Source organism: Molothrus ater, chromosome 10, assembly GCF_012460135.2.
Source record: "Molothrus ater isolate BHLD 08-10-18 breed brown headed cowbird chromosome 10, BPBGC_Mater_1.1, whole genome shotgun sequence".
NCBI lineage: Eukaryota > Metazoa > Chordata > Aves > Passeriformes > Icteridae > Molothrus > Molothrus ater.
Window position 1 is genome coordinate 2,351,245 of NC_050487.2, and position 142,740 is coordinate 2,493,984.

Consider the following 142,740-nt stretch of genomic DNA (forward strand, 5'->3'; position numbering starts at 1 on the left):
GTGTAATGTTAGTGCTTTTATGAAAAGATATTTTTTAAATGTTTGTTGTGAGATGTGATTAGAAGTAAAATAGGTTTTAGTTTAGAAATAAAGGAAAGAACTTTATTAACTTATAATATGAAAAAAGGAATATACACAACTTAAAATGAAATTTTAAAAATATTAAAAAAAAATTTTTACTATTACACAAAATAGAAGCATTCCTGGCTTTTCCAGTATTGGAAAAAAATACTGGAAAATTAATAACCAAAAATGTTATGGTTTGATGTTGGTGTAATATTAGTGTTTTTATGAAAAGATATTTTTTTAAATGTTTGTTATGAGATGTGATTAGAAATAGAGTAAAGTAGGTTTTAGTTTAGGAATAAAGGAAAGAATTTTATGAACTTATGATAGGAAAAAAGGAATATACAGAACTTAAAATGAAATTTTTTTTAAATTTTTTTTTAATTTCTACTATTACACAAAATAGAATTTTAGATTTTTAATTTAGTTATTACTTTTTAGATAATTGACTTTTAGTTTATTAAGAAGAGAGGAGGTTTTTTTTATTATAGGTTCTTTTTTATTATAGGTTCTAGGAAATACAATTGAAATTTTTTTGTGGTTTTATGTTATGTGGTACTGTTTGGAGAACATTTGTTATTGTGATTTTTTTTTTATGTCTAGTGTTTTTATTATTGTGCATGGATTAGAGTTGTTTTTAGGGTTTTTTTTAAGGATGTTTTGTTTAGTTTTAAAAAAGTAACAGTTTTTTATTTTCGGGACACTAGGTTTTTTTTAAATTTATTTTTTGGGGCTGAGGGGTTTTGAGAACAGAGATTTTTTTTTTACTGAAGACAGAGGATACTATTATTTTTAATTTGTTTTTGTTTATGCACTTTTTAGTATAACATTACTGTACTTTTTTAGTTTTAAGTTATTGGGTTTTTTTCAATGCAGTTTTTGTGTTACAGGAAAAACGATTTTGTTTATGATTGTATAAGAAAAGTTTAGCTAAAGGCTATTTTTTAAAATATTTTTAGGATTTTTTTTAACCCAACAGTTTTGAGGATGGGGCGCAGTTTGGAATTTGGGAAGTGGAGACATTTGCACGTGCTTCAAAATGCGAGCAGGTGTAACCAGCAGGGATCCTCACGCTTCAGCTGAAGGCTGTGTGTAAATAAAATCGAGTTTCATTCATTCAGCTGCTGTTTAATGAACTTTGCCTGCCTTAATTGAGTTCCCAGGGCCGGTGCTTCCAGTCCATGCAGGTTGTCATGGGTTGCTCAGTGCCTTCACTGCCGCTCTTTGCCTGTTTAGTTTTGTTGTATTTGAGGTTGTTAAAGCCACTCTAAGTGTAGTCTAAGCCCAGCTTTGTGATGTCTGCTGCCACAGCTATTCCTCAGTTTCTCTCTCAAGACTGGTAATCTGATTCTTTTAGATACCTGGCTGGAAGGAAAGAACTCAGGAAAAAAAAGGGCTTGAATATATCAAACAGGATAAAATCACAACCTCCTCCCTCCAGCTGCAGTAGATCCTTCCCACAGTAAAGTACACAAATTAAAACAGCCTTTGGTACAAGTTATAAAAACTTGCACAATTTCAACTGTCTCATGACAAAGCTAAGGAATTGAGTATTTAAAATTGAATTGTTTGAGGAAAAATACCGGGAGCCTTGTAGTTTTCTCATGTGAAACAATTTATTGTCACCTCAGAACAGCAGTTGTCCAAGTTTGGGGAGTTTCCTATGCCCAGTTCATTAGTTTATGTTCAATTTCTGAAGTGCTCCTGTCCCTGGATTCCTTGGGGTGAGTGAAGCCATCTCAGGGCTGCAGTGCTGGGTGAGCTGGACCGTGGATGGTGAGGAAAAGCCACAAGTGCTGGATTCTGCCATCTCCTGGGGACTTGCAGAGGAGAAGGGAGAGCAGGGGCTGCGCTGCCTCTGGGCAGGGAGCTGCTGGGGCAGCAGGGACGTGGCTCCAGCTGCCAGCAGGCTCTCAGGGCAGGAGAGCTCCCTCCTCCATGGGATTCTCTCTTGTACAGGGTCAGGACACTCGTGCCTCTGTTTTCAATAAATTGAGAAAAAACCTCTACCCTTCTATCTCAATCGTTTAAGTGTGTGCACGTGGCTTTTCCTCTCTTGTGGCTATAGGACAGGAAAGAACACAAGCACACACTGCTGTTCTCAAAGTGAGGGAAAAAAAAGTTTATTTTCTGACTCCAACATTTATAGTTTTCTAAGAGTGGCAGTAGATTGGAGGGTGACAGTGCTACCTCTCCAATGACACTAGGCAGACTAACAGTCTATCACCTTTCTCTTCTTCTATAAAAAAATGCAAAACAATGAGTTATTTACAAAAAGTGTGTGAAAAAGTTTGTTACAAGAATATCCACATCAGAAGGCTTAGAAAATATTAAAAAATCAAAGCGACACCCTCTTGCACCTTTTTTTTCTAATTATAATTTTCTGACATACTTCCTGGAAGGCAGAGTTATTAATATTTATCCTCCCAGGACTGAATGTCTCTGCTCAGCTCTGAGTCACCCTTCCAATTACAAATTAATTCATCCACCATTGCTCTTTGCTGGGAGGAGCAGCAATGAGCAGTGCAGACTGAAATTTGCTGAAGGGGAGCAGTGCCATGTCTGAGGTGTGCCTGGGGCTCAGCTTCCTGAGAGGAGCATGGAAACAGGCTGAATGCTTGGGATGGCAATAGGGCAGGGTGATGGCTGATTCACCCCAAGGAGTTTTACAGTGTGCAAGTGGGAACAGCTTCCCCCAGCACAGGGGAGCTGCCCAGGGCTTCTCCCCCTCACCTGCCCTGGTAAAATCTGGCTCTTGGGGCACCAGGTTTTAAATCAGCCTTGCCTTCTCCCTGCTGCACTGCTCAGGACAGGATGGGGATTGCTGAAGGCATCTCAGTGCTCCAATTTGCAGACCAACAGCAACTTGCAAAAGAAGGGTTTGTTGAGCTGGGTAGCTTAAGATCACTCTGCCCTGGTTTTGGAAAAAAAATGCAGATATTTGGCTGTTTGTCCTTCAAAATAGAAAAAGCTGTTTCAAGGATTCCTAAAACATATAGATGGTGCAAAGTGACTGAAAAGCTTTTAGCTGTTTCAAGCACAGTGAAATCATCAGTGGCTGTAGCCCAAACTTTGGACTGACAGGAGAGAATCCCTGTTGGAAAACAGGGGAGTCACAGCCAGTCATCCTGAGGAAACCTGCAGGGAAATTTCTGCCTGAAATGTGGGAAATGGCATTTGCTTTGGATATCTGCCAAGACAGAGAACTGTCCTGGTCAGTAAGTCGATATCTGGAGGGCATCAGCATGAGAACCTGCTGTGCACATACTTATCAGTGAAAAGGCAAAAGCTAAAATCCTTGGGGTCACCTGAACTACATAGAGGGCATCCCCTTGCATGAAGGCAGAGCCCACCCCTGCCCTTGTAGGGGGATACAGTATGAAGAGGGTATAGGATGCAATCTTAGCCCCTAATGAGTTGCAGCTGAACCAATTACTAAGGATTAGGAGCAGACCTGATGATAACAGGCAACACCTGTAGCAGATAAGAACAGTGGCATAAAAGAGTGGATTGGTGGGAACTGGAGTCAGTTGGTTACTGCAAGGACCAGGAACAGTCAGTGCTTAGAGGAGCTGCCTGTGAGAAACATGGAGGAGCTACGAAACTGGTGATGTGGAACCCTTGCACTATAATGATAATAGAACTCTTGATATATAGGACAACAGGACCTGGGGGGCTGCTCATTAAAAGCAGCTCTGTGGGAGGCTGCAGTGTCACCTGCCTGGGTCTGCCAGTGATTCTGTGAATAAACCTCTGCCCTGACAGATGGGGCAGGTCAGAGCCCTGAGCTGGGGGTTTTGGGTTCCTGCCTTGGGTTGCACCCACTCAGGAGCAGCAGAGCCTGGCCAAGCACATCCATTTCTGTAATCCCCTCACCTGCCTGCTCACTTCCAGCAGCTCTAGATGGATTTCCTCTGTCCCCCTTGTCTTCATTATTTTATTCTTATCTGAAAGCAAATTCAGGGAAGTGCACTAAAGCAAACATGCCCTCTCTTTTCTCAGAAACACAGAGATGTCTGACGTGTTTGTTACACATGCCTGTGACCTCCCAGGTTAACTGAGCAACTTCCCAGTGCAGCGTGGGGTGAACCTCTCCTCTGGTTTGGGGTCAGATGGAAAATTCAGGAGGGGGAGGCATTTCCTGCTGAGGGAGCTTGGAAATGTGCATGGGGCAGCTGTGTGAAACAAGGGCCCCTCTCCCTCCAGGAGCAGGGAATTGTTGATGTCACTGAGCTGGATCCTGACAGCTCAGATCAGACCAAATCAGGAGCCAGGGCTCCTGGTTCCATCAGCAGCTTCAGATTCAGCTGAAGATGTTTTAGCACTGGAAAGCTGGTCTGATTAATCTTATTCTCATTGATTTACCACTGTGTCATTGTCTGCTTTTTAATGCAAAGTGGTGGGGGTTTTTACACAAATTATATTAAAAACTTCAACATGTAGAATTAAGATTGAATGAAGCTCTTTCTGTTGCTAACCATTCTTCCTTTATGCTATGAATATATTTTTATCCAGTCACCATCATTTTGGATTGAAGGGAACATTTTTGTTATTTACTATATTTATATGTTGTTGAAACCCTGCTTGCTGAGAATTTCAGACTTTCTGTGCTGCCAGGCACTGACCCCCAGGAGAACACTGCATTTGACCTGAGGCCTTGGAGAAGGTTCCAAAATTGATTGATGGAACTGAGTTTGGGGGTGTGGAGTTTGAATAGGAGTGTGTGATATCATATGGTGGAAGAGTTAGAGTTTAAGGTGTAACAATATAGTAATATATATAAAGCAAGATGGAGGTTTTAGGGCAGAGGCTGGTTCTTCTTCTTGACTTGTGGAGTCATCTTGGTTTTTTTTTTTTTTAGTTTTGTTTTCCTCTCCCTTATTTGCATCTCAGTTGTAAGATCTGGTTTCATCTTTCAGGATGAAAACCACAACTGATGTTGGGGTTTAGAGGTGGAAAACCCTGCTGTGACTGGAGGGTGCCCACTGGATCCCAGGGGTCCCCTGCTCCTTGGCATGTCCTGTCCTCAGCTGAGCTGGGCAGGGGTGATGGTGATGGAGGTGCCCTGGCAGGGTCTGCTGGGGCAGAGCAGAGCTGAGCCCTGCTGGGGAAAGGGCTCTCTGTGGAGTACAGAGGTCACCCTTGGGCTCCCACACAAAGAGTTTTTGTTATTCTGCCGAGATACTTGAGATCTCAATGGTTTTCATGCTAATTTTAAACTTGGAAGATGTTTCTCATGGGCTGTTCATAGGCTGGTTGGCTCTTCAAAGGCCCAGAGGGACTTTTTCTGCACAGCAAGCCTGAGAACTTCACTCAGGGAGGCCAGCCAGGAAGCCAAGTCTTTCATTTATTATCCTCAGAGGCCCAGCTCACTGAAGAGGGTGAATCCTGCAGACTTAATGCAGCTTCTCAGCTTGGACCGACCTCGCTGATGCTGAGGGAACTGCTCAAAAGACCTCAAATAAAGGTTTGTATCTGTATGGAGGCGTGTGGGGCTGGGGTCAAAGAGACTCCAGAACCCCAAAATCTGCAGCTTTTGAAAACCAGGCTGCTGCAGACCTCCAGCTGCTGTGCTCCTAAAAAGATGGAGAAGAGCAAAGACATCTCAGCAAGGACAGCTTGTTTTGGAGAAGGCAGTTTCACAGCTGACTGACTCAGTGTGCAGTGGTTTCCTACCTGGTTTGTGCTGTGCTGAAAAACTTGCAGCCTGACTGGATTCATTGCTTTGGGTCTTAAAGGGAGAGTTAAATCCCTCTTCTGCTCAGTAGTGCACATGGAGAGGTTTCTTCCTGAAAACAAAACCCCTCTGCAGTCAGGATTAAGCATCCATGTGCAGGAATAAAGGCAAAGGAACAAAGAGTCCTCTCCGAGGTTGTTATAGAAGGCACTGTGCAATAATACCTCTAATTATTGTCTGTATTTGGGTTATGTAGATGGACAAGATAGGATCTTTTCCCTGTGTTTCCTCAAATTCCAATTTGATGGGAATGAATTGTTAAACTCAGGCAGTTCAACAAAGCAAAGGCAGGTAATTGGTCATCTAATGCTTGTATAAATATTTCCAGTTCTTGTGATGGAACGGGGTTGTGTGCACTTTGACTTTAATAAGCTTCTTTTCTTTTCCATCTTTCTTTAAATAGATGCTGAAATTCCTTCTCCATTGTTCCTCACTTTGGGCTGTGTAACTGTGTCAGCTGCTGATTGAGAGCTAGGGGAGCAGGAGCCTCTCTGTTCATTCCTCCCAGGTCTCCTTTCTAAGGTTGTTTTTGTTCTTGGATCACAGCAACTTCTGCTGAAGTATTTGTGGCTGGCACTTAGTGCATTTTTACTGCATTAGATCATAAGGGTGAGACTTGCATGAACCGTCATCACTGGAGTGTGACCGTGTTCCAGGGGTCTGAGGATGAGGGAAGGGATGAGGATCTGACTCCATGTTTCAGAAGCTGATTTATTATTTTATGATATATATTATATTAAAACTATACTAAGAGAATAGAAGAAAGGATTTCATCAGAAGGCTGACTAAGAATAGAAAAAGAAGGAATGATAACAAAGGCTTGTGTCTGGGACAGAGAGTCTGAGCCAGCTGGCTGTGATTGGCCATTAATTAGAAACAACCCCATGAGCCCAATCCCAGCTGCACCTGTTGCATTCCACAGCAGCAGATAACCATTGAGTACATTTTCTTCCTGAGGCCTCTCAGCTTCTCAGGAGGAAAAATCCTAAGGAAAGGATTTCTCATAAAACATGTCTGGGACACTGGAGCTTCTTCGAGCATCTTTGCCTTGAAAAATCACTCCAGGCTTTTAAGTCTCATCCATGGGAGGTTCTGTGCAAGGGTTCTTTAGGTGTGAGCAGCAGGCTTGGAGCTGTTGGATGAAAACATGTCTGTGGTGTGTGAGGCTGGCTGCTGTGGGACTGCAAGCCTGAGAATGTGTTCTGTTAGTAGCACCAAGTGTGGCATGGCCAATGTGCTGCCACTGGGGTGGAACAGGAGCCTCCTGTGAGCTTGTTAAGGTCTTTGGATTCCTTTTCATCTTTGATTTTAGCTGTGGCTCAGAGTGCTGCAGGCATGCAGCTGGATCACTCTGCCCTGTGGCCATCAGCAAATCAGGGGTGGTGCTGATGCCTGGGAGGGGCTGCCCAGAGCAGAGGCTGGACAAGATTCAGAGAATAAAGTGGGGATTTATTGGAGACCTTCAAGAGCCACACCTTGGGCAGCCACAGCCTCCCAGAGGCTACACCCAAGCTGGACAATGGGCACCAGTTTTTCAGACAATTATAAATTTGGTCCATTCACATATGAGGGGTTAATTCTCCAATTACAGCTTCAGCTAATGAAGCCATTGACCCCCAGTTTGCTCTCCCCATTCACTTTTGTTTGTACTTTTTGTTGCCTGAGGCTGTGGAGTGTCCATGGATCTCAGGCCCAGAGGGATTGTTTTGTGTGACCAAACTGTGAGGATAGGAACTCACACTCTGTGTGGAGTTTGGAGTGATGCACTGATGCACTACAGGATCTGAAAAACATGAAAGCTGAAATCCTGAGGCATCAGTGCCTCATAAAACCCCTTGTGGGCTGGGGCATGTGCAGGGTGCAGAGGCTGCTCCCCGCCCTGGGGTGCTGCAGGGGCTGTGCTGAGCCCAGGGCAGAGCTGTGGAAGGAGCTCTCTGCTCACAGCAATCCTGCCCCAGACTGCTGCTGCCCCTGCTGAGCGACCAAACCCCATCCCTGCAGGGCTGTTCACCTCGTGGGGAGCATGGAAAGGGATGGCAGGAGCTTTCTGTGCCTTTGGACAGCCTGTGGTGTACCCAGAGCTGAGGTGCATCTTGCAGATTAAAGAGTGCATGGCCAGGGCCAGCTGGTGGCATTAGCAGGGACTGACTCTGCTGACACCCCAGGGTTTGCCCTTTGGAGGACTTCTGGCTGTGTGAGGATGTGGAAAGTTGATCTGAATTAACATTTAAAATAACCAGACCGTTTAAATTGGTTAAACCCTCCTGTGGGCTTGGATTCTTTATACTTATATACTTAATACTGTATTGCTTTACTATCAGGTATTTCAGATTAATTATATCTGAGAGTAGAGTAAGGACCACTGACTCAGAATCAAAGCACCTTAATGCAGATCAACCAATGAACTCTAAATCCACACCCCTAAGTGAACTCCAGCTGATTTCCTGTGTCCCTGTGCAGGCAGGTCCAGGGCCCCAGTGCTCTCCAGAGTGGTTCTTCTCTCCCAAGCAGAAGCAGCTTTTAAGTAAAGGAATTTGATGGCCTAAAATTGCCTCACCCTTCCTTTTTCCCTCCTTGGAAACAGCCTCTCTGTCTGCTGAGGAGCAAACACTGTACCATTACAATTAATGCCACCTTTGTAATGAAGAACTGCCAGGAAGACACTCTCTGCTCACTTCTGACTGGGATATCTCGTGGAAGGACCTGGAAAAGCTCTCAGTCTCTGTTACTCACTGACAGATTTCCCTGTCAGTCCCAACACTGCTGCTAAAACAGTGTTTTTATCTTTAAATCACAACTGATAACTTACACTTCTAGCAAGAGAAGGAGTACACTCAGCTGAGTGTTCCCTTCCAGCCTTCTGGCAAAGTCAAACCAGGAACACATCCAAAAGTGAAACTACATGCCAGCACATGTATGATCATCTAGAGCTGGAGAATTGGATGCTGCCTCCTCTCTCCTGCTGAGCAAAGGTGCTCAAAGGCAAGAAAGCCTGTGGGGGAAATGAAAGGTGCTCTGCAAAAGCTGTTCACAGACTGGAAGTTCAACTGGCCCTACCAGCAGGACTTGCTGGTGCTCAGTGAAAACAAGAAAACCAAGGAATCAGGAAAAGGAAAGGGGCTGCCTGGTGTTCATCTCTACTTGGGTTGCCAAAACATCATGGAAGTGTTGCACAATCCTTTGTTATGGGCTGCTGAAAGCACTGGTGTCATTCTGGTGTAATTGGTTCATCTGTTACTGAACTTGCTCAGAGTTTGATGGGAAACCCAATAAACATAAAAGCACTTTCTGGGGGCTGGATGTTACTTCAGTTGTCAGCAGTGGGACTGGTGTTGCTCACTTTTTTGGGCAATATTCTCTAGGGCTTAGGGGAGAAAAAGCCATCTAGCCCATGTGAAGGCAAATAAAATCAGTCTCTATAGCAACTGCAGTCAGTGTTCATCACAGTAAGTTTAGTTCTCCTGTGCTCTGTAAAAATAACATGTGTGTCAGCTTCTACCTGGCTGAGGGCTGTCCTGGCCACAGAGCTGACAGAAACTCTGCAAGGGTAACTCCAGAATGAGTGCTGGCTGTCCCCACATGGCAGGAACCCCAAATTCCCTGGGATTTAGCTCCCTGCAGCTCCAGAGGGTGCTCCTCCTTCTCCTGCAGGACTTGGGCTTGTTCTGTTCTAATCTGGGGCCTTGGCCTTTTACAGCTGAGCTGGTGTTCCTGTTCAGTTCAAGGTGAGGCACAGGGGCACTGAGAAATGATTTGCTTTAAATGAAGTTTCAGACTGTGGGCCTGAAGCTCTCTTACAGGGATGAGAAAACTCCCATTGCCTGAAGGGACTTTTCCTCATTCCTTCTGGAACGGGGCCACCACAACCCAGACAGAAAAGGAAAGAGTGAAAGAGTCCTTGGAAGCTTTTCCTGTGATGGGTACGAGGGGGTCTGTGCCTCTGGGAGGTGACACCTGGTGCCATCTCACATCTGATGAGTCCCAAGGGATGTGCAAGGCTCCCTCCTCCCTGTGAGCGTGGTGCCTGTGCCCTCATCATCCTTTGTTCCTTTTGTGATGCTGAGGAGGGAGGGCTCTGAAGGACATGGGGCTGTTTGAACTGTTTAATGCTCATTTCCTTGTTGCTATCAGTTCTGCTTGACTCTAAACCCAGTCCTTGTGTTTGTATCTGAAAACTCAGCAATGATGTCTCTCTTGGGGTGTCCTCTGGGGATTTGGTCTGCGTGCAGTGAGATGATTCATTCAAAGCCAAATAGCTTTTCCTTATCCCAAAAAAAAAAAAAAAAAAAAAAAAGAGAGGATGCAAAGTAGTGCAAAGGGTGAATTTCAGTCATTTAGCTCATTTTTCATATATTGAAGGTGCTGAAAAACAGGTAGGGGAAGGTTTGACTGATTGCTGAACACCCTGTGATACTGCTGGTTACACAGCCACAGTGCTTTGTTTGAAAAAATCCAGATAAATGCTTATGAAATGATCATCTCTTTTAATGGCAGCAAACCTGTCTGCTGAAGTGAAATTACAGGCTGCTCATAAACCTCAGAAATTAGAGAGCTGAACACTCATTGAAAAAAATGGGAGCTGTACCTCCTTCTCAAGTAAAAGTGTAAATTGAAATCTGAGGATTTTGGTGTTGTTCTGCTTGTGCTGGTGTGTGTGTATGGCCTTTTCTGTGTGTTTTTCATAAAATTGGTGTCCCCTAGAGGGTATTATCCAGCAATTTGGCCAGAGGAGCTGCTGTGCCTGGTGCCAGATGTGGGAATGGTGTGAGGGCTGGGGTGGTGAGCTGATCAGGACAGGAGGCTGGGGAGCTACCACAGGAGAATATTTTTATTTCCAGCTACAACATCCTGCATGTTTCCAAGTTACACCTGCTCTCAGGTGGGGTTTGCAGCAGGTTACAGGGAATGGAACAGAAACCAACCATTTGTGTGGAAAACACACATTTTTATCACAAACCATGAATTATTTAAAGTGTCCAAAACACCTACCAACACCAGATTTGTATGCTCTAAGAACAAATCCTTACATGTACAAAACCCACCAGTCACAGAGCTGCAATACTGTTGTTAATGTAGAAATTCATACTGGAATTTAACAATCCACCTAGAGACAATATCAAGGGAAAAGATGAACTGAAGAATTCCTGGCATGCTTTCTAATCTGAAAATAACAAACTACTCTTTAAAAATATGTGCTTGGGAATAAATAATTGATTAGTATTGCTTAGCAGTAAGTGCATGTATTGCTTAGATTTCATCCACTAATATCACCTCAGTAAAAACCTCAATTCATGGCTTCTGCTTCTGTATTTTAAAACATTTGGTGTTATTTAGGTTATTAGAACAGTTGTGGTTTAGGGATAAAAAAAGAAATAGGTTGTGAAATAATGTTGTGACTACAAGGAAGCTTTTGTTAATATTGCAAAGAAAAAAACAAACCTACATCCCTGGAAGAAAAAGACAGCTTTGATCATCTGAAAAATCAAAAGTGTCCTTTTGGAACAGGTAGCCTGGTAATGATATACACAGTGTTCACTCCCCCAGACCCCTGTGCTGGCTAATTATGGTAATTACAGCACTGTGGTACAAGTTTTTGACAGCTGTGTTGGCAGGGCTGTGGATTTGCTTCTGTGTGAAACTCCTCTGAAAGAAGGCATTCCCATGTAGTTTGGGATTTGAAAAGTAATTTTCCACAGAATGGTGCCATTTCATGTTTTCCTTCCAATCTGGGATGAAAATATTGTCAAATATTTTCAAATATGTCAAAATATTGAGATTGTGCTCAGAGTTGATGAGGGAGAAGGTTGTTCCCCTTTGTTTGTTTATAATTTTTCCTCCAGCTGCCCTTCTGGGGCTTCCCAATGCTTTTCTGTTTGTAGGGGGCACCACTGTTCCTCCCTCCCCAGAGATGACCAGCAGGAGGATCCTGCAGAAGCTCCTCTGGGGGGTCACAGGGACAGTTCTGGGTGGAAGCAGAATGGTTTCAGCAGAATTGTTTCAGCAGAACTGTTTCAGCAGAATTGTTTCAGCAGAACTGTTTTGTCGGGATCTTTAGGTGGTCACAGTGACCCCAAGAAGAGTTCCAAAGTCCCTTTTCCCAGCCCAGTGCTTGAAGAGCAGTCAGGGCTCTTCATTTCTCAGTCTCAAGGTTGTTCATTGTTTCTTATCTATAAAATTCTTTCTCCTGCCCTGCCGAGGTCCATCCAGCAGGACAGTTCCAGGCACTCTGCCTGCCCTCGGGGTGGGGTTATGTCTTTATACTAAAAACTACAATGTGTACAATGTTTACAGTTACTTCCAATACCCATCACCTGTGTTAGACAGTGAGCTTCTACTCTAAACCAATCCCAAAGTGCCAACATCACAGCAGAAGATGGAGGCCAAGAAGAAGAAGAAGGAGAAAGGCTGGACACAGCCCAGTTCCCTCCCTCTTGCCTCCTGAACCCCCATTCAAAAACCCCAAAATCTACTTTTCCACCTTGTGATAAATTCACTATCATTCTACTTAATTTGTCATGGCTTGCAGATCTTTATCTAAGGTTGGTAATTTGCTCCAGGGGTCATAATCAAAGCCACAGGGGCATCTTGGGCTCTGTGCCAGGGTCTCTGAGCCCCCTGGCAGGGGTCTGGGCTGCTCAGGACAGCCAGAGGGGTGTCCTGGGTCCTGACGTTGTTTCAGCAGAATTGTTTCAGCAGAATTGTTTCAGCAGGATTGTTTCAGCAGAATTGTTTCAGCAGAATTGTTTCAGCAGAATTGTTTCAGCAGAATTGTTTCAGCAGGATTGTTTTGGCAGAATTGTTTCAGCAGAATTGTTTCCCAGCTCTGCTCCCACTGCTGCCCTGCACTCTCAGCCTCCCTGGCTGCCCTGGCCCTTGGCCCCACAGGTGTCCCCAGAGCCCCCCTGCCCAAAGGGCTGGGGTCACTCTGCTTTGCTCCTAATGCTCACCAAGAGGCATTTCCAGAGATTCCCAGAGACAGGGGCTTTGCCCAGCTGGGTGCTGTGCATTCAGAGCTGCTCCTTCACTGAGTCTTCACTGCACTAACTTTGTAAGCTGACAATTAAAAAGTCCCTAAAATACATATTTTCCTAAGCTTCAGCTGCAATTTCTAAAGTTTGAAACATAACCAATACATGCACTTTAAATTTTAGTAGAGCTTTACCCTGTAACTGCATAGTTCATCATGATCTGTTCTGTTTGTACTGAAAAGCAATGTGAGACTTTTTGGAGGAGATAATCCAAGCCAGGGAGAGAGGGACCATCTGCAGGCTGGCCATTCCCTCCTGGAGAGCCTTGTGCCCCCTCTCCTCACATGCAGCTTGTTTCTTGGAGCCCCCCTACAGCACCAAGCTCTGGATCTCTCTTTTGGGCTTGGCTGGGCTTTGGCAGAAGCTCTTCAGAACCTGGGGTTTGTTGCTGCTTTTTCAGCCTGGACAAGGAACTCTGGGGGTGTTTGTTGCACCTCAGGAGCTCCACAAAGCACCTGTAAAACTGACACACAAAGAGAACAGCAGGTCAGCAGGAGTTTCATTCAGCTCAGGTTTTATAAGCCAGGCTTTATCTCATGATTTGGTATTAATAAAGTTTCTGGGATAGCTCTGGAACAGCATGGGTGTGACAATATTTTGTATTGGAGGTTGAAATGTTTTGTCAAATTAAACATATTTACTGAATGCAGGGAGCCCCTGAGGCAGGGAATGATTGGCATCTGACTCCATGATTCAGAATGCTGAACAATTGCTTTATTAAGCTATACTACATTACATTAATGCTATGTTGTAACTATACTAAAGAGATGCTATACTATACAAAAGAGACTAAAGAAAAAACTGTGACTGAGACACCAGGACACAGCTTTGAGCCAACTGGCCAAGGAAACAAAACAATCCTCAGCAGAATCCAATTGACAAATCCCTTCAGGTAAACAACCTCCACAACACACTCCACATGTGCAAAAACAAAAGGAGCAGAGAATAGAGATAAGAATTGTTTTCTCTTCTTCTCTCTGTGCCTTTCCAGAAAAATCCTGGGAGAGAGAATTGTGTGTCTCTCTGTCCAGAGAATGTGAATGCCACACGTGTCCTTGTGCCAAGAGCCCTTGAGCTCAGCAGAGCAGCACAGAGGGGAGAGAGCCTTGAACAAAATTCTGGCACAGGTCCCAGGCCTCCAGCAGCTGTCCTGTGTTTTATTGGTCACAGATATCACTGACTTGGTGGCAATGCAGAGAACAGAAGGGACTAAAGCTTCCCCAGCCTGTGGGATCTGTGACCTGCTGCAAACCCTGCTGTGGCACAGGGATTTTGGGGAGCTGAGAGTCGCTCCTGCTGCCCTGCATCAGGGTGTGGATACATCCCCTTGCTCAGAGTGGGGAATGGATTGAATTAATTGAGTTACCAATGGAACTGATGCTGGCTGCTTTGATTTGGGTCTGACCAGGGAAAAGATGAGATGTTTAAGCTCTCAGGAGGGGTTGGTTCAATATCCATAACTGGAGGGATTTTTTCACTTGCACGGCAGAACATTCTGTGGATCTGAGGGCAGAGGGAATGTGCAAAGCATGAGGACAAGGAAAGTGCCTGTAGCTGAAAAAATAGGAATTTCAGGTGGTGTGGATTGTGTGCATGGCCTCCCTAAGGCTGCAGGGTCAAAGGCTGGTAACTGATCTCTACACTCCAGAGTCCAAAACAACATCACTGGTAATTCTTTGTACAACTGCTAGCAATGAGCTCTGACAACTCTTGTTATCAACAGCCAAGAGAAAAATCATGCTGGTTTTTCATCAGCAGCCTTGCTTGCTGGGGAAAGTGGCTTTTTTAAAGTGGCTTTTTTAAAGTTTTACACAATTTTTGTATCAGCTGAGGTTCCTTTTTTTTCAATGAGAAACTGCATTTTCTCAGGATTAAAAACTTACTTTGTAATAATCAGAATTTTTTCATCAGCCTCTTACCACAGCATTGAAATATTAAGCAGCTTCAAAACTCATGGGCAGTGCTGTCTATTTTCTAGTTTTCTCTTTGCCCCTTCCCCTCCTGGTCAAGCTCACATGGCTATTCCCAGGTACCTTTCTGCAGCCTTTCAGTCCCCAGTGAATTCCTGTTACACTGGAGAGTCTCCTCAATCTGCTTCACCTGGTCCTGGATGCATTTCCTGTGTGTGATGTTATTTTAGCTGGCCTGTTCTCAGATTTTATCCAGCCTCATTAGAGATTTCTGGGCACTGACCAGAGCAGGGGGGAGCCTGGACACAGAATTGGTTTAGGAATAGCCCAGAATTAGAGGGCAGTGTCAGCTGTGTGAGCTCTCAAGGCATCTCCTCCAGATTCCCACAGCCTCAGGAATGCTGTTGGTGTTGAATGTGGTTTTCTGGGTGGCCAACACCTCCTGCTTTCCCATGCCTGGCACCCCTGGGTGGCTGCAGCATCTCCTGGCCTGAGGTTCTCTCCTGAGTGCAGGGAAACCCAAACTATTGACTTCTCATTCTGCACTGAGTGGAACCCTGAGTACTGATTGCTGCTAAAATACCAACTGAGCCATGGAAACCAAGTGGAATTTAAGAAAAATTTAAAAATCCACCACAAACCCCCCTCCACAAAAAAATGAAGCATGTGTGGAGCACCTGGAGTAAAAGTTTATGGTGAACTTCAGGAGTCTGACATGGACAAACCCAGTTTAATTTGTGTCTAGCTGCTGTTTGTGTCAGCAAGCTATTTAGTAAAAAGATTAATTTAGAATTGTCTGTAGAAAACTCCTGAGCACAGTCTGTGTTGTTTTGGAGGGCTCTTTGCAGCCATGCACAGGTTCAGATCAGCCTGAGCTGCCTCTCTGGCTGTGACAGGGCTGGGTGTGTTGGCAGTGAGGCAGAGTTTCCCTTTGTGTGCTGGGCTTTCCTGGCAGGGGATGGCAACAGCTCCCAGCACTGCAGGGGTTTCATCAGAGAGTTTATTCAAAAGCTAAACAGGGAGGAGAAGGGAAAGAAGGGAAGGTGGCAGGGGGGGCTGCACCCCCTGGGCTGTTTGTTTGTGGCACTGAGTGGAGCTGGTGGATGCCGAGGAGATGATGGATGCTGAGGAGATGATGGATGCTGAGGAGATGATGGATTGTGTCATGGAAACTTTCACTCCCTGGCAATTTCTCGTGTCCCAGGAAAAACACCCACAGCTAATTCAAGCCAGACTTAAATCAATCTTTTACCATCATCATTTGTTTCCAAGAGAGAGTGAGCAATTTACTATCTGTGCTTCCTAACAGCTTCCAAAAACCATTCCAAGTGGACAATTTCCTGGACCCAGAGAAACAAATGCTCCACCTGCTGTAATCCCAGCAATGCAAAGATCAGTGCAATGGGCTGCTGGAGCTGGCTGAGGGATTGGAGGAGCTCTGATGCTCTCTGGTTTTCTCTGCAGATCTCTGCTCATCTTCACTTTTATTGTCAGCCTGCTGTGCCTGCTGCCTGCTGCAGCTCCTCTGGCACTGCCTTCGGGATCCTCACCAGCTCCTCAGAGGGGACAGCAGGACAAGGAGTGGCTGAAGGATTTTGGGGGGTTAAAAGAGTAAATCAGGGAGTAAATCAGAGAGCTGCTGTTGTGAGGAGGAGGAGGAGGAGTTGCTGTGGGCAGTGTGCTGGGCTGGGCTGGGTGTGGGGCAGCAAGGGCTCACATCCTCACAACACTTCAGTATCTGAGACACCTCAGACAATTTCTGGTGCTTCCACTCTTGCCAGAACATGGATTTCTTCTCTTTTTGCTGAATTGGGCAATTGAAAGGAAGGACCAAAAAATCATTTGATATTTGCACATGTGGGGAGCTGCTTGTCCAACTGCCAAAAATGCAGATTTGTTGAATAAATTTGCTCCTTGGAGCCCTTTTTCAGAGCTTCCCTCTCATGGGTCTGGGTGATGTCACTGATGCTCTCTTTCTCTCCTGTGGTAATTAATTATTGTGGTGTTATGGGTCCCAGGACATCTCATCTCTCTCACCTTGTCTCACCAGGACAAGGTGAGAGAGATGAGAATTGACTCCAAGTTCTCAGAAGGCTGATGTTATGTTTTATGTTATGTTATGCATGATATATTATATTATATTAATCATATCATATTATATCATATTATTGATATACTAAAACTATACTAAACAAAGAGAAAGGAGACATCAGAATGCCAGACAAGAATGAATAATAAAAACCCCTGACTGACCAGAGTCCTGACACAGCTGGACTGGGATTGGTCATTAATTAAAAACAATTCACATGGAACCAATCAAAGATGCACCTGTTGGTGAGCAACCTCCAGGCCACATTCCAAGCAATCAGATAATTATTGTTTACATTTCTTTTCTGAGGCTTCTCAGGAGAAAAATCCTGGTGAAGGGATTTTTCTGGAGAAAATATGGCAGTGCCAATCTCCCCTCGCTATTTTGTCCCTCCTTGCACAGATGGAATCCGGAGGGAGGGAGGAAGGGAGGAAGCATTTCACTGACCTGTTTGTTCAGAAACACGTAGATGATGGGGTTGTGGACAGTGCTGCCCTTGGCAAGGATGGCTGGGATGATGCTGGCTGCAGGGCTGATGAGGCCAGGCTGCCCAAAGGTGGCCAGCAGTGCCACAGCTGCATAGGGCAGCCAGCAGAGGAGGAAGCACAGCACCATCACCATCACCATCACCATCACCATGAGCAGGAGGCGCTGCTCCCGGCCCCCGGGGCGAGCTGCTCACCTGGGGACAGAGCACAGGGAGGGTCCTGCTGTGGTCACAGGTCACTCCACAAACAGGGCAGCACTGCTGGGGTACCTTCCTCGAGCTGTACTGCAGCATCAGCCTCGGGACATGGCTGAGACAGTGGCAGGATGGCAAAGCTCAGGTACAGCCAGCAGCAGCCAAAGGTGGCTTTGATACAGAGCATCTGAAAAGCTTTTTAGCCATTGCCAAAGCTTACAGACAGTGGTTCTAGGTCATTACTAAAAGCACACTCATACCTACTTCACACAATGTTTCCTTGTCTGCTTTCTATTAACAATATACAATACAACATTATTAAGTTTAAACCTTCTACCACATTTTCCTGCAGTCTTAAGGTCCATCTTAGCAAAGCTGAAGACTCAAGCTATTGTTTCATTCCTTGCTTGCTGTACCATTGTAACTTTTTTTACCTCCAGACTTTGCAGCTGATTCTAAGTTTCTCTGCTCTTTCTCTTTCCAAGGTGTGCTTTCCCAGCTTTCTGATAATCTTCTTACTTTTACTATTTCCCACACCTGGGAGCTCCTGGGGTGGCTGCACTAAGGGCAGGGCTGGGGTGGTGAGTGCTGAGTGTGTCCCTGACAGCTCCTGCATTGGTGCCTTTTTGAGCTACCTGAAAACAGAGGCCAGGCAGAATTAAGGCAATAAAAGCAGTTATATTTATTGAAGGGCATTCAGGGCAGGTGGAGCCCCCCAGGGCTACACCCAAAAATGGACCATGGGTCACAGGTTTGCACACTTTTATAAGTTTGGTCCATTTGCATATTGGGGGGCAATCTTCCAATTCCAGCTTCAGGTAATGAAGCCATGTACCCCAAGTTTGCTGCCCCCAACTCACTTTTGTTTCCATCTCTGGGGGCCTGAGGCAGTGAGGTGTCCTTGATTGCCAGGCCTGGAGAGGAATTGTTGTGTCTGCCCAAAATGGGAAAGCAGCAGCTCCCACTGTGTGTGGAGTTTAGAATCACAGAATCACAGAATAATGAGGCTGCAAGAGACCTCTGAGATCACCGAGTCCAACCTGTGCCCTAACACCTCACCCAGACTATAGCACCCAGTGCCATGCCCAGCCTTTTTGTAAACACATCCAGAGATGGTGATTCTACCCCCTCCCTGGGAAGAGCATAAAGAGTTATACACTAAAGAGCTGCAGGATTACAAATACATGAAAAATACACAAGCTGAAATCCCAAGGCATCAGCAGGACCAGCAAAAGTGCTCAGCACCTACAACAGCCTCCTCCAGCTCACTGCAAACCCCAGTTTGAACAGGAGTGCCCTGGGCAGGAGGCAAGGAGGGGAACGAGCCCTGGTGTGAGCAGCTCCCAGAGCCTCTGCCCAGTCCTGCAGGAGATCCCCAGGCAGGTTGGGAGGTGCCTGCACCCACAGCACTGGGGCTGAGGGAGCTCCCTTCCCTGGCCCCATGGCCAAAGGCAGCACTTGAATTCAAGTCATTCACAGCAGGCTCCTCCTCTGGGGCTCACACACAGCTGAGAGTAAATCCCACTGCTGGGCTGGGCCTCATCTGCTTTGCTGTTGTCTGTGTGGTTTGAAAACCAGACCTTTCAGTGGCTGCTGTGTCATGCCTGCACTCAGAAGTGCTGCAGCAAGCACAAGGAACTACAAGCAGTTTTATGGGGAATCCCTCAGGATGTATTTGAGTGTTGGAAGTCACCTTGAGACTAATTAAAAAACCTAACCAAAACTGTTCAAAAAATAGAACATATCTGTAATTGCCTGCTGAGGGAACTCAAATATCAAGTACTTTATAAATATCTTGTTAATGTGCAAATGAAATCTTTTATGACACTTGTCTGTGATTTAAAAGGAAAAAAAAGTGGCATTTGCTGCTAGGCAAAAAAAAGTTGTTAATCAAAATATTTCCATTAGCAAGAAGTGAATATTTCACTCAGAGCCACCCACAGGCATCAGTAGCTCAGATTTATTCACAGCCATCTCAGACAAAGCTCACATTTATCTTCTTCCATTGTATCTCATGGAGCTGATAAGAATTTTGTACTCCACATTCCCTGGGTGTGGATTTCTGGAGAGTCTGCCAGACCTTGGTATCAAACTTCACCCAGGCTGTGTGATGAAGTCCAGACAGCTGGACTGGGTGGAAACAAGGCTGGAGACCAGAGAGGGGCTGAATTTGCATCATGTGTGCTTGGTTTGGTTTGTGAGGCTCCTGAGGAGGGGCACTGCAAGGCATCAGCACCAGCTGCCAGGGCGCTGCATCCCCACAGAAATCCCAGCTCTCCATCCCCACAGAAATCCCAGCCCTGCATCCCCACACCAACCCCAGCCCTGCATCCCCACAGAAATCCCAGCCCTGCATCCCCACACCAACCCCAGCCCTGCGTCCCCACACAAACCCCAGCTCTGCATCCCCACACCAACCCCAGCTCTCCATCCCCACACCAACCCCAGCTCTGCATCCCCACAGAAATCCCAGCTCTGCATCCCATCCCCACACCAACCCCAGCTCTCCATCCCCACAGAAATCCCAGCCCTGCATCCCCACACCAACCCCAGCTCTGCATCCCCACAGAAATCCCAGCCCTGCATCCCCACACCAACCCCAGCTCTCCATCCCCACACCAACCCCAGCCCTGCATCCCCACACCAATCCCAGCTCTCCATCCCCACACCAACCCCAGCTCTCCATCCCCACACCAATCCCAGCTCTCCATCCCCACACCAACCCCAGCTCTCCATCCCCACACCAACCCCAGCTCTCCATCCCCACACCAATCCCAGCCCTGCATCCCCACACCAACCCCAGCTCTGCATCCCCACAGAAATCCCAGCTCTCCATCCCCACACCAATCCCAGCCCTGCATCCCCACACCAACCCCAGCCCTGCATCCCCACACCAATCCCAGCCCTGCATCCCCACACAAACCCCAGCCCTGCATCCCCACACCAATCCCAGCCCTGCATCCCCACACCAATCCCAGCTCTCCATCCCCACACCAACCCCAGCCCTGCATCCCCACACCAATCCCAGCTCCTCTGTGCCTTTCTGAGGCTCTCCTGTCCCCCCATGCCAGGATGCTCCTGGGGAGGTGGTGGGTGAGGGCTTGCCTGTGGAGCACCTCAAGGAAAACCAAAACTCCCTTTGGTTCTATTGATTTCCATCAATTCCAGAAAAGGAAACCCAACCACCTCTTCCTTCAGCTAAGGCCAGAGAGGACAATGTTTCACTGGTGTGTTCCAGCTGGAAGTCAGGCTGCTGTGAGCTGGGATGGCAGGAGGGCTCTGCAGGGAATTCCTTCATTATTCCTTTAATAACCCTGAGCAGGGCTGGGGTCCCAGGGGGCTGAGCAGTGCTCTGCACATCTGCAAACCCTGCTGCAGGGGAGGAACAGCTGCTTTGGGGCACTGCTCCAGCTCAGAGCCCATGGGGGACCTCTGCTGCTGCTGCTGCTGCTGCCTGTCCCAGCTGGGCAGTGCTCCCTGCTCAGCTCACTCACCAGCTGTCACCCTCTTGGCTTTTGAAGTGTTTTATCCTTTCCTAAATAAAAGAGAAAAGCTTGCAGGTTTCAGACTGCTGATGCCAGGGAATGGCTTCATGGGTAAGCAAGGAAAGGTTTCCATTTCCTGGCCAGCAGCAGGATTTTGTTATTTTCGTCCTATGAGGTCAGAAATTGAGGGGGTCCCAGTTGTGATGGTCCCAGCTGTGGGTTCCTCTGGGTCTGCACTGAAGGCACTCCAGACAGCAGTTTCATGTTGGGACTCAGGTGTTTATTATTCCTTATCAGTCAAACAGTCTCACTGCTCTGAGTTCAGCAGCTTTTCATTAGAAGGCACAAAATGGTCAACAGTCTCTTGGTACAAGGTCTCCTAAGACTAAACTGTCCAGTTAAGAACTGACACCTGGATTATTTTCCCTTTGAACCCAAGAACTGATCCCACAGAGCCCCCAGTGCAGACTTTTCTGCCCAATTCCAAAATGCCACCCAAACCCATGGAGAAGAAGGAAGAAGCAGCATGAAGAAGAAACCCAGGACAACACCCTGTGCCTCCATCTTGCTGCCATCCACAACACACTAAAAACCCCAAAACCTCAATTTCACACCCAGTGATGCACCTGCACTGCTCTCTATAATCTATTGCACACTTTTGTGGGTTCCAGTCTATCTTGAAGTCTGGGAAACTTTCTCCATGGATGAGGGTCAGAGTCAGTGCTGCCCTGGGGGTCAGGGCAGCCCAGAGCAGACACAGGAATGAATATTCCCTGTGCTGCCCTGGGGTTGCACAAGAAATTGTGAATATCCTCCCACTTCTGTAACTCTCCTTGAAGCATTTTTTGCTTTTGGCTACAAGGCTCCCCTGGTCAGTCAAGGAAACCTGAGATATTCATATTTGGCACACATGCAGAAAACTTCTGCAAAACTAAATCAAACCCATCAACCTTGAAGTGCTGCTGCACCCCATCAGCAGAGGGAGCCTTGGCTGTCCCCTGTAGCTGTGGGCTGTGCCTGGCACCAGATCACCCTCTGGAGGTGGGCAAAGCAAAGAGCTCTGCAAAAGTGATGCTGCTGAATGGAGCTGTGGGCTTTTAGTTTAATTTTGTCTTTTTTATTATTATCACTGCATTAATTAAAGGGGTGGGGCTATTTTGGGGCTATGATTTATTGCTCAGATAAACATCAGTCTCAGAGGCTGTGAGATTTTAGAGGAGCAAGCAGTCAGCCATAGCTCAAAGCAGTCACAAGTTCTTCATTGCAAGGCAATATAGAACCTTCTGATCCAATGGACAGTTGCCACTGGGTTTATTTTGCTTTTCTAACCTGCACTTCTACTGCACTGTGGATACTTTTACCCCATGGGGTCACATGCACACAAATGCTTCTATCATAACCTCCAAACTCTCAGCTTATTCCATACAACCCCACCCTTACATTATAAACCCTTCACATTTTATCAAACCAATTTTTTACTTACTTCAGGCATACTCTTACTTACAACTATAGAAACATAACTTTATGATTTTTCAGCTAAATGTCTGTGTATTGTATTTTTACATCAATCCAGCCTTCTCCCAAGGCTGCAGACCAAACCCTCCTGTGTCTGTGCAAGTTTCTGCCTTTCCATTTCCCACAGTGTCAGTAACTCCCAGGAGAGCCAAGAGCACAGGTCTGGCCTGTGCCTGCCCTTGGTTCTGGCCCATGGAGGGTGGGAATTCAGCCCAGGCTGCTCCTGGCTCAGGGTTAGCACAGGGGAGCCCTGGCTCTGCACTCTCCTCTGCTTCTGGCTTCGCCAAAAATCTCAACTTCAATCTGCTGTGCAAGAAATTTGTTTTTAAAATCTCACTGTTTCTGTAGCATTTGGTATAGAAAACAGCAGTGGAAAAAGTGCTTTTATAGCCCTTGTACTTTATTCACTGGAAATTGAGTCTCTGCTCCTTCTAAAATGATCTTTTCAGTTTCCTAAAATTCATTTTGCCTCTATATCAGAGCTTCAGTGTGGAATGTGTGTCCCAGTGTACTGAGTTAGCAGGACTGGGGAGCTGCAGGCCCTGGCCCCACCTTGCTCTTACAATGGATTTTTCCTCTTGCTTCCCATGGCTGCTGATTTTTTACTGGCTCAGTTTCTTTGTGTTTTCTCCTGCAGAGAAGCACCTCAAGGTGGTGATTCAGCCTGCAGAAGTGATTAATTTGCCTTTTTTTTTAAAATCCCACTGACCATAATTGGGACTGTACACAGCAGAAATGCTCCCCAGGGTGTTTGTGTGGGGTGGCACAGCCAGGAGCTGTGGGTGAGGGACTGATGCAGCAAACAATGGGGAAATGGGGACAGGTTTAACCAGAGGTCACTGTGGACACAGCACGTCCTGGCTGGTGCTGCTGACTGTGCACAGAGAGCAGAGGCAGCACTTCACCAGGAAAGCAAAATCCGTGCTCTCAGCACTGAGGATGGGAATTGCTCAGCCACATCCAGGCCTGGAGAGCACAGCTGAGCCACCTGGGGGGCTCAGCCATAAAATCCCCCCTGTGAGGAACTCCTGGATCCCCAGGGCTGTGTGAGAACCTCAGCTGAGGATGTGACTGTGCTCTCTGCCTTTCTGTGAAACCACCACACTCTTTAGAGCTTGGAGAATTGACAGCAACACTCATGGGACTGAGAGGATGAGAAATGTCAGAATAAGGGAGATAAAGGGGAAAAAAACCTCAACCAAAGTGTGCATGGGCTGGCCCAAAGGTGCCTGATATTTGGTCTCTTCAAGCCAGGTCTCATAAGTCCTTGGAGATCTGTAGCACACCTGAGGTAGCTCAGCCACCTCAGATGGCTTAAAATCAGCAGGGTGGCTTCTGTGGCAGTGTTGGAAACATGAAAGTTTTAATAAAAGGCAAAATAACAAAACTCTTTACAGAGAAAAACCAATCCAGGTGCAAGAGGTCCTCCTGCTCCTGGTAAAACACCTCACAAAGGTGATTATTTCCTTTTGTTCTCTTCTTTTTCTAGTGAATTGCTCAGGGGGAACTTTTTGGCTCCTGTCCAATTGGCTGTCCTTCAGTTTGAGGTGAAGTCCCCCGGGTCCTATGAGATGCCTTTTTACCCAACTGAGGAGAGAAACTTCTGGGCTTTTTTCCTTTTTAAGGAGACAAAGGATAACTTTGCCACTCTGTTCAAAGGAGGCACATTCCTACAGGTGCCAGCTGTGGGCAAAGCAGAGACAGAAGGGGCAGCACAGGCAGCCCTGGGCTGTGGCAGCAGCTGAGCAGCCTCAGGCACCACTGCCTGCTCAAAGGGAGCCCAAGGGCTCTGAAACCAGACACACCCAGCTCTGGAGAATCCATGGCTGGGGCTGTTGGAGCATGGACTGAGGAACCAGCTCAGTGGAGATGGGATTCATGCACAGCCTGGGTATTGAACTGCACAGCCTGGTTCCTTCTGAGGAGGATGTGAGAGCTCCTGGAGTCCCTGCCCATCAGCACATGCCCTGCTTCTAATAATTGATAAATGTAGCTGGCTAAATTGGATGCTTTAGGGGAAACCCTCAGCCCTTTGGGGCTGGGATTAGAGGATCCTTAAGGTCCCTTCAAACCCAACACAACCCATTCAATGATTACTGAGAATTTCCTTGAAGTTCTGAAGCAGTGGGCAGCCATTCAGTGCTGGTTGAACAATATTTCATGATCAGTCCCAATACTAATTAAAACAAGTTTTGCTTGGAGAAGAAATTAATGGCTGACACTCCCATGCAGAATTGTTGCAAGAACAAGTTAGATTTGATTTTTAAGGAAGTTTTTTTCTATCTCTGCTAACATTCAAACCTTTGAATTATATTAAAACCTCTAAGTACAGTGATAAAAGCTAGGAACTCCTTATCTGCACTGACAGTGAAGCACTGCCCTTCTCACAGCCCCATCACTCAGTGCCTTGCCATGGGGATGAGAGTGGGGAGAGCAAGTGCCAGCTCTGCTCCCTGTCTGTTTTAATGCTGTGTGTGAGAGGGGAGCTCTGCTCCTGACAGACCTGGGGCTTTACCCCAAACCAGAGATGGAACAGCCCTGAGCCAGCAGAGCAGCACAGATGGGGCACAGCAGAGCTGGGCACCCAAAGTGACACGAGGCAAAAAGCAGCTGCACTGCTGGTTTGTCACTGGGAGCTTCTGCTCCCAGATCCCCAGAGTGCTGATCACTGCACTGGGTCTGGTAAACTGCAATATCATCAGGCCAGGCTTCATCACTGATGGCAAAACCCACATTCCTTTGTCTGAGTGAAAGACAAACCTTTTGTGGTGCCCTTTGTGCAACGACAGCCAAGCCCTGTCCCTCCTGGCTGGGGCCCAGGCCTTTCCTGTATCAAAGAGCACAATTAGAAGCCCTTCTGATTTATTTATATATAAATATTTCTGCATGCTTTGGGGGAAATGGGGGAATGTGAGGTGAAAGATGTGGGATGGAAAGGGTTTCTCAGTCCTCTGAAAGTCCCAGAAGATGCAGCAGCTTTTCCTGCAGGGGCAGAGGAGCCTCCTGCCCTGCCCTGCCCTGCCCTGCCTGGGGCTGGGGGCTCTGCCAGCCCAGAGCTCACCCAGCAAAGCTGAGCTGGCAGGGACAGGGGAGATGGGAACTGATTGCAGCCAGGGGGTGCTGGTGTCAGGGCAACCCCCACAATTACTGTCAGGCCTGGGACTCCTTGCTCAGGAGAGAAGCAAGGCTGTCTGTGGGCTGTGCAGAGCCTTCCTTCCAACCACAACCACAGCATTCCTGACTCTTGGCTCCTTACCTGGCACTAAAGGTATTTTTATGGATAATGGAACACCTTATCCACAGGAAGGAATAAAACATCTGTAAGAAACTCCTTTTGCCTCCAGCTGCTGAATATTTTCAACCAGAATTCCATCCTTCTTTTGCAGAAGAGGTGTTGGGCTGGGGGAGCTGAGCCTGGAGTTTGGCTGCGCTCAGGAGGTGCCCTGCTCTTCCCTTCTGCTCTCCTTTCCCTTCTGCTCTCCCTCTTGCTCTCCTTTCCCTTCCTGCTCTCCTTCCCTTCTTGCTCTGCTCTCCCTGCTGGAGGTTTCTGGGCTGCCCTGCCCTGTGCCCAAGCAGAGATTGCAGCAGATGTCTGTGTGTTGGGAAGGATGAAAGTTTGCCAAGAAAGTCTCACAGATATGTGTGCTTAGCAGAAAGACTTTTAAATGTGGAGTCTGATGAAAGAATAGAGATGGAGGCAAGTTTTGATATAGAAGAAAAGAATTGCTGAGCCAGTCTTACTGGATAACTAAAGAGACAAAGGGTGTGTGAGTTAGAAGGGGTTTTTATGGCTTAGAGCAAAGGATAAACCCACTCCAAACAAGAAGATGTTTTGACTGAGAAAGAAGATAGAACAGGCAAACAAGGCAGCAAAGTTGCAAGTAGAAAAAAGGTCACAGAATTTTGCACTGCAAGAAAACTGAAAACCAACTTCTAGATTAAACTGTAATGTACTGACTGTTAGTGATTGGAGAACAGTAACAAGAATATGGTAATTACAGTAGTTATGATAGGCTATAGGTAATAGTTAAGGTATAGATTGGTTCTGCTGTGTTAAGATGCTCAGTAAAGAAAAGTATAGAATGCATTGTAACCAAAAGTGTATAATGCATTGTAACCAAAAGAAAAGTCTATAATGCATTGGAACCAAAACCAAAGGGTCTCCAGGCCTGCCTGCAGCTGGAGCTGACAGCTGTGGGCACAGCTCTGTCACCCACAGCCCTGCACTGCTGTAACTCTTGGATACAATAAACTGCATTTTGTATACAATAAACTGCACTTTGGAGAGCCCCTGGAGTCCCACATCCCTCATTTCAGCTCTTACATCTGTGACCTGCACATCTGAGAGGTGCCCCCCTCTCCTCTGAAGGCAGAGGAATCTTCAGCCACCTCAGGACATTTGTATCACTTGGCTTGACAAGCCCACATAAATTACTGACTTTTCTAGTCACACATTTCCTTTCCCCCTGCCTTTTTCCTGTGCTGTTTTACCTTTGACTCCACCTCACAGTTTGGGTTGCCCTGAGCATCTCCTTGCTTTTGGAAGGCTGTGGAGAGCTCTACCTCACTTGGCTGTGCTGTGAAAGGGAACCAGATGACAAATGTGACCATTCCTGGTGTACAAAATGTGCCCCAAATCCCACTAATGCTTCTGCTTCAGCTTCAAACCTAAATACAGGCTGTGTGCATGTGCCTTAATGCACCAGAACACCCCAAGTTTGCCTGCTCATACAAAGAGGGCACCCACCAGTCTGGTGGCTCCAAACAAAACCTCTGACCCTGGGCTGTGCTCCTGGTGCTGCCCAGCACCAAGAGCTGGGGGAAGATTTGCCCCTGAAAATCATCTTTTCTTTTCCTGTGAATGAAGGCTGTGGAAAATCTCCTGTAGTAAGTGAATTAACGAGATTGGTGCTGTGGAAATTCGGCCAAAAGCACTGAAAGGTGGCTCTAAGAGAGGCAGGTGGTCTCAGGCTGGTGGGGGATCACAGAGCCCATGCAGGGAGCAGCCACTCCTGGTGGCTCCCTGGCAGCTGCTGCTCCAGCATTAACACAGAGCTCTGCCAGAGCTGCTGGGGAGGTGAGGAGAGAGAGAAGAAATCCTTTTCCATCTGCTGGGCACATGCCTTTCACCTCTGCTGGGCACATGCCTTTCACCTCTGCTGGGCTGATGCCCTTCACCTCTGCAGCAGTAATTTTTCTCGTTTCTAAGAGGGCTTGGAAGGTGCTGGAGGAGTCAGTGAGGGCTGCAAGGCAGGAGCTCTCTGGGTCAGGTACCCTTTGAAGTGCTCACAGCATCCTCTCACACCCACCTCTGTCCTCTCAAGGGTGCACCTCATGAGTTAAGATCAAAATTTAAACCTCAATTCAGTCCCTCAGTTGGTGTTATAGACATAGAGGGCTGTAAGGAGAGGTCTTGTAGTCACTAAAGGGGTTAATATTTAATTTCAAATGCCAGAATATTAAAATAATTCATCCTAGTTGTTGTTTGCAAAGGCTGGAGCACCAAGTGTGGGCACCATGCAGCACTGCTGGGTTCCAGGTGTGGCCTCATTCTTCCCAGTCCCTGTGTCTGAGGCTGGAAAATGCAAGATTTATCTGGGGGTGTGTGTTCTGTCCCCATCTGTCAGAGCTGGGGCAGTTCTCTGCTGTTCTTTGGGCAGTTTTTTCTTTCTCTCTCCCCCAGCCACTCCTCCCTGCAGGAGATCTCTGCTGTCCATGGCCACTGAGTGTCCCTGCAGGGCTGATCCAATTCCATCATCCCATGGGGAGATGCTGCGCCCAGGGCAGGAGCCAAGCATTCCTACCTGGATCCAATGTGAGCCTGGCACAGCACAGCAGCCTTTGCCCAGTGCATTGCCAGAGGAGCAGCTTCTGCTGCCCTGCATGGCCAGAGGGAGCCCAGGCCCATCTCCAGCAGCCCTGGAGCTGCAGAGGAAAACTCCCCCCTTGTGCAGGATCCCTGCTCCAGCAGAGCCACAGCTGGCACTGCAGGAGGGCTGAGCCCCCATGGGATGGGGCTGTGCCACCACCCTGGCACACAGGGGGACAAGGGCATGTGCTGACTCTGGCAGGGTTGTTTTGTATCACTGCATTTTAATTTTATTTTTATTTTCTTCCCTAGTAAAGAACTATTATTCCTATTCCCATATCTTTGCCTGAGAGCCCTTTAATTTCAAAATTATAGCATGTCAGAGGGAGGGAGTTTACATTTTCCATTTCAGGACAGCCTCCTGCTTGTTCCAGATTGCAAGGCAAGATGTTTTCTATTTCCATCTGTATGGCAAATTATCTTTTGTCAAGTGGGCAGTTTGCCTTATCTCTCTCTGTGAGTGACCACAATCACACCTCCCTGGGGAGGGGACATCTGCTGATAACAGCCATTGAATGTCCCTGCATGGCTGATAAGAACTATAACATCCCATTGGGAGATGTGAGCCCAGAGGGAGGAGCCAAGCATTCCTACCTGGATATAATCCAGAGGTTTGGAGACACCAGCACGGCTTCTCCACGGGATTCCCCAGAGGAACAGCAGCTGCCTCTCCTTCCACTGGATCTTCAGAGGCAGAATCCATCCTTCTCTACAGGATCCCTGCTCCAGCAGAACCAGCCCTGACACTGCAGGAGGGCTGAGCCACAATTCCAATGGGACTGCTGCCAACAGCCTGACCCACAGGGTGTCAGGCTGGGTTCTGACTCTGGCAGTGTTGTTTTGGTTTACTGCATTGTTTATTTTATCCTTTCATTTTTTTCTTCCCTATTAAAGAACAGTTATCTCCTGCTCCCATATTTTTGCCTGAGAGCACCTTAATTTAAAATTTATAGCAACTTGGAAGAGTGGAGAAGGTTTACATTCTCCATTTCAGGGGAGGCTCCTGCCTTCCTTAGCAGACCCCTGTGTGTTCAGACCCAGGCACCCTGAGCTCCCTGTAACACAGCCAGGGTGCTTCCAGGCTGGGGGCTCCCTGGGCAGGGATGTCCTCTGGGGTTCTGCATCTGCACAGCCCATCTGTCAGTGAGCATGGCTGCTACAGCATCTCAGCACCAATGATGCTCTCACTGGTTTGGTTGCCCTCCTCCTGCACCTTGCACTGAATCTTTAATCAGTAATGACTGGTGGAGTGTGTTCCTCTCACTGAGGATGGAGTTCCTCTCAGTTATTGCTGTCTGGGACACACAGCAGAGCACCAGGGAGAGCCAGGGCAGGGGCTCAGCTCAGCCTGCAGGGCAGGGCTGCTCCTGCTGTCCCTGCAGGCTCTGCCTCCCTCACTGCCTGTGCTCGGACACTTCAAAGGTTTGGAAGCACCTGAGGGAAAAATATCACAGCTGGCTTGTTTTCAACCAGAAAAATCCTCAGTGTGCTCATCAGGTGGGTGGGTGCTGTTAGACAGATCATGCTGTGGCACACCCAGCACGAGGTTTTCTCCCCTGCAGCTCTCTGGACAGGCAGAGCCCCTGTTTGAGCAAATCCTCCAGGGAATCCCAGTATCCCAAAGGGGGAAAGGGTCTCCTGTTGTTCCAGAGGCAGCACCTGGGCTCTGGCCCTCCTTGCACCTGTGCTTTGTATCCACATGATGCCTTAGGATTTTAGCTTTTGTGTTTTTCATGTATTTGCGATCCTGCAGTTCTGTAGTGTATAAGTCTGAACTCCACACACAGTGTGAGCTGCTGCCTTCACATTTTGGGCAGACACAACAATTCCTCTCCAGGCCTGGCAAGCAAGGACACCTCACTGCCTCAGGCCCCCAGAGATGGAAACAAAAGTGAGTTGGGGGCAGTAAACTTGGGGTACATGGCTTCATTACCTGAAGCTGGAATTGGAAGATTGACCCCCAAATAGACCAAAACTTATAAAAGTGTGCAAACCTGTAACCCGAGGTCCATTTTTGGATGTAGCCCCTGGGGGGCTTTGTCTGCCCTAAATGTACCTGAAGGCCCTCCCATAAATAGAACTGCTTTTTATTGCCTTAATTCTGTCTGGCCTCTGGTTTTAGGTAGCCCCACAAGGCATCACAGGTGGGGATCAGATCTTCCACTGCCCACAGGAGGAAGAGCCCTTCCTGCAGCTCTGAGCACAGATAACCACGAGCATCCTGCATGGGCAGAGCTCCTGCTGCTGTCCAAGAGGGGAAATACAGAAACATCCCCACCTCATTTTCCCTGGGACTGAACTCAGCTGCAGCCAGGAAAGCCAATTCCTTGGTTCTCCTGAGTGTGGGTGGATTGACCCGAGGTGATTTCCCCCTTGGATCACTCACTGACCTGCATGGCCTCTGCAGCTCTCTGGGCTCAGCTGTCTCAAGACTGATTTTCCATTCCCTGGTGGCTGAGGTGTTGCAGCTGTCGGGATTCCTGCCTTTGGGAATGTGTCTGTCCCACATGAGGCCCAGTTCAGCCCCAGTTTATGGTGGCTATTCAGGCTGTTATGAGTAGAAAAGCTGCCCATTTTTTTAAAAGGTTGCAAAGTTCACAGGTTGGGCCAGTTGCTGCCAGGGTGGAGTTCTGTTTGTCACTGTCATCACCTGTCATTTTCGTTAACTCCCTGTTCTTGATGGTTGGGAATTCCCCCTTTTGTCAGTGACACCCTGCTGCTTCCTGGAAGAGGGCACCCAGACGGTGAAGGGGAAGGGACATGGAGTTGGCTGCAAATGACATCGGATCCAGCATGAAACGGGAGGGACCCCTCACCAAACCCAGCCAAAAACCCCTAAAACAACGAGCCAACACAAAATTGATGAATCAAAGCAATGTCTAGATGTGAGGAACAGAATCCAGCATCTGCCAAGACCCTTTTTACCCCTCACCCTAACCTAAAGATGTTGGCTAGACAGAGGAGCTCAAATGTTCAAGTGGAAGATTAAGGGAATTTCCCAGGGCTGTCGTGAGGATGGAGCCCCCAGCCCTGCCCACAGACCAGTGGACAAAGCTGCTCTTCCTTCTCCTCCTCCGAGTCACTGCTGGCAGTGCAGACCCGTGGCTTCTCCCCACTCGAGCTGATCACTTTTAATAAAGGTGTTAAAAAGGAGAAAGGTCTCCTGCCCTGTTTATTTCGCTGGCCATGAAGAGCTGGCCATGAAGTGTTGGCCATGAAGTGCTGGCCATGTGCTTGAGCCTGGAGAGTCACTGCTTCCCACAGAGAGGGGTTTGGCTGTGCCAATGTTGAACCCCAAAGTAGGAATCTCCTGAAGCTCTCATGAGGACGGAACCCCTGGCTCTGCCCGCAGACCATTGGACACAGCTGCGCTTTCCCTTCTCCTCCTCTGAGTCGCTCCTGCTCCAGCAGTGGCGTGAGCGCGACCCATTGGTTCTCCCCACCTGAGCTGATCACTTCTAATAAAGGCATTAAAAAGGAGAAAGGTCTCCTGCCCTGTTTATTTCAGGCTGTCCAGAGGAAAGCTGGAGGAGCAGCGTGATCACCCTTTCCCCTTCCTGCCAGGAAGGGAATTGCTGAACACAGAGCTGTTCTCCCCCAGTTTCTCCTGCCCGAGCTGGACCAAGCTGTTTCCTGCATTGGAAACTGCTGCACTTGCTAATTGACAGAAGGAAATGAACATGGAGCAGATCAAAGGCCTCCTTGCTGCACGTTTTTGTCTTTTCCATTACACATGAGGCACCAAGAGGGCAGAGGGCTGGTGGGAGCCATGCCAGGGTGTTGGCTTTTCCTGCCCTGCCTGTGAGTGCTGCTTGAGGCAGATTTACCCTGATGTGACTCAGGGCAGGAGCCTGTGCAGAAATGCAGAATACTGAGCCTTGCACTGATCTGCTTGGATGGATAATTTGAAGGCAAGCCCTCAGATTAATTTGTCAAGGAGACAATAGAAGAGCAGGCTGGCTGTGAATTAAAGGGAAAATCCCTGTGACCATGATCACAGGGGTCCAAAGATGAGGGAAGAGACGAGGATCTGACTCCATGTTTCAGAAGGCTTGATTTATTATTTTATGATATATATTATATTAAAACTATACTAAAAGAATAGAAGAAAGGATTTCATCAGAAGGCTGGCTAAGAATAGAAAAAGAAAGAATGATAACAAAGGTTTGTGGCTCGGCTCTCTGTCTGAGCCTGCTCACTTTGATTAGCCAATGATTAGAAACAACCAACATGGGCTAATCAAAGATCTACCTGTTGCATTCCACAGCAGCAGATAACCATTGGTTACATTTTGTTCTTGAAGCCTCTCAGCTTCTCAAGAGGAAAAATCTTTAAAAAAAGACTTTTCATAAAAGATGTCTGTGGCAAATCCCCAAGCACAGTGTAACACAGTGACACAAAAGTTGGGATCCATTGGATTTGCATTGTGACAAGTCATGTGAGAGGACTTGTCAATGACTCTGACCAGTGACTGTCTAACCCCTGAGCTCACACAATGATTTATCTGTTTCCAGCAAGCATTTTTAAGGTTGCACATGCTGTTCCAAGAGCTGGGAGCAGAATGGCTGTCTGCTGCAGGATTCATGGATTGTGCCTGTGTGCTGCTTGCAGCTGAATCTGGGATGCTGATCCTGACCATGTGCTTTGCCCAGACAGACATTGGGATACACACAAGTCAGATGATGGACTTTGGACCTGGTTAGCATAAGAGATTTGATAACAGGATGCCTTGGCAAGAGCAAACAGAACTTTGAGGATTAAATCAAGATTGCAAGAAGATTCAATTCAAAGACAGGTTTACTGGAAAAAGAAAATTACATCAGACTTCTGCAAGCAAGAGATGTTTAAAATGCATACGCTCGTTTATGTGATTTTTAACCCAATCATTGTAGCAAAACATTCCTAGCCTCCCTAAAATAGTATATAAGAAGTTGTACTTCACAAAGAACTTGGATTTTTTGACCATCACACCGAGTCCCTGTCTCTCTCTTCACTGCCAACAGCCAGGTCCTTACTGGGCCCCTTTGCACACCACTGCTGGGGCTGTGCTGAAACACAGGAAGGGCCAGGCTGTGCAACCCCAGGGCAGCACAGGGAATATTCATTCCTGTGTCTGCTCTGGGCTGCCCTGACCCCCAGGGCAGCACTGACTCTGACCCTGATCCATGGAGAAAGTTTCCCAGACTTCAAGACAGACTGGAACCCACAAAAGTGTGCAATAGATTATAGAGAGCAGTGCAGGTGCATCACTGGGTGAGAAATTGAGGGTTTGGGGTTTTTAGTGTGTTGTGGATGGAAGCAGGATGGAGGCACAGGGTGTTGTCCTGGGTTTCTTCTTCATGCTGCTTCTTCCTTCTTCTCCATGGGTTTGGGTGGCACAGCAGACAGCACAACCCTCACAGCAAAGCAGGTTTGCTTGCTGCTTCTTGCCCTTGGAGGAACTCTGAAGAGGAAGAGCCTCTTGCAGGCAGGACCTGCTCCAGCCCCAGCTGCTGTGAACACCTTGGAACAAGCAGCACCTCTAAAACAGGAATTTTTAGCCTTAAAAGACGGAAAAACACTGAAGTCCTGTGAAACCCAGTCCTTGCCGGTGCTCAGGGTCCATGGTGGTGCAGGAGAAGCAGCTGCTCCCAGCACAGGGTGGCCAGAGGGGACTGAGCTGGCTTTTGTGGGGAGTGAAGGATTTGTAACAAGACAATGGGCTGGGGGTTAATTGAGGATTAATTTAAACATCTCCACTGATTTAATTTGCTTCTGCCCGAAGTCCCTGAGCAATAATAAGCTTAAATTAAAGTTTACATCTGCAAATGTGGCTCACAGAGTGATCTTTATCTAATGCCCTCTTTGCTCACTGCACAAGGTGAGCCCCAGCCAGCTCTGGGAACGCTGATGGAGCTGGAGCCAGCCTGGGGTGGCCCCCAGGATGCAGGGACCAGTGTGGAGGTGTTTGGGGGTGAGGAATCCAAACTCTGTGCTGGGACAGTCCTTGCCCATCCCCAGACTGCTCCCCAAGGGCTGCCCTGCTCTCCAGTCTCTCCCAGCCTCTCCATGCCATGAGCAGCCACTGCTGTTCCATCACTCCTGGCTAAAGGCAGATTTCTTCACACAGGAGGAAAAACCCCTGCCCTGGCACTTCCAGCTGCCTGACAGTGCTGCCCTGATGGTGTTTGGTACCAAATGTTCCACTGGGGTAGCAACGTTTAGAGCTGCTATTCCTTATCTTGGCAAAAAAAGCTCATGGCCTGTTGGAAGCCTGGCTGCTGGGAATTTCAGACTTTCTGTGCTGCCAGGCACTGAGCCCCAGGAGAACACTGCATTGACCCAGGGCTGAGGAAAAGGCTTCCAAAATGGAATGGCAGGACTGGGATTGTGGCTGTGGAGTTTGAATAGAAGTGTGTAATATCACAGGGTGGGAAACTTAGAGTTTAAGGGTTTAGAATATAGTAATATATATATAAGGCAAGATGGAGGTTTTAGGGCCAAGGCTGCTTCTTCTTCACTTCTTCTTCACTTCTTCTTCACTTCTTCTCCATGGGTTTGGGTGGTTTTGTGTAATTGGATAAAAAGTCCACAATGTGGGTCAAGGGTGGTTGGTTATTGGGTTAAAAGTAAAAATAATTTAGGTGTCATTTCTTAATTAGACAGTTTATCCTTAAAAGGCCTTGTAGAGAGAGAGAGATAGGACTCCATTTTAGTTTATTACAGTGAGGTGCTGTAGAACTCAGGGTTTGTGAGACTGTCCCATAGATAAGCACCAATAAACATCTGAGTCCCAACAAGAAATACCATCTCATGCATCTCCCAGCCCTGGCAGAAAGAAGTTAGGACTCGATGATGGTCATTTATGGGCTGGCTTTGCTTTGTGTCCAGGGTTATCTGCCTCATGCCATGGGTCTCTCTTGCAGTTGAGATTTGTTAAGTTCCATCCTCCTGCTTTGCCTGATCCCACCAGCAGCTTGGTCATATGTGACTCTTTTCCTACCAGCCTTTTTTGCAGGGTTCACTTTCCTGCTCTCAGAAGAGAAGCATTGATCTTCAGAAATCCCTGCTCCCACTCTCTGCACTGACCATGCAGCTGCTGGACCTGCTGATAATGCTCACCTCTCTCCACAGCATTCCTGCAGATTTAAATCCTAGGACCAATCTCATCAAGGTAGGTAAATCTTTCCTAGTTTTAATTAGGGGTAATTTGAAGTATCTAGAGTTCTCTGGCAAACTTCCCTCATCTGTGATGCTGACATAGGGGCCTCTGATGCCTTAGGATTTTAGTTTTTGTGTTTTTCAGATCCTGTAGTGCATCAGTGCATCGCTCCAAGCTCCACACAGAGTGTGAGTTCCTGTCCTCACATTTTAGTCAGACAAAACAATCCCTCTGGGCCTGAGATCCATGGACACCCCACAGCCTCAGGCAACAAAAAGTACAAACAAAAGTGAATTGGGGGAGCAAACTGGGGGTAAATGACTTCATTAGCTGAAGCTGTAATTGGAGGATTAACCCCTGATATGTAAATGGACCAAACTTAAATTGTCTGAAAAACTGGTGCCCATTGTCCAGCTTGGGTGTAGCCTCTGGGAGGCTGTGGCTGCCCAAGGTGTGGCTGTTGAAGACCTTTAATAAATCCCCACTTTATTCTCTAAATCTTGTCCAGCCTCTGTTCTAGGGGGCCCCTCCAAGGCATCCCTCCAGCTGTGCACACCTGAGTAAGGCTTTCAAAGCCCTGCTAGGCTGGAGCCTGAACCCAGGACAGCCACAGGAGAGGCATTGCCAGGGCTGGCAGCACATCTGGCAGCAGAGGAGCTCCAGAGGTGGAAAATGGGCATCATGGGCTTCTGCCTGGTTTGGGGTGACACTCAAAAGGCAGCTGAGGAATCAGCTTACCTGTCTGACAGCACAGAGCAGCTTCCCATAGGAATAGACAATGATGGCAAACGGGATCACGAGGCAAAAGATGAAAAGACAGATGATGTAGGAGGCGTTGTTGCCATCCCTGGAATGCCAGTTCACAGAGCAGGTTATCCCTGCTCCTTCTGGCCCATAGCTGCTCCAGCCAAGCAGTGGGGGCACAGTCCAGAGCAGGGAGTATGTCCAGGACAGGATGATGGCTGCCCAAGCTTTCCTGTAGTTGGTGGTGTCAGGCTCTGCCGTTCTCGTCATGGTGCAGCAACGCTCGGACGAGAGCACGGCCAGGGAGATGAGGGACATGATGCCTGTGTCAGACCAGAGCCTTGTATCAGCAAAAAATCCATGAGTGAAGGCTTTGCTCTGCCTCCCAAAAAATATTTCAAGCTTTGGACGAGACTGATGGCACTGGCTTTGGAAACAAGGTGGGCAAGGACTGGACTGAGGTGTCCCCTAAGGGTGAGAGGTGCTGAGAGCCTGACCCCACTCACCAGGAGCTGGGGGTGCTCAAACACATCCAGCCAAAGCAGTCAGTTATAAATGCTAATCAATCATTAACCACACCTGTCTGAATGGATACGTGTGTGTGTGTGTGAGCTGCAGCAAAATCCTGCCTTCTCCATCAGATCTGGTTCTTGCTGCACCTGTAAAATTCGAGATTCATATCTAGATTTGCCCAAAGCGTGGAGCTGATCTGGTGCTCCTCTGCCAGCTCTGAAGTGCAGCCTTCTGAGCCCTTCTTAGGGAAGTGCAGCCCCACAAGGATTTCATGCTGTGCATAATGAAGAGCTGTAGATTAAAGCCATGTCCTGAAGCCCCCTGTGCCAGCAAGAGCTCCTGAGCCTTTGCAGAGACAGTGATGGGTCTCCTGCAATTGGGGTACTGCCAGCAGACACCAAGGGGGCAATAAAACCACCAGCAGCCAATCAAAGGCTTCTTTAGCACGCAGAAATGCTGGAGCGGAGGTAATTTCTAAAGCTGAGATAAGAGCTTGCAATTTCCCTCCACACACACGTCCCGGGCTGCACTCTGGAAGCCACGCTGGCAGGTACAAGGGGATGTTGCTGGATGCTGCCACACTCCTGCCGAACTTTCCTTGCCAAATAAAGGTTTTACATGCACAAATTTGGCTTTTTACCCTGTGTAACTTCACGAGGGAAAGAGATGGCAGCAAACAGCTGCTGCAAGTATCTCTTTAGAGAGTGCATAAGCAGTGTCAGCGTCTCCTAAGTGGCGGTGGGAAGCCTAAGCTGCATTCCTGGGGTGGTTCAGGTCTGTTCTGACAGCAGAGGGATGCTCTGCTGGTAAAGCCTCTGCTCCATGGGAATGCTGGCTGGGGGAGAGCCCCACCGATGTGTGCCAGTGTCGGCGGAGCTTAAAGGTCTTTTATAACCTAAACGAGGCTGATTCCATCCCCGCTTTCATCCTTTCAAGTTTGTAGAGCTCTTCCTCAGCCGCTGGAAACACACTGTGGAGCCTGAGTGAGGACTCACACCTAACGCTGCCTGGCCTTTTCCCAGCGAAACAACCACCAAAGCTGGCAAGGTTCCCCCAGCCCTGGGCTCCAGGCGTGCCCGGTGTCCCCTCCCCATCGCGGCCCCGGACACGAACCCAGCGGCTGCACCCGAGCGGGCTGGCTCTGCCCTCCCTGGGCCCCGGAGCCGCCCAGGCTGTCCCATCCCCTCCCCAGAACAGCGAGGCTATCCCGTTATCCCCCGGAGCTGCCCAGGCTATCCCGTTCTCTCCTCAAAGCTGCCCAGGCTATCCCATTCTCCCCCGGAGTTGCTAGGATTGTCCCATCCTCTCCCCAGAGCTGCCCAGGCTATCCCGTTCTCTCCCCGGAGCTGCCCAGGCTATCCCATTCTCTCCCCGGAGCGCCGGGGTTGTCCCATCCCGTTCCCTCCCCAGAGCGGCCGGGCTGTCCCATTCTCTCCCCAGAGCTGCCGAGGCTATCGCATCCCCTCCCCAGAACTGCGGGACTATTCCATTCTCCCCCGGAGCTGCCCAGGCTGTCCCATCCTCTCCTCAGAGCTGCAGAGGAGGCTGTGCCATGCCCTCCCCGAAGCTGCCGGGGCTGTCCCGTTCTCTCCCGGGAGCTGCCGGGGCTGTCGCATCCCCTCCCCAGAATTGCGAGGCTATTCCATTCTCTCCCTGGAGCTGCCCAGCCCATCCCATTCTCTCCCCTGAGCTGCCGGGGCCGTCCCGTTCCCTCTCCGGAGCTGTCCCATCCCCTCCCGTCCCTGCCGGCGCTGTCCCGTCCCCTCCCGCAGGGGGAGGGATGTTGTCCCTGTCCCGTCCCGTCCCTCCGGCGGCAGAGCGGTGCTCTCGGCCCCGCAGCCCGCTCCGCACTCACCGCAGAGGGCGGTGGCGAAGCCGTGCCAGGCGCAGGCGGCCCCGGGAGCGATGCTGTTGCTGTTGTTGCTATTGCTGCTGTTGCTGTTGTTGTTGCTGTTGTTGTTGCTGTTGCTGCCGTTGTTGCTGCTGTTGCTGTTGTTGTTGCTATTGCTGCTGTTGCTGTTGTTGTTGCTGTTGCTGCTGTTGCTGTTGTTGCTGTTGTTGTTGCTATTGCTGCTGTTGCTGCTGTTGTTGCTGTTGCTGCTGTTGCTGTTGTTGCTGTTGTTGTTGCTATTGCTGCTGTTGCTGCTGTTGTTGCTGTTGCTGCTGTTGCTGTTGTTGCTGTTGTTGTTGCTATTGCTGCTGTTGCTGCTGTTGTTGCTGTTGCTGCTGTTGCTGTTGTTGTTGTTGCTGCTGCTGTTGTTGTCGCTGTTGCCCGCGGCCAGCCCGAGCGGCGTGCCCAGCGCGCAGCCCAGCAGGCCGCTGAGGGCCACGTTGAGCAGCTGCAGGTTGATGGGGGAGCGCAGCGCCGGGAAGCGCCAGAGGAGCGGCAGCACCAGCAGGTTGCTGCAGAAGCCCAGGCTGCCCAGGCACACGGCGGCCGCCAGCCGCCCCCCGGGGCCCAGGCGCGGCTCGGCCTCGTCCCGGCCACCCCCGCAGCCGCTCCGGCCGCCCGCATCATCCCCGCGCTGCTCCCGCCCTGCCCGCGCTGCTCCCGCCCTGCCGGAGCGCCCCGGACACCCACGGGAGCGGGAAATCCGGGCCAGAACCGAGCGCGCTGTGCTTCAGACCATGTGCGAGTCTCAGCTCGGCCCGTCGCGCTTTCAGAGTAAAGCTGAGAAAAGCACGGGCTGACCCAGACTTTCCCAGAGTGCAGGGAAGGTGAAGCTTGAGCTGCCAACCTGTGACAGCGTTCACAGGGATGGGAGGATGAGAGAAGAGATGAGGATTTGACTTCATGTTTCAGAAGGCTTGATTTATTACTTTATGATATATATTAAAACTATACTAAAAGAATAGAAGAAAGGATTTCATCAGAAGGCTGGCTAAGAATATAAAAAGAAGGAATGAATAACAAAGGCTTGTGTCTGGGACAGAGAGTCTGAGCCAGCTGACTGGGATTGGCCATTAATTAGAAACAACCCCATGAGCCCAATCCCAGCTGCACCTGTTGCATTCCACAGCAGCAGATAACCATTGGTTACATTTTGTTCCTGAGGCCTCTCAGCTTCTCAGGAGAAAAAATCCTAAGGAAAGGATTTTTCAGAAAATATCATGGCTACACCAACCAGCTACACAGCAAAGTATTTATCAGTTGAAGTTCCTTAAAATCCAAGTTCTGGTCATATCCCACCCTTCAGTGAGGAGAGCATTTTAATGTAGTGATGTGCTGACACAAGAGGGAAAAAACCACCCCCACTGTTCTACTCACAAGGGAATTTTTCTTTGTGTTTGCAAATAAAAAATGGACTTGTCCAATTTCCTGCAGCTTGGTTACTATGAGCAATTAGTACTGAAAAGGAGAGTGTGAAGCCTGGTATCCCCCCTCTTTTTGTTCCTCTTTTTTTTTAATGGTTCATTATGGGGAGGAGGCACTTCAGACTATTTCTGCTTTTAATGACCTTCAAGTGTTTTTTTTTTTAACAAAACCCCTGCACTTTGGGAAAGCTGGCTGCTTCTTGCCTTCCCTCCGGGCTGCTAAGGGGATGGACAGGATCCAGCATGATGCTATCATTTATCAGCATTTCTGAAGGCTAAGAATGTAACTGGGCAGGTGGCTCAAGAGGTCAGTCACCTGAATCCCTGCACTGTAGATAAAAAATAAGGATGGAAAAACGGACCCTTCACCAACTTTGTTGCCCTTTCTTGGAGTCTCTAGGTGGTCACAGTGACCCCCAGATGCATTAGAAAGTCTCTTTTCCCAGCCCAGTGCTTGAAGAAGGAGTCAGGGCTCTTCATTTCTCTGTCTCAAGGTTGTTTATTGTTTCTTATCTATAAAATCCTTTCTCCTGCCCTGCCAAGGTCCATCCAGCAGGACAGTGCCAGGCACTCTGCCTGCCCCTGGGGTGGGGTTATGTCTTTATACTAAAAACTACAATGTGTACAATGTTTACAGTTACTTTCCAATACCCATCAGCTGTGTTAGACAGTGAGCTTCTACTCTAAACCAATCCCAAAGTGCCACCATCACAGCAGAAGATGGAGGCCAAGAAAAAGAAGAAGGAGAAAGGCTGGACATGGCCAGATCCCTCCATCTTGCCTCCTGAACCCCCATTCTAAATACCCCAAAATCTACTTTTCCACCTTGTGATAAATTCACTATCATTCTACTTAAACTTTTGTGACTTGTAATTCTTCATATAAGGTTGGTAATTGTTTTTTCCAAGGGCTAAATCAAAGCCACAGGGGCATCTTGGGCTCTGTGCCAAGGTCTCTGAGCCCCCTGGTAGGACCTTGATTCCTCCAGGGCAGCCAGAGGAATTTCCTGGGTTCCCACAGCCCTCCTCTGGACATGCCCTTCAATGTCTTTCATGGAGTGAGGGGCCCAGAACTAGGCACAGGATTTGAGGTGCATCCATCCAGGTAGTTTTTAATGCAGTGAAAATGTGCCTGTCCAAGCTGTGGGCTGCCAGTTTTCCCAGGGATGTTTCAGATCCTGAAAATGTGTTGATAAGTTGTTTTGATAATGCAAAATTGTTTTGATCACCTGAAAATTGTATCACTTACTATTTATTTTGGCAAAAGGATTTGCCAACTCATTTGGGGGAAAGGTGCTGCGGTGCAGCACATCTGTCTCCTTGATCATCTGGGAACTTGGCTGGAATTGCACAGCTGCTGGTAAAACTGGTTTCTCTTCTGAAAAAAAAAAAAATAGGAATTACCTAAACCCAGATGTGGAATCCGAAGCGATTTAGTGACGTTTCCCTCGATTTCAGCAACGGCCACAAGATGGCACAGGGCAGCTCCGAGTGGGATGGGACTTGGATCCCTGGGGAAAAGGGTTTCCCAAGGGGCCTGGAGCCGTGGCTTGGCTGGGCGCTGGCAATGAGCCGCGGGCACACGATGGCCTCAAGCAAGCAGCGTGTGCGACAGCCGGACCGAGGGTCACCCGCACCCGGGTGGCCTTGGCACTGCCGGGGCAGCTCGGGGCTCCGGCAGGAGCCGATCCCCACGTAAAGAAACGCCTTGTCCAAGGGCTCTGCTTTGGCCCAGCTCCTGCTGGGATGGCTGAATTCCCCGCCGGGATGGGTGAATTCCCTGCTTAGATGGGTGAATTCCCTGCTTAGATGGGTGAATTCCCCGCCGGGATGGGTGAATTCCCTGCTGGTCTGGGTGAATTCCCTTCCAGGCTGGGTGAATTCCCTGCTGGTCTGGGTGGATTCCCTTCCAGGCTGGGTGAGTTCCCTGCTGGTCTGGGTGGATTCCCTGCTTAGATGGGTGAATTCCCTGCTGGTCTGGGTGAATTCCCTTCCAGGCTGGGTGAATTCCCTGCTTAGATGGGTGAACTCCCTGCCGGTCTGAATTCCCTGCCGGGATGGGTGAATTCCCTGCTGGTCTGGGTGGATTCCCTCCCGGCCTGGGTCAATTCCCGGCTCAGCTGGGTCAGTTCCCTGCCGGGCTGGTGGATTCCCTTCCAGGCTGGGTGGATTCCCTTCCAGGCTGGGAGCTGCCCGTGCTGGCCGGGGCTGTCCTGGGGTGACAGGGGCCGGACAGGCGGGCACCAGGGCAGGGCTGGCAGCAGCACGGGCGATGCCCGGGCTCTGTTGCGTTGTGATTTCAGGGTTTACCTCAGAGCCCTGGGTCCCTCCCCTGAAGATTCCCTCCCATGTGTGTCAATCATCCCTCCTTTCCCCTCCCTGACCCCTCCCAGCACTGTCTGTCAATCCTGGCATTCCAGAAGGGCCTCGAGTGATTGGCAGATTCAAAGGATGCCCTCTACCCTGGGGGGTATTGGGCCATCCAGGTGTCCTTTGTCCCTTTGTCCCTCCCCTCCTGTACCTGCTTGGTGGCTCCCTGCCCCTTCCCTCCCCTCTCCCCGGGGTTAAAGGAGCAGCAGCCACGGGCTCAGGGAGTCCTGTTGGAGCTGGTGCTGCATTCAGAGGCCTGAGGGCCAGAATAAAGCTCTGGATCCAAACCCTCCATCAGAACCGACTCCTTTCCTTCACCATCCCCTTAAAGCTTCTTTGGCAGAGGTAAAACCTGAGGAGCAGCCCGTCCATGGAGGAAGCTCCATCCCACAGCCTGGACTTGCCTCCAAGCACCCAGCTGCAGCACCCAGGCAGCCAAAAGTGTCTGTGGGGTGAAACACCACACACCCAGCCAGCCAAAAGTGTCTGTGGGGTGAAACACCACACACCCACCAGCCAAAAGTGTCTGTGGGGTGAAACACCACACACCCACCAGCCAAAAGTGTCTGTGGGGTGAAACACCACAGTTGCCCCAATTTGGTTCAGCAGCAGGGCCAGACAAGCCCAGGCACATCCCATCCACAATATTGGTGATACCAACAGGGCAGGATGCTGGCCCCACAGGAGGTGGCGTTGCTGGTGGTGGCAGAGCTAAACACAGTGTCTGCAGCTTTGCTGCTGTGAAAAATGCATGTATTTTATGATTGGCTTTTCACAAATATTAAAATGAATATTGTATGTGTTGTGTTAGAAAGTAATGCTGTAATAATTTTCTTAAGTAGTGTGTTAAATATAGTTTTAGGTTATAAAAAATGTTAAAATAGAAACTATGCTATGTAGGATACTTTTTTTAAAGAAAGGACTCACAGCAAGACAGCAGCCACAGGACACCTGAATCTTTCAGAGAAAAAGAATTTATGGCCCTCTTATCAGAAGAAACGAACTTCTGCCTGCCTCGAAGGCGCTGTCAGGATTCAGAGGAAGAAGCTGATGATGACCAGACAGAATCCTGTGTTTGAATGGAATTTATGCATCATGTATGAGGTGTATGAATATGCAACAGGTTATTGTTTTTAAGGGTTAATCCTCTGTTAACCTGGGTCCTTTTTCAGGCTTGTGCTGCCCAGAATAAGGTACCCAGACATCCGTTACTCTTTGTTTTTATTGTCTCATATTGTCCTAATCAAAATAGTCCAAATTATTATTACTCTAATTGTATTACTATTTTTATAACCATTTTATTACTGTTAAACTTTTAAAATTTTAAAAACAAGTGATTGGTGTTTTTCACACTGCTGTGCCTCCCTGCTGGCCATCGAGTGTCAGCGTCCAGCCAGCATCCAAACCCATTTCCCACACCAATATTTCCATAATGCCTGGAAAGGGACAGGAAGGAGACAGGGATAATTCCCTCTGGCTTGCAGCACTCTGTGGGTTGTGCTGTCCTGTAAATCCCTTGTTCCCATGTGGAAATCACACCAGCCACAGCCTCCAATGGCACTGAGGTCAACACCGTTGTAACAAATTATCTTTTCTTTCTTACTAATGATAAGAGAAGTAATAATCCTCCTACAGGACTAATTACAGCCACAGAAATCGTGGTAATGAAAAGAAGTCCCTTTGCCAGCATTTGAGAAGTTACAATTTACACGAACTAAGAGGCTTATGTAAATAATGATTATTATTTTGTATATGGCTCTCTGTGGCCCCATCTATTCTGATCTCAGTAAATCAGGGTGTAATTAGTCACAGAGGATTAAATGTCGCAGGACAAAGACTGGAAAATTCAGTAAAACCAAAACTCTGGTTGGTTTTGACTCAAAATAAGCTTGGGTTACCTGTCCCAAAAGATGTGACAGCTCTGCTTCCCACTGCCAGCTCCTCTTGCTGCTCTCAGAAATCAGTGTAATTCTTGTTTCAAATTTTGTGGTTTTTTATTTCCTAAAGATTCTTTAAAAAAAATATAGAGATCTTTATAAACCATCACATCCTTGTAGGGCTGTAAGCCCCAGAAGGTCTTAGAGATGAGCTGGCCCTGAGGTGCAGGCTTGGGTCTCCCAGCCTGGATCACGCTGCTGACACAGGGATTCAGATCTCTCTGTTGTCCTTGTAGTGTTTATTAGTGCAGACCTGTGGTCTGTGCCTCCTCTCCAGCCTTTCAGCTTCCCCAAAGGATGGGGTGTGATGGAGCAGGTGAGCACAGCACTGTGGTCCTTGTGGAGAAGGTAACATGGTCCTCCATGCCAGGGGAGAGGTCTGTGTGTCTCAGAGAACCTGGAAATTAAATATAATGGGCATCAAACTGTAAAAAAGATTTTAATTTAGCACTTGGGGCAAATAGACACCAAAAAGGCAAAGAAAAAGCAAAATAAATGTATTGCTTGGGATGCTGAAGTCAGTAATGTCTGTGTGAAAGACAGCCTGGTACAGAAACAGGGCATTCTCTGTGTGAGAATCTCCAGAGCAACAAGGGAAGGGCTTTGACTCTTTGGAGCTGTCACTGGCCTCTTCCCTCTCCCGGTGGCCCAGGCAGGTGGTGTGTGAGAAATAGCTACTCACTTTTCATAGTTTAGGAAGGTTTATTAAACCTTATCAAAAATACAACAGATGACTGAATAAAGAAAAAAGGTTACAGCGAGGGGAGCAAAAGATTTTCCCCGCCATGTGCTCAGCCCCCTCACCATGGAGGTTTTCCCTGTTTAACCCTTTAACCCCTCCCAAAGTTCTGTCCATCAGCCCCTTCTTCGCTGTCCAGTGGTGGAGATCTCCCCCTCAAATCCTCATTGGAGCTCAGGTGTTCCATAGTGACAAGCCAGCCCTCCCAGGTGTCCCTTGATAACCAGGCGAGGGGGTAAAACATAACCATAAATCTATAAAACTTTTCTTAGCCTATATACATGATATTTGTCTGTTAATTGTGAGAGTCAATCATTGCATTACTCATCTATCACAGGGTGCATGGCAGGTAAAGCTCCTGGAGCAGAGCTCAAAGGCTACAGAGGTGTTATGAAGCAGAGCCTCTGCTCACAGCAGAGAAGAAAAACAAGAAAAACAAACAAACAAACAAAAAACCAAACCCAGGAGTGTGGCAATGTTCTTCACTTGGGGCTCATCAATGTGGTGGTGTTCACAGGGGTCCCAGGGCGAGGGAAGAGATGAGAATCTTGACTCCATGTTTCAGAAGGCTGATTTATTATTTTATTATATATATTATATTAAAAGAAAATGATATATTAAAACTATACTAAAAGAATAGAAGAAAGGATTTCATCAGAAGGCTTGAAAGGAATAGAAAGGAATGGAATGAAATTTTGTAACTGACCAGAGTCTGAGCCAGCTGGACTGTGATTGGCCATTAATTAGAAACAACCACATGAGCCCAATCCCAGCTGCACCTGTTGCATTCCACAGCAGCAGATAACCATTGGTTACATTTTGTTCCTGAGGCCTCCCAGCTTCTCAGGAGGAAAAATCCTAAGGAAAAGATTTTTCATAAAATATGTCTGTGACATGGGAGAAAATAAGATTTAACTCTTTTTAACCTTTGAAACAGCCACAATTCTGAACAGATGTGTCAGTGACCAATTTCATAGGATACATTTCTCACAGCAGGAGCTGTGAGGCATAAGCATACAAGCAGAACTTGCCCTATGCTGAATCACAAAAGAGGCTGTCAAAGAAGAAGGTAATAAGCTCTGGAAACAAGGAAAAATCTTAATGACTTTTTCTCATCTCTCTTTTCAAGGCCTATTAAGGCTCCTGGGATGTGCTAAAAGCCAGAGAGGTCCCTGTGCTCTGCACATTAACAGAAATTCCCAGAGTTTTCTTTTTTTTTTTTCATTTTTTTGCAGAACTGGGCAAGAGCAAACACAGGGGGAGTCTCTCAGCCATCAGAAGCTGCCCTGCTGCCACAGCTGTGGGTGCCCTGGTGCCCTTGAGGCAGGGTGGAAATTTTCCAGGGTAGAAATCCATTTTGATTCAGGTGAAATGTACATTTTTGAGTTGAGACTGTGGTTAGAAAACATAGCTATTTAGCCTGACTGCAAGGCCTGGGCTCAGAGAAACTGCTTCAGTGAAGGACAGAGACAAGGGGGGGAAGAAAGAGGGTGATAGAGAGAGACAGAGACTGCTGTGAGAGCAGCTCAACCTGACCTAGGAATTCTTCCTGATAAAGAAGAACTAGCGGCAAATGTCAGGTGAAATTCGTAAAAATGAATATGTGTGAACCTATAGTGAAACTGCATGCATATGTATTTGGGAGTGGGATAAAAAGAGACCTGAAGTTCCCAGAGGTAACATGTCATTTTAGGGGAACAATTCCCACATGCATCCAACGCTGTAATAATAAACATCCTGGCTTTACAACTTTCACAAAAGTTGTGGAGTTTTGATTATCTCCACAAAACACCCTGAGAGCAGCACAGCTGGCTCCTGGCCACTGCCTTTGGAGTGACTGCCAGCTACACAAGGTTTAGTAGGTTACCAGACCCACCACTCACCTCTCTGCACTCCTGGCTGCAAAACCCAGGTGAACAAGCTGAGCCTGGTGTCAGCTGCCCCTGTCCCCTTGAAGGGTGCACAAGTGCCACAGCAAAGGCCATGAGGGAGGGGATCAACAACCAGGGTGTCCTGGGGCACTCAGCGGCACACAGACAGACCCCCAGGATAATTCTGGACCTCCTGAATTATTCAACTTTGTTTTGTCCAGCTGCAAGTAATTAAAATGTCCTCAGCAGCTCTGGGTAAGTGATGTCCCAGTCCCAGGTCCTGCTGTCAGCAGAGCAGCCTGAATTTGAGACATCACCCTCACTGCTCTCTGAACAACCAGCTCCAGAGGGCAAAATAGAAGCCTGAATTATGCCACAGCTTGGTGTTATCCACACCTGATTATTGTGGTATTGTGGGGCCATCTGCTAGACATCCATTTTGATTTAGGTGAAATGTACATTTTTGAGTTGACACTGTGGTTAGAAAACATAGCTATGAATATGTATGACCTTAACACCACAAATGAACCCATTTCCTCTCTTTGGCTGCATTTAAAAAAAATTGATCATCAGTTTTCCCAGACAAATTTAACAGTGGTGCCAGCAAAGCATTTGAACTGAAGGTACCAAAGCCGAGGTTCAGCAGGGACCCAGCCCAGCAGACACAGCTCTGCTCACAGGGGCTGCTTGGGCTGTGGTTTGACTTACCTTGGTGATGCCAGTGTCTTCAGAAGTTGTTTCAGGCAGGAATTACTTTTACTATGTGGGTGGAGCATCTAAAAGCAGCCTGGACCATGTTTAGGGCTTGAGGTGCTCCTGCACTGGAACAGGGCCCTGCCTCCCTCCCAGGGATGAGATCTTTCCCTGGATGGAGGCTTGAGGCTGTGAGAGCTGCAAGTGCTCAAATGTCAAGAGGAAATATCACTGTCACAAAGATCTGCCCACACAATGTGGGGCTAATCTGAATTTTGGAGGGCAAACCTTTGCACTTCTGAACTGTCCTATCTGGAAATGATGCTACAAAGTTTAAAAATGACCTTTAGGCACCTACTTCAGACACCATTTCCCCCTGACTATAACCTTCAGGTCACCTTGGGTGTTATAGCATCCAGCAGGGTGATAAGAGAAATAGTATTGAGTCCTGGCAGAGCCATTGCAAATTGGCTGTGAGCAAAATGGAGATTGATCTCTGTGTAGAGGAAAAGCAACACAGTGATCTACAATCAGGAGAGCAAATCAAACAGAGATTTCCTGAGATAAAAGGCTTGCAGTGAAATTGATGTAACTGAATGAAGAGAAAGGAGAAACCGTGACTGGTTTCATTAAACACGTAAGCAAGGTGAGCAAATAATTCCTTCCTTGCTGCCAGTTCCTTTTCCTGAGAGGATGTGGTTTTGCTTGGATTTACCAGTCCTGGGTACTTCTGTTTAAGGATCTACATCTGTCTGGCTGATAAATTGTCACTGAGGGTTCATGTTGGTGTGTGAGGAACCAGAACACAGCCATGGGGCAGCAGCTCACAGAGCTGGGGGTGTGAGGGCAGGAAGGCTGGGGCAGGGTGGGTGCTGGAGGGGCCCAGCTCCCCATCCTGCTGTACCCAGAGCCCCCTGTCATGGTCACATTTTCTGAAAAAATCCCTTGCCAAGGATTTCTCTCCTGGGAAGCTGAGAAGCCTCAGAGAAAAAGGAAAACAATTCTTATCTCATTTGCTTCTCCTGTGTTTTGCTGCTTTGGAATGTGGTTGGAGATTGTTTATTCAACATGTGAATTGTTTTTACTTATTGGCCAATTACAGGCCAGCTGTGTCAGGGCTCTGGAGAGAGTCACGAGTTTTCATTAGTTTTCATTAAACCTTCTGTAAGTATCCTTTCTCTTTTCTTTAGTATAGTTTAGTTTAGCATTCTTTAATATAATATAGATCATAAAACAATAAATTAGCCTTCTAAGAGCATGGAGTCAGATTCATCCCTTCCTGCCACAGGGGACCCCAGAAAATACCACAGCCCCTCTCTATCCTCACCCTGGTTTATTCATTGCTCCAGCCCCTCAGCACAGGGGAAGGAAGGAAATTCCCCCTGTGTGCTGGAGGGGATCTCCCTGCACACACACAGGGCTGAGGTGGGCAGCCATGTGCTCACAGCATGCAGGATCAGCATCCTCCTTCCTGTGGCACTAAAGGGTTAATGGGAACGGTGTTTAGGCACCCCTGGACTTCCACAAAGCAACAGAGAACTCTGTCACCTTGTAGCAAGCTGGGAAATTGCTTTCAAATGGAATGGAATTAAGTCATGGAAGGTTACTTCCTGTGCCTGCAAGTTTATTAACGCTAGGGGTGTCACCACATTTCTCTTCACAGAGAAAAGCAAGGCACAATTCTTCCCAAGAATATTGCTGGGTTTCACATTCTCTGAACCTCAGAGAAAGAAAACACAATTCTTATCATTTGCTGTGCCTGTGTTTGTGCCACAGCAGAATGCAATATGGAGATTGTTTACCCACAGTGATGGGGTTTTGTTCCCTTGGCCTGTCAGGGCCAGGTGTGTGTGTGTGTGTGTGTGTGTGTGTGTGTGTGTCAGGACTGTTGGGTGACAGTCACCAGATTCTGGGCAGTTCTGTGCAGGTTGAGTGCTTGGCAGATTCAGTTTAGATGTAACATAATGTAATATAGTGTGGAATAATATAGCATAATAAAGTAATTAATTAGCCTTCTGATATCAGTAGAGTCAGATGCATCATTCCTTCCCTCATCAGGGCATTTCTCTGCAGACTGTATAGGGGTCTAGGAGGCAAAAAATCAACATCACATCTCATTTGTGTCCTATGCCTTCTGGTAATACCAGCAGTAGAGGCTGATTTCCCCCTGACCTTTTACTTCAGGGAGGAAAGGAGAACTACCAGGTGAGAGATTTCCTCTGTGTGTGGGACACACTGTACTGTGCTCAAGGCCATGGTGAGTAGTCACTGACATCTCAGCTGAAATGCCAAAAAGATACTGATGCAGTGAAAGAAATAATGCACATTTTAGGGGCTGCTGGCATGAAGCAATAGCCTGAAGTCACATAAGCAACTTAGAGCAGCACACATGTCCCCAGAGGCTCCTGCCCAGCGTGGCCCAAGGGGTCACAGCCTGCTCTCACTGCATTGGAGGTGACTTTGGGCAGTGCATTTCAGGCAGCACCAGCAGCAGATTGGCTCAGGAGCCTCAGGGTGCAGGTGGGGCTTTCTCAGGGCCTGTGCTGTGTGCAGCAGTGGTGCCATGCACAGCAGATGGAGACTCCCAGCCAGTAACCCCAAAACCTTGTCTCTCAGGTGGGGAGCACTGGTGTGCTGGGAGAGGGGCTTGTGGGAAATGGAAAGGCAGAAACTTCCACAGACACAGGAGGGTTGGATCTGCAGCCTTGGGAGAAGCTTGGATTGATGTAAAAATACAATAAACAGACATTAAGCAGAAACAATCATAATTTTATGTTTCTATAGTTGTAAGGAAGAATATGCCTAAAGTGAGAAACTGCATGGATAAGATGGTGAAGGGTTTATAGTGTAGTAATGTAGTTGTATAGAGCAAATTAAGAGTTTAGATGTTCTAATAGAAGCATTTGTGTGTATGTGTGATAATAGCCCATTGGATAAATGTATCTGCAGTGCAGTAGAAGTGAGTAAAGGTGATAGGTTAGAAAAGCAAAATAAACCCAGTGGCAACTGTCCATTGGATCAGAAGGTTCTATATTGCCTTGTAATGAAGAACTTGTGACTGCTTGGAGCTATGGCTACTGCTTGCTCCTCTAAAATCTCACAGCCTCTGAGACTGATGTTTATCTGAGCAATAAATCATTCTTAACCCAACAATGGTCCCAGCCTTTCATTAAAAAGCAGCCACAATGACAGGGGCTCAGTGCTCTAACCCATCCCAGGGCTCTGGAAGCAGCTGCACGAGTTGGTCCCATCACTGTGCTCCAGTGTTCTGCTGGACAAGCAGGCCAGGAGATATCTGTGCTGCTTCTTAAGGACAACCTCCCACAGGAGGCCTTTTCTTCTCCAAAACAAGCAATACTGTGAAAAATGAGTATTTTAAAGCACTGAAAGTATTTCAGCCTTTGAAGCTAGGGAGAGATAAAGGCCAGGGACCCAGGTAAGGCTAAAGGGGCTGCTGTCACTATTGCAGCCACAAAGCTGGGGCAGGTTTAGGTGTCCCTGACCAGCACCAAGGGAAGCCCTGCCCTAAAGAGGCACGAGAAGGTGCAGGGTTGTTTATGTGCAGGCTCAGGGTATCAGTGACACCTGGAATCTGCACTGTGGTCAGATATTTGCACAAAGGAGCTGTGGGGAAATCTGCTGCCTGCTGAGTCACAGGCTGTGGTGATAAAGGCTATCACACAGGAGAAAAGTACTGGAGCAAAGCAGCCACCAAGTGAACTTGGCAGTGAAACGGGATCCAGCACAGTTTCATGGGGTTCTTGTTTTCCCTTCCTCACGTGCTCCCTGATGAGCTCAGTGTTCTACACAGCCCCTGCTCACTCACTGCTGGGAAGGGAGCAGCCACTGCCACCACATGGGGTCTTTTTGGGCCAATTTTCCCACCCAGTTTTTGGTTTTTTATTTTCCTCGACAGCAGGGAGGTCTGGAAGTGGGAGGCCCATGGGAAGCGTGTGTTTGCTGGCAGAGCTCTCAGTGTTGTCAGGTTCTGGGCAAAAGGGTGTGTCTGGCACAAGGCCAGGGGGTGGAAGTGTCCTGCTATGTTGATTTCTTACCCTTGATGACTGGTTGGATAACAGAGTGATTAAGTAAGAGTGAAAATGCCTTGGTGTAAATCAGTGGCTCTCCATGGGTGCACAACTTCACATGTGTTTTAACTGTGAGATGCTGAAAGCCAAGGTTTCCAAGCTCAAAATTAAATTCCAGTGTCAGAGGCTGGAGCTGACCTTACCAAACCACATTTTCCCCGCTTCCTGTCCTGCAAGTGAGAAATATGCACATCTCACAAGCATGTTCTTCAGCCAAGTTCATCTTCCTTGCTCTTCTCTTTTATTCTCTGAGCACAGTGTGTCAGCACAGCCCTGCAAAGGGGAAAGGTTAAGATATCTATTTTTTAAATAGATATTTATGGATATGCTTATATGCCTCCCTGGCCTGAAAAGCAAAGCAAACATAACCAACTTACTGTTTTAGTCCACAAGGCAGCCCTGCAAAGGTTATCACTCCATCCCATCACTGACACTTTACATTTTCTACAACTGCACAGGCAGATCTGTGGCTCACAGCACCCAGCAGGATCAGGGTGGTGTCATTGCTTTCAGCCCTGCCGTGTCACCATCATATTTTCTGAAAAATCCCCTTGCCCAGGATTCTTCTCCTTGGAAGCTGAGAAGCCTCAGAGAAAAAGGAAAACAGTATTATCTCATTTGCTTCTCCTGTGTTTTACTGCTTTGGAATGTGGTTTGGAGATTGTTTATCCAACAGGTGCTTGTTTGATTGGTTTCATGTGAATTGTTTTGACTCAATGACCAATCACTGCCCAGCTGTGTCAGACTCTGGAGAGAGTCACGAGATTCATTCTCATTCTTTGTAGTTAGCCTTCTGTCTGTATCCTTTCTCTATTCTTTAGTACAGTTTTAGTATAGCATTCTTTAATATAATATAATAACATAAAATAATAAATTAGCCTTCTAAGAACATGGAGTCAGATTCATCATTTCCTTCCTGCCACGGGGGACCCCAAAAATACCAAACTGTCATTCCAATGGCACAATGTTATTATGCTGATGCTCTTGCACAGGAAGGCAAAACACATTTGTCATCATCAGCTGGTTGCCCTCTGTCCCCAGTGCTTTGGTGCTACTGACAGATCTTGTCAAAATCACTATTCCTAAATTTCCATTTATTAAAATTATTATTAAACTGTATTTCTAAATTTGCATTCAATTTCAGGAAATGGAAACAGTCTGACGTAACAGGGAATTTTTGGTACAGACTCATCATCACCTTTCCAAATGAGGTGAGACCAACTTGAATCTAATTTATCACCTCTCCTTTGCCAGGTTATTTCTAGTTCTTAACTGCTGGGGTAATTTTCCTTCTGAAAAGTGGATGTTTATGGAGCACTCTCCCTCCCTGTACCCTCTGATGGCTGTCCTGCCTCCTGCAGCAAAAGTTTCCCAGTTTAAAAACTTCTGAGCTAAACTGCTCATTCTCATCCACATTTTTGAAAAACCAAATGGAACGGGGTTCAGAAGGCAAGTGGAAAAATAAGCAGGAGGAAGAAGAAGGGTGATGAATCCAGTGGGTTTTAGGAACCCTTTTATTTCAGGAAACCAGCATACACACATTTCAGCCTAGCCTGTGCTAGAATACTGAGAGCAAAGCACTTCTATAGGCAATGTCCAAAAGTATAAGCAAAAGCATCTAACACTCATAAGTTCTGCATTGCAGGAGTGATGCTTCTCCAGGCTGAAAGTGCCTCTGTCCAAATGCAGAAATGGGGAGGATAACTACAGGCAAATTACAGACTTCTGGTGAAAGCCAAGGATAAATTGATTTGCTCTCCTGGGACTAGACAAGGTCAGAGCATGGGTTACAATTACCAGACCTACTTCCACTCTCCTCTTTTGCTTCCCATTAGCAAACCCCATTTTTTTTCTTTTTATTCTTTTTTTTTTTTTTTTTTTGAGTGTTTTGTGGTTGAGGGAGAGTGATGAAAAAAAATCTGGTGGAGCTCTTGAAGCATTAGAGGTCTCCACTCAAACAGGGCACTCAGAAACAAAATTATTCTTAGAGAGGGAGAGAGAGAGAGAGCAAAAGGGAGTTTTTCATCTCAGGAAATCAATGATGTGAGTCTTTAGCATCAACATAACAAGTCTGGATAGGCTGGAGTGCAGCCTGAAGAGCACTGAGGATTTTTTCCATTATGGCCTGGTCATATATAAAATAATTCCAAACCTATGAGATGTATTTGTACAGCATTGTACAGGTGGGTGTTGCTGCAGCCCATCCTGAATAAAGCATGTCTGGCTGTGCAAACACTGCCATCCTTATCCCATCTTTGTTTTTCTCCTTCTTGGACATATGAATGTAAACTACAAATAAATTAAGCTTTGAATTTGGAATATTAATGAAGGTGAAGACCTTCCAAACCCAAAGGATTGCATAACAAAGTGACCTTTCAAACTGATAATACAGGAAAGAGATGTTCATGACTGAGGGAGGGGAAGGGGAAAAAAACCCAAACCAAGTTTAAGAGTGTTTTTGCCTTGCTGTCATGGCAAAGGTGGTACCTTCAAAGGTTGCCCAGGCTGGCTTATGAAGGTTTGCAGCATCCCATGTAAGTGTTGCCCTTGTTTCACACCACAATCAAACCCACTTTGTTTAGTCCTGTTTAGTATATTGTATTTTAGCAAACACAAATAGATGTAATCTGTACCAGTTTAGAATCTTCCAGCACTGAGATTTGGTAGAAGAGAGATAAAAAATGCCAGGTGCTCAGCAGACCCAGCATGAGCTGGGTTTAGAAGTTTAGAATCTTCCAGCACTGAGATTTGGTAGAAGAGAGGTAAAAAATGCCAGGTGCTCAGCAGACCCAGCATGAGCAGCCTTCTCCTGTCTTCCATGGGGGGCTGAATCCTTCTGCCCAGGCTAGACACTGCTGCAGGCAGGTGCCAGGGTCACAGCCTGACCTTCCCAGTGCTGCTTGGCTGCCGCCATCCCAGAGGTCCTCTGCTCCATGTCTCTGTGTTCCCTGGCCCCTTCCAGAGGTGGAGCTCATCAATCCAGACAGTTTGGCCAGCCTGTATCCATTCCTGTCCCCCATCCATGGTCTTCTCTCCCCAGCCTCCTGCTTTACACCCCTCTTTGGGGCTCTTTCCTAGATCACCACCTCCAAATCAGCTGGGATTCCACAGGCTGAGTTCCATCTCCTTCTGACACTGGCAGTTTTTAGTCCCCACCATCAACTGCAGCTCCTGCAGATCGTGGTGGCACAAAGTAATTTCCCAGTGCTGCTCATCTCCTCACCTTTTACAGCCAGGCCTGCAGTGAGCTGACACTCATGGTGTGCTCTTCCCTTCAACACTGCTGTGTCCCTCAAATGTCCCCCTCCAGGAAAGGCAGGAAAGAACATCCAGAGAGCTGCAGGACAGTCAGTCCCTGTGTCTCCTTCAGCTGAGGAGGAATGACTCCATACCCCTGAGCAGGCTGAGGCTGACCCCCTGGAAAGCAGCCTGGCAGAGGAGAGCCTGGCTCCAGCAGGAAATGCAGCTGATGGAGAGCAGCAGTGTGCCATGGCAGCAGGGAAAGGGAACAGCAGCTGGGGAATGAGCAGTGCCAGCAGCTCAGGGAGGTGAACCTTGCCCCTCTGCCCAGCACTGCTGAGACTGTACCCAGTACAAGAAAGACCTGGACTTACGGGAGCAGGTCTAGGAAAAGGCCACAAAGATGATTAAGGGACTGGAATATCTCTTGAAAGAGCTGGGACTATTCAGCCTGGAGAAGTCTCTCAAGGATCTGATCCATGTGTATAAACACCCAGTGGCAAGGAGTGAACTTTTTTTTATGTTTAAACAGACTTTCCTGTATTTCAGTTTGTGCCTTTTGCCTCCTACCCTCTCCCTGACACTGCTGAAAGGGCAAGAGGTAAAAGGCACAGACTGAAATATAGGAAAGTCTGTTAAAACATTTAAAAAGTTTAGTCTCAGAATGATCAAGCACTAGAGCAGGTTGCCCAGAGAACGTGTGGAGTTGTCCTTCCAACTATTCAAAACCAAACTGGACATGGCCTCAGACAATGGCTCTGAGCAAAGGGTTGGTGGAAATGTCCTTTTGGGGGAAGGAGGCTCCTTCCAGCCCCAGTGGTTGTGAACAAGGCCATCACCATGGGCTCTAACTCAAAAACAACTCACAGCATCAGCCTCTCTGGGGAACGCAGCTGCAGCTACCACAGGCAAACAGCTCCCACCACCTTTGCTTTGTGGCTCTCTTCACACAGGTCTTTCCTGTCCCTGGACATCTGCAGTGACCATCCTGTCCCTTTTTCACACTGTGACCCAAGAGCCACTGCAGCATTTCGTGTCACCCTGCCTCCCTGCCCCCCTCCTGCACAGCACCTTACAAATGCCAGATGCTATCCAAGGGTCTTATCAGCCTGTGGTTCTGAGATATCTGACGTGGCTCCTGCCTTGCACACGGGCTGTTCCTCCTGTGACAGGCACACCCAGGACTTTGGATGCCTGTTTGCCTCCTGAGGGCTGTGATCAGCACGCACATCTCTGTGGTTATGGGATGGCTGTGGGCTGCAGAAGCCTTGTGGTGGGGCACAGCGAGTGGGCCTTATCTTCAGGATCCTGTGCCTGGAGCTCTGCCCTGCACAGCCCCATTTCACAGCTGTGCTGCAGAGCTTCCTTTGCCTGGTGCCACCCAGTGCTCCTGAGCCGGGCACCCGCGGGCATCCTGCCACCCTTCACTCACCCAGGCTCCAGCCAGCTTCATCCTTTCTCTCACGGCTCCCCCAGCCAGGACAGCACCCATGGTGCTGACTGAAGGGCACCAACCACCAGTGCATCCCTGCAACACAGCAGTGCAGCAGCTGGCCAGTGCCAAGGCTGAGTGTGCATTGAGGCAGTCCCCACTAGCAGCTGATTACTGACAACAATTAACATCCATTACTGAGCCCTTTGGGGCGTACAGCTCTGCCTGCCCTCTCCACTTCTGTTAATGCAGAGTTTGACAAGTGAGGCTCTTTGCCACCCATGTGAGATGCTGAGGCCTTGGTTTAGGTGCCAGCTGAAGCTCCCCACGGTTTGGGTGTACCTGTGCTCAAACAGGGCTGCAGGCCAGAGCCCTAATGCTGCCCCATCACGACCCTCTCCTGCTCCATCCATGCCCCAGGCACCAAATCCAGCCCAAGGCACCATCTGAGTGCAGCATTTGAGGAGGGCTGGGGAGGCTTTCCTTCACTACTGCCAAGCTGCTCCCTGTGCCCACCCCCAGGTCTAGAGCTGTGCAAACACAACACTCAGGTGTACCATGAGCTGCATGGGGCCATCTGGACCAGGTATTGCACCTTCCTGGCTTTACTTAGCTTAGACTTCAGCACTAGTGAGCATTTCAAATCCCCACTTGCTGAACATCTCTGTTAGCCATAGAACACCCTCTTTCAGAAACTGCAGAGTGGTGTGTAGCAGTCTGAATTGCTGCTAGCACAATCCAGGCTAAGGAAGCAAAAAGGACCTTTGCATAACATCCACAGATGTTTTATTCAGCTGTGTGGTGAGATGTTCAGGTCCCAGCACCCACACACAAAGGGTCAAGCTTTCTCTCTGCAGGGGCCTCGAGCCAGTACAAAGATGAGGGCCAGTCAGGGAATAGGGAAGGAGTGGGTCAGGGACATAGGAACAGACATAGGAACAGGGGAAGGAGCCAATGGGGTCTAACAGCTTTTTGAGGGAAGCTTCTTGTGTCTCCCTAGACCAGGAAATGCCCCACCAAGGTCTCCACAGTGGTGAGGCACCAGAGCTCACTGTGAAGTAGTGCCAGCATTGATTTGGCCAGAGGGCTGGCATTCGAAAGCTAACTGATGTGAAATCTGCTTTTACGCAGGAGGAGGAGGTGCTGTGGAAACCCTCAAGTACCAGGGAGCTGCTGGTGCCAGGCCCCTGCCCTGCACTGGCAGCCCATGCCCAGCCTGCCCTGCCTGGCTGCACAGAGCCCTCGTGCCCTGCCTCGGGTGGCACCTGCTGCTGACTCTGGCACCTTAAATCTGCAGGTAACATCACTTTGTTTCTCCTCTTTTGCTGCCTGAGAACTGCAGAGCAGGGTCCTGCTGTGCCTGGGGGAAGCAGAGGAGGCTTTGAGCGTGGTTTCTGCTGGGCAGTGAGGGCCCTGCGAGGCAGGAGGAGTCCCTGGGGTGGGCTGTGATCTCTGAGCCTTCCAGGTTCTGTTCTTACTCCAAGGTATTCTCTGGGTGCTTTACCTGGAATATCACAGCGCTGAGAACTGGAAGTTAATTCATCCCAATATGGGAAATGAGTGATTCTAAGAAATTTTTTTTGGTCTAAGAGAACTCCTTCCAGCATCTATCAAAACAGATCATGATTAGGGTGACCACATTACATTTTTCAAGGGATGCAGTGATAGATGAGCGTGAAAGAAGTTTCAAAAGAAGAGAACAAACTGCTGTGCCTTAGATCCTTGCATTTGAGAGGGGTGTGAACAACAGCAGCAAGGCTGGAGCAGGCAGTTGGCAGATTTCTTTATGCTATTTGGAAACACAGAGGAAAAGCTCCTCACTTCATGGCAGGGCCCTCACCTGGGTCTCCTCTGCCATGGGGACAGTTTGCTGCTCACTCTTTCTGGCCATGCTTCCCCCCAGCCCAGCTCCTGCCCAGGGCAGGCCAGCAGTGCTGTGGGTACATTAAAACCTCTGGGAGGTACTGCCCTGCCCAGGCCTGTTCGCACACCTGTGCTGCATCTTCACTGACTATTTGCTGGGAGCCACCCATTCCATTTGTAGGACTGTTGGTGACAGTCAGGGCTGTTGCCATGGGGGTGGCAGGTCTGAGGGCAGCTCATGCATAAGATGCTGTGCTGTATCTGACTTCAGCCCCATTTCCCTTCTTGCTCTCTCTCTGCTCAGTTCCAGGTTCCTCCCCTCATCCACCAGGGCTGCCATGCTGTCCTTATCCACCTCACCCACCATATTCACCCTTCAGCCCTTGGTGCCTGCCCACTTTTGAGCTCTCCCAGAAGGAAGGAGAAGAATTTTCCATTCAAGACTCCCCCTTCAGTGCAGCTGCTTTCCTGCTGGAAAAACACAGGATGCAGCCACCACAGTGCTGCTGCAACATCCCCTGTGCCTTCAGCCTCTGCCTTGCATCTCTTCCTCCAGCCTCTCTGTTCAGGGTCTGGCAGAAGCCTCCTGCTTCTTGAGCTGCTGGAGGAAACAAGCTCAGCCTGGGCCTCCCTCCCCAGATGGTCACCAGCTTCTGGGCTGGGGGGCAGCTGCTGAGCAGCTCTCCCCAGACTATGGTGGGCACGTCAGGACACCCTGCACAGCACTGGTGACCTTGTCTGTTGAGCCCCAGCCTATTGCTGGTCTTCCAGCAGCAGCAAGATGCTGTTTCACAGCTGTCTCCATCCTTCTGTCACAGCTCTAAGTTGCTGCCTAGCCCCTCTGATGCTGCAGGCATTTCATCTACCCCACATGAAGCATTTCCAGCAGCCACAGGATATGCTAGCTAGTCAAGCTGAACCTCTTTAAAGGTTTGAGGATTTTTATTTTTTTTTGCTCATTCATACCCTATCAGTGCCTTTTGGGCTGCTTTAAACCCTCTACTCATTTCCTCCATCCTCCTCCCAGCCTCTGGACTGCCCTGTGGGCTGAAGCCCTTGTGAGCCCTGCTGCTGGGAACTGCACTGGGCCAGGTCTCCAGCCCCAAAGGCAGCTCTGGCCAGAGCCCTTTGATGCTGCAGAGCCCAGCAGTGTGGTTTGCCTGTGCTGCACCTCTGCAGAGGCTGCTGCAGGCACTGCATCCCAAGGCAGTGAAAAGAAGCCTGGGCACCAGTGCAGCTGTCAGACTTCTGCCTCATGCCATAACCCGTGACCACAAGCAGTGACAGTTCCCTGCTGCTGCTGTCCACAGTGCAGAGAGGTTTTCCTCAGGGGACAAGTGTCCCCTTCCCTGCAGGGTACAGGCAGTGAGCAGCAAGCCTCTGTTGGGAAAGCCAGGCCTGAGCATACAAGAACTGTGCAGCAGTCACATTAGTGTCTGCTATTGCAAGACACTCACACATCCCTCCAAAAACTGAGTTATTTGTGTATTTTTCAGTGACTTCAGGACTGAATTCTGATTTGCAGGCAGTGCCTTCATGCACTGGCCACAAGGTCTGCATTGCTGGTGGAGGCACATAACTGCTTACCTAGGCAGAGGTGATGTCCCTTCCCAGGTCTCTGAAAGCTGTAAGATTTCACCAGATCCCTCCCCACTTCACTCTGTAAAAAACTTATTTTACATTGAAAGCGGTTTTTTTGTTGTTTGTTTGTTTTTTCTGAAGTGAATTTAGATGCAAGCAGAAGTGGCAGATACTGAGAATCACCGGTTCAGAGAATTTTTCCATGTGCTTGTCACATGAAACCACTTTGCACAGGAAGGACTCTGCTGAAAGATGATTTTTATCAGGCCATGAACTCACACTCTTCACCCAACTAATACTCCTGCCAAGCATCTTGCAGCTTGTGTGACAGAGGCTCAAGAGCTACTCCCACAGCATGGATTTCTGAGGGTGGCTGGCTGCCTGCCTGGAGCAGGAGCCATCTAATTCAGCCCTTGTTCTGCAGTGGTGTTCCCTCTTCCAGATGTGACTTTCTGCTTTGCATCTGCAGACTCCTACTCTCTCCTGGAACAAAAGGACTTAAAATCAGGTTAATCCTTCCTCATTCCCCTCCTGGCGAGGTGGAGAGCAGCATACTTCACTCTCTCCCTTGGGAGAGCAGGAATGCAGATTCAGCTGTTTTCCTCAGCTTGGAGAAGGAGCTCCAGGTTCACAAGGTGGTGCAAAGGCTCAGAAACCTTCCCAGACAGAGCCAGAGCATAAGAATTTCTATCAAGTGACATTTGCTATGCACTCCCACCCCTTCACCCCCAGTCTGAATCCAAACCCAGTAGAACTGACAGAGGAGCTTTCACTCATGGGTTGTGCTGGGCTTTAGTTTTGGTTGCTGCAAACCCTCCCTAGCTCAACACCAAGCTAAGGTAATTTTACATCATCTGCACAGCCTGGTTTAAGGAATTTGTGTTCACATTGTCACAGGATGTGCCCACTACCTAGGGAGGCTCTTCTGAGTGCCATGTTGCCTCCTGCCCACACACACTTCAAGATCTCCCTATTTAATAAAGGCTGTCTGTCATGTCCTCTTGGAAATGTACCCTGAGACACTCATAAACTGAATGGACATAAACAATGCTTGACAAAGGATGCCAAAGATGACACAGGCTGACTGAGAAAGACAGCTCTGGAAAGCTCAAATTCACATTTTTAACAAAAGACATATGTACTTACATGTGCTTTTTTTTTTACAGCTACTAAGAGGTCTTACCATGTCTTTTCCTATTTCAGGTCTCAGAACATCATACAACATCTGTAACTCAGGACAATGAATGTGTCCAACAACTGCAGCACCAGAAATCTAGAACCTCACCCCCATGTTCGCCTCATTGAGTTTGCTCTCTATAGCCTCATTTTCTTTTTTGGAGCACTATTTAATGCCCTTGCCTTCTGGGTGTTCTCCTGCAAGATGAAGAAGTGGACAGAAACCAGGGTGTATGTAATGAATTTAGTCTTTGCAGATTTCTCTGTCATCTGTACCTTGCCTTCCATGGTTTATTTGCTCTGGAATAAGTCAGCCCGAGGGAAGCTCTGCCAGTTTACAGAGACAATGTATTTTATCAACATGTTAGTGAGCATCTACATCATTTCATTCATCTCCATTGATCGATACATTGCCATAAAGCACCCTTTGAAAGCCAGGGCCTTCAGGTCCCCGTCAAAGGCTGCCCTCCTCTGTGGGCTCCTGTGGGTCCTGGTGATAGTCAGTGCCACCATCCAGCTGATGCACCACAGACATGCAGATCTCTGCTTCCAGACCTACACGCTGCCTGCTGCTCTCAGCCTGCTGGCCATTTTCTTTGTTTTCATTCTCCCATTCGCCATCTTGATCTTCTGCTCCACAGAAGTGGTCAGGGACCTCAAGAAACATCTGAACACAAATTCACCGGAGGAGAAATCGATCCATAAAGCTGTACACATAATTTATGCAAATCTGATTGTATTTCTGGTATGTTTCCTGCCAGCCTTCCTCGGGCTGCTTGCCAGGTTCATCATGGAGAGCATTGGAGCTACCTGTTTCCTGCTCTGTATCATGGAGAACTTCTCCTCCGTGTTGAGGTGCATTGCCACGTCCAACTGCTGTCTCGATAGTGTCTGCTACTACTTTGTCACCAGGGAGTTCCAGGAAGCCTTTCTACAGCCCAAAGCCAGTACTCAACAACCAGAGGCAACCCACCCCTTGCAGATACAGACATGCTAAAGGGGAACAAACTCCAACATCTGCAACATAAAGAGGAAATACAGCTTCAGGGCTATTGGATAAGTATTGCTCTTTTTCTCTAGCAAGTTCTTTGTTAGGGTTAGAAAGTTATACTTTATGTTTCCATTAAACAGGTCACAGAGATATGTAAAAGTGTGTATGTAATCAGTTGTTGTTAACGTGCCTCCATTCCACCCTCCAGCACCTACTTGTTACAGGTACAGCAAGACAGGTGAGCCATGTACCTCTTTTAGTTCCTTCTGCAGCTAAAATCCACTGATCCTTCTTGCCAACATGTACAAATGTATCTATCATATCATACCTCATTGTGTATTTCAGGTTGTTTCCATTATTAAACAAATCCAGTTGTCCCAGATTGCAAGGCAAGATGTATTCTATTTGCCATCTGTATGGCAGCTGTCTCCTGTTCAGGGGGCAGTTTTCCTTATCTCTTCCACACCCACTCCTCCCTCGGGAGGGGACATCTGCTGATAACAGCTATGGAATGTCCCTGCATGGCTGATAAGAACTACAGCATCCCATTGGGAGATGTGAGCCCAGAGGGAGGAGCCAAGCATTCCTACCTGGATATAATCTGGAGATTCTGGAACACCAGCACAGCTTCTGCACGGGATTCCCAGAGGAACAGCAGCTGCCTCTTGCCCTGGATCTTCAGAGGCAGAGACTGCACCTTTCTACAGGATCCCCGCTCCAGCAGAACCAGCCCTGACACTGCAGGAGGGCTGAGCCACAATTCCAATGGTTCTGCTGCCAACAGCCTGACCCACAGGGTGTCAGGCTGGGTTCTGACTCTGTCAGTGTTGTTCCAGTCTACTGCATTGTTTATTTTATCCTTTCATTTTCTTCCCCCTTAAAGAACTGTTATTCTTGCTCCCATATTTTTTGCCTGAGAGCCCCTTAATTTAAAATTTATAGCAACTCAGAGAGGGGGGGAGATTTACATTCTCCATTTCAGGGGGGGCTACTGCCTTCCTTAGCAGACTCCTGTCTTTCCAAACCAAGACACCAGTTTATACTTATCCCATTCCTTTGGCAGCTTGGGCCGGGTGGCTGTTCAGATGGTTCTGGCGTATTATTAAGCCCATGTCCCTACAAAACAGCCTAGGCTGTCCTGAGCTCCTTCCCCTTTAACTCAACAGGTCAGACAGGTGTGAAGGAACACTTCTGGGATGAAAGCAACACTTGTCCAATGCCATAAAGGCACAAAGTCCAGATTTCAGAGCTGTCTTCCTGCCAGGTGCCTCCAGCTGCCCTGCTGAGCCCTGGTTCCCAGACAGCTCCTCAGAGCAGCCATCCCTGCAGGGCTGTTCCCCCCACACGCTGAAGGCATTTCACTGCTGCCCCAGCACTCGCCACCCTGGCACTGCCCTGCCCTGGCTTGTGCTGTGTCACCAGGCTGTGCCATTGGGCTCAGAGCAGCCCCACCCTGCTGGGTTTCCACAGCCTGCCCACACTGACACCTTTAACATTTCCATCACAGATTTGTGTTTTTCCACGAGTCAGTAGCCTAGAAAAGTCAGGGGAGAGAGGAAGTGGATAAATGCTGCCTAGAACTGGGCTTTTTTTTCTTTCTGAATGCTAAAAAAACCCCAAAACAGCACTGAGCTCTGCCCAGCAATACTCAGAGTGTTCCACCAGACAGTGTGGGGGAGTCTTTCCTGCTCACAAACACATCTTCCCCCGTGACCTATACCTGCCCTCTGTCAGCCCACAGCTGCTTCACCTTTGAGAGCATGAGCTCCTGTGCTGGGTTTGCAGGGCCTGGTTTTTGGTAGCAGGGGGTCCACAGAGGTGGCTCCTGTGAGAAGCTGCTGGAAGCTTCCACTGTGCCTGGCAGAGCCAGTCCCTGATGGGTCTGAGGATGGACGTGCTGTTGGCCAAGGCTGGGCCAATGAGAGAGATTGGAAACACCTCTGTGGTAACAGATTTAAGAAGAAAATCAAAATATAGCTTTTTCTAGCCAGAGAAAAGGAGAAGGTGAGAACATGTGAGGGAAACAATGTGGAGACACCAAGATCAGTGGAGAAGGACAGACAGGAGGTGCTCTAGGAGCCAGAGGTGAGATTCCTCTGCAGGCTGTGTTGAGAGCATGGTGAGACAGCTGTGCCCCTACAGTCCCTGGGGATCCAGGGGGGATGCAGAGATCCACTCAAAGCCCATGGGGATCCATGGAGGATGCAGAGATCCACAGGGATGCAGAGATCCACCCACAGCCCATGGATCCATGGGGGATGCAGAGATCCACCCAAAGCCCGTGGGGATCCATGGGGGATGCAGAGATCCACAGGGGATGCAGAGATTCCGCCCCAGCCCATGGGGAAGGTGCCCATGCTGGAGCAGGTGGATGCCTGGAGGAGGCTGTGATCCAGTGGAAGACTCAGTGGAGAGGGGGCCCTGCTCCCAGGCTGGAGCAGCCTGTTCTTGGAGGACTGCACCCCGTGGATGAGTGACCCACACTGCAGCAGTTTTGGGAGGACTGTCTCCCATGGGAGGGACTCACATAGCAGGAATTTTGGGAGAAGTGCTGCTCTTGAGAGTGGACCCAACTCTGGAGAAGTTCACAGAGAACTGTCTCTCCCATGGTCTCACAGGGACTGCTCTCCCAGAGCAGCAGAAGGAAATCTCGGGGGTGAACTGACCCAAACCCCCATGCCCTGTCTCCCTGTGCTGTCAGTGGGAAGGAGGGAGGGGTTGGGAGAAGAAAAGGTGTTTTAAGGGCTTACTTTACTTCTTATTATCCTCCTCTAATTTTGTAAGTAATAAAATCACTTTGTATCTCTAAGATGAGCTTGTTTTGCCCTTGAAGTGTTTTCTCCCAGTCCTTATTTCAGCTTAGGAACCCTTTGTTAAATGTTCCTCTCCTCTGCCCAGCCGTGGCAGGGGAGGGCGAGTGAGCAGCTCTCGTGGGTGCCTGGCATTTGGCCAGTGTCAAACCATGACAGCTCCAAAGACAAGAATTATTGGGACAAATCCTGAGGGAGTCAGTCTGGCTCCTGTCAGCTGGCTCAGAGAGATGGGATTCCAATTGCTCTAGCCAGTGGGCAGCAAAACCCATGCAAATGTCTGTGACACACCACTGGGCAGCTCCTAACCATGCTCCCAAAGGTCGCAGCCCCTCAGTGCCACACTGGTGGCAGTGACTGCCGTGACATGGCTTCCCAGTGGCACTGATGGGCAGAGTTGCACTCCTGGCTGCTGTGCTGAGGGAAAGCCAGCCCACAGATCTGTCAGGTGCAGGTGACAGCAGCCCTGTGTGTCCCCAGGCTCGCTGTCCCCGGGGGCACAGGCACCACTGTCCCCTCGGAAATGTCCCTGTCCCGCCCGGGCCCCCTCTGCCACCGCAGCACCGCTGCCCAGCCTCCCTGAGGAACCTTCTGCTGCCAGACGGGCAATTTGCAACCATTACGGGTTTTATCTCAGAAATTGTTTTCCCCCGACTGGAAAGATGACATTTTAATTGCCGGGCTGTGTGAGGCGAGGCGGGGATGAGCGGGGGGACCGACGGCGGAGCTCTGAGCTGCCGGCAGCGGGACAACAGAGGGCACCAGAGGCTCCAGCCCGAGGAAGTCAGGGCATAAATGAAGCGCTGGTGTTCGCACGAGTTCAGTGCTGGGCTCAGCCCTGCCGGGCTGTGACAGCCCCGGGACAGCAGTGACAGCACGGCCAGCACGGATCCCTTCCCTGCCGAGACAGCCGCGGCCTGTCTGAGGAGCAGCCCGCCCGCGGAGCAGGTAAAGCCAGCCGGCCCTTCCCTGTCCCACAGCAGCGACCGTGCCCTGCCCGGCCCCTCAGGGTGCGCCTCTCACCCCTGCTCCCCTGCACTCAGTGCCGCTGCCCGGCTCCCTGCTGCTCCCACAGCTCCTCTGCCTCTGATGGCAGCCACATCCCGCTCAGGGGTCTCTGCCCCTCGCTGCAGGTCCCATTAGTGCTCCCTCAGGTGTGGGGACAGCTGGCACACGGCCTTGGAGCTGCCACCAGCTCCGCGCTTGTGCGGGGCTCCCTGGGGCTGGCATGTCCAGCCCAGAGGGCTCAGCTGTTCCTCAGGCCACTGATAGGCAGGCAGAGTGGCTTTTTCACTGCAAGGTGACCACAACAGCCTGCCAGGGAACAGCTGCAGCATAGGCGGAAACCACAGAGGGGCCAAAACCTATGAGGCTGAAAGCCCAAGAGCGCCAGGACACCGGCTGTGTGTTAGCTCCTCCATGAATTCCACCCTAAAAATGACTGTATGCCTGGGGCTCAGTACTGCCATACCCGTTCTGGTACTAGAGCAGGTGTTGTGCTTTCCTGTGCCAGATCTGTCTCCCAGTCTTGGACACTAGAAACAGTTCACTTACTTAATGCAATCATCTATTTTAACTACAATTTGCATGTTGATGTTTCAAAGCTGCTGACTTATAAGGCAAGGTATTGGTAAGAGATTGTAGGAATCTGGGCACTTCCCGTTCCTGGCTCATTGCAAACACTTCCTATATGAGCTGCAGACAAAGTCTGATTCATCCTCTTTGCCGGTGGCAAATGCCCTGAGATATTTAAAGGAAGAGCAGGAGATAAGTTCTCAGATTCATGTTTTCTGACCAAAATTTTTGCTTCCTACCTTTGAAGGTTGAGATCAGACACATGTGCTCATTTGCTCACTTTCCCTTCTTTCTCTGGAGGCCTGTTATCTGCTAGGGCTGCTAATATCCCTGCTGAGCTGTTCCTCCCCACCAGAGGATGGATTTGTGTTTGGGGGCACAAATCCTGCCCACAGCAGGCACCCACCCACCCAGCAGCCTGCAGCAGCATTCCCACTGCCCCTGGGAGCAAAGCCACTGGGCTGGAAGGGCTCAAGCCCTGACGATGTTCTCAGGTCTGGCAAGACCCAGAGCAAACACATAGGGTGGCTTCAGCAGCAAACCAAGGGCTGTGGAGGGCGAATGGGGAATGCTGCCCAGGGCGAATGGGGAATGCTGCCCAGGGCAGATGGATAATGCTGCCCAGGAAAAATGGGGAATACTGCCCAGGGCAAATGGATAATGCTGCCCAGTTCTGGTGTGGGCTGTCCTAAAGCCAGTGGCTCTGACAACCACAGCAGAGCAAAGGTAACAATGAAAAAGAGTATTCTGCTTTGCTGTGACCCAACTGTTCATACCAGGACCGGAGAGACGGTGAGGCAAGCTTAACCCTGCACCAGCAGTAAGAAAGGGCAGTCTCGGTAGTTCTGTGGACTGAACAAAAACCAGTTCAGTTTTTGAGGCTGCCCACATGAGCAGTGCAGGGACACGAAGAGCTGCAGGGCCATGAGAGGAGGGCACAGCCGCAGGACACTGCCAGTGAGCTCAGTCTCATGCCTGCACTCTTTCCTTGCAGAGACAGCCCAACATGGAGAACTGCACTAACAGAGATCCAGATGATACCATTGTGGTGCTTCAGCTGGTTGTGTACATCCCAGTGCTCGCTCTGGGGATCCCACTGAATGCAATTGCCTTCTGGGTCTTCTGCTGCAAAATCAAGAGGTGGACTGAGACCAAGGTGTACATGATCAACCTCATCATGGCAGACACTTCCCTGCTCTTCACCCTGCCTTTCCTGCTGTATTTTAGCAAGTTCAGACATCCCATAGACCGGCTGTGTTTAACCATACAAAACATCTATTTTACAAACATGCCTATGAGCATCTTTATCATCACCCTGATTGCGATTGATCGATACATTGCAATCAAGTTCCCTCTAAAAGCAAAGATCCTTCGATCCCCACTGAAGTCAGCTTCTGTCTGTGGCTTTCTCTGGATAGCAATGATCATTTATTCCGTTTCATACCGCACGTATCGCAGTAAGAAGGAACGTTTTTGCTTTCGGAAACAATCTCTTCTACCTAACTATTCCTCTTTAGTCTACAGCATCTGTGGGTATTTTATTCCCTTAGGGATTGTGATGTTTTGCTCAGTACAAGTCATCAGATGTCTAAAAAAGAAGATGGCCACAGGTCCTCATGAGACAAAACTATTCCAGAAGGCTGTGCAGATAGTTTCTGTGAATTTGTGTGTGTTTGCTGTCTGTTTCTCACCTTTCCACATCTCACTGCTCTTGCGGTTTGCAGTGGAAGCTACTGGAGCTTGTTCTCTGCTGCCAGGAGTTATAACCTATATTAAGGTCTCTGCATGCTTAGCAAATTGTAACTGCTGTCTGGATGCATTTTGCTATTATTTTGCAGCCAAGGAATTTCCAGAGTTTTCTTCTATGTTCCCCAAGTGTATATTTATCAGGTCCAAGATGAACCAAAGCAAGGAGTCAGAGCCACCCACGGATCAAGTGATGGTATGAACAAGGTGTAGTGCATGGCAGGTGTTGAGTGCCACAAAGCTGCTCAAGTTTTGAGGCACAGGCAATGGAGCCACATACAGTGTTTGCAATCATTGTAGGCATAGGCAGATGGACAAAAAGGGGCAAACCCCTCCAAAGGGTCTGATGTTAACTTGAATTTTGTCCTGCTGTCCTCAGTGACTTGACTCCAGCTCTGACTACAGTCTTGTATTGCATCGCAGCTCCAGGCGCCTCCTGGTGACAGCTTGTCTTGGTTGGCTTCATGGTCCTTCACTTTCAGTGTCTTCTGACTTGTAAACCTCTAGAATATTTCCTCCTGGGACTGCAAGCTCATATTCTGCTGATGTAAACTTAGAGGCAGTTAACTTCCTTAGTGGCAACTGACATATAGTTCCCCTATGAGTGTGTCACCACGCAGTAGTGACACTGGTTCAGACCACAGTCTGAAACCACTGACTAGACCTTGGTGAAATAAACACACAAAGGACTGTTCCCAGCACGGAAAGTGTCCCATATCCAGGATTAGATCCACCTGCTTTGTGTCAATTCTTGGGCAGACAACACAGCAGAAGCTGCAGTGAGCAATCGTGCCATAAGGACAAATGAAACTACTCAGGTCATTCAGCTGATAACTCCAGTCCCAGTTTTCTTCACTGGTGTATTTTCTAATGCTCTGGCATTCCTGGTATTTCACTGCAAGCAGAGCAAGTAGCCTGTGTGTATGTGTGTGTGTATGTGACCAGTTTAACCATTGCACACTGTTTAGTCCTCGTTCTGCCTCTAAATGATCTTTTCAAAGACAGGAAAAGATATGGGAGACAAACAGTGCCTGATCTTATCAACCATATATTGCTTAAGGAGATGTGTGAGTGTTGTCACCCATCAACAAATATGCTGCAATTAACTACCCCCAGAAAGCAAGAGGCTTCTTGACAGACATCTCTTACAAGCCAGGCAAGTGATGTTCAGCAAGGAAAAACTTCAGGAACAGCACAGAGGGCCTTCAAAAACAGTTTTGGACCTGTGATTCCCTTCTGAGACTTTGCATCTCATTGCTTATAATGAATGACTGTTCCAAAAAGATTATTATGATTTTTTTTTATTATTTTGAAAAAAGAGATGAAGATTCATATCAACCTACTGTTAATCCAGAAAGCAAATAACTTGCTTATTTTTGCAGATTTGGTCATGCTCATGTTTTCTCCCAGTTAACATGGAGAACTTGTTCAATTTCCAATGGGCTCCAAATAGGTTATCTACTCTGAAATACAGAATAGCAATGCTTTTTATACATGTGGCCTCACATATAGTGTTCCTTTTTCTCATTGTAAAGCAGAAAGTAGTTGACTTCACAATCTCTGTCATCATTGGGATTTTTTTTTGCTGTTGTCACTGAGTGCTATGAAAACAAACAAAAAATCCATACTTTTGCAAGTGAAAATAAAGATGTGTCATAGTAACATATCTATAAATAATATTCATTTATTACCATTATGCATCAGAGTCCTCTACTCTTAATGCTAAACCTATCCTGGAGACTGGGAGAAAAGCCTTTGCTACCGAGATATAAGATCTGCCTTCCAGCAGGGTATTTAGCAGTGAAACCCAAAAATGAGCAAGGAACTTTCTGATTATCTGAAGATATATGTTCTACCCTGGACAAAAATTATTATCTGGTTTATATGTCAAGTTTTGGATGGATTTCTGGCATCCTGCTTCAGTCTGAACAAAGCCTCAGTTCCCTGAGTGCTCCCAGTAAATGGAACAGATGAGTTATCAGACCCTGGGCCACAACAAACTGCTGGCCTCCATCCAGCACTGCAATAGCAATCCAGGAGGATGGCAACATCCTTAACCCCAAATCTTTTCCATTTCCTAGCACAAGAGTCTGGGAAATGGTAGTGGGGACCAGCCACAGCTGCCAGAGTCCATCAGCTCCCCCAAGCAGCAAGGTTGAACCACTGCATTTTACCAACATTTCTGCAAGATGTAACTTTCCTGTCCCTTAAAAGAAAAAAATGCTGATAATGGTTTCCACTTCAGGCTTGTGAGAAAAAAAATAAAAAACAACAAACAATAGAAGGAAAAGCCTAAAAAAAATTCAGAATCTTGCTTTTATGAATCTGCAAAAATAATCTGCTTTTATGTGGGTGAGTGAGTGAGTGAGTGAGTGAGTGAGTGAGTGAGTAGCCACCAATATAACATTTTTGGCCCTCCTATGCATAGAAGGCAGGGGCTGGCATTAGACTTTATTTTGCTGTTTGGTGGCATTTGGGCAGGCCTGAGAGCTGAGTTCTTACTCAGGGGGCTGAAGGACAATACTGGGGAGCTGTGGGCTGGGTGCTGCTTCCAGGTGCTGGAGGCCTCTCTGATTTTGTTTCCTTGGCACAGCACAGCTGTTCCAGGGGTGAGTGCTGCCCAGCAGCCTCCAGGGAACTCCACAAGCCCTGAAGCAGCATCAGGCTTGTGGGAAGCACAGGCTTTTCCATGTCCTGCCCAGTGTGTGGGCACAGATACTCAGCTGGTCCCTGGTGCTGCTGATGCCTTGGGATTTTTAGCTTTTGTGTTTTTCATGTATTTATAATCCTGCAGTTCTTTAGTGTTTAATTCTAAACTCCACACACAGTGTGAGCTGCTGCTTTCCCATTTTGGGCAGACACAACAATTCCTCTCCAATCAAGGACATCTCACTGCCCCAGGCCCTGAGAGATGTAAAATAAAAGTGAGTTGGGGGCAGTAAACTTGGGGTACATGGCTTCATTACCTGAAGCTGTACTTGGAAGATTGACCCCCAATATCAAATGGACAAATTTATAAAAGTGTGAAAACCTGTGACCCATCATCCATTTTTGGGTGTAGCCCTTGTAGGTCTTCATCTGCCCTAAATGTACCTGAAGGCCCTTCAATAAATAGAACTGCTTTTTATTGCCTTAATTCTGTCTGGCCTCTGTTTTTAGGTAGCCCCAAAAGGCATCACTGCAGAAGCATGGGGAGGGTTGCAGCACAGGAGCCCCGACAGCGTTTCCTGCAAAAGGCAATTCCGTGCAGTGTTGGGGAAGGGGAAAGGGGAAACAGCCCCAACAGCCAGGGCTGGTCATTGTGTGGGATTGCTGCACTTAGCCTCAAACCGCCATTTGATGTGCTAAAAATAAGACTGACATGTTTTGCTCTCAACCCTACAGTTCTCTTTTAGTCAAGATCTGCTGTTGCACCATCCCTTCTGGCCGTGAGAAAGGCAGGAAAGCAACCCTGCGAGGCAGAGGCACTGCAGGGCAGCCAGAGCCCTGTGTCCCTCCCTGTGTGTGGAGATGGTACCAGCACATCCTCCCATCCTGCCAGGGGCTCTGCCCCTGCAGCTGCAGCCAGCAGGACACAGCCATGCAGGGGAGATGGAGATTTTTCCCAGCAGGGAAAGGAGGCAGGAGCTCATCAGTCTGTCTGACAGCAGGCAATACCAGTGGTTCTTCACCTTACAAGAATATTTTGTCCCACTGGCTACTTTCTTTTAAAAAATCGCTTTTCCAGGCACAATGTGGTGGATGCTGGTGTCAGTGCACGGTTCTTTAGGGACAGGCACCAGTGCTCTGCAGTGCTGCTGGGCCCTGGAATACCATGCCCGAGAGCTGCCAGCAGGGACACAGCACAAGTGTCACCTCCTCTACGCCACACGGGGACAGCACTCACAGGACTGAGACAGGGGAAATACCAAGTGAGCGTCAGTGGTCCATGGCAGGGGTGAGAAAACCTGTGACTGCGTGGAAGGAGGGGACCCTGAGCAGCTGCAGAGGATGGTGGCTGACAGAGAAACAGGGTGCAGAGAAGGATGGGGATTCTGATGCTGCCGTGGCCAGGAATCAGGCACAGACCCAAGAGCCTCAGCAGGAGCCATGTAAGTTCTCTGCAGACAGCACTTTATCCTAGCTTTGCCTGCTGGTAGCTGGTGTTGAGTTTGCTTTGACACATGCTGGTGAACCTGCTGCTCACAGCCAGGTGCTTTGTGCCTAGTGACATGGCTTCTCCCTGTCTTGAGACCTCACTGGGCTGATGAGACCCTCATCTGGCTGCCACAGCACCAAGCTGTGGATGGGAAGCATCACACTGGAGAGGTTCTATGAGCTGAGCCCCTCCAGGCATGACTTTGACTGCTCATGGTTTGTACCACTAGTGATTTCCTGGAAACAGACAAGAGGAGGCTGTGAACAACGCTTGAGGAAGATGCAAAGTTTTCTATACAATGATGAAACTATCACAGTCCAGAAGCTGGATGACTTTGAAGATTAAAGTACCAACAAGGACCATGACATAAAAATGTTGTTGGTTGGGGATCAATGAGCTGGGCACACTAATATGTCAGTAACTACTTGTAAGCATCCACCAAGGAGCAGCCCCAAGAAATGCAAAAGCAGTCCCTGGAAATTTAGAAGTTTGTACTATATTGTGACTGTACACTGGCATGGAATTATTTTAAGGGCCATGATGTGATGTGCAGACAGACAATGCAGAAATACTCCAGAAGCTGCTCTAATGTGACCTTAGAGCAAAGTGGAAAGGGGAAATACGTTTGCCCAAGACAGCAATTCAAGGTGCTAATATCAGCATCTTTAGGCTCATTGATCAACTTGTCTGAGCTTTTCTGGTAAATAGGCTCTCGTGGGGAGCCCAAGAGCACCCCTGAGACACAGGCACCTGCAACCACTGAGCAGTCACAGAGCCAGCAGGTCACAGGGTCACAGTTTTCTCAGAATTGCTGGCTGAGAAGAGCTATGGAAGACAAGAGAACTACTGTGATTCAGAGTGAAACACTTTATAATAATCACAAAACTGCCTGGAAACCACTGCCCTCACCTCTTCAACAGCTGCAGGGCTGTTGGGGCTGTTCTGTCCCAGGGCTCAGGCAGTGTGACAACAGAAGCCACTCCTGCTCCAATCCCAGCAGGGGTGGCACTCTGGAAGGCAGAGACAAGACCTCAGGACATTTCAGGGCAATGAGTCCCCTCCAAGCAGTCTGTTGGGAAAGGAAGGTCAACAGGCATTGCCCAGTGAGACATCAGGCAATGGAAGGTAAAGCAAAGGAAAAAGCCAAAGCTATTCCACTTCCAGAGGAACTGCTACAGGGATGCAGGGCAGACAAGCCTTTCACCTCTCTGCAGGGCTATTGCAGGCTCCTCAGTCAGCAGGAGGTGGTACAAGCCACACCAATGGTGATGACAGAGGAAGCTCTGCCCTTTGTTCAGGAGGAGTGCGGGTGCTTTCTCGGCCAGCATTGCTGCTCTCACAGCCACCAGAAATTGTGATCAGAGGACACCTCACTGGTCATGTGCAAGGAGCACTGCTCGTCCTGCCTGCACAGCACTCCACAGCTGGCCTGGAGGAACTCACTCTCTGCAAGGACAGCAAGAGAACAGGTAATTTCTCCTGGCTATTTACTGACACGGTTATTTGAATTCTGCAAGGCTTCACCTTTCCCCAGCAGTGGTGGGACACCAGAATAGAGATGGAGAAAGAGAGGGCTGGAGCCAATATATTTTCAAAAGTTCATATTGATGTTGACCACATCTGACACATTTGGGGTGCTTGAGGGCTGTTTCAGCCTTTACTAGATCTTTTCTAGGTCTCCCTGTTAGGATCTTCCCTTTTGTCTTACGGGCTCGTAACGCATTTCTCATGTCCAGAGGACAGAGCTGCTGCACGTGTCTGCCTGTACCATGTTCCCTCACCTCTTCAGAGGTGTCCTGGCGTGATTCCTCTGCTGCATGATTTTCAAAGCTAACCGAGATCCACAGATGCACACAAATGCTGCAGCACTGCCTTATGGTTTGCTCGCTGCGGATGCTTTTGAGACCCATGGACCTTCCCCCATGGAGCCACGTTCCCCTGCAGGGAAAACCCAAAGACATGTCAGACATCTTGCGTTTTTCTGTCCATGAACAGTTGCACGTGGAACGTGCATTAACTCCTCCAAAACTGGAGGGCAAACAGCAATATTACCCTTAGATCCAAGGTGATAAAACCACCTGCTAGACCAAACATAGCTCACCTCTTCCACATCACCTTCCTGCCATGGCATACGTGAGTTTGTTTTGTCTTGGAACAGTGGCTGTAATGCTTTTGAGATAAAGAGCAGCTTTGACAATCCTTGAAAGGCAGAAGCAGACCCAGCACTCCAATTCTCAGTGCAGCCCTCTCAGTACAGAATTTGAAGGCCGCTGAAACCGGTGAGAGACAACACTAATAAGAGATACGCTAATACTTGCTCATGTCATAATGAGAAGTGATGCAGAGACATCTCAGGACTGAGGGAAAGGACAGCTGTCCTTCTGCTGCACATCTGGGACATTTTAAGCTGTGAGGTCACTGGCTGGCTTCCACTGAGCCCTGCTATAAGGGAAGGGATGAGAGCTGGGTTTAACGATCCCCTTCCCACTATCAAATGTTTGCAATGGCTCACATCACTCCTTGCTGCAGGACATCTGCTGCTGTCTGATCCAAGTCTGAGCCAAAACAGGGGCCCAAGCCCTTTTCCCTCCCAACCCTCCAAGAGCAGTCTTCCCTACACAGGGCCCAGGGAGAATCTTAAGTTTTTCTCTCCTTCACAACTGATCAGGCTTGTGTCCCTGTCCTTCTTCTTCCCACTAGGTACCCTACATCAGGCAAAAGGTAGCAAAGCCCCAAACTCTCTCAATTAGAATTAATCACTGATTCAGTCCAGAACCTCCCTTGTAAAAGGCTTCATTTGCTTTTGCAGGAACTGTACGTTTTGATACTCCCAAAATGAACCACAGCAGCTGCAATATCACAGCCTATGAAATATTTTCAGTTTTCCAGCTGTGTGTTTACATCCCAGTTTTGGTTTTGGGCATTGTGCTGAACGTGTTGGCACTGTGGGTGTTCTGTTACAAACTTGGCAAATGGACAGAAACCAGAGTGTACATGGTCAACCTGGCTGTGGCTGACTGCTTGCTGCTCTTCACCTTGCCATTCAAAACTCAGTCCCAGTTCCAGCACCTGAAGGTGGATGGCTGGTGCCTGGTTCTGGAAGGTGGCTATTTCACAAACCGCTTCATGAGCATCGGTATCATCACCCTCATTGCTGCTGACAGGTACCTTGCAATCAAGTACCCTTTGAAATCCAAGGCACTCAGGTCTCCACTGAAGGCAGCTTTTGCCTCTGGAGTCCTCTGGATAGTCATCATCTGTGAGACTTGTCTCATTAAAAGCTTTGAGGACCGAAGAGAAGATGATTTTTGCTTTGAAAAATCTTCTGTGACACCCTCGGTGATCACACTGTGTACCATTATTGCAGGGTTTTTCATACCGCTGCTCATCTTGAGTTACTGCTCCATACAAATCATTGCAGAGCTCAGGAGAAAGAAGACTGACAACTGTTGCAATGAAATGCTGACCAGGAAAGCTGTCTACATTGTGTCTGCAAACATGGCTGTGTTCATCATCTGCTTTTTACCTCTTTATGTTGGGCATCTCCTCCGCTTCATCCTGGACTCCGTCAGCTCCGACTGCTCGGCAATACAGAGCATCAACAACTTCGTGCACTTCGCCTCCATCCTCGCCAACACAAACTGCTGCCTGGATGCCATTTGTTACTACTTTGTCAACAAGGAATTTAAGGAAGCATCTCCCAAGCTAGCAAAGTCCAAATCTGAGGCCGGTGAGGAAGCTGAAATTCAGCTCTCACATGTAACACATTAAGACAAAACACATACAGCACGCATTTTATATTTGCCGTGTTCAACTGGGACTCACTAGCAGGGTTTCACACTTGCTTTTTATAAGAGTGGGGTGGAGGAACAGTCTACTAATGGGAAACATTCAGATACATGATTCAGCTCTGAATCAGACAACCACAGCAGTCCAGGTTCTGATCTAATGATCTAGATTGCCGTTGACAATTCTCTGCCTTAATGCAAATTTGCGTAAAAGGGTAGGGTAGATTTTCCCTGCCAAAAAACCCCATCTTTCATTTTCCCATGAAACCCAAAAGAAGCACAGGCACTGGTAAAGGATTGGGTTTTGTCTCTCATCCCCACCTTGGATCAGTGTTTGTGCAGCTGTGACAAAGAAATAGGCTATTCCAAATGTCAACAAACTTTAAAAAATCAGAGTGAAAGCATGCAGAGAAAGAAGGATGGTGTTTCTGTAAGTCACAATCTTACTGGTTTTTAGTTGCCAATAATGCACAATCCCATAATAGGCATATTTAGCTTGCTTTAAAGAACTTTACAGCAATGTAACAGCTACAAAGTGATCATCATTACAACACAAAGTCAGAAGAAATTGCAATTGCTTGAACTGCAGAAAAACTTGTGTGAGTCAAAATGTTTGAGTCAAATGCATTAAAATTAAAGATTTGGTGCAGAGCAGTGGGAACAAGGACTCTATTTAGGACTCTGTTGAATCTTATAGTGTAAAGGACTGTCTAAAGTGGTAACAAAGCTGTTCCAAGGAAATCAACCTAAATAAAGTTGTGTCTCTAGCATGGAATTCAGGTTCTTAATGAGTTGAATGGAAAAGGGGGGAGATGGGGTGGTAGAGGGCCTGCTGTGCTGCCTGTCCAGGAGGGACAGCTCCCTGTTGTCCAAGCCAGGGGCAGTGGGTGCGAGCTCTAACTGGGACTGGGATTTTTTTAAGGCAGAGCAGAGTGTCCCACCCTGTGGTAATTTTACCACAAACACCTAAAAAGTAGATGAAACCACTCAGCAGCTTCAGACCACACACCCTGAGCTGGGCTGCACCATGCACACACCTCCACTCACACCTCCTAACCCCAGGCTGGGCTGCTGGATTTGGTTTGGTTTAAGGCAAATTTGGGACGAAACTTCCGACAGGGTTTTTCCAGAAAGCAGATTTAAGTGACCCTTTTCCCAGTTGGTTCAAGAAAATATTTCTTTGGAGAAAAGTGGAAAAAAGTTGTTTATTTAACAAGGAAAGCATTCACAAGTATATAAAACAAATAATAATACTACACAATAAAATTTCTTGTTGTTCTGAAGAGATGGCAAATTCAGAAAGTTTTTTTGGTGGGGTGTAACTCGGCTCACTCAGTCTCTTACCAGTCCCTTCTGTGCTGGAAATGCAGTGTCCCAGCCCCGGTGGGCCACCAGTGTGAGCTCCCGGTGTTTTCTGGGTTTGCAGTCCAGAGCAGGCTGATCAGTTTCAAGAAAAAGAAAAATCACAGTCTGGGGAATTTCTCTGCTTCAGTTAGCTAAAAAAAAAAAAAAAACTAAAACCAAAAACTAAAAAGCGCAGTTCTTTCTTTCTGTTTGTGCTGCAGACAACACAGTTCGTGCGAAGGAATGCAGAGCAGCAAGTGCAGTTTCTGCAAACACACTGCACACTTTTTTTATTCCCCTTCACTTTCAGAACCAGTCTTAGAGGTGCAGAACTTAATATCCAGCCTAAACAGGACAGATGACTGGGGATACAAGCATCATAAAGGCACCCTAGGACAGCTGCTGTCCATCTGCACGTGCTGCTGCCACAAAAACATCCCTACAGCTCCTGCACGCAGCCCCTGCCTTTGTGTCTCCTCCTGTTCAAGGCAATGCCAAAAGGAGGAACCCTCTGCTGCAGACAATGGTTGAGCAGAGCCCTCCATCCACCTGGGCAGTGGCTGCTCAGTGCACAGGACAGCAGCAAAACCCTGCCAGCTTCCCAGGGGATGCAGGCTTCTCAGCATGCTTCCAGAGATTCAGACAAAAATGGGGATATCTGCTCTGTAAGCACCAAAATCTGAAAGCAGAATCTTTCCTTTGCTTACTACACAATGGGAAGTGAAAGGAGGACAAAGGGAAAGGAGGAGAGGCTCTGGCTGCAAAGACCTCCTAAGGAGGTTGGTTCATCTCCCCTTTTCTACACTTAAATATTGTTTGAACGGATCAAAGCAGCGTCGAGGGGTGCAGTGCATGCAGAGATGGATTTTGTGCTGCTGGCTCAGCCCAGGGGTCACACCCTGCTTCCTCAGCCCTGCTGCTGCTGCTGCTGGCTCTCCTGCACTGCTGAATGACATCTGCACCTCTGTGATCTGATGGGTTGTTCCCCAGGAAAGCTAACAGAGCTTTAACATTCTCCCCCAGTACAGGATCTGTGGGTGAGAGCATGGTGATTGAGATCACCAGATTGCCAGTGTGTTTTTTCTATACCTCTGGTCTCACCAGCATGGGTGAGAGCTGCTCAAACCAAACTGCTGTTTAAAATGGGCAAGAAAAAAAACCACTTCTACTCCACCAACCGCTGACAAAAAGGGTGGGGGAGATGCAAAGCAGCCTGTAAACAAAGCACTTCCGAGCACGCTCTGCTCAGCCACCCAACTTCCAGTGCCTGGCCTGCCTCTGGCAGCCCAGAGACACACGGTGAGTGCCTGGCCTGAGGCAGCCAAGCTTCCTCCCTGCAGAGCCTCCAAAACTTTTGTGCTTCACCATTCAGGAAGAGCAGCCAGGCATTCAGGAGTGCTGGGGCTGAAATGCAGCACAAGGACCAAGAAAGCCCCTCAAGTTCCCTAGCTAGAAAACTGGTTTTTTACTGTTCTATTTATTCACTCTTTTGCTTTTCCCATCTGCAGCTTTCAGGCTGATTTAGTAGAAAGAGTGTCCTCCAAATTCATGAGCCACCTGGCCAAGCTCTCCCACCCACACAGAGAAGAAGTAAGAGAAGATTTTAGCAGTGAGGAGGCAGCAGTGATATACAGGTATTTCAGTGTGTTCAGGTATTTCAGTTATTGATAGGTATTTCAGTGAGTACAGGTATTTCAGTTATTGATAGGTATTTCAGTGAGTACAGGTATTTCAGTTATTGATAGACAGGTATTTCAGTGAGTACAGGTATTTCAGTGAGTACAGGTATTTCAGTTATTGATAGACAGGTATTTCAGTGATATACAGGTATTTCAGTGTCTACAGGTATTTCAGTGTATACAGGTATTTCAATGATACATAGGTGTTTCAGTGTATACAGGTATTTCAGTGATTGATATACAGGTGTTTCAGTGATATACAGGTATTTCAGTGTGTACAGGTATTTCAGTGTATACAGGTATTTCAGTGATGGATATACAGGTGTTTCAGTGAGTGATATACAGGTATTTCAGTGTGTACAGGTGTTTCAGTAATTAATATACAGGTGTTTCAGTGATTGATATACAGGTATTTCAGTGTGTTCAGGTATTTCAGTGTATACAGGTATTTCAGTGTATACAGGTATTTCTGGTGGGCTCAGCAACCTCTGGGAGACAAGGGGGATCCAAGCACTTGCCAACAAGGTAATGATTCTTCCACCACTGCCTGGAAGGTGGACCATGACTATCCAGGCAGTGCAGGCCTTGCCTGGCTTGCTTTTATCTTGCTGCAGAAACCTCTCACCACATCCTCCAGCTTTCAAGTATGTGCAATTTAACCTTCATAGCACAGAATGCACTCTGCCTTTCATTTCTCTAGAGCCAAGGCTGGACAACACCAACACTGGGCTTGCCAGGTGAGGAGGGCACAGGTGTGAGAAGGGCTGGAACCTCCACCTCTCAGACTCCCAGCTTGCATGGCTTCACCCTGCCTGGTCAGGCCACACCACCCCCCAGCAGCAGCAGGACACAGGCAGCACAAACATCTTGCACTGGCAGCTCCTACATTGTAATAATTCTGTGATTCTGTGAGTTGATGACAAAGCTGGATGCAGGCAGTGTCACACGTGTCAAAAACCCCGAATGGATTTGTTACACAACCAGGTGGAACCAGAGCAGCTGCAGCACTGGAGGTGGCTGCGCAGGGAGGGCACACACACAGGGTGCAGGTACACATCCAAACCTCCCTCTGACTTTCATGTTGGTGCTCACAAAGGTTTGCTAACATCTCACAGCAGATCTCTTGCTTGGGGCTTTCCATTTGCTTTTGTTGTCACATTTCAACAACGAACCCTGTGCCAGCCGGGGTGGCTGACTGAAAAATGAGAGTTCAGCTGAATGTCAGGTGTGGGGGGAAAGTGTAAAAGCTGCTACCAAAAAGCTGTGACACAGTTCAAAAACAATTTTATCTAAGACAGAAAAAGAGGGCGCTGCTGGGGAAGTAAAAATTGGGGTGGCTCATTATCGTTAGCTTGAAGCAGAAGCAATCTCTCAGTTTCTGAATGAAGCTCAGAGCCATCACAATGTCACTCCAAGGAGATGAGCCCTTGTGCCCCAGCCAGGAACAGTGTCTGACACTAGGCAGACATGAATGTTCCTCATTCCTCAATGTGCTGAAAGGCTGCAGCATCTGCAGCCCTGTCCATCAGAAACCCTGGCACAGTCTGCCAGCAGCTTTGCTTTGCTAACTTCTAAATCCCACTTCTGTCTGCTAATATTTTCCTACCAAGGTGAGTACTCTCTAATTCTACCTTTCTGGCCCTTGGCTTTCCAGCCAGGCTCCCTGCTTTGGTTCAGTAAAAATCTGGCACAGATATTTCAGGCCTGACTTCCATCAGCCTCAAAATTGCAACAGCAATTCTCCAAGTCATTAGCCCTTGGTGGGTACCACAGCCCACAGTTAAACCCTTGCTCTGTGTTGCTGTGTAAATACAGGCTCCAGAAGCACCACATTTCCCTCAAAAGTCACCTTGCACTGCCTGGGGACCAAAGGAGCAGCTGTTGTCAGGGCCACAGCAGAGGCTCTGTGCCTCTGTGTCCCCAGCACACACCAGCTCTGCATTGCTGCACGTGCTTCATGACTTCCCTGCATTTACACTTCTGCCTGCCACAAAGGTTATTTATGACCTGTTTTTCCTGAGAAGAGCCCTTAGTGGCAGAAGGAAAGGAGCTGCCTGAGCTGATCTGGCTCTATGGCAGCAACAGGCATTTTCTCAGCAGCCAGTGTGGGCAGAAAGCCAGGAGTGATCTTGGGGCAGGAAGAGATTCTTGTTTAAGCTGTCATTTAACAATAACATCTTTTATTGCTGCTCACTTCCTTTCCTTCTGATTATTCTGCTGAATGGAAGAATGCAGCTGATACCCCTACACCTTTCTACTCCCCACTGACAACTGAGCAATCAGGGACAATTCAATCCTTCCTTGTACACCCCAAGGCTGCTTGCTTCACATTCTGGACACTGGCCATGCCAGGCTGGAGTGTCCTGGGGCTGCTCCCTGTCCCCTCTGCCAGCCCAGGGGCCAGAGCAGGCTCTGTGCCTGGGGGCAGCACACCCACCAGGGCATCTCTGCTCTCTGCCCCTGCAGGTACAGGTTCCATCTCAGTTCATGGCTTCATTCACAGGGCTTTCGTGATTTTAGAGAGGGAGGGGCTTTGGCTTCTGTTTTGTTTGGAAAGAAACAGAACTTTGAAACATTTTAAAGGTGAAATAAACTGGGTAATAATCAGATAAGTGCCTTTAATAGCAGGACTGGAATTCTCTCTTTTGCCACTTGGCTGGAATCAAATGGTGAGTTTTGCCCCTTTGGGAACAGCAGATGATATTTTGGTAGGCAGAGAGCAGCAAGGGATGATTTCACCTCCTGACTCCTGGGGGGAGGGATGGTCTGCAGCACTCCCAGCTCAAATCCAACCACAAATACAACAAAACTGCTCAGATACACACATTTGGGGTCTGGTGGGCGTTTTCTTTCGTTTTTAAAGATTCTTCTGTTCTCACCTCTCACATCCTGGACCCCAGATCTGTTTCAGTCACAGCAGGGAGTTTTGAGTAGAGGCAGAGCCTTTTCCACCTCCCTTTCCCAGTGTAGGAAATGGAAGCCCTGCCCTGGTTTCAGATGCTCAGCTCCTGCTGGGCTGCCCAAGGAAAGGCCCCCTGGCCACCCAATCTGCCTTCCCCCACAGAAAGGGAAGTGGGTAAGTGGGTGCTACCACCTGCCTGCCTGGGACAGGGATCCTAACCTGGCAGCATTCCTCACTGCCTTTCAAAAAAAATAAAAGAAAGATTTAAAAAAAAAAAAATTAAAGAGAGAGAGAGAGAGAGAAAAGACCTCTCACAAAGATGTGGGCACAGCAGAAAAAGCACTCTGTTTCAAAAAGGTAAAGGTTTCCCAGAGGTTACATTTAAATACTCACCTCAGGTTTGGACTGTGCTGCTGGTGGCAATTTATCTACATGATCATTGTGAAGCAGATTTCAAGTGAAAACACTGAAACCAGTTATGATATCCAACCCATTTCTGGTTGCTTTGGGGTTTTTTTTAATCAATTTGCATGGGCTTTTGTTCACCAATAGATGCCAGGCTGACTTATTTTCACTGGTGTATTTCAACACTTTCCTCTTCCTCCTAAACACATATCTTCATAAACACACATCCTCACTTCTCCCTTTACCTTCCCTTGAAACATTTCCTTATTTAACATTTTAACATTTTTATTTTCCTGGTAAAAGTGATGCAAGGAGGGCTTGACCTTCTGCTTTCACCTGGGGCTGTGTTAGGCAGAGGTTGAAGAGTGTGAGTCACTTCTGGGCCAAAGTTTCCAGCTGCACAAAGGCACAGCACATCAGATGGCACAGACAGAAGACAGAAATCACAAAAGCTGATTTTTGTGCAGTTCACACTTCCCCCCAGTGCTGGTGAAGGCCCTGCCAGTGCAGAGGTCTCAGCTGCTGTCAGAGGAGGGACAGAGGGGACACACAGCTCCCAGTGCAGCACACCCCTTGTCCCTTGCTTTTGGCTCTGATGGCTCTGCAGGGGCTGTCCCCAGCACAGGCACTGGCCTGGCCTCTCCTCCTGCATGGCTCATTCCTGGATCTGCACTGGAGCCACCCCACAAACCTCTCCTCCATGGAAGGATGCATGGGGAAGCTCTGGTATCAGGCATCAGGCTCATGCTGATGCAATAAATGCCCTCCCTGGGCTGCAGGTGTGCCTTTACCTGCCCTTCTTCCTCCAGACTGTGTCATGGGAACCACCCAACCAGTGCCACTTTTCATGCCCAGCCAGTGCCAGGGTCCTGCTGCAACTGGAAACTCTTTTTGCCTCTTTGTGCTGTGACAGAGGAGAGAAATGGGGGGTACGATGTCCAGAGAAAAAGCAAGCTTTAGAAGTTGCTGTTTCACAGAATCACAGAATCAATTTGGTTGGAGAAGACCTCTGAGATCATCAAGTCCAACCTATGACCAAACACCACCATGTCCATTAGACCATGGCACCAAGTGCCAGTCTTTCCTTAAAAAAATTCAGTGATGACACTTTCTAGAGAGCAAACTGTGCAGCAGTTTTATTTTTCAGAGCCTTTCCTTCCTCGGGGTGCTCTGTTTCACCAGAAGCCAGTGCTTGCCACAGTCACCACAGCAGTGCCAGCAAACAAACTGTCCCCCAGGGTGCAGCTGCTCAGCAGAGCCCCCCTTGCTGCCCTGCCCACTGCAGGAGCAGCAGCTCCCCCTGCCCTGGGAGCAGCTGGGCATGAGCTGGGCATTGAGAGAGGAGGGAGGGAGGGAGGCTGCCATGCCTGCAGGGCCTGTGCAGTTCAGTAGCCCTGGCAATGGAGAGGGACAGGGAGACTGACTTGGTGATCAGAATTCCATTTTATTGTGGGACACAAGCACTTCTATACTATTGCAGGGAGACTAGTAATGTGTACTGCAATGATTAGCTTAAAATCACATACACAAACTTATGCACATAACAACATCTCTTGCTTGCAGAGTTTAATGGGATTTTCTTTTTCCAGTAAACCCATTTGATTTAATCAAATTCTTGCAATCCAGGTCTAATTTTGAAAGTTCCATTTGTTTTTGCCCAGGCATCCTGTTATCAAATCTCTTATGTTAACCAGGTCCAAAGTGCATCATCTGTCTTGTGAGACACAACTGCTCACTTTGAAAATTTAAAGAGGTTTATTAAACCTTAACAAAAATACAGCAAAGGACTACATAAGGAAAAGGCTGCAGCACTGCGTGTCAGAACTCAGTGCATCCCTCTGGGTGTCCAGAGCTGCTGGGACCCCTGCCAGGGGCTCAGAGACCCTGGCACACAGCCCAGAACACCTGGGGGTTTGATTATGACCCGTGGAGCAAATTACCAGCTTGGTATGAAGACCTGAAAGCCACAGAAGTTTAAATAATGTAACAATAAAATTATCAGAGGGTGAAAATGTAGATTTTAGGATTTTTGGAATGGAGGTTTTGGGGACAAGATGGAGGGACTTGGGAATGTCCAGCCTTTCTTCTTCTTCTTCTTGGTCTCCATCTTCTGCTGTGATGGTGGCACTTTTGGATTGGTTTAGAGTAGAAGCTCACTGTCTAACACAGGTGATAGGTATAGGAAAGTAATTGCAAACATGTTATCTGTAGTTTGTAGTATAAAAAGACAACATCGCCCTGGGGTTGGTCAGAGTGCCTGTCTGTCCTGCTGAGCGGACCCCAGCTGGGCAGAAAGAAAATTTTATAGATAAGAATTAATAAACAACTTCAAGACCGAAAATTGAAGAGCTCTGACTCGTTCTTCAAGCGCTGGGCTGGGAAAAGAGACTTTGGAACTTTTCTCAGGGTCACTCTGAGCAGGTAGAGACCCTGACAACTGGGAACTGGCCCTCATGCACAACACGTGGCCAGTTCATCTTTAAGATGGATGCTCAGCCTTTTGTAGCCCCTTTTATACCCCTGGGGTTGCATCAGCCAGCCCTGGCCCCTCCCAAAGGCTGCCACTCAGCTCTTCTTTGCCATTTATCACTGCAAAGTGCTTTCTTGTAACTGCATTGGAGCTCAGGTGTTGCCATGCCCACCCCCTGAGCACCCCCAAGCTTTTCCATTCCCACCTGCCCCATGCCAGGGACACCTGTGCAGCTTCTTTGTACCTGTCTGAGACAGCCCAGGCTGTCTGATGGCAACAATACAGGGGGAAAGGGAACTGTGGGGAGAACAGAGGACATCTAAACTGCAATAACATAACTGTACATCACTAAAGCTTTTCTTAATATTCACACAATAGTTATCTTTTAATTGTGAGAGCCAATCATCTCATTATCCATCTATAACAGTCTTGGGTCCCCAGCATTCCAACCCCCTGGGATATTCCACCCCAGCCCCAAGGTGCCCAGTGCAGCTCCCAGTGAAGGCAGCATGTGCACCACAAGAATTTCCATCAATGCAGGTGAAAGAAAGAGAAAGAAAACAAAAAAAGAACAAAAAAACCCTTCACCTAAAAAACAAGAGCCAAAACAGCACACAAAACCAAAACAATCCCAGCAATAAGAAAACTGATCTATCTACTGGTTCTAGAAAAGGTGACTCATGACCAATTCTTGGGTATGCAGAGATGTGATCACTAAACAAGGAAATGAGAGGTTCATTGGAAAACTACTGCTATTTCCATCAGCCATTTGGACTTGGCATTGCCAAGTCTGGGGGATCTTTTTTTCCTTTTTATTATTATTATTATTATCATCATCCTCTTTAAATGATGCCAGAAGCAGCTCAGCCTTTGCAGCACTCAGAGGCAGATTTGGGTGGTCAGATGTGGTTGCTGCCACTGAGTTATCCTGAGCAGTGCTAAGCATCCTGCCCCAGCATGGATCAGTCACCCAGCCCAGGGCATTTCTGGTGTGTTATCAACTGCAGCAAAATTGATCTGATAGAAAGCCAAAAAACCACTGAAAGCAAGCAAGCAAACAAACAAAAGCTCAAAAAAAACCTCTTCTGCAAGAAGCACACCACTTTTATCTGTCCCTTTGGCACTGACTCACACTCCTTTCTCTTTCCTTTTTTAAGAGTAAAGAAAAAGATCATTCTTGACCTAAGGCCAAGATGAGATGGTCAGAATGGTCAGAATGTGTTTATTACAAACAGGACCAACAAATTCAGGGATCTTTCCAGGCTGCCCTGTGTACCTACAGCCCCAGCTGTCACACTGGAGGTGTGAGCATGCTGACAGCCTGAATCTGCCATGGCAGAAGTGGAAACCACAACAGGAGGACATTTCTTTTCCCCAGTGAACGTGAGCTGTGCAAGCCCCTTTCCTCCTGCTGCAGGCTGTGCTGCCCTGGTGCTGCAGATTGTGGCACTGCTGTGGGGCAGGGACATGGTGAAGGAGAAGCAGCATGAACACCTGGCAAACAGCAGCATTTTGGCCTGCAAGGTAAAAACAGGCTCTCTCTTCTCAACAAGGTGAGGTCACAGTGTCATGGTTTGATGCTGGCACAATGCCAGTGCCCCCATGAAAATACTCTCTCCCTGGTTTCTGCTGTGAGATGTGACCAGGAGTAAGCAAAGCAGGCTCCCACTTAAGAATAAAGAAGAGAAAACTTTATTAACTAACCTACAACTATATGTAAAAAGAAACACACAGAAAGAATGAAAATCTTCCAAAAACATTTCCTCCATCAAATTTCCAATACATCCATCCCTCAGATCACCAGCTCTCAGTCCATCACCACCCTTTAGAAAATCAATTCTCAGTTCATCAAGAGGAGAGGAGTCCCCCTTGTGCCATAGGCTTCCCCTGGAAACACAGTTGAGACCTCTTGTGTTTCTCTGCTTTTAACCCCTGTGCTCTCAGAGGCATATCCATGTCCCCAGTGGCCACACCAGGTGCCAGTACTCAAATCTCAGCACCCATTGGTTTGACCACAGCATCTCAAAAAACTCATTTCCTCTCAAACCACGACACACAGATAAGGGCAGGAGGTGCCAGAGCTCTTCCTCAGGCCTGTGTTCTCCCTCTTGTCATTAAAGATGTTCCTAAGCAATGCTGATACAGGTGGCTGGGGCTTTGCTTTCATGAAAATCCACTTTTCTCTAAAGAGTTCACAGCTAATTCTGGTGCAGCCTCACCCACCTTCCCAGGGACAGCAAAGAGCAGTCTGAGCTCTGCCAGTGCAGGGCCAGTGGGGTCTCACAACACCATAAATCCCCCTCTGCTCAAGCCCTGGGAATTCAGACTGTCCTGGTGCTCCCTGAAGTCCCTTCACTGTCACAGCTTGGCAGAACAGCCCTCAGCTGGAGAGAAGAAAGGCAGGCAGAGAGGAAGGTGAGTAGCTAATAGACCCCAGCCAGCAATCGTGCTCCTCACAGGGAGCAGTGAATTACCCAAAATCTGTCCCTCCAACCCATCCCTGTGGGAGGGAAACACCCAGCAGGGCAAAGTCCCAGGTCTGTCCTTCTGCACCAGCATCCCCCCATTAACCTCTTTTATTACCAACCTCCACAGACAAATTACCAACCACCAAGCTGCAAAATGCAGAAGGAACCACCTCTCAACCTTCTTCATCTTTTGCTTCTCTCCCTCGTGCCAGAGTAGCCTGCCTCTGATCAACAAAGCCTAAGGCACCAAATGGTTTGTTTCCAGCACATCTGGCTCAATAAATACACACATAAGAGCAAATAAGCATAGATGTCACTAAATTCAGGAAGTTCAATCAACCAGAAAGTTGTCACAAAAAAGAGAAAAAAATATTTGAGGTTTCATTTTAAGACAACGGTTAAAGAACAACCTCCATGAGTGATCATCTGTAATTTCTAAAATCCTGGTTTGAGGAGAAATATTGTGGACACAAACCTCAGTCTCCAGTGGAGAAGTAAATAATGCATCAGTCAGAATAAAGAGAAAATAACTTCTTTTTCTGCCTGTTCTCCTGTGCTGGTGACAAAAAGTAGTGGTGTGACATAAGAGGAACAGAAAGCACGTACACATCGAGGAGAGACGTGGCAGTGGCTGCAGCATGCACTCAGGGAAATAAAATACAATTATCTCCTGATGCATTAAGCTTGTAAATCCAGAGAAATGAGGAATTCCCCATGACTGATATTTCTCAGCAGATAGCATGACTATAGATACTTTTTTTTAAATAAACTGCTTTTTCTTCAACTCCCAATTCTAAGATGTTCTGCATGAACTCAAAGGTTCAGTAATGTTCTTAATGTTCTCCACATGGGATTTCCAGACTAAAAGTAGGCATTTTCTTTTTTTTTTTTTTTTTTCCAATATAGTGATTACAGAGTCACAGAACCACCAGGCTGGAAGAGACCTTCAGGATCCTCGAGTCCAACCCAGCCCCAACACCTCAACTAAACCCCAGCACTGAGTGCCACATCCAGGCTTTGTTAAACACACCCAGGGATGGGGACTCTCTGTGCTAAGCTGCCTTTTCAGGTGACTCAGGAAATTTCACTCTGGCTCTTTTGGACTCCACCATCTTCCCTCACTGCTAGCCAGAGCTCAGATGTGGCTCTGCCACCCTGTCTTAGCAACTTCTGTGAGTCCCTGGACCCCCCCCCCCTCAGCACAGAGCTCCTGTTTTTGGGCAGCCAGAGAAAAAGTGCAAGTGCATGACCCCACTGCCTTCTCATGAGGAGGAGCCTTGCACATACATCAGCCTCTCACCCTGCAGCTCCCCTCCCCAGCAGGGTTTTCCCAGTTCAGGCTGACAGGAAGCAGAAATCCAGCCAAGCCCCTGCTGCCCCATCCCTGGGCTGCAGTGCTGGCTGTGAAAAATGCCAATCACTTGTTTTTAAAATTTTAAAAGTTTAATAGTAATAAAATGGTTATTAAAATAGTAATATAATTAGAGTAATAAAAATTTGGACTATTTGGATTAGGACAATATGAGACAATAAAAACAAAGAGTTACAGATGTCCAGGTACCTTTTCTGGGCAACACAAGCCCAAAAAGGACCCACGTTAACAGAGGATTAACCCTTAAAAACAACAGCCTGTTGCATGTTCATACACCTCATCCATGATGCATAAATTCCATTCAAACACAGGATTCTGTCTGGGCAGTGTCAGCTTCTTCCTCTGAATCCTGACGGTGTCATCAGGGCTGAGCAAGGCAGGAAGAAGTTTGTTTCTTCTGATAAGGGAGCAATAAATTCCCTTTCTCTGAAAGATTCAGGTGTCCTGTGGCCGCTATATGGTGCAAGTCCTTTCTTTAAAAAGGATCTTACATAGCATAGTTTCTATTTTAACATTTTGTTATAACCTAAAACTATATTTAACACACTACTTAAGAAAATTATTACAGCATTACTTTCTAACAGAACACATAAAATATTCATTTTAATATTTGCAAAAAGCCAATCATAAAATACATGCATTTTTCACACTGGCTGTCCACAGCACCTGAGCCCAGGGAGCCCTGGGTCTGCAGGGAGCCTGCCCTGCGAGGCTGGAACACCATCCTTGCCATGGCAGGCTGCAAAACCAGCCCATGCTTGCCCCAGCTACTGCAGCCTGTGTCACCAGGATGTTTTCTGAGAAATCCCTTCGCCAGAATTTTTTCTCCTGGGAAGCTGAGAGGCCCCAGAAAAGAATGAAAACAATAATTATCTGATTGCTTGGGAATGTGGTCTGGAGATCGTTTACCAACAGGTGCATCTTTGATTGGTTCCATGTGAATTGTTTTTAATTAATCACCAATCACCATCAGCTGGGTCAGACTCTGAGGAGTCAGTCACAAGCTTTCATTATCATTCTTGTGAAGCCTTCTGATGTCTCCTTTCTCTTTCTTTAGTATAGTTTTAGTATAGCATTAATATAATATAATATAATATAATATAATATAATATAATATAATATAATATAATATAATATAATATAATATAATATAATATAATATAATATAATATGCATAATATAAAATAACATATAGTATAATGTATAATATAATATATAATGATAAATGAATAATAATTAATATATATAATATTATATTATATTATATTGTATATTACATAATATAGTGTAAAATATAAAATATCATATAGTATAATGTATAATAAAATAATAAATCTCAGCCTTCTGAGAACATGGAGTCAAATTCTTATCTCCCACCTCGTCCTGGGGGCCTCACAACACCACAAGCCTGGAGCTGAGGAACCTCTCAAACCAGAGACTGCTCTTGATGTCAAATGGCCCACCAGGGACATTTCTGCTTTCCATGAGCACACAGAATCACATCCAATTAACCCCTCTGTCCACCCAGGGCTTCCTCAGCTCATCCCTGCACCTGCCAGGGCTTGGTGCAGCATCAGAGCAGGCACAGCCTGCAGCCAGAGCCCAGCAGGGAAGTGCTGAGCTGGATCCTGCTCTGGTGGAAAACACCTGCACAGCCCAGAGCTGCCAAAGCCCAACATTGCTCTCCTAAAGGCCCAACTGTGCTGCTGCACTGCAGCGTTGAACAAAGTGTCAAACCACTAAAGGGGAACCTCACCTCTGTCTGAAACTAACTCCAGCATGCCTGGGAGAGGGAGAAGGGGAAGAAGGGGCCTTGGAAAGCAGGAAAAGGTATTTGGGGCAGATTTCTGCTGGCCTGCCCAAAGGAGAGTGCCTGGGAACTTGCACCTCTGCTTGGATGTCTACAAAGACATTTAACAGGACTCATTTGCACTATGTCTAACACATTTGGAAGAGAAAAATAGCCTAAAAACTGAGTTCCTGAATGTTTTTTGCTCATCCTCCTTCAGCTTGTTCCTTTCCTCCCAAAGTCATTTGTGCAGTAGCCTGGAAGACCTCAGCTCACCTCAAAGCCAAGCAAAAGGGATTTGGGGGAAAGGGGGAACCAAAGTTGGGATTAAATGAGAGGGAAGTGGAAACACAAGTGTGAAGGAAACTATGCCTTAGTGTCAGTTTGATACATTTGAAATGCTTTCAGCTCCTCTGAAATGCCTTTATGCTCCTGCTCTCACTCTGCTCCATTCCATAGCAGAAGGCATGGGAAGCAGGGCCTAACCTTAACCAAGAAATGTCGAATTCCCTCTCTGCTTCAGAGGGCTAATCTAAAAAAAGAACAATTCCCATAGACATTGCTCCAGCCCTGGTGATAAGCCAATAACCCAGGAAGGGCTGCTTCAGCACAGCCTGCTCTGGCCTCCAGATGACAAAGAAACATCTGAAGAAAGCTCCATTCGTTCTTTTTGCATCTCTTTTTTTCCTTTCCTCATTTTTTGCTGCTCTCTCTTGCTGGATTTCTCTCTATAGAGTGCAGTGATGTGCAGGGACACTCCTGACTTCAGCCACCCATAGCCACTGGTGAGATCAGGGAACCAACTGTGCCCAAGTGGGCAGGGAGAAACAAACTCTGGGCTTTCACCACTGCTGAGGGGCTCCTGCCATGTGCAGAAAACAAGGAGCACTCATGCCAAGGTAGGAGTTTGTGGGATTGCACTGATCTGTACCCCAGGTGTGGCAGCATGCTGCTCTGCCCCCAGCAGTAACACATTATCCAAGGCAAGAATGTCATTTAGAATTCCCTCAGTCTCTGCATGGGAGAGCACAGACTTGTGCAAAAGGCCTGAAGAGCCCATCTAACAAAGGGCAGCCCAAGCACTCCCTTAGCTGCAGAATTTTGTCTCACCTGCTCTGGATAACGCCTCCCAGGGAGGGGTATTGCTGTTTCACCTGTCTGCAGCATTACAAAGGTTTGTTTGAATTTCCGGGCAGAGTATTTCCAAGTGCAGTGTAAATCCATGATTTCTTTTCCCATTTGCAGTGGATATAGCAGACTGTTTATTTCCTTCCCCTTCACAGCTACCATTTATGTATTTGCAGACCTATTTGTGCCCTCCCCACCCCAATATCTGTGCTCTAAATACTCTCAGCTACTGCTGTGCTTCAGATGTTTCTTGCCTCTGTTTTTTAGACCCTCTCTTGGACTAAGCTTTCCTTTCCTTTCCACCCAAGACTGAATGAGGTTCTTCCTACAACCTCAAAAAATCAATATCCCATAATCACATTGACATTTTTCCTACAACAGCATAATCTTCTATTTCATTTCTAGTCATGCTCCATTTACAATCCAAGCTGCAGATCCCACTTTTCAGATCTGCAGCATATGAAGCTCACCCATATCTCACATTTGTGCTCACAACTATTCCCAGATGTGTGTAAAACTCTGCATGTGTCTTTCTGCCTTGTTGAATTCATCTTTTTCTAAATCATTTGCCCAACTTGTCAACACCATTTGAAATACTAATTTTGCTTCCACTGTCTTGTAGACTCTCTCATTCATGAAATAACTAATCCCATTGTATATAGAGGTAAGTCTTAAGTTAGGTGACCACAACCAGAGAGGCACTTTCCATAACATTTATAGTAATACAGGGAAATATAATTCTAAAGAGTCTGTTCATACAGTCATAAACTACAGCCATTTTCTTTATACCCTTATGAATTACTCTAGTCCCTGTTTGTAGACAGCCTACACAAATATCTGGAAACACTACTGTTTTCTATGCAAAAAAATCTCTTTTTTTCACCAATTTCTTGACTGTAGGTTGTCAGAGATGCACGAAGGCAGAGCTGGTGCTGTCACCACCCCTGTGTGAGACGAGAGGGACACCTCGTGCAGGACAGAGTGGCTCTGTCAGGGCTGAGGTGAGCCCACTGTGCCTCAGTGCTCCAGCAGGGCCTGGCACACATTGCCCAGGCTCCAGCTGCCCTCTGCTGCTCAGCCCCGGAGGAGCCCTGAGCCTGTCCTGCCCTGAGCCGGGCTCTGAGCTCCATCCCTGCCTCTGCAGCTGCAGCTCCAGCCCTGGGAGCCCTGGGGCTGCCCCGGGAACATTCCCACTGCCAGCCCCACTCTGGAGCAGGGGCAAAGCCCTGAGCTGGGGCTGGACTCTGAGTCACACAGAATTCACAGAATAACCAGCCTGGAAGAGACCTTCAAGATCATCAAATCCAACCCAGCCCCAGTGTCACAGACATTTTTAATGGAAAATCCTTTCCTTAGGATTTTTCCTCCTGAGAAACTGAGAGGCCTCAGGAACAAAATGTAACCAATGGTTATCTGCTGTTGTGGAATGCAACAGGTGCAGCTGGGATTGGGCTCATGTGGTTGTTTCTAATCCATGGCAAATCACAGTCAGCTGGCTCAGACTCTCTGTCCCAGACACAAGCCTTTGTTATACATTCAATTTCTTTTTCTATTCTTAGCCAGCCTTCTGATGAAATCCTTTCTTCTATTCTTTTGGTATAGTTTTGATATAATATATATCATAAAACAATAAATCAGCCTTCTGAAACATGGAGTCAGATCCTCATCTCTGCCCTCATCCTCACACCCCTGTGAACACATCTTTATCCTACCCCAGACAGGTGAGGCATTCACCCTCCTAGGAGAGCCATGATTTGTGGCACAAGAAATGAAGGCAATCCATCCTGGGGAGAGCTGCCTAGCCAGCACACATTCAGGGCCTCCCTCTGGAGGCTGTGTCCACTGAAATTCAGAAGTTATCATCTCAGGCTGATACTTCAGTGCCTTAGGTTACAAGGTGTGGCTGGGGTGTGTGTTCTATTCCCATCTGTCAGAGCTGGGGCAGTTCTCTGCTGTCCATGGGGCAGTTTTTTCTTTCTCTCTCCCCCAGCCACTCCTCCCTGCAGGAGATCTCTGCTGTCCATGGCCACTGAGTGTCCCTGCAGGGCTGATCCAATTCCAGCATCCCATGGGGAGATGCTGCGCCCAGGGCAGGAGCCAAGCATTCCTACCTGGATCCAATGTGAGCCTGGTACAGCACAGCAGCCTTTGCCCAGGGCATTGCCAGAGGAGCAGCTTCTGCTGCCCTGCATGGCCAGAGGGAGCCCAGGCCCATCTCCAGCAGCCCTGGAGCTGCAGAGGAAAACTCCCCCCTTGTGCAGGATCCCTGCTCCAGCAGAGCCACAGCTGGCACTGCAGGAGGGCTGAGCCCCCATGGGATGGGGCTGTGCCACCCCCTGACACACAGGGGACAGGGCATGGGCTGACTCTGGCAGTGGTTTCTTTTCTTTGTTTGTACTATTGCATTTGTATTTTTAATTTTTCCAGTAAAGAACTGTTATTTCCATCCCCATATCTTTGCTGAGAGCCTCTTAATTTCAAAATTATAATAATTTAGAGGGAGTGGGTTTACATTTTCCATTTCAAGGGAGGCTCCTGGCTTCCTTAGCAGACACCTGTCTTTTCAAACCAAGACATTCAGTAACCAAAACTTCCGTCCTTTAAGATTTTTTTGAGATCTTAGCTTTATTTTGTTAAAAAAAAAAAAAAGTTTGCACTGATTATGTGATACTTTCTGCCACTCTAGCTGTAGTTCATTCAAGAGGTTTTCATCTGTTTGAGGTTTTTCACTTTCCTGCAAATTGCTTTTTTGAGCCCTTTTATGTTCTGTGGCTTTTCTCTGCAGGCTATTTATAGGAATACACCTGTGCTAAAGGGAAGAGAACTGTCCAGCATTTCAAATAAATGTCTAGCACTCGCTTTGAAGTGCAAAGCTAGAAGATTATCAATGTAAGTGGTATGATTATATGCAAATGAATGCAGTTTTTATTTCCAAAGCCTCTCTGGTCAAACTTGTGTGTGGAGGCACTGGGCTGTGCCAGGCAGCCAGGACAAAGCCAGGCACATCCACTCAGCTGGACGAACATTACACAGCAAAAGGAGTTAAAAATCTCACCCCTACGGGGCTCCAACACCACAACCTCTCTGCACTCAAAGGAGGATGAGTTCCACTCTCAGAGGAACAAGCCAGAGTGCTTTTCCCCCAGGAGCAAGCTGGGCTGGCAGCACAGTGCAGCATCCAAGGCCCTGAGACCAGGATAAATTGGTTATATTTTAAATATTAGCCATATGCTGACAGCAAGGGCAGATAACCCACATGCAAAGGGGAAACAAGCTGCAACTTACTGAACTTAGCCCCATTACTGTTCTCTTCTGATGCCAGATTCAAGGATGGCAGATTAATTCTCTTTGGGGCAAACACCCCTTCTGCAGTGGAATAAATAAGGAAAGTTGCTTTTTTCAGAGGACAGACATAGCCATGTCTTCACAAGGGGACATTTCCTTCAGCAGCATAAAACAAACTCCTCACAGGTCTCAAAGGCTGGCTATCTTACTGAAATAAAGAGTGTTTATTCTTCATTTATAAAGCCAGGACAGATTAGAAGAGATGAGAATGAAATGAAGCTCATAAAGTAACCCACATGGGCAATGTAACAACTGTTACTTAGGCATGATGGTGTCAGTGCTTACACAAATACACACACATGTATTTTTTCATATATATGGATGGGGAGAGAGGGCACCACACCAAAGAAGTCAAGTTCCACTCTGATGCCTCTTGTCCAACTCATGGGATGCCTTTTCTTTGGCCTTAAAATTAAGAGTCAGGCATGGTTAAGGGATAAAGGGTTTTTATCTTGGTATTTAATGAGGATCCTTGTGATGCACCACTTTGCCAAGGTGGAGCACACTGAAATGCACACACATGGTAGATTGTGTATACAATTTTATAAACTCTATAAATCAGCACATCTAACAAAGATACCTTAATGAGGGGCTTGGTGAATAGCCTGATATTCCTCCATCCCCAGGCATTCTTCCCTGGATGGGCTAATCCTAGTTTACAGCATGGGTTTTAGGGGGAACCTTGGTTTCTCAAGGGTTTTCCAGCCTCCAGGTGCCTTTAGGATGTTTGGTCTCCTAACCTTAAACCCTAACAGAATACCAGGATTATGCTAAATTATCAGACTTAAGTAATTACAAGTATGCATGTTCTAGAGCACTGAGAATACACAAAAGGGATATAAAAGAAAAGGCACAAACTCCTGCTGGCATCTCATGGAGGTGAGGAACCCAAAGATGGCACTGTCGAGCAGCAGTTCCCTGCAGCCCCGCCCGAACCAAGACTGAATGCGGCTGGGGATCCCTCAGAGCGATCTCTTCAGCTCTTTGCCCTCTTCCTCAGCCACACTCACTGCGTGTCCATGATGGGTCACTGTGTGGTTCAAACTGGGGCTTTGGTGGGACTTTATCACCAGCCAGGGTCTCTGTACAAATCACAAACAGGACAGGACTGCTGGGAACGTGCCTTGAGCTGTTTGATTTTCCAGCATCACTCTCATTCCATGGTGATGACAATGGGAAGATGCCAGCAGCTCGCATCCCAGGCAGCAGACCAAGAACTTCATGTTACAACTCACTTTGTACGTTTTTTGACCAATCACACAAAGCAAAAGCACATTGACAGTAGTTCCATCCAGCCACTATAAGCACAGGTACCTTTGGTTAAACAATGCTTGCTTATTTCAAATACAATACCTGCTTGTAAGCCTTAAAACACAATGCACAGAGCTCCATTATTAAGCTTCAAACTTCCTAATATCTCACTGGATAAACTTTTCTATAGCTTAGGGAGTTATTCTAGCCAAGCATTAATACACAGACCATTGTTCTATTTGTCCTTACTTTTCTACTTTTAACATAATTTTTCTGCTGACCAATCTCATGGCTCCTGCTTAGCTCCAATCACAGTTCTGATGTGTCTCTGCCTTTTGCAGCTTTCCCAAAACCCTCTGATTTTATGGATTCCCACAGGACCTGTCTGGCACTGGGGACAGCAGCGCTGCTGGCAGCAGTTCTCACACCCTCAGATCCCAGTGCCAGGGGGGACAGGCTGGGGACATGGACTGGCACAGCACACTGGGCTGTGATGGAGGAATGCCACTGCCTGCAGGAACCACAAGGAAATCAGGCCAGGCAAGGAGGAGAGCTGAGGGTGTGTGGCTGCCATGGCCAGGTGAGACACAGCCCTCAGCCCTGGCACAGGAACCACTCTGGCCATGCTGTGAGGGACCAGCACTGGTGCCACTTCTCTGCAGCCCTTTGAGCTCTCTTTGAGAGGTGCCTGACTGGGGCGCTGCTCTTAAAACAACTGAACGTGCTTGGCAGCACATGAGCTAAAATGGGAAAGGCATTGTTAAAGAACCAAGGATTTCTAATTCTTGGGGTTCAGACACTGTTTTGGGAAGTTCTTTGGCCCAAATGCTGTTGGGGTCTCTTGCTTGTCAGAGTGACCCCGAGAATGTTCAAAGTCTCTTTTCCCAGCCTGGTGCTTGAAGAAGGACTCAGGGCTCTTCATTTCTCGGTCTCAAGGTTGTTTATTGTTTCTTATCTATAAAATTCTTTCTCCTGCCCTGCCAAGATCCGTCCAGCAGGACAGTTCCAGGCACTCTGCCTGCCCCTGGGGTGGGGTTATGTCTTTATACTAAAAACTACAATGTGTACAATATTTACAATTACTTCCCAATACCCATCACCTGTGTTAGACAGTGAGCTTCTACTCTAAACCAATCCCAAAGTGCCAACATCACAGCAGAAGATGGAGGCCAAGAAGAAGAAGGAGAAACACTGGACACACCCAGTTCCCTCCATCTTGCCCCCTGAACCCCCATACCAAAAACCCCAAAATCTGCTTTTCCACCCTGTGATAACTTCACTATTATTCTACCTAAACTGTTGTGGCTTACTGATCTTCATATGAGGTTGGTAATTTGCTCACGGGTCACAATCAAACCCACAGGTGTTTTGGGCTCTGTGCCAGGGTCTCTGAGCCCCCTGGCAGGGCTCTTGGCCATCCTGGACAGCCAGAGGGACGTTCTGGGTTCCCACAGAATGCTCCAATTCAATACAGGATTGCTCCTTCTCTCAATTTCACCAGGCTTGCTATTGAATTGTTTTTTGATCAAGGGCAAATCCTTTACTGGCACACTGACTAGACAGGTTGAGAAAGGCTTTTCTTGTTCCAAATTAGACAAACATACGGTATCTGAGCCTGCTGCCTTGGCTAAGGTCACCCAAACATTTGTTCCACAGGCAAACCTGCACTACAAGAAACAATTAAAACCAACCAACATCAGTGTAACATTCGATTTCACTCCATCCTTTCCAGGAGCTAATGTTTTGCAAAAGATCTTCCCATATATATCAATTTACAAGCTTTGATTTTTGACTTTTAATAAAAGGGGTTTTTTGTTGAAAATCCAAGGGAGGGGATCTGTAATGTAACAAAACCCACGCTTTTGCCAAAAGAGCTCTACGAAACCAACACCTGAGTGCAAAGAGGACATGCATTAATGGAACAGGGCACAGCTCAGCTCTGGAAAATGTTCCTTTTAAGCCAGTCCAGGATCTTCATTTGGCACTTATCCATTGCAGTTATAGGCTTGAGTGGGTAGGGCTTTTCTTTCCAGAAAAGCCATTCCCTCCACTGAGGAGGGATGGATGAGGAAAAGCTGAAGGAAATGGAAAAAAATGTGCTTTCCACACAAGTCAGTGTGGTGGTGTTCACAGGAGTCCCAGGATGAGGGAAGAGAAGAGGATCTGACTCCATGTTTCAGAAGGCTGATTTATTATTTTACGATATATACTATTTTAAAACTATACTAAAAGAATAGAAGAAAGGATTTCACCAGAAGGCTTGCAAGCAAAGGAAAAAAATGGAATTAATAACAAAAGCTTCTGACTCTCAGAGAGTCCGAGCCAGCTGACTGTGATTGGCCATTGATTAGAAACAACCCCATGAGCCCAATCCCAGCTGCACCTGTTGCATTCCACAGCAGCAGATAACCATTGGTTACATTTTGTTCCTGAGGCCTCTCAGCTTCTCAGGAGGAACAATCCTAAGGAAAGGATTTTTCATAAAAGATGTCTGTGACAAGTCAGCTCCCTTTCAAAGCAAGCCATTCAACAGAACTGAGTCTTTCAGAAAGTTCTAGCATCAGGAGTGCCTAAACCCTGCAGGGGAGGCAGCTCCCAGCCCTGGCTGTGGGAGGTACAGGAATGACTGTACAGGCAAGGGTGCCCTGCAGCTGCTGCTCCTCTCCTGCCCTGCTCCCCTCTGTGCCAGCTGCTGCTCCCTTGCCCTGCTGGGCAGGGCTCTGGTAAGGAATGCTTGGTGGAAGGAAAATGCACAGGAAATCATTTTCATTTTGCGTTTCCCTAGCACACTGCAAAGGCTGAGAAGAAAATGTTTTCTATGGGGAAAAATCCAGATAACATCACTTACCAGAGTTGATATGGTGAAGATGAGTGAGCATTACACAACTCTGATCTGATCACTGCCTGTGTCAGGAAAAATAACAGCGTGCAATAACCACACACTGGCACTGGAGTGGTGAGGCAGAGCAGATAAATGTCCTATTTAACTGCTCCCACAGAAGCCTGAGTGCTCAGGTGTCGGATCAGCGGAAGAAATGTGGCACTCAATATGCATGATCAGCAAATCTCAAAGTTTATTGATAGCTCACACGTATTTATATTGGTGTTAATGAAGCTTATACATATTGCAAAGCTGAGCTCATTATTGGTTAATTACTCATCGGGCAACCACGCCTACTTCTATTTTCTTATAGTTATTTTGTTATTACTTCTACATTCTTGTGGTTATTCTGCTGAAACTATCTCCATATTTCTGGCAAAAGATCCTCTCCCCCATCCTCATGTTGCAGCAAGGTCACATCAGTGGTTGGACACTGACTGCTGACTCCTAGACTTGCTTTCTTCTATCTTAATCAGCGCTATCATGTCTACATGACCTTTCTCAGCTAGCCAGCTGTCCACAAAGCTCTCCACACTCAGGAGGCCTGCTGGGAGCTGTGTGGGCTTCTGCACAGGTGCTGGGGTTGTATCCATCCCATCCTAACCTCAGTTCCTTCTGCAGGCTGATTGAGATTCCCTGGCAGTTTCACCCAAAGCCTTGGGGTGGTGCACAGCCCCTGCTTCCCCTGGCAGTGCCAGGCTCAGAGAGCATGGCTGTTGGGAAGGATGAAAGTTTGCCAAGAAAGTCTCACAGATATGTGTGCTTAGCAGAAAGATTTTTAAATGTGGAGTCTGATGAAGGAATAGAGATGGAAGCAAGTTTTGATATAGAAGAAAAGAATTGCTGAGCCAGTCTTACTGGATAACCAAGGAGGCAAAGGGTGTGTGAGTTAGAAGGGGTTTTTATGGCTTAGAGCAAAAGATAAACTCACCCCAAACAAGAAGATGTTTTTACCAAGCAGAAAGAGACCACAGGCAAACAAGGCAGCAAATGCTGCAAGTAGAAAAAAGGTCTCAGGATTTTCTACTGCAAGAAAACTGAAAACCAACTTCTAGCTTAAACTGTAATGTACTGACTGTTAGTGATTGGAGAACAGTAACATGAATATGGTAATTACAGTAGTTATGATAGGCTATAGATAATAGTTAAGGTATAGATTGGTTCTGCTGTATTAAGATGCTCAGCAAAGTATAGAATGCATTTGTAACCAAAAGAAAAGTCTATAATGCATTTGTAACCAAAAGAAAAGTCTATAATGCATTGTAACCAAAAGAAAAGTCTATAATGCATTGTAGCCAAAACCAAAGGGTCTCCAGGCCTGCCTGCAGCTGGAGCTGACAGCTGTGGGCACAGCTCTGTCACCCACGGCCCTGGACTGCTGTAACATTTTGTATATTATAAACTGCATTTGGAGAGCCCCTGGAGTCCTGCATCTCTCATTCAGGCTCTTACACATGGCACCTTCACCTGCAGCAGCCCAGCTCTGCTGAGCAGCCCCAGAGCCCCTGCAGCTGGCACAGGTGGCTGTGCTGGGGAGCCTCAGGGGCACAGTGCAGAGCTCAGGGCTGCAGGAAGCTCTGTGTCTATTCTTGCCCAGTTTCACTAAAGCTGAACCTTACTGGCTGCTTCTTCCTACAAACACCCAAGAAAAACCTCCAGCCTGGTGCTCAGCCCCCCAGCCAGAATTGCTTTGGCCACCTCAAGGGATTCTGTCTCTGCCACAGGAGGAAGGTACTGGCCATGAAGCCTGTGTGCTCACTGGCACCTGGCTGGCACTGGCCATGTGGAAGACAAAGACTGAACTGGAAAATGGGATCATCAGCTGTGGACTGTGGGTATCTGAAGAGATGGCACCATGCAAGCTTGGCTTTCTGATGGTGAACTTTTGAGTCAGACAGAGCTGAAGATATTCTGGACCATGATTTTGCTCACTCAACCATTTTTGCTCACTCAACCATATTAGTGCGAGTCTGGCTGCTCACCAGACTGCCCAGTTCCTTTCCTGTCATCACACAACCCTGACAAGCCTTTATAAGTTTCTCAAATGTAGAAATCAACCTACCCTCATAGCTGGACAGCTCCAAAAAACTAAAACTGTACTTTTTGCTCCATCTGGGCTGCCTGTAAGTCCTTGCCTCATCTTGAAGAGGCTGAGTGTGGTTGTTCCCGATAAAATACAGCAGCTCCCAGGTTTTCTGGTTTCAAGTTTTGCAGTCTCCTGAACTCAAAAAAAAAAACTGGCTCCATGAGAAAAACCAAAACCCCTGAGCTATTCAGAGCTCCCAGTTAAGAGAGCTCACTGTTTGTTAGGCTTTGGCTGCTTAGGAAGGTGAGGCAGAGGGTACTGAGCACTGGTGTGGAGTGGAAGGTTTCCAGATAAACAAAACTCTGTACTCCAACCCAAGTGCAAACAACAATTTTTAAGCCACCAATGAAAATTGAGCTTGTTCTTTTATTTACTTGTTCCTTAGACAGAAAGAGCATCACATCTTCAGGCAGGTGAGAGCATCACGAGCTCCTGGCATTTTCCTTTCCAGGTTTTGCTGCTGCTCAGCTGGAGTTAGATGAAGTCTCCAGGATCTCCCCTCTTAAAAGAAGGCAGCAAATCCCTTTTGGGTTAGCAAGCTGTGGTAGCCTGCTCAGAACAAGACTTAACTCACTATGGCTATCCAGTCTTTGAAGCCTTTAAAAACACACCAAAATATCAGAAAGCCTTCACAGCTCAGCATAAAAGACACTTTAGAGTCAGATGTCCAAGTTCATCAGCTTCCCAATTCCCCACTGCCTGCAGCACTCTTCCCAAGGACAAGGACAGTTTGTAACTCACCTTCTGGCTCTCTGCTGAGCAATGACTTTTCCTGACTCATTTTACTCTGGGTATTTAAGTCTTGTTAGCTGAGATGATATTTTATATCTGTCTGGGAGAACAAATCACACATTCATTCAGAATGGCCCAGAAACACGTGGACCCTTCCTTTGAATTTTGATTAATTTGCATTTGAGCATCTAATTCTAATTCTAGATCTGAGACCCAACTCATTCCATTCTGGCCATTAAGTACAAGCAAACACAAAATTCAGACACTTGTGAAAGCTGGACCACAAAGCTGCTACCATGTATTTTCCACTTAAGAAGAGCAGAAGAATTCATGTTATTGTAATGCAAATGAATGTGGTTTAGCACTGTATGAACATGTTTCCTCTGAGAGAGATTTTGATTCCTTGAAAACAGCAAATGCTGGTGCCTGACTTAGCAAGAGCAGCACTTATGGTACCAAGAGGATAAAAAGTAGAGAAAGTTCAGCAAACTTAAAAAACCAACAAACCAACCAACCAAAACACCCTACTCACCTTTGCCACGAACATTATGAATTTTTTGGTCATACCCTTCCTTTCACTTGGATTATGGTTCCTCCTGCCACTATTCATTTGCTAACTGGAACACAATACTGGCAAACAGATAAAGTTGTTATGATTCCTGTCTCTAGGTAGCACAAAAATTACACACCCAGTGCATTTTATTGTTTAATTTAAAAAACCTGAAGCCCTTCTCCTTCCCATTGAAAACCTCAGAGCCATGCAGCCACCTGGATCCCCAAAATACAGCATTTATTAAGCAGCAGTGCTGGGTGAAAAGGCACTGGAGCACAAAGGACTCACTGAAATAATTCCTGCTGAGCATATTCACGTGCAGCACCTGAGAAAGTCCAAAAGCATTCACCAGGGATGGGGGGAACAAGCCCTAATTTCTCAGCCAACAATGCATTCAGAACTTGTCCTCATTAAATATGCTCTAGATGGAAGTTGTCCTCATTTAAGACAAAAAGGCCAGCCTGCAAAAGATGATTTATGTGCTCACCTATGAGTGGTGAGCCCACACGTATCACAAAAAACCTGCCAGCTCAGCAAACATGCAGAAATGTTCGTTGGGTGCAGAAATGCTGATTTTTTTGTCTAGGTCTGATGCATCAAGTGAGACTAAGTGGGAAGTTCACAGAGCCACAAGGAATGAGGCTAGTGCTGGGAGTGAAGGCAGCACACAATATTACAATTCAGTCTTAGGCTGAGTCTGGAGGATTCCCATGGCAAGAAGATTAAAGAAGCAACCCCATTTCAGCTGCAAGATGGCACGGAATAACTTGTTCAAAAGTCACTCAGGATTGTAGGATGTTTGCTTTTTGCTAATATTTAGTTGCACTCTTACGCTTCTTCCTGTGACTCCAGATTCATTTCAGTCTGTTGCTAAGCTGGAGGCAGACCACAGTTCTGAGAAGACAGAAGTTGCAAAGCCCTTGAAACCTCCCAATTCCAGAATGTGTTTCCCAAATGTTATGAATCACATTGCCTTCATTTCCTCTGACACACAATTTTCTGAGGAGGTTTACATAAACTTTGTTGGGGGTTCTGTTTTTTTGGTTTTTTTTTCCCAAATCCCACTTTTAAATGAGACAGGAAGAAAATTACAGGTTTTTTCTTCTCCCACTCCTGTGATGAATGCTGATGCTACTTTTTCTCCAGAAAGATGAAATTACCTCCAAAGCCAGGTTGCAATTTGAAAACTGTCACTTAGAGCTGCATTTCTTCCTGTATTTTTCTGCAAAGGGTTGCAGCATGTCCACAGGTCAGGAGAGGGGCTGTCAGCACTAGCCAGTGAGTCTCACACTTCAGCAGAGAGGTTCCAGAAAGCTCTGGAAGCTCATCCCAAGCCACGTGTGTTTGGACTCATATGTGACTCTAGGTAGACTCATGAGTGTAAGGCACTCGTTTGCTGCTCTGTGCACCTCAGTTCTCTCACAGATGAACACTTGTTGGCCAGCCTGCAGCTATGAATTACACACCTGAGCTGGCTGAAAGTGGCACACACCCCTGAAATAGTTCAACAGCTGCACGTGTGAGAGCTGTACCTCTCAGAAGCCTCTGAGTGCTTCACTACTGATCCCCAGTATGCAAATGGAGCAGAAACTGGGGGAAGAAACCCTGTTTTTATTACAACCTCTCCTACAACTTTCCACTTTCCAGCTCCTCCCCAGCTCAAAGAATAATTGGAAATTTGGAGGTGGCTCACAAAAGCTGCAGGTAAAGGCCAGGCTGCACCCCCTGACTTAGAGAGGAGTTGCTCCCCACCCTAGTTTGACTGCTGACTGGAAACAGCTGAGGATTCAAATCTTTACACTTTTTCCACCTTCACTTGCCTATGTAAGTAGAGACGGACATAGAAAAAAAAAAAAAACAAAAAAAAAAAAAAAAAGAGAAGAAAAGAAGGATGTGGTTGTGTTTGCCGCTTAGAAAACTGTAAGGCACGGGCTGTAAGAAAACGCTCTCATGCTCTCTACAACAGCCTGGACTGAAGCAATGCTGCTGATCTGCTTGCCAGGCTTCAGGTAAAGTAATTCCTGTTTTAGTTATTGACTTTTATTTTTCCAATAATTTCGTAGCAGCATTGATTGTAGACACTTTTTAAGCTGGTTAGATGATTGTTATTTGTAAAGGTCAAATAATAAGATCAAACGTAGTGTTGTTTAGCTTAGAGCAGAAGGACTTCTGCTTTAGTGATAAATATAAATCTATTCTGTTATAGTCAAAATACTTAGGAAAAAAAATTGTAAGGAATTATCCAGCTATAGGTGAAATACATGGCAGGAGTGGGAGCTGCTGCTCATTGCACTGAGCCATCTTACTCTTCTCCAGTACATCCACAAGAGGATAACTTCCATCTAACATGAATAATGGTCTTGGAAATAGATATAAACAAAGCATGTTTCTGCTAATGAAGCTTTCATGGACAAGAAAACCCTTAGTGTAACATCTCTAACCTGTGCTCTCACAGAGATTTGTGTGAATCCCAGATGAACTCAGGCCCGAGCTGCAAAGAGGAAACCATTCATGAATTCTGCTCTACTGCAAAAAAAACCTAGTGAGGGGATTACTGTAAAACCTTGCTGTTCATTTCTAGGTCAGAACACCTTTGCTGCTCACTAAACCACAAGCTCCTGATATGGCAAAACCCAATTAATATTTAATGAGTTCAAAGGAAGTGGAAAATCCTCAGCAGGAGAAACAGAACAAATGGAGCAGTGATGACACAGAGGCTGGGCCAGCTAAGGCACACACTCTTCAGTACTGTTAATTACAGGTTCTTGTATTATCTTTTGGTTTCTAGGAGTTGTCTGAAACAATCCTAAAGCCACAGGAGATCTCTTCAAAAAGCCTGTTGAGGACAGAAATTTTCCTCAGAAGACCGGAAAAGAGCAAACGTGGTACCTCTCTTGAGAAGGTGGATAGGAAGGAGTTGGAAAAACTAAATCTGTAACCCTGGCTTTAGTATTTGAAAGAAATACTGGAATCACCCACCAAGGAATCTGTTTGTAAGCATGCAGAACTCGAGTCAGTGGTAAGTAAAAATCTGCAGAGATTAATCTGAGAATGACTGAAATAGAAGTTATTTAACTTCCTCTGTGAACCCGTCAGCAAAGAGATGGGGCTGTAGGAGGGGGAAACAGGCTCACACACTACCTCTAAAGAACTTCTCATAAGCAAAGGAAACATGAGCAGTATGAAACCCCTGTATGATTCGTGGTACCCACTGAGATTCTAATCACTGTCTACTCTATAGGAAAGATGTCTCTGGTACAGTTCAGTTTCTTTCAGGATGAGTATTAGCAGTATTTTTAGTAATAATTTGGACAATGCAGTAAAGATGATGCTTATGAAATGACTGCGAGGTTATTTGTCAATGAAAATGATTCTTCAAGTGAACCCTAGGCAAACATTACTTAGTGTGGAACAGTTGCAAACAATTCCCATGGATTACTCAAGATGTGAATTTTAAATTTGAGATGCTAAAATGATAAAAAACCACCATGTTTTTGACAATCTGACAACTATCAATTTAAAGGCTCTTTTCTCAAAATTAATAATTTTCTGGAGTAATGCTACACATAATTTTGGTACCAATGAATTCTAAAGAAAAGGCATTCAGTGAGCTTGTGATGCAGTAAAAGTGACACCAAACTGTTGCACAGGCATCTTGTTAGGAGCAGACATGAGCCAAGACACAGGCTCTCATTTAACAATGTGAAAAGGCTCCTGGTCTGTTCTTCTGTTCAGCTTGGCCATCCTGACTGAGTGCAGCCAGCTCCTGCTGCTGGCTCCTCTGCCAGAGCCTGAGTGCTGAGAATGGCTGCAGGTCACAGCCAGCTCAAACATCCCTGCAGCTCCACCAGAGCCAGACTGAGCTCACAGCACACCTGCAGCAGCAGCAGCAACTCGCTTCTTTGTCTTGTTCTTTGCCTCTCTCTAGCTCCATCCTTCTTCCTCAGGGCCCCTCCAGATCCTCTTCCTCCAGGCTCCCCTGCCAGGCCAACCCACCCCTTTTATTACACTTTATCAGGCACAGTTGTGACCCATTAAGGGCAAGGCTGGTCTTCTTCTTTGGTAATTAGTACAACTGTGATTTATCAGGGGTGAGGTCACTTGTGATCTCTCCTTCTACACCTACACCAAACCTCAGACTTTGAAGAGTCATCGTGCATGGTTTTCTGATACATTTACAAAGCACACCAAGTGCTGGGTTGACAGGTGTTGTCACTACCCCAAAATGTTTCATGTTGCCTGGTCTTCTCCCCAGGCAGATGGGTGCCCTTGGCCACAGGACATCCTGCTCACACTAAAGCTCATGCTCCCATGTCCCCTGCCCTGCCCCTCAGTGACAGCAGCATCTCCCCAGAGTGAGCCCTTGCACACACAGCACCAGCTCAGCTCCATGTTCTGTGTGACTTTCTCACTTCTCACACACCACAAACACGTGATTTTCCAAGTAGCTGCCACACATTGCTGGCTCAAATGGGCTGATTTAACCTCACCCCGATGACCAAACCGAGGTTTTCCCTTTTGCTCTTGTTTCTGGCAGGTAAATCCAGTGATAACATCCAGCTTTCCTTTCGCTGTTCCCCAGGTGGCCAGCGCTGTGCCAGCCCAGCTCAGGTGCCCTGTCCAGCTCTCTGCAGGTGGCAGGGGCACCCAGCCCCTCCCCAGAGCTCACCCCCACTGCCACGGGGGGCTCACACAGCCAAGGACAGCCTCAGTGTTGTGCACCCCCTTGGTAACCCCCAGCCAGTCTGTTTGTAATCCTCACCAGCTTCCAGACAACCATTCCATTACTGAACAGCCCTTGCTCTAAACCCTGCTTTTTCTGCTGCTATCCACTCGTTTCTAGGACACTTTGCTGAAATGCAAGTGCCTAAAATCCTCAGCCTTTCTCCTGTATGAAAAAGCAGATACTTCATCAAAGATAAGGGTCTGGTAAGAGCTCTCAAAGACTTATTTAGCATTTTTCTTTATAAATCCATGTGATGTTTAGGCTCATCACTTACAGAGCTGCTTTAATCACACTTGACACTCTTTCCTACAACAGATAGAATAGATTGAACCTTTTCCAGCCACACTAATAACATCCAGACTTCACAACAACTACTGGGCTGGGCCTTCAGCTTTATGTGCCTGTTCTTTCTGTAGTCTGAGCTGGAAATTAATGTTTCACTAATAGGAGCATGTTAAGCTCTGAGTGCATTCCATGTTCAGATACAGCTATTTCCATTATCACTCACTGATTCCCACCAGCCATCCCACATCTCACCTCCTGCACAATGTCAGCATTCCTGTGGTATAAGAAATAATATTAAGAAATAATAATAAGAAATTAGAGTATAAGAGTTGGCAAAATGCAAGGCTGTCTCCTCAGCTGTTCTCTGTTTCTCTATACATTTTTAAATATTTTATTTTAGTCACACACACACAAAAAAAAAAATCTTCCACTAGTTGGTTTTGGTTTCTTTAGCACAGTTTAGCTCTTTTTGGCAGTGCTTAAGAGCTGCCACTGTTCATCCTCCAAAGCAAAGATTCTCCTCTTGACCAAACTCTTCTTAAAATACCTTTATTTATTCCTAAAATTTCTTTTGAGCTACTTGGTTGGCTGAACTGGACTGGGAACTTCAACTACCAATTTCCTCTGCTTTATTAGGACTTTTTGTGGTTTTGATATAAAGAGCACTTATAAAAAGCACTTTTAAGGCATAGTTTGTTAAAGCATATGTATATTTTTAAAAACAGTGATAACATTTAAGGCAAATTAATTTTTTAAGAATTGCATTATGAAGATGTCATGACTTCCACTTGCTAATCTTTGCTGGATTGTCAAAGATAATCAGTTAAAATTTAAACTGCATACCCCAAATTTCAACAATGCTGAAAGTTAAGCATGAGTGAAAAAAAACACCCTTACTCATTTTGCACCTAGATAAAAGATCAGTCTTCTTAAGTTGACCTTTTAAAATACTGCATTGGATATAAGCACTGTATGAAACTAAAATATCATATAAATGTGGGTGCATTAAAAGCACATCAGCAAAAGCTACTGATGCATGGGGATTTAGATGTAAGAGTAAAATCCCAGCTATCAGATCAACATACCTTACTATGGAATAGTAATTTCATTAATTTCTGTGTAGCATCAAAACTAAGCTAAGTGTTAGGGAAACTTCCCAGGTGTACAAATTATTAAAGATAGCCAGTAGTCTTTAGAGTTTTTGAAAATATGTCTTTGAAGGAGTCAGTCTCTTTGATATCTGAATGGGATTCTCTTACATGGGAAGGTAATCAGTGGATGCTTGACTACTTTCCCCTGAGAATCAGACTCCCTTGTACACACCAAGCCAGTCAAATTGGGAATAGAAAGCTCTGTGCTTGAAAGGTTTCACTTTCTGTAATAGACAAAGGCTGACCAAGTGTCCAGCTCAAAACCAAAAAATTCTAGAACTGTGTTTGGAAGGATCTTGGTTTGGCTTTAGCATGGCATTAGCTGTGAGTCTCACACCTTTCCAACCCGCTCTCGTTGTCGTTTCAGGGCAGAAATGACCAACAGCAGTGAGAATTGCAGCTTCACAGCCATTGACAGCCTGGCACGGAGCGTGCAGCTGGGGCTCTCCATCCCCACCTTCATCCTGGGGCTGGTGCTCAACAGCCTGGCCCTGGCTGTGTTCTGCTGCTTCTGGAGGAAGCAGAGCAAGACCTCGGTGTACATGATCAGCCTGGTGCTGGCAGACGTCCTGCTGCTCCTCTCGCTGCCACCAAAGCTCTACTACTCTGTCACCAGGGTGCCTGCCCTGCTGTGCTCCTTCATACAGGCTCCTTACTTCGTCAACACCTACATCAGCATCTTCATCATCGTCTGCATCACCGTGGACAGGTACATCTGCATAAGGCACCCCTTTGAAGGCCGAGCTAAGCAATCCCCCAGGTGGGCTGTGGTGATTTGCTGCTTCATCTGGGCAGCAACTTGGATCTGCAGCATCCCAATTTTTGTGTTTCAGAAGAAGGAACCTATTAGATGCTTTCACAACATGTCAAGCCAGACGTGGAGTGTCCCCTTCATTGTTTCTGTGGAAATATTTGGGTTTCTGATCCCGCTTGCTGTGATGGTTTTCTGCTCTGCTCAAACCATCTGGATTCTCCTGAATCGTAAAACTCATGACAAAATGAAGAAGGAAGAAGAGAGTGGCTCATTGAGAGTAATTGTCTTCAACCTGGTGGTGTTCCTGGTGTGCTTCACACCCGTCCACCTCGGGATCCTGCTGCAGTGCCTGGTGAGGCAGCACGTGATCGTGGGCTGCAGGGTGAAGCAGACCATCAGCCTCTTCCTCCAGGTGTCCATGACATTTGCCAACCTGAACTGCTGCCTCGATGCCATCTTCTACTATTTTGCTGCAAAGGAATTCTGTAGGAAAACCCACCTGAGGAGGGTGATTGAGCTGTGTCCTGTCTTTAACCCTTGTGCCATGCGATGGCACTGCCAGCAGTGGGACAATGCCCCTTGCCAGGACACTGACAGTGCTGTGCCTGACCTGGCAGGGACTGTGCCATAGGGAGAAGGACAGTGAATTTCCCAGTGACTGCAAACCTGTTCCATATTTTTCTTCCCTTTAAAGATAAAGGAGAAAAAAAGTTAGATTAAGGAACCAGCATTAGCAAAGTGACAGACTGACCCCAAAAGAGGCATTAGCCCTGACAGTATCTACCAAATGTGAAAAGCTTGCCAGAGGTAAACTAACCAGATCATGGGAATGCCTTTTAACATCAGCTTTGGTCAGAGCTGCACCAGTTTTCCCTTTACATATGTGGTCAGAAAGGTGTTGCTAAAAGCAAAACTAGAAATAACTGTTCATAACCTTTCTAATTTAGAATCTATCTTGGTAGTTAAAAAGTAGTATCCAGCCAGCAGTCACTGCTGGAGCTCCTCTGCCTTGGGCAGCCTGGGACAGCAGGGAATCCTCCCTGCATGGAAGCATCATCAGCCTGGAAAAGCAGGGAATCCTCCCTGCATGGAAGCATCATCAGCCTGGAATAGCAGGGAATCCTCCCTGCATGGAAGCATCATCAGCCTGGAATAGCAGGGAATACTCCTTGCATGGAAGCATCATGGACTGCTCAGGGCTGCTCGGAGGGACAGCAGGTTTTGCTCTTTCATGGAGGTCATGCTGCCCAGAACAGAAATGCAAGGGACTACCTCAGGTACCAGCCATTCCAGAGCAACAAACTCTCCTGATCACCTGTGCAGGGGAATCATCGTGGCTTTCTTCTGCAGTTTTAAATCAGGTTTTGCCCATGCAAATCCAAACAACCCCTTCAAATATCAGATTTAGAGAAAGACTGAATATGTTGAACTGTGTTTCTACATCAGTGCCTTTCTGTCAAAGATATAACACATGGATGAAAACACGTGTATTCTTCTGCCTGTCTTCTCATTCTTTCTTGGCCAGGGGAATTAAGGAAGCAAGCCCTGCATGACAGAAGGTGAGGGAGTGACTGACAATCTCCTCTCTCCCAGCTAGAAGCCTGGACCAGCTCTACCCAGCTCTTTCCTTAGGGAAGGCCTTCCAGCTTGTACTGTGCACTTCTCCAGACATTTCTGGGCTTGCCTGAACTCTTCAGGTCAGCCCTTCTGGGTTCTCACCACCCTAATGCCATTTGCAAGTTTGGCTCTGACGCTGATCTAAAGTTTCTTTGTTGCAATTTAAGACAAGAATTTCTTGCGCCCTTATCTGGGCATGGTTGGTGCTCGTAGCCAGAAACACTTTCACAAAAAGAAATTATTTTCTTTGCCTTTCTAAAAAGAGCTGTGAAAATAGTCTAAGACTGCTGGTAGTCAAGTTTCTGGGGCAAGTATTCCATTTATTCAAAATGTGAAAAGAAATTATCTTCTCTCAGTAGCAAATTAAAAAGAAAGGGGTCCTGTTTTGAAAATACAATTTGCTGTCCATCAATTTCCATAGAAATTATTGACTGTGCAAGTAGGCAGCTGCACATATCTTACAGTGGACCTAATTTAAAACTTGTTAGTACTAAAACTATGACCACAGCTGAGGTGAAAAAATATTTTTAGCATAATCTTCTCTGCTTTCTGTAAAGGAGTAAGAGGAAGAGCTTTCCAAAAGAGTAGATTTTCTAAACATTATTGAGTGCACTGAGTCCATCACTCAGGAACTTACAGAGTTTCAATTTGGGTCAACCTTTCTTCTTTGCACCTTTCACATTACTTTGCATACAAAATATGTGTGTGAGAAAGAAGTTGTTTTACTAAATAAACTGGACATGTGAAGTGTATAATTTGAAAATACATTTTAATTTCCCAATTTGACAGCAGTATGTCATTCTCCTCTACCTGTACTAGATCCCAAAAAATTCCTCAGCAGCAGCACCTGTGACCCCTCACACAAGGCTGGGATTATTAAAGTCAGGGCTAATTAAGCTGCAATAATGGGCAGTGGTGGGAGCCACTGTGAGCCACTGCTCTCAAGGCTCAGTGTGCTCCTGGCTGCAAACTCAGACTACAAAATCTGGAAGTTAAACAGGACTATTTTCTTCCCATTTATTGCCACCAGTGCCACTTCTTTGTTGGCCTAAAGTGTTTTTGTATATAATTTCATTGGTGTGAATTTTGCCTGTTGTATAAGTGAATGAGAGCAGCCTCGCTAAGCCTGCTTGAAATTTGAGAAATGAAATGAAAATGAAATTATGAGAAAGAAGGAAGAGGGCCCAGCTGTGTTGATTTTACAGGCTGTTACAGCAGTCCTATTTTTTAGCACAAAAGAGTGCAGGTCTTTTGAGCAAGAAGGTGTCACTTTCAATTCACTGCTTTTCAAGATGAACTTACATTCAAATAATACACTCAAGCCCTGCCTTTGCCCTGCAGCTACAGTTCTTTCTAAATCAGGATTTTACACAGAGGCTCCTGTGGGAAATCCACTGTAAACTCTGGAGCATCTCCAGTTGGTTGCATTTTTATACCAGGACAAAGCGATAGAAATCCTTCTGCAGCTTGGGAAGGTACAAAGCAATTTTGATGATGAATAAAACTGAAAAGCATTTGACATTTTAAAAACCCAAATCTTCCTGAGCTGATACACAGGTTCAGTGCAACAGAAGCAGTTTCTTCTCTCTTGGTGTTATTTTTAATACACAGAAAAATGATGGAAACCTGAATGTGAACCCCTCACATGCTCAGGTCTCCTCACTGCCTCAGCTGTACTGTAAAGTCAAAGAAGCACTGTCTTAGTGGAAAAAAATAAAAATCAAGTGCTAACCAGAAACACCAAAAACAATACCTTTAAAAATTGCATTTTCAGTTCTGCCTTCTTCTGTGAATTGGACAAAACCAGGATTGCATAATTAACCACAGAGCTTACAGAGGAGCTGTATTGAATATTCCTTTTTCTGGACACGCCATTTCAGGCCACAGGTGAGAATATTCACAACACAAAATTTTGTTTTCCTCCCATTAAACTTCTCCAACTGGGCTAAACCCCACATGCCTCCACAACATAGAAGACAGCTGATTTTTCTTGAGGGCATTTTTATCAATGGCAGATCACTCCAATATTTACAATTAGCATTTGTTGAACCATCACTGTGATTCCCCAAGCTGTATTTTATAGACTCACCCAACTGAAAGACAGAAGAGCATAAAAGTAGTTTGGACAAAAAACCCAACCCCCAATTTAAACAAGCAAAAAAAAACTCCCAGCACACAAAACCACACAGGATTTGTTCCCCAAATTCTTTTCCTGTCTGGCTTATATCATCTTCATTTCCCTACTTCAGCACAGAACTCAGTGACACTCCACTAATTTCTAATGTTATAAAAGTAGCATCAAAACAATGCCAGAATTTTTGGAAAGTTCTATTGCCCAATAAGTCCCTTCTGAAAGATTTTCAACAACAACGATATCAAAAAAAGGAAATTCAACTGGTTTAATAGCAAGTAGAGGGTCTAATATATGAACTTTTTCTAGCCTTCATTTACTGCTTTTATGATGCATGATTTATGAGCCTGAAGGCACCTGAGGGAGGGTCCAAGCCTAGATCCAAGCACTGTTGGTGTCCTGCCTTCTCACAAGGGACCACAGATGGGCATGGGCCCTGCAGAGTCAGCCCAATATCTTTTCACTATGATTAAATACATTAGTTAAAAATATAAACCAGACACTTTTCCATGTGAGGATCAACAACCACAACGAAAGCCTGATCAATGTCACTCTAGTAGTTTGTCATATCAAGTAATTTCGAGTTTTCAGGAAACTCCAAAGTGGGAAGAGCAGCCATCTTACTGCCTGAGGCAGCCTCCAGATCACGACAAGAGGCTGAAATGGGCTGGAAGATTGAAACTGATCTTCAGAGAGACCCAAACCTCCCAGGATATGTCACTCTGGGGTTATTCTGCAACACCACAACTTCGCCTGCCTCAAACACACGCAAACGAGAGACAAACCCAGGCTACTCAAAGGCACAGACCTGTGACTGTCTCATCAAAGTGGTTTTGCTGAGGTTTTCTCCCTCACATTAATTTTCCACTTCAGACTCGTTGCTTTCTCTGAGCCTTGGGCACGCTCTCCATCCTTCCACCCAAACCCAAGGAGAGGAGCCAAGCAGAGCAGTGTCCTCTGAGGAGCTGGCAAGGGCAGCAGGGGAAAACAGAGCCCAGGCAGCTGCTGAGGGACTGTCACCTGCCCTGGGAGCCTGCAGGAGGGACCTGCTCAGCACCACAGTGGCCGATGACAGCAGCCTGAGCCACCCTCTCTGGAGCCAGGGGGACCGAGGGACCTCGGCTGCCACGCACCAAAAGGTTTCCAAGGACTTCCCACGGGGAAAAGGGGCAGAGATGTGAGTCCAGAGCAAATGTGCTTGCCCTGGGCAAACTGAAAAGGAACCTGCCTGTTATTTACACAGCAGTGCAAATGGCAAAGCTGGCTTGGCTGGCTGTCAAATTAGTGTGCTTGCTAGACATGTAAAGAAGCACAAACTCCACACACACTGCTCTGGCTGCTCTCCTGGCACTGCCAAAGCTCAGAGCCTGCACAGAGCAGCCAAAGGCTGTTACCAAAAGGTGCAGCAACTTCTCTTGCTGTTCAGCTGCTGTGTGGGCAGGGGGGCAGGAAGGCAGAGGAAGAGGAGCAGAGGATGCCACAGCAGAGCACAGAGGGTGAGCTGAGCCTGCTGTCAGGGAAAGCATCTGCCTGGCATTCCGAGGTGGCTGCAGCCCAAAGACACAAGCCTGCTCCCAGCATAAAAGTCACATGAGGCACAGAAAACCCCTCTTTGACCCCTCTTCTTGCTCAAGGCAAGGCTTTGGCTATCTCCCCAGAGGTGTCCCTGAGCTGCTCTGTGGCTGTGCCTGCCCAGCACTCTTAAAATTTGTGCCTTTTGCCACTGCATCTCACATTGTGGCTTTCTTCAGCTGCTTTTGTCAACTCCTTTTGTAAGCAGCTAAAACTATTTCTCGTGTAAAGTTGTGTGGGAAACAGAAGAAACCAAAACAAAAACCCACCTATTTCTTTGAAGTTATATAACATCAGACTATGGAGAACATTAGGTGCTGCTTCTGAACACATAATTAAATTGTTTTCTGTCTGCAGGAAAGTTATTTGCATTGGAAAAACACTCCTAGGAACTGATTGCCACAAAATGGCACTGTGGAATGAGCTTTCACAGCTCTGTAACCTCAGTGTTAGCTGAAAACTCCAGAGAAATCAAGCTCACCCCTTCCACGTGGATACATCAGCTTCACACAAACAATCTTCTGTCTTTTGAACATCAGGCCAACACAGGGACTAAAGCAAGTGTTACACTGAAGCACACCTGAACAGACTAAGAATAGCTGTATTTCTAGAGTGCCTTTCATGTGAGGAAGTCAGAATGACTGAAAGTGAGATACGATCCCCGCTGCACAGGCGCCTCTCCAGCAAACATGGGAAGGAAAAGGTGAAGCAGGTGGGCAGCAGCCAAGCAGCTGCTGTGCTTCAGGCCCTGCAAGGTGATTCTGTGTTCCTGGAGTGGCACAATGTATTGCCTTTGGCCCTGTCAAAGGTTTTGCTTTCATTTATTTCATTTTAAAATATATAGATCAAATAAAAAGCCAAACACTGGCAGTACCCACTGCAGCATATGGCACGACAGAGGGCTCACCAGAGCCAAATTCATGCTGGACCTGTGGATTTTTAATTCCTTCTTTTTTTAATCACTGTCATTTCTGCCTCACCATGAGGTCTTAGGAACAGCACAGCTTTCTCCAGCACCCATTGCTCCAAGGTGAGGACTCATCCTGCCGAGAATGAGCTCAGTAACTGGGTCAGACCTGCTGTACATCTGTAAAGGGCACCAGGATGGCATCCACGTGGTCTCATTTACACCACCTGAGACACTGCACTCCAAAATCCCCTCAGCCAGCCCCTGGCAGCCTTTCCTCACCGTGCCCACTGTCCCTGCCCACGCTGCCTGGACTGAAGCTCACAGTGCCCACTCTTTTAAAGCATGAAAGGCAGAGCTGTGGGGAGGCAGGGCACGCTGGCAGACCTCATGACAAGTCTCACAGCTTGCCCATGGTGCAGGTGTTTTGAAACAAACACATCCTGCTATTTATCTTCTCCTGACCCCAGCTTGGTGCTTCTGCAAGTCTTCCAGTAGCCAGGTTTTCAAGCCCCATTTCTGGAGATACATGCAGTGGCCAGCTTCCTATGGGGCAAAGAATGTCCCAGAGGCATGAGAATGAGATTGCAAATCCCATCCCCACAGCCACCCTGCAGTCTGCTCCATGGCACCCAGCTGGTGCCCAGAGGTGCTGCCCAGGGCAGGCAGCTGCTGCTGAGCCATTACCTCTGTGGGAGATTTGAAAGAGCAGTTGGTTTTCCCCCACTTGCTGAAGCACAGCAGCTTCAAGGACAGCTGGATTTTCATATTAAAAAAAATAGGGGAAAACACCTTTTTTTGTTCACATTAAAGCTGTAGTCTACTCATTCCATTTTCATATTTCTGACACCTGGAAAATCACACTGGTGAGTGAGAGACATTGTTCCACAGTTAATCTTCATTCCAAGCAAGATGGAATTTACCCAGTTCAGCACATGGGTGAAGTCCAGTTGTAGTTCTGGGAACTGCAAACACCATGGATGCCCACGATCACCACATCAAGGTCCCAATCCAAACCCACTGTTTTCCCTTTTTAAAAATGTGACTTCAAGTAAACCCACGGGACATTCGTGTGAAAGCTAACAGAGAAACTCTGCAGGCTGTCTGGGCCCACGAGCTATATATTAAAAAAGTGCATGTTTTATCTTCTGTGCAATGTGCTGAAATGAAACTCAAGTTTCATTTTGGCACAGCAGTGCCAGTGCTCAGTGCTCCTCTCCAGTTTCCCAGAGGTGCTCTCAGCAGCTCCACTTCCCAGCTGCATTTTGCCACACTCTGAAGAGGGAAACAGCTGCTCCCACCTCAAGCAATGCCCCCTCCTGCAGTGTCAAACACAGAAAAGAGTGAGGGTCCCTCAGCAGGCCCTGAAGAGCTTCTGGCATCTGTAGGCAGAAACTCAATATTTTAACTTCTGCCCTCCCCCAGGTCAGCAGGGTGTTTGGACATCTGGGCTCTCAGATCAGCTCTCTGTGGATTTGGATATCTGCATCCTGCAGATGAACCCATACAGATGCTTATTAAGCATCTCTGCCACCCCAATCAACTCATTACTGGAAAAGATGCAGCCAATAATTATGCCAGATGCTAGCTGAGCTCTGGAAAGGAGACCACACATGACTGCCCTTGTAGGTTAATGAGAGTTCAAACAACCATGAGTATCTGTATTAATCTACTAATTGCCTGGTGTTACTGGGAAAAAAAAGAAGTTTTTGGTGTTTTTCTGATGCCTTTGATCTGTTTATTTGCTGTGTTACTATGGTTCCTTTCCCCTTCACTCAGGTTGACACTGGCTGGGTAATTTTTCTCAATATTTCATCATACAAAAAAAAAAAAAAAAAAAAAAAAAGAATATGCCATGTCTTTTAGAAGAGCCTAATGCCTCCACTTTGAACCTTTTTCAGCCTTTTCTCTGCTACTAGACCAAGTCTTACCCAAAGGCAAGCAATTCCAACCCAGTGAAAGCAAGACTTGCTCTCCATTCCTACAGCGGCTGAAAAAGCTGCTGAAACACTGCAAAGTCAACAAAACAGCTGCACTGAATTCCTGCAAATCTTTGTCCTTCTTTTGCCACTGCACTGAATTGTCCTAGGTGTGCCCAGCATGTAGCAGCTCCAATAAAATCAGAGATCTCTGCATTTTCCAGCTCTCTCCTTCTCATGTACTGAGATCACACTGCAGAGCCAGGCTCTGTGACAGAATTGCCTTGAAACCATAGATCCCTTGGCAGCATAAAATACTGAGATCTGAACTCTGGTGTGATTCTTTTAGGGTTTTTTTGTTGTTTCTTTTTCAGTGTAACAACAAGACCTAAGTGTTATAAAGACAGTAAAATTGTTAGAAAATTTTCACCTTTAAAACCCCATTCTCCTCAGGCTTTAGTAGTAGAAACACAAAGATATCCTGAGAACTAAATCTTTCTCTTGAAAGTAGACATGATTTGTTTTGAGTCACAAGCTTCTCTAAATTACTCCAAACCACATTTGCTAAATTTACACAGCAAAACCTTCTTTTCTTTCTTCTCTTTTGACTTCCAGCACTAGAAATTCAGCTTGGGGAATTCAGCTGGATCACCTCTCATTTATATATCTCTGCCAAACAAAGTCTGTGCCAGCTAAATCTGAGTTTCTCAGGTGTTTTCTGGCAACCCACAGACAGAAGAGGGAGCAGAGGCACAGCCAGAGCCCCCCAGCAAGGATGCTGAGTGTGAAAACAAGCACAGGCTCCCTTTCCATGCTCATGCTGGAATAAAAATGCTGCTCTCTCTTGGACCATTATTCATTCCCCAGCTCAGCCTAATGCCTCAAGTGTCATCACTGGCAGATTTCAGTCCAGCTCAGCAGGAATTGCCTCTGTGTTGGCTCAATACTGCAGGCAGGACAAAGAGAAGCAAAAATAATTAAATAAAAATATTCTGCTGTCTCCTGTATGATGCACCAAGTACCAGGTGCATTACATAAAAATGTGTCCATGGTGATTTTTAGGACAGAAAACCTAAAGAAGCCTCACTCTAGCAAACCAACTGGTGAGAGCTGGCCCCCATGGAAAGCTGACAAGGTTGAACATTGAATTTTTCAGCAAAGAACATGCACCATGCACTGTCTTGCAGCTTGCCTCCAGCCCTCTGCCCCTGAAACACCCTTGGCCACACGAGCCATGGTTTGGTTTTCCTGCCACCCACATTTGAGCTGCTGTCTCTTACTTTCTGCTGCATACTTTCCTCAGAACATTTCACCATGCCCTTGCTCGACCTGTTGTGAGGATTTCTCTGTAAAAACAGCCTGTTTTGTTATTAAAGACATTTTGTCAGTTTGTTTTTTTCCTACAGTTTGACCCTTGCAAAAATCCAGAAGCATCACCAAATACACCTTTCATCCTGTTTGTGCCCAGTATACCCACTGATGGAAACTTCTTTCAATGCCAACACCAAATGCTTTAAAAATTAATTAGAGCTCTGTGTGGCTGATTCCATCACCAAACTCTGCCAATGTCAGAGGTACACCCACACCAGGCTCTCACCATCATCAGTCTGGTCTAGGAGACCTTGATTTTTCAGTTATCACTGTAAAAGGAGCAGTCAGATGTTTTCTCAATTCCTCTGACTGGAAGGAGAAGAGGGCACCCATGGGCTTCAGTCAGGTCTGTAAATGCCAAAAGGTCAGAGTTACATTACCAAGAGGCACCTGGGTTTTAAAAGAATTTCAGATTATTGTAATTTGCAAAGTATTTCTAAAATAATTGATTTTTTTTAAAGAGTGGGTATCTGCGGGGTTGGGCTTTTTCTTACTGTAACTAGAATTCAGAAACCAAAAGTGTAGCCCAACGACCTACAAACACCCTCTACCAAGATCAGAGTGTCACTCAGCTTTTTTAACCACCCAGACATGAAGTCACAGCCAAATTTTAGGCATGGCCATGGAATGGGCAGGTCCTTTGGGGCAGGCTGTCACAGCTGTGGGGCTGCAGCCTCAGTGGCCATCCCCTTCCCACAGGGTGCACCCTGGGCAGGTCTGCAGGCAGGCACCCAGGTGAGGAAGATGCTGCAGAGCCCCTTGGGCCATGACAGTGACACTCACAGCTGAGCTGTGGTCCTTTTAAACATGCCTGCCAGTTCAAACCTAACAGCAGGTGTTAGGAATCATCAGGTGCTGATGTTTCTTCAAATTTTTAAAGATTTTAACTCCACTCTGTCCTATGCTTGCATATTTCTCTAATACAATCACACACACACACTGCATAGAGAAGACCTGGCACACAGCTTCAAACTAATCCCTTTGCAAAGGTTGGAAAGTCAGAAAAATACACATATTTTATTGCAATATAAAGCAACCACTCTCTGTTCCCCATCACCACAGGCAGCTGGGGACCAATACACACTGGGAATGATCCAGAGAATTTTCAGTCTCTCAGCAAGTCCAAATTGTGGGCTAGTTCTGCTCTTCAACAAAATCTTTAATTTTCCAAGTGACTGTACCATCCAAAGTACCATATAGATCCCAGTCTTTCTCCAGGTCCTATAATAATAGCAATTACTCTAAATTTTGACATTCTGGGCAATATGTTTTTGTCCCTGACCATGGCCTCAGCTGAAATTCAAACCCTCTTCTGTTCCTGAACTTTGCACCTAAATTTTGGCTCTTCAACCTTACCTTCCAGTTCTCAAAACTGGTTTGTGACTCACTTGCTTAAACTGAATAAGGTTCCTTACAAGACTTTCCCCTTTGCTTGCCCTTTTATCTCCACCTAAAGTAGGAAGTTCTGCCCAGGTAGGGAGAGAAGAGCCATCCCTGTGCACCACAGGGGCCACCCCGAGCAGCCATCCCCCCTCCTGCCCTGCAGCATCCTCTGGCCTCTTTCACTGGGTGTTCTCACCCTCCCTGGCACTTACCTGTCCACAGAGCTCCTTTCCCGGCTTTGCTGATTGCCAGCAAGCCACAGCTGGGACTCTTCTGAGAATCTGCCCCAGGTTTTCCTCAGCAGTGAGAAAAAGCTGCTTTTTCCTGTACACTGAAAGCTGTGGGATTGAGTCACCTTTCTTCTCGTGTCAGAGAGCTGAGAGACCCGAAGGCCTCATGTACATCTGGAGCTGGAGCACAGTGAAATCAAAGCTGAAGGGGAAGAACTGGGGGTACAGAAATGACTGGCATGCAGCATGAGGAGAACACGAACATGAAAGCCCTGCCTGGGTTTCCTTCTGGCTGAGAGCTTCACTCACAGCACCCTGACCCTTTGGTTTGCCTTCAGCAGCAGTCTGCCTCCTGACCTTAGAGAAGACAGACCTGCATGAAACAAAACACCTTGAAATACTGAGAGCACCTTAAAATACTGAGAGCACAGACCTGCATGAAACAAAACACCTTGAAATACTGAGAGCACCTTAAAGCACAGCCCTTCAGCACAGGCAGAGAGGTTTCTGAAGTGGAGATCACCCATCTCTGAGCGTGACTCACCAGGAGCAGGGCACAGGGTGGCAGTGGGGCTCCCACAGAGCCAGAGCCCCTTTTCTGCTGGGCAGCAGGCAGCCCTAACCCTAACCCTAACCCTAACCCTAACCCTAACCCTGGCCCCCCTGGCAGCTGGGATGAGGCTGAAGGCAAGCAGGGCTCCCTCAGTGCCTGTGCACCCCAGCACTGCTTGAGCTGGCTGTGAAAACTCAGCTGGATGCAAACAGAACCCAGAGCTGACTTTGTGTATGTACCATAAAAATTGTCTTGGTGTAAGCAGCATCAAGTTAACAAATAGAACAGCATCACACACCCTTTCTTCCACCCCTGCCTTGTGGCTTACATGCTGTTAAGACCTGGCTGAAAATCTCTGTCCTGCTGAATGGCAGCTGCCCCTACCAGGAGTCCCTTGGATGTTGATGTGGGAGGTGCTGTGGAGCAGAAGAGGAATAAGCCATAATTATACAGTGCATCCATTTGTTTGGGGGAGAATTCCAATTAAATTAACATTCATGGGTGTCCCTGCAAACATATACCTTCTCCTCAACCCAGAATCATAAGAGCTCTCCTGCAGAAATGGTCAGGATTTCTCAGTTTGACGAATCAGATCAGCTTAAAAGAAAAAGAAAAGAAGCACAAAACATAGTTAATCTTTTTAACAACTCGAGAGAATAAATTTTAAGCCACCAGTTACAGTTTCAGGTAGAGATTTGGCTGAAATGTGGCAGGCTGTGTAGATGTCATTAAACTGCAGTTCTAGAAGCTTGGACTCATCTTCATCTCAAATTTGATCAGACTATTCACAAGCTTATGAGATCAAAAAAAATGGAAGAAACAATGTTCTGGATGCTGGAAAAATTTACTCTCAAGAACCAGGTGTTAACACTGAAAAACATGACCCAAGCATCATCTCTGCAAAAATCAGATTACAGTAAGAATATTAAAAATAAATTTAAAAAAAAAAAAAGATTTTGTAGTTAAAGAAAAACTTACTCTAACCACTTTCTCCAGCTCCCCACTTAATTCAGATCACAAACCAGACTGCTAAATCAGCATGTATAGCCCTATTTAGTATTGCTTCAGTGGTTGTGGTTGTTTACAAAAAAATGCTCAAGACCAGAGAAATTTTTATGCTAAAATATTTTAATACTTGACTTTAGAAACACTTACCAGGAAAACAACAGGAAAAGGATGTGGCCTGATAAATGCATGTTACATCTTCATCAGTGTCATATATTTATTCATTTGAATTGGATTTCACTGAAATTAATAAGTGCAAGAAGTCTGAAGTGCAGGCGTGTCCCGGTACCAAACAAGCAGCTCTCAAGCTCCATTTTCAGGAAGGAAGATGGATATTTTTTTAACTCACAGTGGGTTTTGTCCACTAAAAACCCTTTAAACTTTTCACTGAAGGGGCATTTCAAAAAGGAAGAGAAGGGTGAAGGCTCAGTCTGTGCATAGCAGCTCTGAGGGAAGCAAAGCAGTGGGAAGAGGAGGGGGGAGATGGCAGCAGGGACAGGCAGGAGCAGCAGGGACAGGGCAGGAGCAGCAGGGACAGGGCAGGAGCAGCAGCTCTCCTTTCTTTTGGTTGAAACCCAGGTTTGTTTCTTCTTGTGGAGCCACTGGGCCCCTTTCTCTGTGGACCACATCTCTGACTTTGCATACACAGACAGCATCCTCTAGATACAGAGGCTGGCACAAAGCTCTCCCTGCCTTCCTTCACACAGCCTCACCCAAACTGAAATGTTTTTGAAATTAATCAGAAAGGCTGAAAGATTCAAAGTAATTAGGTGATCACATACATATGAAACCCGAAAGGAAATAAAACAATGTCATTTAATACTCCTTTTGTTTGTTACTACATACTATCAACAGAGTTTCAACAATTACCACCCAAGACTAGTTAATTCTGAATAGGAAAGGGGATACAGAAAAGTTTTTTTAGAAGAATGTAGGACTTCTAGAAGGGTGTAATTGATGCACTGTTGTCCCTCCTGGGCTGCAGACAGAGCTGGGTCCCAGGAAGGAACAGGTGAAAATTCGTTTGGTCTTGGATATCTGGATCTGGGAAACTGCACTCCATTGCAAGTGTCTTGTATAACCTTTGGATAATCCTTCTTATTATCTCTGCTTTGATTTCCCATACATAAAATGAAAAAAACCCCAAACCCCAGCCCCTGTGTATGCCAGGACAGGACCAGAACAGGTACATTGAGAAGAGGACAAAAACCCTAACCTTGGCTGTGCCCTGCATGCAAAGCCTGTCATGGTGCATTGAGATGTCCTGTGCAGAAACCTAAATCACCCTGAAAGTGGTGTGTCCAGGCACAAACACCACACCTGATCAGCACAGTGTTCAGCAGGGATAGTATTTGATAAACAGGTTGTAACATTAGCAAGGCACCAAACTGATGTGTCCAACTGTGCAACAGCAGGAGGAAAAGGATTTTCATTAGCAGCCAAATCCTCTGTGTGCTGAAAAGTTAAATTTTACCAGTACATCATGATATCATAAATACCTGCATTGCTGCTGGTCTGTTAACATTAAAATAGACTGTGGGATGATGTTTGGTACAACAATGGTACACACAATTTACATAATGAAGTCATAGAGCAGAAAACAGAGAAAGCAAAATGAATTCTAGTAAAAACATTTCTTTAAAGTTTCTCTTTTTCCCCCACAAGCAGGTCTTTTGCAAACATACAATTTTGTAAGAATATTTCCTTCGAGGAATATCCTATCTATAGAAATTCAGGAAAATGTGGATTTGTCAGCTTCTCACTGCTGTCACTGCATTCCTAACTAATTAATCTCTTAATGCCAATTATCTGAACTTGGAGGTTTGCTGTCTTTCAATTTCTGCTACCATAGGAACACTGGAAATCATGATTCAGCTGCCAACCCAAGTTTTTCTCTTCACGCAGTTTTTAACTCTTCCCTTTAACATCCACTGCTGGCTCTGGTCACTTGAGCCACTTGAGCCACACTTTTTCTCTTTCCTAAAATGACTCTTGGGTTCTTTTTCCATTCATTATTTTCTTGTAATGAAATGACATTCAGAGACCTTCCCTCCCTGCTGTAAATACCTCTGGCAGTTTCTCACAGACACATTACACACCCAGAAACGAGGCAAGGAAAACTGACTGTTCCCATTAAGAAGAAATGGAACCATGAGATGTGGGGTCTGACTGAGACTCTTTGGTCACCACAGGGTGCATGCAGTACCTCAGCCATCTAAGAGCCCAGTTGGCTCAAAATTGAGGGCAAGTGCCTTTGGAAAGGAGCTCCAGTTCTGCAGTTATTTTCCTAGAGCTCTACGTGCAATTCACAATTGAATTGCAATTGTGAAAAATAAAATGAGATCTTGACCATCTTCAGTAATTGATTTTTTTTTCCCCCCTACCTTGCAGAATTCCAGCCAAAGTGCCTGTCTGATCTTGCCAGGTCAGTCATAGGGTTTGGGAGTTTGTATGATCTCTCAGGAAATACTGGATTTGCGAAAATGCTGTCTCAAGTCTTTCAAGGGTAATGATAATTTGAAGACCAGTGTAGCTAATGGTTTAAATAGGAAAAAATACTTAGAAGTGTCAAAATGACTCAGCCATTAGGCAGAAGAGACACAAAGGCTGTGATGTGTTATTCAGGGCCCACAACTGGGGTGCATGAGCCTCTCTCTAACGCCTGCTCTGCGGAGCCAGAGAACAACTGAAAATGCAAAATCTGCAATACCAGAGACAGATCTCCACCAGGCCTCAAATTTCACCATTCTCAGGGCACTGAGATGGAAAATACCCACCCTGCTGATCTGGACTCAGAAGCACCACAAGAGCATCCCCAGCTGATTTCTCTGTGGAAACTGAGACACGTCTCTCCAAAAATATCAGATCAGTTCAACACTGAACATGTCAAGGCTCAAAGAGCCAGAGCAGCTCATCTGCTCTCCCACGCAGCAGATTTATCTCCTCCAGCAGTGAAGGACCCTTGGGGAATTCTTGCACAGCCAAGGTTGGCTGGTCCTTCCCAGAGGACACCAAACATCGGTGACAAACATCAGTGCTGTGGTCAGAGCGCTGATTCGGCTCAGCAGCTTCCTGGCCCTGGCCCTCGGCCCCACGAGCCACACACAGGCAGCCCTGTGGCCACTTCCTCCACAGAAAAGCTTCATCTCAGCCCTGCTGTGCTTTGGTCCTCCCCACCCAGAACCATCAGAGCTCAGCCTCTGCCTTGCTCATCATTCCAGCGAGGACAAGAAGAGGAGCGCTCAGCTGGTGGGGACAGCTTGGGATAAACTGTCTGAGCTACACGATGGTGTCACAGACATCTTTTATGAGAAATGCCTTTCCTTAGGATTTTTCCTCCTGAGAAGCTGAGAGGCCTCAGGAACAAAATGTAGCCAATGGTTATCTGCTGCTGTGGAATGCAACAGGTGCATCTGGGATTGGGCTCATGGGGTTGTTTCTAATTAATGGCCAATCACAGTCAGCTGGCTCGGACTCTCTGTCCCAGACACAAGCCTTTGTTATCATTCTTTCTTTTTCTATTCTTAGCCAGCCTTCTGATGAAATCCTTTCTTCTATTCTTTTAGTATAGTTTTAATATAATATAGATCATAAAATAATAAATCAAGCCTTCTGAAACATGGAGTCAGATCCTCATCTCTGCCCTCATCCTCACACCCCTGTGAACACGGTCACATGATGGTGTTCCTCCTGGAACACCACAGACAGACAGACAGACAGACAGACAGGCAGGCACATGGCAGGGCTGAGGCCAAGCTCCTCATTCCTGTGGAGGAATGTGGAATGGCATTCACAGTGCCTTGCGGAAAGGCGAGTGTGAAAAATGTGCATTTTATGTTTGGCTTTTCGCAAATATTAAAATGAATATTTTATGTGTTCTGTTAGAAAGTTATGCTGTATTAATTCTCTTAAGTAGTGTCTTAAATACAGTTTTAGGTTTTAACAAAATGTTAAAATAGAAACTATGCTATGTAGGATACTTTTTTTAAAGAAAGGACTCGCACCAAGATAGCAGCCACAGGACACCTGAATCTTTCAGAGAAAGAGAATTTATTGCTCCCTTATCAGAAGAAACAAACTTCTTCCCACCTTGCTCAGCCATGAAGACACCGTTAGGATTCAGAGGAAGAAGCTGACACTGCCCAGACAGAATCCTGTGTTTGAATGGAATTTATGCATCATGTGTGAGATGTATGAATATGCAACAGGTTATTGTTTTTAAGGGTTAATCCTCTGTTAAGGTGGGTCCTTTTTGGGCTTATTTTGCCTAGAAAAAGGTACCTAGACTGTTCTGTAACTCTTTGTCTCTATTGTCTCGTATTGTCCTAATCCAAATTGTCCAAATTTTTATTACTCTAATTATATTGCTATTTTATAACTATTTTATTATCATTAAACTTTTAAAACTTAAAAAAAAACCCCAAGTGATTGGCATTTTTCACAGCGAGCTTTGAGCCTGCTTTGCCTTAGTGCTGCTCCTGCCTCCCAGCACCAAATGAGTGCACAGGTGGTGATGAGCCCAGAGCGAACCCACCGCGCCCATTGCTACATCGGCCGGGAAATCTCAGATTGGCCAACCCAAACCGCTACACTCCTGTGCCACGAGATGGAGCAACTCAGTTGCAAACAGCTCTGCAGAGCCACCAGATGAAGGGGATGGGACATTTCACCCCATCTCTGGCTCACCCAGTGGCTGCAGGCAGCTCTGCATCACAGCAGTGGATGCTCTCTCTTCTCAAGCAGGGCAAATGCTTTTCTCACTGGTTAGGCTATGATTTAAATCAAGAAAAAACCTCACCATGTCTTCACTGCCCAACCCTGTGTGGTTACTGACTTGTCATAAACTGGAAGGCTGACAGCAGCATCAGCCCCATGCTGACACTTCCCAAGAGCCAGACCAACATCTGGAGAGCCAGGAGGACCTTGGCTGGCACTGCCCAGCACTGCAAGGAGAAGGCTGCCCTTAAGGGCAAGCACAGGGAATCGGCAGAACTTCTCTGGTTGCCATTGAGGGACATGTGTGTGTCCTGAAGGTGAGGTCTGTGTGTCCTGAAGGTGAAGTCTGTGTGTCCTGAAGATATGTGTGTGGCCTGAAGATGACATCTGTGTGTCCTGAAGGTGAGATATCTGTGTGGCCTGAAGATGACATCTGTGTGTCCTGAAGGTGAGATATCTGTGTGTCCTGAAGGTGAGGCCTGTGTGTCCTGAAGGTGAGATATCTGTGTGTCCTGAAGGTGAGGTCTGTGTGTCCTGAAGGTGAGATATGCATGGCCTGAAGATGAGGTCTGTGTGTCCTGAAGGTGAGAAATATGTGTGTCCTGAAGATGAGGTCTGTGTGGCCTGAAGATGAGGTCTGTGTGGCCTGGAGGTCTGTGTGTGTGTCCTGAAACTGAGATCTGTATGTCCTGAAGGTGAGATCTGTGTGTGGCCTGAAGATGAGATCTGTGTGGCCTGAAGATGAGATCTCTGTGTGGCCTGAAGGTGAAATCTGTGTGGCCTGAAGGTGAGATCTCTGTGTAGCCTGAAGATGAGATCTGTGTGGCCTGAAGGTGAGATCTGTGTGGCCTGAAGGTGAGATCTCTGTGTGGCCTTAAGATGAGGTCTGTGTGTCCTGAAGGTGAGGTCTGTGTAGCAGCAGTGATATAGCAAAGTCCTCAATACCAACAAAAAAGTGCATGTGAAGCAGCTCCTTCATGAGGAAAAAGGCACAAGATGATGCATCAGTATCAGGAATCATGTGAAACAGGAGGTGCTTCACACACTGGTGGGCATTGGTGACACACACAGATGTGTCAAGGACAGAGGAGAAGGTGCAGAGGTGGCCCTCTTCTCCCACATCTCCATGAAAAGGGACCCACACTTGGACTTGAGGACTTTGTGAAGAGACACATCCCATTAGCACAGAGCAGAGCCTGTGCTGAGAACAGAAAGCAGCAGAAACCTTGCTGCCCACTGCTTTCCCCTGCATCCCAAGTAATGAACACTGTAGGAGTCCTTCAGGGGCTGTCCCAGCCTTTCCATTGTGCTGCTCACTGGGATCCTTGTCACCCTCCCCAGCAGCCCTCAGCATCACACCTTTTCATCCATTCCATTTGAAGGGAGAGGAGCCTTCACACCTTGTCCCAGGTGCATTTGTACCCCTGCCCGTGCCTTCCTGGCCATTTCTTCCCTGAAGAACTCACAAGGATATGTCACAGACATATTTTATGGAAAATCCTTTCCTTAGGATTTTTCCTCCTGAGAAGCTGAGAGGCCTCAGGAACAAAATGTAACCAATGGTTATCTGCTGCTGTGGAATGCAACAGGTGCATCTGGGATTGGGCTCATGGGGTTGTTTCTAATTAATGGCCAATCACAGCCCAGCTGGCTCGGACAGAGTCTGAGACACAAGCCTTTGTTATCATTCTTTCTTTTTCTATTCTTAGCCAGCCTTCTGATGAAATCTTTTCTTCTATTCTTTTAGTATAGTTTTCATATAATATATATCATAAAATAATAAATCAAGCCTTCTGAACATGGAGTCAGATCCTCATCTCTTCCCTCATCCTCAGACCCCTGTGAACAGGGGCACAAGGACACTGCTGGAACAAAAGCAGATCACTCACTGGGGGTGGCTGAGCCACCCCTGCTGCTTCCCCATCCTGCGTTTCCCACAGCATCTGTCTCCAGATGTGGAGTCTCACAGAGCTCTGTGCAGCCAGGGGACACCTGGCTGGGGACAGCCTCCAGCAAGGTGGGCAGTGCTCAGAACATGAGGGTCAGAGAGGAAATGAGACAGAAGAAAAAGCCCCGAGCATGTGAGGGAGGGGAAAACCTTGAGTGGGAAAAGAGAGCCCTCGCTGTGAGCTTTGGTGGCAGTTTCAGAAGTGGCATCTGCAAAGCCCAGAGCAGGGCAGGAGCACAGAGCAGCACCAAGCTAAAAATGAAAACTTTGGTCTTGCTGATGAAGAGGAACAAGAAACAACATGTACTAAAGAAAGTCCACCACATAATCCAAACTACACTAAAAAAACCCCAAAACTCCAAAAATCTACAATATGTCAATATATCTACATACAATATATCAACATCTACAATGTATCAATAACATCATTGTGGGAAAAAACACAACAATGAAAGTATTTAAAAAAAAAATCATCCAGATTCTCCTAGAAACCAATTTCACCATCAAAAAACCCCCCAAAATTATAAAACCTACCCGACAAATCCAATTCCTAAAAATAAAATAACAAAACAACATCAAATTCACACATCATCAACAAAATTACAACAATATCTCCACCAACCAACAAAAAGCCTCACAAACTTTCCTAAACATCATAAATTTTTAAAAAATTAACACATTCCCAAATTTAACCAAATTATAAACCCTCTCTACCTAATCACCCACAAAATAAACACTTTCCAATAAAACCCTAAATAACAACAAATAAAAAATTTAACTAACACAATACATCTATCAAAACGTAACACAAATATCCTAAACCAAACTCAAAAAAACCCCCAAAACCTCCCACAAAACAAAAAAAAAACCCAAAAACTCACTTAATTTTTCAATGCAGATACAAACCATAAAAACAAAGCCTCACAATCCTAGGTTTTTAAATTTTAAACAAGAAATATCCAAAAAATTACCACAAAAATAACTAACTCGTAACAACCATTCATAACAACATCACCTTTTAATCCGTTAATATCGACTCTTCCTATCATTGTGGGACAGAATTCACCAGGTGCTGGATTTTGGTGTTTGTGCTGCCAAATGAGCCCATCTGAGCTGAGGGCAGCCCCAGACATCCCTTCATGGTGCTGGTGCCTGCCTGTGCTGGGTTTTGTTCACACCCACAATGCAGCCACAGTCACAAGACCAGCACAGAAGTGCAACAGCTGAGAAATGAGGTAAGGTACTATTCATTCAAACTTTTATGGGTTTTTTCCTTTGGTGGTGTTGCTTTTTTTTCCTTAGAGTCATTTCAACTAAAATACCCTGGGGGAAACCCCAAGGGACTGTTTCTTGTCTCATGTCCTATCACCTATCTCTTCCACAGATTTAATTTAGCCAGTATAATCCTCAGTTTTGAAATGTAAGGAGTATGCAGAAGACCAAGCAAAATGTCATCTGTGGCCTTTCTTTCCCTTTTTGGAAAGAACACTGCAAACATGCAGACAACAGCCAAAATAGTTCACTTTTTTTCCCCTTTCTACCCGAAGAAAATCATCACCTGACACTCTCCATGGGTATATTCCCTGCTCCCTAGGAGTAGAAACAGATGTAAGAGTAACCCTTGACTCTTTGGAAACACCAAGTTGAACATACCAGATCACCACCGAAAATCAGCAATCTCTTTTTCCTTTCTGATATCATGAAAAGTAAAGGAAGCAATGACTGGATTTAGCTCAAAGCACATTTTGACACCTAACACTCTACCCATGGATGCTATGTACAATCAATAAAATCCTGTATTGGAGAAGAAACAAACAAAAAAATACCACCAAAAAAACCAACTAACTAACCGACCAAAAAAAAAACCACAAAAACCAAACCAAACCAAACAAAAACCAAACAAATAAAACACCAAAAAAAGCCACACAAAAGAGGAAAAAAAAAAAACACAAAGAGAGGTCTGTAGAGCCAGATTTCTTTCCTTCCGCGTTTTAAAGGGTGACTCACAGAGGTGTGAGTCCCACAGACTGACATCCTCAAAGGAGCTGTGACTGCCTGCGCACGCAGAGCCTGCCTGCAGACACGGCGTGGGGAGCCCCACGCTGTCATGGAAATCTGCGATGGAACAAAAAGCAGCAGCACTTGGGGCTTTCTGGCATTCTGACCAGCAGCTGCTTTGCATGCAGCTCACTCTGCTGCCCTAAAAGAAAACACAAGAGTGCAGAATTCTGCAAGCTGAGAAGGAGAAAAAGCCAACAAGCAGAGCACGAGGCAGCCCAAAGGTAAGATGACAAGAGATATTTCACTATAGCTAAACCTGGCCTTAAAAGCTTTCCTCTTGTCACGAGAGCCAAAAACTAATTATATTTTACATAACTTGCATTGCTTACAGCTTAGCTAACTTTTTTAATGCCTGAACAAAGCTTCCCTTTGAATTTATACTTTATATAATATTTTTTCTGTTTATTTTTTAATAAATCTGCACAACACATCCTAGTCTGAAACATCTTTTAATCATAGTGGGAATTTTCTTAGTTAAACATCTTGGTGAGAAGCTGAAATTCTATTTCTCTAGACCCAGAACTTCTTAGACACACTATCAAACAAATTAGAAACAAGACTGAAGAAAGGAAGGTAGTAATGAAATCTCCTACAGAGGCATTGAAGTAAAGAACTTTGTCAGTATTTATTACTTTTTAGAAATTCCTTAATTAACTTTTCCTTCCTTTGGCTCTCAGTTATGGGCTCCCTCCCAGCATCAAACCCACAGTGCTTCATGCTGCTTTTCTTACTTCTGTCTAAGCCAGGAATTTACAGAATCTCACTTACCTGCCCTTACTGTGTCTTTAAGGAGCAAAGAACTAAATTTCCTTTTTTGCTGATCTGAATCTCATTCAAAGAGATCTTAATCTCTCAAACCACAGCAAGGGAGAGTTTGCCTGTGAAATCCTATGGGGGGTGACTTGATCTGCAGGACAGAAACTTTGACTGCTCAGTTGATAAACAGTTGACAAATCCAAAATGGAACAGCATCAAAATCAGCAACTCATGTAGGAAAGACACTGGTTTGAAGTAAAAACTAGAGAACAGCAGGAGAAATTAATTTCTGGGTGCTGACAGAAAGATCTCTGGCATACTTTATTTACAGGTTCCATTTGCTGTCATGGAACTGGCTGGAGGAAAGGATCTGGTATTCCTGGCCATTTGCATTTTTAAGTGATTACAGCACTGCAGAAACCAATGAGCACCTTCCTGGTCCTTATCAGGAGAGTCTGAGGGCAGGATCAAGCCAGAACCCTTCCTCTAAAGAAGGCAATTACTTTGTGACCCCAGCTCAGCTCGGAGGGTGCCTGCCTGACTCCTTCAGTTCCTTCTTGCAGAGGCAAATCCAGCTGCATGTTTCCTGTAACCCCTGTCTCTGCTCTGGTAAGTCTGGCTGATTTAGACAAAATCTCATCCCTCTACCAAAGACTTAACCTCTGGCAGAAACAGCCTGTTGGAAGCTTCCTGCCTGCAGCTTTCAAACAGCCTTTAGAAGGGCCAGAGGTACTCACAGTCCCTCTTTGGCCAGGGGTGGTGGGAGGGAGTGCAGGATGGCAGTGACTGTATGGGATCTTCACATTCATAAATGTGGGGCACCCTTCTGTTCTTGGCTCCCCGAGATCTCATCTGATAGCTTGATGCAGGAAACAGGAGCCACAGAATTGTTGCACCCTCGTGATCCAAGAAACCCTAAAATCAGGGTTCTGCAGAGAGATTGAATCTCTCCAAGGGGATGGTGCAGTCATACTCTGCCCAGCCAGAATTTCAGGACAGCACAGTCTGGGGTTACAGCTAACAGTGCAAGTGAGGGTGGGCACCAGAAAGCCCTATCCCCCTTGAGGTACAACCTTGCCCCAAAATCACTGGCACTGAGCAGCTCCACGCTACCAGGAGCTGCAATTCAGCACACAGCAGGGGAACAAAGTGTTTCCAAGGCTGTGGACACATAGAGACCTCATTAGCCTTTGTTCTATGTCTTCTACATGATCTTCATCCTTCCTTGTGGTGATTTTCTTCTCTTTCAGCATACCTGGAGATATGAATGACACCCATGGCAAGGGCAATATCAGTGCTACTGTGGAACTGTTCCAGCTCATTGTGTACACCCCCACTTTTATCCTGGGATTGCTGTTCAACATAATGGCTCTGTCATTCCTGTTTTTTAAGGTTAAAAAGCTGTCAGAATCTACAGTCTACATGATAGCCCTTATATTCCTGGATACTTTGCTGTTGTTTACCCTTCCTTTCAAAATCATTTCCTACCACCTTCAGGACAACTGGAACTTGGGGTCTGTGTTTTGCTCCACCTTGGAGAGCCTGTACTTTGTGAACATGTATGGCAGCATCCTCATCTCCCTGTGCATCTGCGTGGATCGCTACATCGCTATCTGCTACCCCTTTGTGGCACTCACCCTCAGGTCCATCAAGAAAGCTGCCATGGTCTGTGCTCTCATCTGCCTGGGCACGTCTGTGGGGACACTCTCTACTTTCCAACTGCATGGAAAGGGCCACAACATCTCGTCCTGCTTCCACAACTTCTCCAAGAGCACGTGGGAGAACGCAGGGGCTGCTCAGCACCCTGGAGATCATCTTCTTCGGCAGCATGGCAGCCATGACTTTCTGCACGGCCCAAACTGTCCGGTGCCTGAGGAGGCACCGAAAGCCAGACAACCCCCAGACACACAGCACCAGAGCAGAGAGGATCGTGGTGACAAACCTGGCTGCCTTTCTGGTGTGTTTCACACCTTACCACGTGGCATACCTGATGTACTTTTTGGTGAAGAACAATGTCATCCACATCAGTTTTCAACAAGTGCTACGAGACACTGTTCAGGTCACCCTTTGCTGGGCAAACCTGAACTGCTGTCTCGATGGGGTGTGTTATTATTTTGTTTTAAAGGAGTCCTTGGAAGACCCATGGCAAAACAGTGAAAAAAGAGCTGTGCAAAAGCCTTGATTTATGTACTGAATGTTCATTACTTGGGATGATGTTGGAGAGGCTTTTGTGGAAAGTACAGGGTTCTGAACTTCTTGCCTAAGCAGTTTGCTTTAAATATTCACAGCTGAAAATATTTCTTTAAAACCAGAACTATGTCAATTTCCAAGAGACTCTTCCTAACTTTTTTGTTTCTTTCCATAATGTTTCCTGTTATTATTTATGTATAAAAATATTTTTAATTATTCATATTAATAGTGATGCATATTTCTTTGGATGTGATTCTTCTTCACTCCGAAAAGAAAAAAATGTTCACTTATATGTGGTAACGTATTTCAGCTTCCCTGTCCACACTGTAACTGCAAACCTTCCTCAAAACTTTAGTCACTACAGATTTGGTCAGGTGAGAAACAAAGCCTTGAAGTTCATGGTAAAAAGCTTCAGACTAAATGCTGTTGCCTCCCCTGTCCTGGTCACCTACGCTTGTCCTCACACACATGTGCCTGTCAGGTTTAGACTTGCTATTTAAAAAAGAAAATAATGATTGTGCTATTTATAAAAGCATAATGATAATGCTATTTAAAAAAGAAAATAATGATTGTAACTCTAAATGCAAAGGCTGCTTTAGGTTCATATGTGTATAGCAAGGTCTCCATATCATTCCTCCACTGCTGGACTTCAAGGTGCAGCACTTGTTTTAGTGACAGCTGTTGTGACAGCTCAGCACACATCTAACTAAAGCTGCCACTGGCTCCAATCCCCACACAGCACACATTAATTGACTCACCCAGTTCCCGGCTTCCTCGTCAGCTCCTCTCCTCCTTGCAGGTTTTTCACATCTGTTCCTTCCTGCTTGGTTACAAACATAGTTTCATGAACAAAGCCAAACCAAACAAGAGCATGAAAAAAAAATCCCCATGTCCAATGCAGTGGCAAACACATGAACCTGAAAGAACCACCCCCACCTTATGGGGGAATAAGATAAGAGCAGCCCTGATCCCTAAAGCAGTAGCCAGAAGCACACAGAACCCTGGGGGAAAGCAACCTTTTGGACCTCAGAGCAAGCTAAGCACTCCCATTCCCCAAGCAAACAAGGCAATAAAAAATAATCAAGCAGTGAGAGCCTAACATGCCAGTCAGTTACTTCTTATCAGCACTCACAGGCACAGATAAAGCCAAGGACAAGGAGCATGCAGCCTGCAGAGAGGCACCCCACTGCTCTGGGCCACCCCCACTGCTGCCTGCAGCCCTGTCCCAGCCATCAGCTGCCACCTTCCCCAGGGATGAGGCTGATTTGGCAATCAAAGCCAAAGAGTTCTCATATTCATGCTGAGCTGCATCCTTGCAGTACCTCTTTGAGGCAGGGACACTAATCCCAGCCTTTGAACCGTCTCTTTTCCACAACTTTTGACAAGGCTAATGCACAAAGTGTGTATTGATTTCTCCCCTGAGTTGGAGATTTACATGTAGGGGCTCCAGTCTGTCAAAGGGAATGTTTTTTAAATGAATTTATGTATGAGATTGTGCCAAAGAAGTCCAGTTCCAGTTGGGAGCACTGACTCAACACAGACCTAAGCATGTGCTGATGTTGACAGAGTCCTTTTGGTGCTCAGGTGATGAATTGTGCTTCTGAGAAGACATGGACTGTGTATTTACCTTATGTCCTGGTTATGAAAAAATACCTGAAAATAAAATTCACCAGGATATTCCATCAAGAATTCCCTCTCCATAGCTATGGCCATTTCCATTGATTCCCTCAGTACCTCAGAATATCTGACTGAATATCCCTGCTAGCAGATAAGGAATCCTCATCAGGTCCTTGCTCATAACTTACCTTTTAACTAACTACCCTTCAGTAGACACAAAGATTTTACCATTGTGACTTCATGCTCCTTTTGGAAAAAGAGTTAACAAATCATAGAAGAAAATAATGCTGAGGCAAAAGAGTTATTTTCCATCTCAAAGCAGTGGGCCTTGCCAAGAGGGCCTCCAGCTTAACTGACAATGCCTGAACAGAGGGAACAGGGATTGCGTCAGTACCTGGGGAGGCAGAAAATGCCAAAGTGTATGAGAAAACTGATCTCAATTGCTCTTCTGTAGCCTGAGGCAGCTCCATTAGTTTCACTGACATGACTTTGGGCTTACACTGCAATAACTGGGACTAGAAGCTCACCTGTAGTTTTATGCTTCCTCTGTTGCTCAGCTTTTTTCTGAGTACGCCCTGTTTTGGTTTTTTACCCTGCTGTCCTTGGTCCCACAGATCATAAAGTAACTTGTACTGTAATTTAATTTAGAGTGCTGGTAGACAGCAGGGAGATGAACATTAAATTTAGGAATTTTTGGCTTCTAGGCTACCTTCCTCAGCAGTAACATACTGCTTAGAAAGGGCTGGGATGTTGACCAGGTTAAGCATTGTTAACACTGAACAAAGAAAACTTAAAAATGCTTGAGGCATTTCTTCTTCACCTGAGTATCTCCTCTGTGTTTCTCCAGTGAATCTGGCCACTGATTTTTCTAGAAACAAACAGGCTGAGGTGTGGAAAAGCAAGTAGCTGTCCATGACAGGGCACAGCCTGTGAGCAGGGCCCACAGTGCCTCTGCCTGCTATGAGAGCACCGATGTCAGGGCACAGCAGCGACTCATTCTACATTCCTGGGAGAAATTAGAATTTTGTAAAGGCAACACTTTCTACTAAAAAGTTCCCTGCTGGATCTTACTGTTTCTGGGCCTCTGAATATTGACTCTCCAAGTCAAATGTGGTGTTGTCTGATCTGTTCTTTGCTCAGATGGGTGACTGCAGCAACTTGCTCATTGGCAGGCATTTGTATCTGAACCATGACACGGGGTATCACCAAGAGGATATTAAAATCTGTAGAGTGCTAAGAAATAAAAGGAGAAAAAATATGAAAACCTGAAATTCATATTAAAAAAAAAAAAAAAGAAAGAATTTTGTTTGGAAACCATTTGCCCCCAAGAACCAAGGACTCATTCCTAACACATACAATTCTTACCTTAAAATCATCAGTTTATTCAAAAAAATGCAGTGGGGGCTAGAGAGCTGCTATAGAGCATGTTTTCTTCTTGCACTTGGCTTTGCATTTGGATAGTGAAAGGCAAAAGATTTGAATCAGCACTGAAAGCACAGCAGGTCATGGGAGCTGATGAAGCTGCACTGCTGGGGAACTTCACCCTTTGGGCCAAGCAAGGCATTTCAATTGAGAGGCCTTTCAAAAACGCACCCTGAGGCTGTCAGATTTCTTGCCAAGTGTTGCAGAAGTTCAAGCCTGTATCCTGTTCACATAAGCAATTTTCCCACTCACTTCTTTGAGTGACACCTCAGCAGCAAATGGTCTATTCCCTGCAGCTTCACTCACTGGGAAAGCAGTGAGGCTCAGACTTAGATTAACTCTGCACATCTGTCCTTTGCTTTCCAAATTTCTTGTCTTCTAGTACAACTATTATCCTATGTGTTAGGCTCAGGAAGTATCTGTTTGGCTTAGGAAAGAATAAAAGGTTTAAAAGAAAACATCCCCAATGATATTTACAAATAATCATGGAAATCCCAAACAAAGCATTCATCTCTCAAATGGAAAGAATCAACACAGGTACCTGGCATGCAGAAAATTCTACAGTTTTCACTATTTTGGAAATAAAAAATGAAAAAGTAAAAAAAAAAAATTATATATTTTTTGAAAGATGTTCACATACAATGAATGGAGAAAAGTATTTACCATGAACAATATCACATCTGTGATCAGAGGTAATGAGAAACAGCTTCAGAAAATTAATTCCCAACAGAAATAAAAAGGGTTTTATAGAGATTTTCTTATGCTTTGCCTCTCTCAAAATGTTGTAGCATTTTTACTGCTGCTGGCAATTTGTTCCCTCTGCAGAAGGACAGCAACATGATCTAAAGATGAATTTGTAGATGCTAGGCAGAAGCCCTCTGAGAAGTGAAATAGTTAATTTTGCTGTGAAAGTGAAAAGCTGCAGATAGGCAGGAGCAGAAATCACACCCCAGCTCCCTTCACAGCTATTTCCCCACAGAGCAAAGCTGTTTGCATGCTCTTTCCATCTGCTGCATTTACTGGTGGAAGCCTCACAAAGAAGTAAAATGTCCTAAGTGGGACCACAAAGCGGTGGAGAATTCCCACAGGTGACCTTGGAGTGCCAGGGACACACGGACGTGGCTCCAGTTTTGGGTGGGACACTGATCCCACACATGAGGAGCAGTTTGCTCCTCGATCTGCAGCTGGCCAGTGCAAAGCCACAATTCAGTCAGGGGCTCCAGCTTGCCTTATTCATACCTGTCCTCATCCTTCCTTCCCTTTCACAAGGCTCTGCCTTCAGCTTTTGGAGGCACTGAACCCTTTAGCAGAGCTGAAACTTCTCCCTCCATTGGGTTTCTTGCTACTGAGAAAGGTCTACCATAGCAACAAACTAATGAATCAGTGTCTTTAGCTGCTGGGAAATGCAAAGGACGCCTACAACCTCCTTCATTTTGTTTATTCTTATTATTCTGATTTTATGCACTGTCACTTTGTAAGAATGGCATTTATCACATTTTCTAATGTTTCTGATATTGTGGGACAGTGTTAAAATGAAAAATCTACGAGGAATCAGAAATGTGTCCCTGGAAGAATAGCTGAATCAGTGCCATGTGCAGACATCAAATGATGTAAAACCTCACATCTGCTGTATGCTACAGATTCCCATTAATCCTTCTCTCTGTTCCAAGACAAAAAGGGCATTACACTGGGACTATGTTTGAGAGCAAGCATCAGCAGTTTAGAGCTATAAACACTGGTGGGCGATTGTTAATCCAGAACTAAGCATTACAAACCCAGGAAAGCCAGTTTAGATTACACTTTGGAGTACACCACAAGAATCCCAACCATTCCTGGCTAAGTATTAACTTTGTGACTCCAAGTAAAGCTACCTCCCAGAGCCCAGCATTTAACCTGGGCCTACTTGGCCTGCCATCACTATTGAGAGTGAAGGACGCTGTCTGACACAGCTTTTATCAGTTTAAAGAAGAGCTTAGGAAAGAAAACACAAGAAGTTGCAGACAGCAGAGACCTGACTGACTTCATTCATACTGATAGGAAGTGGTGTGGTTTGAAAAAGTTGCAGCTGGAGGGGGGCAGAAACAAAGGACTGTGACTTTTGCCAGACCCAGCTCGGCACAGCAGTAAAAGCGCTGTATGTGGGTTTGTTTCCTTCATGCAGAGCAAAATAACTTGGTATTCATAATAAATATGCTATTTAAACCTTTTTGTTTGAGCAGTGACTGAGGTCTAAAACACTCTGTTTTGCTCTGAGCTCAGCTCTGGCTGCTGCTCCTGCCTGTGAGTGCACACAGACCTTGGGGTGGGACCCTGTTGTGTCACGAGGGGTGTTTGTTCCCTTTTGAGCTGCCCTGTGGTATCCCACCCAGCCCCCAGCGTGGAATCCAGCAGGGATGGGGTATTCCTGGTCCATCTCACTTCTGCCCATCTCCCACAGCAAAAAACACACAAAAGGAGCCAGATTACCCCTAACAAACCCACAGCCTGACGCACGTTGCCTTATGATTCCTCAGAAAAACCACATGTAGGCTATCAGGAAAGGGAGGAGGTAAAGCAATGCCATGGCCATATTTGTATTTGGAACCCACTCCATGAGTAAGAAAAAGCCCAACACACTCAGCAGCAACAGCGAGACCTTTAATGCCCCTCTCCTTTGGAACACAAAATACTGAGGCTGGAATAATATGTCATCTTGGTTTGGAGCAACAGGGCACAAGCCAAGCAGTATCACTGACTCTTATCCCAGCTTTCATTTCTGCACATAATCACACCATGCAGATATTTTTTATGCTCTACACTATTATGGGTTCTTGCTCTCTCAAATTAGCCTGTGTCATTTGCCTTGGGATGCCCACATACACCTGTCACAAAACATCTTTAGAAGATGTCCCAAATCTCTTTCCCACTTTTTGCCAATCAAAAATCCAATCCTGTGGGTAAATGCACCCATTCTAACTCTCAGGCTATCAGATTGTTTACCTTGAACACCACAGCAGCCAGACTCCTGTACTGAAAACTATTTTGTTTGCATTAGATGAAGCATTTGTTTTTCTAGAACTCTCCTGCATGTGCCCAAGAATTTTATTCCTACCATTCTCCCTAGTCACATTACAGGTTTACAATCCAGCTCCCCCCTCATGTCCATAAAACACAGATGCAAAGAGAACCACATAGGTAACAATCTCTCTTATCAAAGTTTTGGCAAAGTTGCTCAGGATACAAAATACTATTTTCTTGGTTGTATACAGAATGTCAAAACAGCAGAGCTTGAATGTCTTTCTGTCACGGAGCCAAGAAGAAGGAAGGACTTTTCTTTCCAGCTCAAGGACAGCTGGAAGTCTGGTGATGTTTTGAGGGTTAATGAAGACAGCACAAAGAACCACCAGGCAAGTTTGTCCAATCAAACAAGATGAAGCAGCAGCACAAGCCAATTGCAAGTGACAAGCCAGCCAGGGAGCTGCATTGCAGGTGGCCCAGTGGAACAAAGGGACAGCAGATCAGGGCCTGCAGCTCCAGGATTCTCAGCCCCCAGGGAAAGAGTGGGGTTTCAAACACAGCTGGAAACAGCACATGAAAATTTCATTTCTTTAACAGCTACATTTGGCCCTTGAGGACTCTGGGGAAATTCCTGTCAGAAGGGTATAACTTGCACTGCTGGAACTTACACTTGTGGTATTGCTGCACCCCACTCTCCATTACAACCACGTTCGCTCAGCCTCTGCTGCATACTTAATCCACCTGAAGTGAGAAACCCTTTCTAGCTGTGGAAGTGAGCCCAGTGTCCCAGAGGATTAGAGTCTACAGGATCTGAGTGAATTGCACTCTCTGGGCAGACTCAGGCTCCGATGGTCAGTGTCCAAATGAGGAATAAGTAGCAGGGATGGATCAGCTCTTCAGAAACAGAAGGTCCCATTTTCATGCAAATAGCATTCACTAGGAAGAACAGTGAAGGACAAGTAAAGAAAAGTCAGACAAAGCAACAGAATCCTTATGGTCTGAAGATTTTTAGGATGTATCAGCTGCTCCTTAAACTATTAAAAAGATTTCAGAGGGGTTTTGTATTTCCTTTTGCATCCCTGGGTGGGAGTTCATAGATGCAACCAAAAGCAAGTGTCCAATTTGCTTTAACTTCAGTTTTTGTCACCTAGATGCTATTCACACCCACAGATGGGAACACAATTCAACATCTGTTACCCAACTTCTGAAGGAGGAAGAAAGAATAAGAAAAAAAGAAAAAGGAGGAAAGAAAAATGCCATAAAAAGCAGAAGGGTGGCAATGCCAACAGCTTTCCTTGGCAGGCTCTGGCTGTGAAAGGGGCTCCTTTGGAAGATCTTGGCAGCAGCACCCTGGGCCCAAGGTGAGTGAGTGCCAGGAAAGGGGTGGTGGGATACAAGGGAGGCCTGAGGGAGCCCCAGGCACAGAGAGCTGGCAAGCAGTGGGACAGCAAGGGCTGACACCTGCAGCACTGCTACATCCCTGGGGAAAACTGCAGGCCTCAACTGTCACAGAGGGAAAGTGCCAGGAAAATGTATATTCAGTGATAGTTCTTAGAATAAATCACAATAATTAATATATTGCTTTGCAAAATTTTCCATGCTAAGCCTTGGTGACAGAAGACATCTTTTTGTTTGTTTGCATTTTGGTTTGGCTTGTTGTTGTTTGCTTGCTCCACTGACACCAGAGCACACCAAGAGCACACCACATCCAACACATGAAGAGTTCACTACTGCCCAGCATTTGACTCCAACCATGCCAGTCACTTTTAGCACATTTTTTGAAATGACAAAGCAATTACAATGCCACCCTTCATGGTGCCACACATCCCTGAGTGCAATCTGCAGCCTCAGCCCTTTCTCCTGCTCCTGTCACTATGGTCTGACAACCCACCCTAAAGGTGCACCTTCCCCTTAAGGGTGGGTCATCACAAACAGCTGTTTGTTCCGTTTGAAAAACAAACCAAAGCACCATTTTAAAAACAAACCAAAACCAACCAAACAAAACAAACCACCCTCAAATACTTTCCTAAATGCACCACCACATGCAGGATTCTGCCTCCACAAGGTGTCTCAAGGGTCCTGTTTTGCAATGAGCCAGGAGCCCGTGGGACCTGAGGGCACTCCCAGCTGCTGGCAGACTGGGTCTCAATGCAGCAGCACCAGAGTCTATTTTAAATATGGACAGCAAAGGATATTTAACTTCCTTCTCCTCAAAGCCATTTGCCAAATTCAGGAACAGTTTTGGATAGAAAAGCAGTGTTACTTTTAAACACCCCCTGTGCCCAGGGAGGATTTTGTACAGAAACACTCCTAGCTCTGGAGACAAAGTGCAGCCTCTGGTGCCTCATCTCTGTGAGGGAAAACCACGGGTTTGGACATTAAAATATTAATTTAAGCTTTTAACATTTCCTATGTGTTTGGGTGAGTGCCAGGACAGGGCCACAAGTGAGGGCAAGTCCCCGTGTGAAGGAGGGAGGACGTGCAGGTCCCAACCCCTCCTGCCTCCCCTCAGTGCTGCCACCTCGGCCACCACCCAGCACCTCCATGGCCCAGCTGAGGCAAGTGGCAGCAGCAGGGCCACAAAACCCACCATGAGGGGGTCCCTTGATGAGATAACACCATGTTAATGCCAGCAGTGCCACAAAACCTGCCATGAGAGGGTCCCTTGATGAGATAACACCATGGTAATGCCAGCAGGGCCACAAAACCTGCCATGGGGGTGGTCTCTTGATGAGATAACACCATGTAAATGCCAGCAGTGCCACAAAACCTGCCATGAGGGGGGCCCTTGAGGAGATAACACCTTGGTAATTCCAGCAGGGCCACAAAACCTGCCATGAGGGGATCCCTTGATGAGATAACACCATGGTAATGCCAGCAGTGCCACAAAACC

The 142,740-nt window shown here is 46.7% G+C and overlaps 6 protein-coding genes across 6 annotated transcripts; 5 read left to right on the forward strand and 1 right to left on the reverse strand.

Annotated features, from left to right (window-relative positions):
* Positions 1-16,231: 16,231 nt before the first annotated feature.
* On the reverse strand, positions 16,232-48,624 carry LOC118689927 (parapinopsin-like). The gene is made up of 7 exons (XM_054515920.1): positions 48,608-48,624; positions 39,043-39,335; positions 38,635-38,694; positions 36,257-36,589; positions 27,004-27,015; positions 17,278-17,507; positions 16,232-16,297 (listed from the first exon to the last, which is right to left on the reverse strand). The coding sequence occupies exons 1-7, from the start codon at positions 48,622-48,624 to the stop codon at positions 16,232-16,234; spliced, it is 1,011 nt and encodes a 336-aa protein (XP_054371895.1).
* Positions 48,625-61,147: 12,523 nt separating this feature from the next.
* On the forward strand, positions 61,148-62,080 carry LOC118689926 (G-protein coupled receptor 35-like). The gene has a single exon (XM_036388397.2). It carries the CDS (start codon positions 61,148-61,150, stop codon positions 62,078-62,080), a length of 933 nt encoding a protein of 310 aa, XP_036244290.2.
* A 5,385-nt stretch (positions 62,081-67,465) lies between these two features.
* LOC118689894 (G-protein coupled receptor 35-like) lies at positions 67,466-68,407 on the forward strand. Its single transcript, XM_036388357.1, has one exon. The coding sequence runs from the start codon at positions 67,466-67,468 to the stop codon at positions 68,405-68,407; it is 942 nt and encodes a 313-aa protein (XP_036244250.1).
* Positions 68,408-75,178: 6,771 nt separating this feature from the next.
* Positions 75,179-76,114, forward strand: LOC118690308 (G-protein coupled receptor 35-like). The gene has a single exon (XM_036389128.1). The coding sequence runs from the start codon at positions 75,179-75,181 to the stop codon at positions 76,112-76,114; it is 936 nt and encodes a 311-aa protein (XP_036245021.1).
* Positions 76,115-109,072: 32,958 nt separating this feature from the next.
* Positions 109,073-110,083, forward strand: GPR55 (G protein-coupled receptor 55). Its single transcript, XM_036388396.1, has one exon. The coding sequence runs from the start codon at positions 109,073-109,075 to the stop codon at positions 110,081-110,083; it is 1,011 nt and encodes a 336-aa protein (XP_036244289.1).
* Positions 110,084-130,897: 20,814 nt separating this feature from the next.
* Positions 130,898-134,033, forward strand: LOC118689924 (G-protein coupled receptor 55-like). The gene is given in 4 exon segments (XM_054515965.1): positions 130,898-131,086; positions 131,953-132,230; positions 132,872-133,409; positions 133,411-134,033. Coding segments are annotated over 2 exon segments (918 nt in total). The 5' UTR covers positions 130,898-131,086; positions 131,953-132,230; positions 132,872-132,884; the 3' UTR covers positions 133,804-134,033.
* Positions 134,034-142,740: the final 8,707 nt, after the last annotated feature.

What these genes read in the sequence shown, in the direction of transcription:
- LOC118689927 (XM_054515920.1), bottom strand. An exon ending in GCTGGCCGCGGGCAACAGCG is followed by an intron (nt 38,695 to 39,042) that starts ACAACAACAGCA and finishes ATAGCAACAACA; the next exon opens with GCAACAGCATCGCTCCCGGG. An exon ending in CTTCGCCACCGCCCTCTGCG is followed by an intron (nt 36,590 to 38,634) that starts GTGAGTGCGGAG and finishes GGTCTGACACAG; the next exon opens with GCATCATGTCCCTCATCTCC.
- LOC118689926 (XM_036388397.2), top strand. Translation starts at nt 61,148, where the DNA reads ATGAATGTGTCCAACAACTGCAGCACCAGAAATCTAGAACCTCACCCC.
- LOC118689894 (XM_036388357.1), top strand. Translation starts at nt 67,466, where the DNA reads ATGGAGAACTGCACTAACAGAGATCCAGATGATACCATTGTGGTGCTT.
- LOC118690308 (XM_036389128.1), top strand. Translation starts at nt 75,179, where the DNA reads ATGAACCACAGCAGCTGCAATATCACAGCCTATGAAATATTTTCAGTT.
- GPR55 (XM_036388396.1), top strand. Translation starts at nt 109,073, where the DNA reads ATGACCAACAGCAGTGAGAATTGCAGCTTCACAGCCATTGACAGCCTG.